Source organism: Anopheles bellator, chromosome 2 (assembly GCF_943735745.2).
Source record: "Anopheles bellator chromosome 2, idAnoBellAS_SP24_06.2, whole genome shotgun sequence".
In the NCBI taxonomy this organism is placed as follows: Eukaryota; Metazoa; Arthropoda; class Insecta; order Diptera; family Culicidae; genus Anopheles; species Anopheles bellator.
The window spans coordinates 47,209,068-47,341,251 of NC_071286.1; the positions used below are offsets into that span (position 1 = coordinate 47,209,068).

Below are 132,184 nucleotides of genomic sequence, written 5' to 3' on the forward strand. Positions count from 1 at the left end.
CCTCTGGTCTGATGTATGCCCACCAGGAAACTCGTTTCCTGAAGCACTTAATTTCCGTCCAAAAATGTCATTTATTTCATCAATGCAACATTAATCTATGATACATTCGAAGAAACAGTAACAACTTTCTTGTGAGTAGTGTGTTTCGACACACTATAATGGGAAAACTACGCGCTTCGTTCCTAGAAACAAAAGCAAGACTCATTAGTTGAATCATTTTTGTAATTTGTAATTTTGTAATCATACTTTTATAAAACAATCATTATGATGCCTTTAAAGGCAACAGATATAATGTTCTTTGACTCATTGTTACGAGATTGTTGAGTATCCCTGATACAGTTTTGTAATAAAATGGCACTTAATAGTCGAAATAACAAAAGAAAAGAAAATTAATATATTCCAATGTTCCGCCATAAATTCGTGCAATGTACAATCAAAATCACAAGACCGACAATTAATATGTGGCCATTCTTTACATTCAGTGGGTTTTGTTATCATTGTTTCGAGTGTGAGTAGCTTCGAAAAATTATGTTCCATGTCAACGGTTACACCGAACATTGTGTTTGCCAATTTTCACACGTTTAGATAACCTACGCAGCATTTGTTTCAGGCAGACGTTGTAGGTACGAAGCGTTCCCAAAGGCCATGACGAAGCAGGATGCATGGTTCACCAAGCGAGGGAACCAGCAAAGTGAGTCAGAAAGGATCGGACGCCCGAGTGGACCGAGAAAAAAGAAAGTGTAAAGAAGTGGAATCATTTTCAACTTTCAGTGACGGAAATCGCACATGGAACGCGAACGGACAAACTAAACAAGCTAGCATACACAGTGAATGTAAGCATGGTGAGACATTAAAACTGAGACTGAAACGAAAGTGAGTTCTGGGATGGAAGGTATTCGCCAATTCTCCTGAGGTTCGCCACGAAGACGTTCTAAGAAAGTTCTTCACACTACGTTCCTGTTGAAGTAGTAAAGACAACGTCCTCGTACTCATAGCTTTTATTTTTTCGACCGGAACTTAGACTGTTTACTTTCCCAGTTTCATATACAGCCACTTATCCATAAACCATAAACTCTATGTAGAAAGTATGACCTTAGCATAAAATACACACACTCTGCAATGGAAACTAATACATTCGCACCTGGGCTTACATCAAACGATGGCCACATTCGCATGTTAAGATCACGATACGATCGATGCGAATTGATCGCACGAACGTGAAAAATAATTTTTACAAATTTTTGTTCGCTGTAGAGAATTCCGCAGATCTTAACTGACTTTAATTCGACCAACCGTTCGTCATAAATATCGTTCAGCAGAACACGCGAAACAATTACTGCTGAAGACGTTGGTTACGTTGGTTGGTGAAATTCATCGTGTACTCATCGTGGCTCTAGTTTCTCCCCATTTATAAGCTAAATCATTTAACGTGTACTGACGACAAAAAGCATTGGAAGTAATTCGCAAGTAGTTACCATGCCATATATAATGCTTAACTATATCGCACCTTGTTATTTTTGTTAACTAAAATAATACAAATAAACGTACAGAAGTTTGAACAAAGATGTTACAGCATATCTGCTTCTTGCTACTGCAATAGTACCACGTAGTTACCACACACAAAATAAAAATTATAAGGTTATAGTTCTCTAACGGTTTCAGCGAGTCGGTAATGCTGAATCACAGCCAAAACCAGCCAGAGCTAATTTATGTTAAACCACAGACCAGACTTTCGTGCACCAGCCACGTCGTTTACATCCGCTCGCAGCCAACTTCCTGCCATGCTAATAAAACTAAGCATAAATTTGTTATAAAACACCTTATATCGTTATATAAATCGCAATAATAAAACCGCACATTTTACAACCCGCATTGTACAGTCGCGTTCCCAAAGATATTTAATGTTGATTTCACGAAACCACATACAGCTCCCAAACTACCAATCACAGAGAGGTAGAGCCTGCCAAGTGGCGGAGCGAATGGTTCAACCGACCAAGAGCATTACAATCGCCGGTACGTTTGATAAGTCACAATGTTCGCACTCGGGCAAGGCCGAAGAGCGAAAAGCGCAGTAAAAACGAAGGGTGCCGGCAATCTCTGCAGCACTACGCCCAGGTGTGCCGTGCGCCCCGAGGCCTTTGCAAGACGCTTCTCAATGCGGTTAAAAGTGGGCCGCGTGTACGCCCTAAAACGGCCGTAAGACACCACTTCAACCGTTCTGTTAGAATTCCATGATCGCTTAATACGATTATTTCGCATATTTGTGATTCTCACAGTGTCACAGTAAACGGAGGCGTCAGAAATACATACCTACAGAGAGCTCACGCAAAACCTCAGACACAAGGAGTAGGCACACCCTCGTCATTACTATCATCATTGCACGCCGTCCGGGCAATAGCTTTATAGCCGCCCGGAACTTACTACCATGGAGGTTTCGCGAGCCTTCATGACTAACGATCCGTGAGCCGTCCAATTCTGTCGAGCTCGCTGGTTCTGTCGCGGCCGAACTAAGCGACCATAACTGCGCTTGTGTTGGTGCAGCAGCTAATATAGTTTTATTGTTTTACGAGCAACCTGGCAAAGGACGACGCTTTTGTTGGGATGACGCTACTCCGTAGCACTTAACACAGCTAGTTAAGGTTTGTTTTGGTGCATGTGTTATTTACTGTGAATTTTTATTTTCGCTTTTTGTAACACTTCATTTCATTATCATTTCCATTTCATTTAGATTCCATTTTCAGGAAAAACACGTGAAATGTCGTTTTTTATCTTAGAAGAACGGACCGGGCCGTATTTAATGAAATGTCGTTGATTTGCAGCAATTTATAATCGTGAATACTTATACTTCTAGCAACGCAATTTTTTAATGTTAGTATTTATTAATATTACTTGTTATTATTGATTAATATATTAGAAACATAGAAGTTCTGGAAAAACACGACATTGGCCAAACTCCGTGGTTGATGAGATCGTTCAATAAATCTAGCAGAAAATGTGCCTGACCCTTGCGTTTTTCTTTTGTTCCTCACGATTTTTTCTCCAACGAAATTGAGTTTTCACTCTATCCAAAGTCCGGCAGCACACTCTTTTCACATGATTTTGCAGTGCAGAAAAATCCCAAGATTTTCGTCGAGTCGAAAGAATTTCGGTTATCAAAATCTGCATGGCATCTATCATCGTAACTTGTCGGGGAAGGACTTGAAGAAGCAGAAGTAATTGTATTTTCTTTTTTTCGCCTGTATCAGCAGCATTCTTTAAGCAGCGTTCTCAGTTTCTTTAAGCAGTATTTTCAGTTTCTTAAGGTATTGTTTTGCAACTGCTCCGTAGCGTTCGCAAACGCCCAAAAGAATTTGGGCGCAGATATATTGTATGCCTCTTCAGAATTATCTAGTAGCTAGCGCCGCGATGGGTCGTTCTGGGTCCAGCAGTTGTCGCCATCCAACTCTCTTTGCGGTGCTTACCGCCAGGTAGCATGACCTCGAACGACCTATGATGTCCTATAATGTCCGCCTAGGATCGGAGTTAGTAGAATTGAAAATAATAAAATTAGTTCAGGCTATACGAACACTACGGTTTAAAAAAAACGCTACTTTCATTCACACGTTGTATCATTGTATAAGTAAAAATTGTTTACGTTTGGTTTTATCCGAATTTGGTCGAATTTATATTCTAGGTTCTTGCGTAATCTATTAATGGGTGCTACCATTGCTGTTCCTGATACGCTTGGCTGCCGATGACATTTTTTAAATATTCGATAAACAAGTTGCCGCACAATTGACGTTCGGGCACCATTTGGTTTTTATGTATGTAACGTTGCGTCGAAACTATGCCTGATCGAAGCTGTTGATCGCTTCGCGATAGAGAGTCGTCTTCACTCTATTCTCAATAGAACCTGTACATTTTGTAATATAGCCCATCAACAACGCACTGGTTAAACAACGAAAATACAACGGTTTGACTCGATTGAAAATATAAGTTCAATTTTCTTCGTCCGTTCAGTACACAAACATATAAATAGCAATAACAATTTCTGGTAATATTGATATTCATACTATCGTTATCGTTATGCAATTGCTCCAAGCTTAAACCTTTAACAGAACCTTGAAATCCGCCACCATGTACTACACCACCGGTTTAGTACATGCAGAAGAAAAAGTTAGAAGATGTATATTAGAAAACTGAATAGAAGCCAAGATATAATATTATTCTGAATGTCACCGTTGCAAAGGATGACATCGGTAGCGGAAACGTTAAAGTAAACCAATTGCAAAAGCGAAGTACCTCTTCAAGTTAATGATAATTGAGATTTCTGGTGCTCCCAAAACTGTTACCGGTTACCTTTTCGTACAAGGTCTAAGCATTCGTCGCAAAACAATAAAATGCTGCAATCGGTCGTCTAGCAATAGTGAGAGCCACTTCAATTGTCATAATTTCAATGAACGTTCGCATCTTGAAGATACAAAGTAGGGTCTTTCATTGTATAAATTACAGCATTTATCCAAACGACCAATCGAAAACGGCATTTTAAACTGTTCTTTGATGTTCTGAAAAATTTATGTCTAAAGGAATCTTTACGAACGGCGAGAATGAGGATAATATTACGCCTTTATACTTGATTTTAAGATGTTTCTGAACGGTTTCTTACAGCCATTTCATGGTTACATAGTAAAACAATTGTTTATTCTCTTAACAAACAAACTTGTGTCTTTTTACTAATGCAGTCACGAAACTGCACAGACAGCGCAGAATGTATTAGGTGTGTGAATTAATTCTTGTGGTTTTTATTCGACATTTGTGACCTAACTACAACAACAAAACGTATGACTACCTTAATGAAAGTATTGTCCGTCATTAGCCACTACTTTCTCCCATCTTTTAGGTACTTCCTCGATTCCGTGTCGATAGAACTTCTAATCTTTATCAGCAATCCCTTCAGAGCCCCTTTTTTCAATACGTTCATAATAACTGACCCGCTGTGCTGCCAAATCGTTACTCTTGTAACGGAACAAATACTAGTCCGAAAGAGCAACATCTGGTGAATACAGCGGGGAGATTCACAATTCCCATCCGACATTTTTGGCATTGGTTTTGACCGGTTTTGTGATGTGGGGTAGAGTTTTGTCATTTTGAAAAATCAGCTTATCATGTCTTTTATCCCATTCTCGACATTCTATTGCCAAAGCTTTTCTTCAAATGCATTAATTAATGTTGATGGCATTGTCCTTCAAATCTTTCATTAGATTTTAAAAACTCACAGTACACCACACCTTTCATATCCCACCATGTGCACAGCATAACCGTTGCTCAGTGAATATTACGCTTTGGTTGGGATGGACATGGTTCACTAAGCTGTATTCAGGCCTTTTTGGGCTTAGAATTCTTGTAATATCTCTCCTTTTTATCACCAGTAACGATTCTGTACAAGAATCCCTTTTTTCTGTCATGCAAGCTGTAATGAAAAAGTACTCCCCGCAAAAACGCTTTATCAGGAACAAAACTTGACATGTTCAAATGCGTTGTTGTTTGCAAAACACTTAGACCAAACAATCTATACTACGTTAGATGCGTAATGCGAGTAGCTATCAAACACATATTTATTTTAAAAAAATCTTTTATACATAGTAAGTAACGCCATCTATTGTAAAACCGCAAGGATTAATTCACACACCTAATATATTAATGTAAGACATCAATTATTAGTAAGAAAAAATACCAAACAGAAAAGCTGTAGACATACATTTTGGAGCAGTTAAAGAATGTTGTTTCAAATTGCTTTAGTAAAGTCTATGTAAAGGCACGTTGCGTGGCATCGTAAATACATAACTAGTTTCACTTGAAACAAAGTTCACTAACATGAATTGATCGATATTCTTGATCAGTTCTCTTAAGCGAAACTTTATTCTCCTGTTCAGCAACTTTCTACAGTACTACAGCTTTTCAGAAATCAATTTTGAATCTGCTAACAGCATGTGAACTGCACCGCAAACGCTTAAAGCTATTCGTTCATGTGTAGTGTATGCAAATAGTTGCCAGACCAAAATCCCATGATAAATAGAGAAAAGTTTGTTATTCCCTCTGGCCAGCATCGCGCCCATTTGCAACTAGGAAATTAGAGCATTACCAGCAACGTTTGCATCCATAGTACGTCGTGGTGCAACGAAGGTGGATGAGATTTCACACCGAAATTTGTGAAAGTTTGTTGAAGTGTGAAACTTCCGCCATAACTACGATGTCCACTCAGTTCCTAACCATCCTAACGTTTATGCATATTTTGCGTCAGAAATTGCCTTTGTCGCTTAATCAAAGATGAAATGCAAAACTTCTAGTTTTCAGCTTTCTACAAATGTTCTCAATAGTTGTTTTTGGTCCTTCATCCTCGCGCAAATCAATAGTATCATCCCAATGGTGTTTTTCGGTTTATGATTTTGCGTCTTTTTCGATTTATTTATATTTATATTATTCAAAAAAATAAGTTTATAGAAATAAATGTATTGTTTTGCTACTCACATTAAGTTTTAGAAACACGTTTACCTAAAACCTAAAATATACGAAATACTTGTGTCATTAATAATGTATCTTTTAGTATTAGTATCTTGTGATAAAATTATGTTCAGCGAAATACTTGTATCTTACTTTTTTTAATAAGCAGTCTCTCAATTGCATTCAATTTTCACCGGATTGGCCTTAGCACTGCCGACTTAACAACCAACTGCTAATAAAAACTTAAACATGACCTACAAGGTTTGTGTGAACTATTGAGTCACTAAATCCCCCTAAATCATTAGTCGTTACAGAACGAAAAGGCAGAGCCAGAGGAACTCTAACTGGGAGGCCACACGAAGCATAAAAACTAGCGTAAAATTAATTTGTAATGCCAAATTGTTTACGCCTCGGCCAAAACATATACGTTTTGACAGAAGCGCAGCAGTTTGGCATTAATTTGAAATGCCAGAAACATTACGTTACGTACCGAACCGGACAGCTTTTATCTATTAACTGACTTGACCTTAATTTGATTGACTTGACTGTTTCCAAGACTGTTTTTTTTTTTTCCAGACGACTGATAACAATAGGAAATGAAATACTCAATTAATTGCGGTATCAAACAGCAACCCCAAAGCAAGGTACTGCAAAGAAGTGCGAAATTTAATGCGAAAAAATGAATCCGAAGAGTCGACAACTTTGATTTTAGGCGAACCTTCTATGTTTTATCACAAACGATTAGTGAGCAGAAGCGTAAAATGGACAAAATACAGTGCGTTTTCTCGTAATTTACTTACCAGAATTGTTTGTTACTGTAGCGAGTAGTAAACCTAGCTCTCGAGAGACGCAAGAAGCTTTTACCTCATAGTCTCTATATGGATAACAACAACAATGTAGCAAGTAGCCCATGCCAGTTGAGAGTCTAAAATTATGCGCACCGAACGCCGGTTTTCCCGAGCCGGTCATTTCATCGCAGATTTTTACTATTCTCTGGAACATATCATCAACAAAAAACCCAACCCATATCCAGTACCACTCGACGGGAAGAACTCCCGTCTAAGACTATATGGTGACGATGAGCACAAACCACAATTTCAATTAGAACGGACAAACGAAGCGGCTAGGTTATGAGTACGCCTTAACGAGTACGTGACACAATTACCCGAATTTTCGCAGTTTTCTGATACAAGAGCTAACTTCGTGAAATTATTTCAGAAACAAAAAAGATGCTGCTTTACAAAGTATTTAAAATAATCATTATTTTAATCTCGGAAAATGTTACACCTGTTAAACACTTTTTATCGTATAATTGATCATTGCGAAATGGCATTACAAAAGACATCAAGTAATTGTGAGGTTCAAATTGCAATAGTTAAGACAGTAAAACGTAACAAAAACCCGTTCAATGCGAAGCCTAACGTTATGGGCAGTTTTTATTTTTTTATTTTAGAAGAACGGACCGGACCGTATTTATTAATTTAACTTAATCTAGCTTAACAAGGTTATCTTAAACACTATGTGGCATTTCCTCCACTTCAGAATAGCCTTATCCCGGGCTAACTCGGTTGTAATTTGCTGAAGGTGTATTACGTTTGTCGGTGCATGTTGTAATAGTATTAATGGGCAGTTTTTTATGAAATTTAAAATATGTGGGATTTTGTGAGCGTCCCGTTAAAATTGCTACACGCTGAGACGTGCAAATTCATTTCATTCTCTTAGTTTTTATTTTTCAAATACGTTTTCTCAATTTCTTATGACAACTTCTTGTATTGATGTCAAATTTCAGCTTAGTTTCAAGGAGCAAACGAACAACAGAAACAAGCATTAGTTGCCCAATTGGTTGCCCATTGGGCATTAGTTGTCCAATTTTATTTAGTTGTGCAAAAAATTAAGTTTAGGAACGGTTTATCCTTGGGCCTCATGGATTTCCAGTTTAACAAACAACTTCATACCTAAGGTAAACTGCAGAACAAGGATGGAAATCTGATCCCTCGTTACTGGCTGGTTAACCAGAGGTCCTCTTATGGTGGGCCGAACATTTTCATGACATACTCAACGACCAGTTTACCGAACAGCCAGTTGATCCACTGACTGATACAAATTTGCTTCCCCGATCTGACACCGAGCATCTAAGAGACCCGAAGGTCCATTCCACTATGGGGAAAAGGCGGTCATAAATCGATTTCAAAGTTTCAGATTTCAGTGATATTTTCTTAAAATAGATAAGTTAACTAAGACCAATCCGAATTTTTAGCCTTCCAAGTTGCGTAGATTTCGAGAAATGATGCGTCAAAGTCGAAAGAGTGATTAAAATGGCTCTCTAAAACCAACTTTTATCAGCTACTTTAACGCGATCGTTAGATCGCGATCGATCCGAATGTCGAATTCGAATATGTCGATACACCGTGTTATAGAGTTCATTCGGGTGTGTTCACCGTGTTATAGAGTTCGTTCGGGGTGTTCAGTTCTATGTTTTTCAGTCAGTTCTATGTTCAGTCTTAAGTTCTATGTAAATTAGTTCTATGTCATTGGGTTATAGGCAGCGAAAAAACGATAAGTTTATCGTTTAAACGTTTTCGGGATATAGTAAAGGAATTTTTAATCATCGAGGAACACATTAATCACGATAATGCGATTGATCATGTATTTAACCAAGTAGATAATATCGATTTAAGGTTGGATGAAGACATAGACTAATAAGTTTTCTATCAAACGTTTAAATAATAGTTCATGGGTTGGAAACTTCGGAAGGTAATAACTACTTGCTTCAAAATTCCCACAAACGGAGTGGGTAAAGCTCCCTGAACACTTTATATTCTTTTCTAAATTCACAAGGCATTCCTTAATTTCTATGACTTCATATAAACAACGTGCGTAAGCCACTGTCTTTAGCTAATGTCAAAAAACTCAGTCTTGAAATATTTCAATTGTTTCTTGTTAGCACTATGTAGTACTAAAAATTTCATGTACTAAAATCAACTGAAATTTTGAGTAAAGAATTACGCTAGCACAAAATATAGAAAAGTTTGCTTCAAACTATACATTCAAAATAGAATTATTGCTTTTTTCGTTACCACGCTGCGATAACACTTTAGTTCCACAGATAAACTGCGGATTACAATTATTAGTAGTTAGCTCAAATCGTTAATAGGAATTTCGTGGTCTGGAAAATCTTCAGGCATTCTCTCGCGGAAAGTTGGTGGATGCAACACAAGAAATGTTGGTGTTGGGTTGCTGCAATGTTGCCGGTTCATTTGTGTCCTCCATTCCAACAACCGCCTCCTTCGCACGTTCAGCCATCAACAGTAGCAGCGGTGTGGCGACAACTTTCGGAGGAGTGTATCCTTGTACTACTAGCGTTGGGTTTGCTCACAGATTACTTTTTCTACATTCCCAAATCTACTTTGGCAGCAGTGATTATTGCAGCTGTAGCGGCCTGACTCGACCCTGTGCAAGCGCAAGAATCCGACTCAACCCTACCCAGATGCGGCTGACGTACGTCAAATCAATTTTCCGAAGTTTCAAAAGAAAGCAGCAACCGCCGCAACCGCAACAGCAGCAGCAGCGGCATCAGCTGCAATTTCTGATGGTCCCCACGCAACCTGATCCAACCTGCGAGGAAAAATTTGTTTCCGTGCCAAGTTTTTTGGTACACGATTGAAGTTAGTGCATTGTATTTGTATGTTGTGCGTTGAGCAGATTTTATTTTTGGATTTTGCCATTCAATCAGTCGATCCGTATTACGCGGACTGTGACTCCGTGAACAGCTGCAGTGCCTTTCGAGAGTGTTTAATCGTTCTGGGATTCGTTTTTACCGTGTTGTTACAATGAGTTCAGGCATTCCAAAGTTGAGCACTTCGCTTGACGAAAGCCAACTTAGTCAAGTGCGGGAATGTTTACCAAGCTTCGCAGACAACACGTAAGTAACAATCCTAAACACGAGCTTAGTAATCGTAGTCGCCTCTTCGTAGTCTTTCAGTATTCTGCATTGCCTCAAAACTGCAAGCACTTAGCGTCAAGCGCATCAAATTTCAGTTTCCATCGCTTCCGACAACCCATAGTTTGCTTCGATGCGCTTGTGCCGGTTGTCACGTTCGCCCAGCAGGTGATTGCAACGCGAGCAATGCAAATGCTCGACCCGAGGTTCGGCCAGGAACCATGAAAGACAGCAAAATGGCCAACAGTATAGTAAAAAAGATGCTAACGCTGATGAAAATGTTACACCGTTTGCTTGAGCCCGAATGATCGGAATGCTTTGGGCGCCACAATCTGGGCAGCGAATTGGCCCTCCTCCCGGAAGCCACCTTCGGAGTGATGTCTGGTAAAGGACGGATCGTTTCAATTCAATCGACGATTGCAAGCGAAAGTTGGTAGCGCTTGATGTAGCACTTGCAGAATGCTTGTTCAAACCATGATCATTGCTGTTTTCCCCTCCGCTCGCATCAAGAGTCACATGATGGAGCAACATTTCCTCTTCTTGTACAGTTGTTTCATCGGATTCTAGTTCAGCCGAACTTAAGCTTTCATCGTCACTAACGGTAGGCTGAAGAGCAGCTTCAGGATCTTCCGAATCAATATTTTTACCTTTCGCTTGACACCGGAATACGTGGCCAGTTGACGGGTGGAAATCATGCAAATGTTGCAGCAGCTTGCCCATATTGCTTCGTTCACAATCGATAATCATTCCACAATAAACGCACTTAACGCGCAATACACACATTGCTCTCTAACCGATACTCAAAACTTCTGTTCCGGAAGATTCGGCTGTATATTTCGCCAAATGCACCTACCTTTACTCGCAAGTAGGCTGGGTGGTATAAACGCATGACATACACGGATCATTCTAGTAGTAACAATTGACATATTTTTCGTGCCGAGCAATTTCATACTTTCGAAAACGCAGGAGGGCTAAATCTGAACTAAAAATGTATTTGTAATTTTCTGTAACCCGTTATGATTAGCTTCCCTTTGCTTTACCTGTTACTTCATTTCTTAAGGTTACGACCCAAGTAGTTTTTTTTGTAACGATTCGAAAAGACAGAAAAAAACATCTGTTGTAATTGGTTTCGGTCGAGGAGAAAACATGAAAACATCTGCTATGCAAGGACGCCTGCAGCCGGAAACATTCGTTTAAGAAAAGAGCAGATCCTATTTCCTAACCCTCACTGCGTCTCACTCAGGCGTCAAATGGCTCGTGGAAGGAAAAAGGATCCGCGTTGGTAAGCATTAAACTTTGCAGCACAATGCATGATTCGAGAGAATTTCCGAATTACCACGTGTTTTTGGGCCTTTAGCATTGCGTTGCGTTATTGCGCTATCGACGTTCATCAAAGTCTTCGCTATATTTGCATTCCGAGACCAAATTCGGCCACGCTAGATTGCACAGCATACGCATTGCCGTGTGCGTCACGAACATCTGTTGCTGCAGTTTTTGGGACTGATCGTACTCACTGCACGAGTTTGCCGCCCATGCACATCCGCCAGATCCCTATGTTGGTTCCGTCTAACTCCAGGCGCACACAACGATAAATTTGGCCTCTGCATACGAAGTGCCCGATATATCGGACGCCTTCTCTCGCTCACTCGAACAGTGCTCAATGCTCTTCTGACGTTATTATTGTTTCCAACGCACACCACCATTCCCGGAAACTGTATTCCGTAAACGGAGCGGAGGATTCGCCGTTCTTCCAATTGCGTTCTCTTCTAAATGCGAGCGGCAGTGTCACGCCGTGCGGGATGCACCACTACACACTCACGGAGGGCCGTGCGGTAATGTGCAAACGCGCGATACTTCAGTATTCTAGTGAAATTTCCGTTGTGAGGTTCTCTTGGCGTGCGGTGCCATATCTTTCGTGCGCATCACTCTTTTTCACTCCGCAGAGCATATTTCCGTTGAGGTTTTTATTATTTGCTAATCTATCCTGAATGTACGATTGGTTTTCGCTGTTTGGTGCATTTCGTGTAGTGACTGTACGCTTTTTATACTCAGTTCTTAGGCGTTTGCTTGATATCGATACCCTCAAGTATAACACACCGTAACGGAAGTGTTCGCGGAGTACGATTTGGGTTTTCGTTGTGCTCTTTGCCGTAAACCAATCTTAGTGAGTGAAGTAGTGTGCATGGCCAATGAATCCCGTGGTGCTGTGAATAGCCATTATACCATCAGCGATGCGACGTCAGTTAATTCAATCGGTCACCGACATTTTGCGTGCGTTTGCCTACACTGTCCATCCGTGGGTCCCAGAAACTAAGGACAGCCAGCCGTAGGATTGCCTTCTGAAACAGCGAGCAAAATCGGCGAGCTGTGGTCAGAGATGGATGCTGCGGCCGGCTGATGTGTCGCTCTCAGCAATCGCGGCCCATGCGCAAATGGTGCCGAACTACACGCGCCGTAGAAACAGTTGCCCCATTCATGATTTACTTTTCGCGGTGTTTCTTAGACGAAGCTGATACACAAGCACATGTGCAGGAAAACATTTGTTAAAATTTATTACAATTACTCTTTACATATTAACTGTTGACTGAAAAAATAACTTAAAAATTTATGAATAGGTTATGCTAGTAGAGACAAAGTATGCGAAATCTATCGTGAGACTATTCTAAAAACTAATCCTCCTCGAAAAAGATGCTGTCGAAGGATGGTTGCGTTGTGCGAAAATGTCAACATATACGGGTGACGTCATGATGGTTTCTCTTGAAGCTTATAGTCTTAAGATAAGAATCGTAAGATATCTTTGTTTCAATTATCTAACGAGGCTTAGCTCATTAGATAAACGGCGAGTAAGTCCCATGTTAAAGACCATCCCAATTAACATTCAACGGGATGTATAGAACAAGAACAAGGGTTTGCAACAAACGGCAATATTATTTACATATGAAGAACGAAAGCAGCGTAACAATCCAGCATCTTCGGCTTTGCGTATGTTTTGTGCTTCGTTGCGGCACGCCTAATTGATTACTCACCGATTTTCTCTCCGTCCAACTCCTTACGGAGGCCCTTTATATTTACGCAACCCTTGTTTACGTATAGCATGAGGAATGTTTTTTCGATGGCAAAAAGTTGATCAATTGTGCACCATAATTGAAACAAACAAGATCAAGAGCTTTGATGATCGCGGTTTGCTATTTGATGAAATGTTGAGCAGTTTTGTCCAATCGTTCCTGTGAAACCTTTGCAATACCATAAGGAAAATTATAACAATCTATGCATGTTAAGTTAAAGGTATTTTGTATTTTGTTAACTGTATTGTGGCATCCTTAACGCCGTAAGGGATATCATTTTTGAATTGTTCCTTTGGATTTTTTCGACGATACCTATATCTTATCTCGCAACTAAAATGTGTGGAAATCTACAACATAGATTTCAAACACACCGCGCGACGTTTAAAACGTGCGACGAGATTTTACCAAAGGAAAAATATTCAAAAGTCACTACATTCATCTATGTTTTTGTAGCAATGCTCACCGTCAAAAGATAACTACGGCGTTATATTTTATTTTGTGTTATTTAATTATAACCTTAACAGGATTAGTCCACGTTTCGGACATAGTGCATTAAAGAATGTGCTTTTCAAATACAGAAAAGCGACGAATACATCGTTGTTCTATCAATTGGTTCGCCTGATTGTAATGTAACATTTCCACGTGTGAGGTCGATTCTTGTGCAACTCGAGCAACGGAACAGGAAAATGTATATCCAATGACAGAACGGCCAACCCAACGTATCTGTAACACGCCGCTCCTGTTTCCGGAGAAGACAATTCAGAACAACACGACAGTTACGCCTTTCAAGACAGTTGTAGTCTTGGCGAAAGCACGTCGAATTAATGTCTAAAATCCCGGAGCAATAAATAAATGGCCTCCAGGGTTCAAAGCCCGCGTCGCAGCCAAAAGCAAAGCAATGCGTTGTTGGTACGTGATCTACAGTGTGAGGGTCGTATGTTTTTTTTTCGGAAAATATTGTATTTTTAAAAATAACAACCACCCTCATGTGCTCCGTCCTTAGTGTGTGTTGTGCTCCGCTGCTGTGGAGTCTCTGAGCAAATTCGGCAACCAAACTCAAAGAGCGTGCGTGAATGACACGGTCTGACGAAATGACCTGTGCGATCGTACTTTTCTAGCACCGGATATGTCGTCTTTGAGCCGGCTGTTTTGATGGCTGCTCCTACGCTAGTTCTAGTTCTCGTGTATTCTACACTCTACTTTCCAGACAGACGGTCCCGTTTTCGAAGCAATCACAACAACCTATAAATTACTGGTAACTATTTAAGGAAATGCAAGGAGTTGCATTTTGGAACCGATTGCAGCTGTTGTTATGAAAACATCCATCAGGCATCGTTAAAAATATAAAACTGTTCTAAGATTAGCCGTATGATCGTAATACTAATGTTTCATCAAGATGGATGGAAGTTGTATGTGAAAAAGATTTTTCCCGATAACTCTTCAGATATTAAACTATTAATGCTGTCTTGAAGCCGTCTGCCAATGTCTCTAGTACATTCAAACTTGAATAAATCTATGCTCTTTTCATTTCAAGCAGTATGATTTCGATTGGATAGCCTTGATTCTTAAACCAGCACTTCTGGGCGGTTATAGTTGCCGGAGGAGATAATACGATAGTAGAAGAAAATAAGATTATGGTTTGGGGAAATAAGAACCGAAAATTGGGAAAGATTACACTACTAGGATAAGGATGAGGATTCTCGTTGATAGTAGCTATTCGAAAATTCAACTGCACCGAGCAAAGTTGGTGTCGGCAAGAGAGAAGATTTGGGGAAAGACAATACCGTTCCGCTAAATCTATTGCTCGTCTCACTGGAATTAGCTGAAGATTTACTGATTTTTCATGGCAACTGATGTTGGAGGGGAGACAGCACACCTCTGCATGCTTCAAAAAGGCGCTGTCTCTAGCCGATATCCATCCTGGTGTCTTGACGGCGATCAGGAATCTTTGAGAACTACGCATTGAATGAGCTGTTTATTGCATTTTTCCAACGTGGCTCACGCGCTTTCTGGCAGCGCTACGAGTCGTTCATGATGTCTAAATTTAAACCTCCTACTTGATCATCGCATAACTTTGCGTATCCGATGGGCGGCGATGTTCATCCTTTAGTGTCCATGCCGTGCAACGAACCACACCACACCACACCACTATTCCGTGTGTTTTTGATCTCAAATCTGCTTGTACCGCTTCACCTAACATTTTCTGCATGCAACTAGAGGTTGTTTGATCAGTACTGTCACAGCAAATTGAAACGATTTTGAATATGTATCTTTATTGTGTCTGATTGAACAATTCAAAGTTCCTCTCGCAACATGTCATTTTTTCAACTAAAGTCCTCGACTGCAGCTTCCATCTGGAATGTGGATTGTATTCCAGCTGGGCGTATTCAAAATTGCGCCCCAAAGGTCACACCAAGAACTTGTTACATAATAATTCATCTCCGCCGTATCGAACTGCGATCAATGGCCAATGCTGTTTACGTAAAGGCGTATATTGCCACGAAATTGAAATGAATCAAGAAAAAAAACTTCCGTATCCGTCACAAGCATCGCGCCGTTCTCTGTAGTTCTGAACGGGCGTGCCCTGGTTACCAGTAGAGAGGAGCGTCATGGATTGAATGCAAATTATACAACGCCCCCACCGAATCAAGTACCCGATGTCCGGTGGTGCGTTGCATTCGTGCAAAGGGGCACAAAATGCGCACACAGCCATCCGGGGTAGTATGTATGCCGCTTACGCACTAGCGCCCACGTGGCTGATCATACGTGCCAGCCGCTAAGGGTACCTTACACGTGTCCGGGTGCGTTTGTACATGGTGATCTCGAATATCTGTCGCATTTCGAGGTACCTTATTTTCCCGACTATTGGTAACGTACCACTCCTAATTTATTTCACTAACGAAACCCACATCGTTTTGATGGTAACTTGCTCCAGTCTACATGCGTATCGGCACTAATGGGGTTATGAACTACCCTTGCGAATTGAGATTCCTGCTTTTTCGTGTATTTAGTATTACAAAATGACACGAGCATGCTCATTTTTTTATATTCCATGAAAAACATAGCCGCATGCTTTTGCATTGTGGACTTGTATCATGAGATGGTTGACGATCATGAGATAGTCACTTTTTTCCACAATAATGTTGTGTTCGATAATCTATTTAATATCTATCATTCAATATTTCTTGGTGTGATCTTTACTTTGAGTCTGTGTCTGTGGCTCTCACTCGAGGCACAATCTTCTTCATCTTCAGAAGATCTTTTAGTCTGCGTGACAGGACCGCTAAAATACAGATTATACACAGAATATCTCCAAATTTCTAACGTATTTCTAACGTTAGATGTACAGGCAATGTGCCAAAAACCGCAACGGAATTAATTAGCGTCCGTGCGACAAACCATGAGGAAAAAGGGTTACTCCCGATGGGTGGTTTCAAAGTTTACGCGACATCGTGTCGCCCGCCTCTCTTGCGGTCGAGATGTGTATATTGGTCGCGACATTCACGTTCGCGGGCAACGCGCCGAAACTTGCCACTGTTACCGCAAAGTGTTGGCATTGTAAAATGCACTACCTTTTCGTCCATCTGGCTGTCTTTCTTTGTGTCAGAATTGTAAACAACCTTCACTGCTAGCGCGGCGACGAGCGATTTTCGACTTGAACGATTTACAATAAATTGCGTTTTGTTTACTACAAAATACTCAGTCGCCGTCTAGACAAAGTCTAGTCATCGATGGACGTACGTTACCTGGCTTAGCATGGAAAATCGGTTTAAGTTTATTTACGGTCACAGTTAGCGTGAAAATCCAGAACGCTTCACTCTCTACATATTTATCAAGTTCGATAAATCTTAGACATTTTTGTATAATTTTAAAAATTTTTTAATGTATGGATGTTTCTAACATATTCACAACACAGTATTTTATGAAGATTTCATTGGAAAACAAAATACTTTACTCCTCAAATTTTCTCAATCGTAATTAACCACCATTTGGAAAATTGGCTTAGTCTGATAATGCGTCTCCTATCAATCACCGATGAGCAATGTAAATTATAAAATTTCTTTGCAAACAGAAGAGCAATATTGGGACTGTTGGAGTGCACCGTGGATTGAGTGCATTACTTTGGTCGTCACTCAACGAACTGAATCAATAATCCCACGGTCACCAAAAATGATCTCATTCGGTCGTTCCCAATGCCAAACAGTTATGATTTGGAAGGCTCACATACGAAGTCACGACACTCGGACGAGCGGACGGAAAGCGACAGGTACAAATCCTGGCAATTTTGTGATATTAATTTGTCACAAACTCATTTCGACGCACGGTGCTCATAAGAGCCTACGTCCGTCTGGTTACCATGGTTTTGGTACATGGTGTAAACAAATTCCGATTCTGAGTCAAAGAAGAGCTCAGCAGGAGTTCTACCCAATAGTATCCCGGATTCAAGCTCCGTAGGAGGTAACTCATCGTTTGGGTCTCCCTGTGACGGGGAACTGCAGAAGGTTTGAAGTGTGATTTTTAGTATCAAGTCGACTATTCACTGACCCAGTTCTTCCGTTTCTTTTGGACGTAGTGGGATGCCATTGCTCAGAACAAAGAGCAAAGTCGAATACAGGATCCGACAAATCCTTCACACTCCGGTCCCCGTGGCGGTAGAAACCACACGGTGTTTGTCTGGCTCGATAGCAAGCATTCAACGACGCAACGAGAAATACATCCGACTACACGCTGAACCGAAAATAAACCCATCGTCTCAGTACGACCTTAATGCAACAGACCAGCAAGGTACGGGCCGTGGCACAGTGACGGTGAACTCGAGCGGCATCTGCTTTCGAAGGGATTTGTGCACTCAACTACCGCGGTTAAAATCAAAACTGTAAACTGATTAGTACTGGACGAACCTTTTTTTTTGTAGAATTTTCCTGCCATATTATTTATTACGCCCCCGGGGTTTGTGGGAAGTTTGTACTGATTCTTCGAGTTCACTATGCCTCCTCTGAGAAGTGTATCTATCGAGTGTTTTCTGACAAGAAACCTGGTAAATCTAGCGATTGAGACGATGTTCGCTGAACAAGGTAGATTTAGCTTGCTTTGAATGAATAACTTCTGCAATGTATGCCTATTTGTGACGAGGAGAGAGTTTCCCTGCGAGGTGCAGTTTCGCAATAAGACTACAAATGGGTGAAGTATTTCGTTTTTAACGTAGAGTGTTCCTTTATCCATATTGCAAAAAATTGCCATAACTATTACTAGATATTTTGTTTTGAACCTGTTGTTGAGATGTCTCTACGTTCAAAGTATAAGTGCCGCTGGTTCGACATGAATACAGAAAACATCTGCGCTGAAATTGCCTAGTATTGCTTATTGTTACGCTGCAGTTTTCATGTCACTTCAAACAAAACCCGACCGTGAAAAGCGAAGAAGTCACGATAATTGTAGAGAAAAGTGCGAATGAAGAATAAATCTATCAACCTATGCTCCCTCTAAGCTCTAACATATCCACCATATATTGACACGTTTTTATCATTGGGTTTGGTAACACGGATACTTTTTTTTTATTAGTGTGTGGCGTTGGTTTCTATTTCAAATGAACATGGCTACGCAATTAAACGACGGCGTGTTTTATCATTGTTTAAATTTATTCGATCGTGAAATAGTAAAATTACTAAAGCAAGGGTCGTACGATCGGGTGCATTGGTGATCGATTGTTATGATTCTATGTATCAGTTGGTCACATCGCACCACTAATATATGCGTCGTTCACACGTTGATGGTTAGAGCCAACGACGTATCAGCATAATAAAGAATCAGTGCTTTGTGCTCTCACAACCAGGCGCCTCCACTAAGTTTACTAAACGCACGAACCAACGAATGATTTCGCATATTTAGTTCCTACAGCATGCCATTCTTAGGTTTAGGTTTATTTGTCTTATCAATAATATTTTTTGCAGAAAACATTGACTGTCTCAAAATAGTTGAACATGGATACGATATACTTATAGTTTGTACTAAAATTACGTGTGACCGTGGACCGATTGGGATGAAACTACTATGTAGTTAAAAGAGGAAAAGAACTGTGGCATCAAAAATAACAGGTTCGCTATATGTAATAACATCGGTAGTTATCATGGTCAGTTCAGACGTTTAGTCAAACAGAAGTGAAATGGTACCCAACCAATAATTACTTATGCAAATGCAACGCAGGTTGGAGCGGACTATTTTCCAAAACGTATGAACGTAAACAATCCGTTATCCAATGGATTAGTGAAATTGTACTGTTCAGTAGATCAATGTTTGTTGTAAAAATACAAGCAAGAAGTCTGGAAAAACATTCAAGTTACGGAAAAGTGGAGATCGAAGTTGAATATTGGCCACTTTCGTTATACGGTAGATCGTTATACGTTCCGGAATCCAACACGTTACACCCCACGCTCGTAATCCAGCAGTGCTTCCGAATGAAATTTAGTTCATTTGCCATAGACAAGTGCCAAACAGTGCTGAGCAGCACGAATCCATTAGATCTGAAAAACCCGATAGCGACGGTGCGTCGTCGATAGTAATAACCGTGGACGGACAACGGCCGGAGCCCCAGCATCATGTCTGGAATTTTCAAATACACACCCAACAACCGGACAGCGTCGTCTACGCCGAACCGACGATCGGTCTTCGGGACGGGTTTCGGGTAAGATAAATCCGCTGAATGAAGATATCTCATAAAAAGCCGGCTTTTTATAAGAAGTTTCGAAGGAGTATTGCAACAAGTCCATGAATAAAAGTGGATGTGCATGTGCGTCGGAAAACTGTGAGCCATATGGAAAGCCACTAAAATATTATGAACCGTGGTGCTGCAATCGTTTTTATATGCCCTGTTCTCTGGCCACCACTTAAGATATGAAATATTCTTACTAAACCGATAAGAAATTTCCTCACAATACTATTGATAAACAGTACTAATTCACTTAAAGAAAAATGGTGTTTTCGCTTCGTAAAATGGGTATATGGGGTAAACACTCCTTCCTTGAAAATAGTTCGATGCAACTTGCCACAAGTTGCTATCTAATGAAAGTCTCATATAAAACGTGAATAGTTTTTAAAACAATACATTCTAGATTTTACATTGACCACACACGAGCTTCGAAGCTAACCCAAAACAATAATTCAAAAAATATTGAAATGAATAAGTATATAACTAGTGGATTATTCATTAAACAAGATGGAAAGTGTATATTAGATCTTAAAAGTGTTTAAATGCTGTTAGTTAATTTTCATGTTGCAGATGACCGAATAGAGACGCAGCCGAGAATCATAATTCACTCAAAAATAACGTCCTCTCTTCCACTGACTATATAAAAGGAAATGAAACTGGTCAATGATCGAATGCGTTTAAAATGAGTGGTCTAGACGAGACGTATGTGAATAACCGAGAGAAGGTTAAGCAATGGTTCCGGAGGTTGCGTTCCTCTATGTGGGAGTATGGAACCCACGCAAAGATTGTGATAGTCTCCGAATCAATTGCGGTACACAATGATATATTTGTTCACACAATGATATATTGCTATCAGAGACATCTCTATGAGGCAATTGAGTTAGAAAATTTTTTATGTTTGGTGGACTCACGACTGTACCGACAGTCAAAACAGTCATTGTGAAGATGTTGTGCTTAATTAATGTCAGCAGTCAAATGATTCAGTTGTTTCAACAGACAAAATATAGTCATTCATCAGTGTCCTACTCCAGGCTATTCTTTCGACCGCAAACTAAGGTTATTGTAACAAAATGATCCACACTCTAGCGTGAAGTGAATATGATATTGCTCATTCATTGCAATACTGATACTAACGTTCATGCTATGATTATAGTAAGAACAACTACCCTCCAGGTCTGTTGTCATGCTTCTTATAAGGCATCAATTAGCTTTGTTTTATCTCTATTACTAACGAACTATTAACGGGTCATCTCTCCTTGTCAAGAAGCAAGTGACAGGGTGATCATGAGATCAAAATGGACGTTCTATTAGTGTTCAACGACGTAGACCTACGCATTCTATTTCGTAAAAACAGTCGATCCGATTTAAAATCTTCGCCGTGACAAACACTACCCACACTAAGCGATTAGCGATCATCAGATCAGATTGCCGCATTCTGAATGAAATATATTGAATCGTTGTCTTATTTTGTTCATTTTTTTTGTTAGTATTTAATTTATGCTATTTCTTCTTTCTTTCAGAAGTCCTGGCTTACATCAAGATGCTACTATGGATAACTCATGTGAGTGATCATGTAGTGTTATATTTAACAAATGTATTCAACCTCTAAATTTTAATGGAAAAAACTCAATAGCAAAAACTGTCCAATCACATGACATGATATAGAATAAGCTCATGAATAGCATAAAATTACAAAACGACGCTTAGTTTAACAAAAAAATACCTAATAGTCTTTATTACTGTTAAGTGGCTTATTGCTTTGTTTCGTCCACGAAATACATCAAAAATAGTCAAAACGGCACGTCGTCACGAAATGCGTCAAAAACTATGAGATTTTGGTGGAATTATTACATGCTAAATAATATTACGTTTTGGTTGAAATAAATTTTGCTACAATACTTTTCAAAGTAGCGCGATTTGTAACATAGCGTATTTCAAATGTTTACTAGATTATGATTAACTTTACCTGAATAGTGCATGAGTTTCTTGGCCATGCATCAAAGCAAACTACGCAATTCCCAGAAGTTTTGCAAATAGCTCATAGACTCGTTTAAAGCCGTTCGGTGCAGTCGATAGTGCAAAATGGAAGGTGGTGGTAGTTCAAAGCGCAAGTTGTGGCGAAGTTCACCAAGAATTGTTCAACGGCGAATCAATTTCGATGGCTTGAGGGAGGCATGGGACGCACCGAATAGCACTATGAATCAAAGTTACAGTTCACCGATTTCCGTTAATGGTATTTGTCGACACTTATTCTCTCAGTTCTGGCAAAAGCTATTGTCCGTGCCCTATTGTTCGAACGATTTCATAATTCTGTTTTTTCATCCGCAGATGCGATGCGATTCCGTTCTCCATCAATAAACGTTCTAACTGAACATGGATCACCCGTTCGTTCGTTACGCGAGATCGAGGACGAGTTGTCTTCGCTGCGCAAGGAGAAGTTCAATCTTAAACTGCGCATATTTTTCCTTGAGCAGCAGGCTGGTATTACCACAGAGAACAGCGACATAGCTAGCCTGGGTGTGACGGCTTCTTCTTCTGGAACGTCACGAGAAGGAAATTATGTTAAGCAAAATATTGATCTAAAGGTAAATGGTCACACACCCTAAATGTGCCCCTGCCCATCCCAAAAGCAATTTATCAAGCATCAATAATCGTTTTTATCAGACCAATATACGTTCTATACTAATATGCAGTATTTTCTTTGTAAGGTGGAAGTAGAATCATTACGAAGAGATCTGCAAGACAAGCAAGATCTACTGTGCCAGGCGGCCAAAGCGATCGAAGTACTCGAAGAAGGCCACCGTCGAACGGAGGAAAAACACCGCGAAATGGTGAGCGATCTTAACAATCGCATTGAAATCCATCAGCTCGAGATCAAGTCCCTGGAAAAAGTGGCGGCTGAATTGCAGCATAAACATCGCGAGCTGCTGCAACTTTCTTCAAACCGGCAAACCACTGAGAATGATACCGAGCAAGGACAATGTGATGATATCGTTCTTGGTAACGAGCCAGGCAAAGTAGAAGAAAACGTCGGCGAAAGCCTACTGGACTTCCTCGATGCTGTGCAGCATAACAGCGAACTGGGCGTACAAGACAAACTCAAAGCCCTCGAGATGGACAATATTTTGCGACAGTGTCAGGAGCAAAATATTGAGCTAAAGCGCGAAACGGAGCAAATGAAGGAGGTATTACATCGTAAAACGGAAACCATTGTACAACTCGAGACAGAGTTGAATGAATTGCGATTTGAAAATGCGGAACTCAGGGAAAAATTGGAGGAAAATAATAAATCATCAGCTGATGCAGAGGTGAGTATTGCGTGAATTTCCATTCTTGCCAGGTCAGGTTCTTTGTCCATTCTTTAAAATATTTTAGTTTCCTATAATCTATCTTCTTCTTCTATATATATAAAAATGATTGTTTGTCTGTCTGTCTGTCTGTCTGTACCGCTTTTTCTCCAAAACTACTGAAGCAATCCACTAGAAATTTTGCACAGCGTAGTTTTGTGACCCCGGATTGTGAATAGGAAAGTTTGACCCTCCCATACGTAACGTCCCATTCCAACGTTTTCGAGCAAATCGAACTAAATTCGGCAGGTGGGGGTTTTAGTGGTGAGGAAATGTTCTGGTGAATGTTTGAAACCCCTCCCCTCTTTACAAAGGATGGCTTCCATACAAAATCTAAGCTCATTTCAGTTAAACTCGGATAGTTTTCAAGTAATTTGAGCCAAATTAACCTGGTGCGAGTTTTAACATGTATCCAACGGGAAGCGGGAAGGGAAGCCGATCGGACGTCATCTGGAAGTCCGATCCTCTGAAACGCCGGATAGTCGAGACATGAGAGTGAAATGAGGCGTGGCGAAGCTCGCCGGGATTTGCTAGTATGATATATAATTATTACAATAATATCTTTGTAATATTTTAATTGAGATAGTTTCTATCCTATGCCGACGAAAACAATGTTTTTTATGGTTTACTTAACGAAATGCCAAGAATACTGCTATTAATAACCCAACTATGTGGCTACAACTAATAACTATACAACTAATTACGATACCTTTTGTCAGCATCGAAAATCACGGTCCGGTCAACAATGCCTTCAGACGCTAAATAAAATAAGTGATTATAATTTGCGGCGCTGGCCAGCAAAGCAGGCAACTTACACTGAAGCTGATGTTCCAATATCTAGTCAATGGAGCATAACACCAGCAGGAAATAAGAAGCTAGATTTTCTTGCATCAAATGCCCCTACTTTGTGTCGTCGTGTTATCAACGAGTGGGCGTATCAGCATTTTACGTGTAAACCAAAAATTGCAAATGCAAATGCTTGCAACGAAGATTGGAGCGGACTATTTTCCAAAAAGGATAAACGTAAAAAATCCGTTATGCAATGGATTATAGAGTTAATCTGATTGGAATCTTATGCACTTTTATTTTTGTTCTGATAGAACTATTTCCAATTTCCGTTCCCATGAAATCGTAGAATGAACTTCCAAATTCAATAAAAAGTATATTTAAATATAATATTAATACTTTTAATTCGGAATAAACATTATCATAACTTCACAGTGAACTTAATAATAGTTGCAGTAATTTTGTTTTGTTTGTTTTCAGATTGAAAGGCTTAAGAAACAAATCTTCGATGTACGATCAGAACTGGCGGAGAAGCTCTGTGTGCTGGACGAAACCGAGACAAAACTGAAGGATAAAACGACAGAGCATATGAAATCTTGCCGAATGGTAGAAAAACTAGTTAAAACGATAACCGAACAAGACAGGGAGATAGCCAAAATGAAGCGAAACTCGGTATGTTGTTGAATTTTGTCATGCTTTGTCATTTTGTAAGGAACGTTATTTCATTCATTATATTTATATTTGAATAAATCGGAAACGTTTTAAGGTTTCCAATAGTAGGCAGCAAGATTCAATGACAAAGGTATTAAAAATGTTCCCTTCATATTCTGTTCACAAGTTTTTCGCACAGTGCATAGTAACGATTTTCAAAAAATATTACTAATTCTTTTTATATTTCTTCGGTTTATTGTTCATCGCGTTCTACAGTCAACTGCTAGAGGTGGAAAATCTAATAGCAACACCTCGATTCCTAGCCGTCGCTAATGCGCATTAGAAAACCTTTTGATCATCGCTTCCTTACCCGACTTTAGTTAATCAACCACAATTCCATTTAGTTGGCCGAAACAGAGAGGTCCTCTTTCACATATACAGCAGTATCTATGTATTTTTGAATGTGGATATTTTCAATTCATACGCAACACCTGCAGTGAGTAATTGTTGAAAAAATGTGAAAAGCTCGGTGATGGTAGACTCCAACGGTTGATTTCTTATTCTTATTTTATCATGTGTTAACTTTCCACTTCCTTGCTTTCGTTGCACTTGTCAAATGTTTATATTTTATTTCTAATACTGGTTGTTTCCTCTTCCGTTTTGTCAATGTTATTTATCGGATAATATTTTCAATTCTCTTACAGAATATATCGCTTCCATCGGAGCACGGATCGGGTGCGCGGTATGAGTTGCCAGAAATACTGGATCAGGATCGCAAACCCATTACCCAAATGGAATATGATTCTTTGGTGCAACGCGCCAAGCTGCTGCAGCAAAAGAATGACACATTAATTCAGAAGCTATGCAGTAGTGGAACAGGTGATCACCGGAATGATCGCAACATCATCATCAAACAGCTGAACGATGAGCTTATTCAGGCACGCGAAGAAGCAGAAAAAGCACAGAAATGGCGTAAAGAATGTGCAGATCTTTGTGCCGTTTCAACCCTCCGTTTAGAGGAGTTAGCAGGTTTTCTTGATTCGCTGTTGAAAAACAAGGAGTTGGTTAGTTCGCTCTCTACTGACCGTCGCAAAGCCATTCGCAAAGCCGTCGATCGGAGTTTGGATCTGTCGCGAAGTCTAAACATGTCCATTTCCGTGACGGGATTTTCGTTACCTGGTAACAGTCTCGCTCAACTGACTTGCCTTTCGGGATACCTACAGAGTTCCTTAGCGGAGGCCGAATTTGTTGTGGAAGATCAAGATGGATATGACAATGAGAAGGAAAATCTGGTTGAAAATCCCATTTTAAAATCTCAGTATTCTAACCAAACGCGAAACGTGATCGAATCACTGAAGGCGGAAAACAAAGCGTTACGAGGTGAATTACTAGAGCAACAACAGCAACTGCAACAGCGAACTAAGCGCCGCGAAAGTAAGGAACGTAAGTCGGTTACAGTAGATCCTATTTCGGACTCGGAGGCATGGTCTGAGCCTGATCGGGGTGTTTCACTGGCCCGAATTGGGCTTGAGGATCGGTCAACCCTAGGTCAGAAACTAAGCCCTCCGGGCACATTAAATACCTCCACCAGCGCTGCTCCAGGTGCCATAATGGAATTAAGCTCAACATCGGACAACGAGTTGACTGCCGCTGGGATAACGAATGCTGTCGGGCGCAAAACAAATAGCGTTGCTACGGTCGCAGAACTGAAACAATTGCAAGAAACGGTAACGGTTCTAAATGCTGCGCTCAGTCATAGAGACAGTACACTACTTGAGGTCCAGAGCCGCGTGGTAGATCTAGATAACAAGCTCAAGGAAGAACGTCTCAGGTTTGCGAACTTGGAGTCCGACGTTCACGGAAGTCGTCTGAAAACCGTGCGTCTGGAACAAGAGGTGAAGGAATCGAAAGAACAAGTCGAAACAGCCACTGAAAAATTGCAGCTTCTCGAAAACGATATTCGCCAAAAAGATGAGCTCATTGTGAAGCTACGGCGTGAGCGAGAACAAGCGTTTGTCGACTTGAGGGTGGCCGTCATGAAACTCGATACGATGCGCTGCGATTACGAGGAACTGCAGCTACGGCACAAGGCTGAATTAGAGCAAATGTTAGCACGAGAGCAAAAACAACTCGACGAGCTACGCACTAACCTTAATAATGCATTCCGAGATGAACTAGACCATAAGCAGCGATCATTCGATGCAGCACTAGAGAACAACTACATTTCCAAGAATATTCACCAGGAGAAGTTACGCGAGCTTGACGAACTGCACTTTCGACTGGAAGACGCCCACAATGATCTGTCCTCGATGGCGCAGGCAGAGGAGCGCGCTCGCGAGCAGCTGGCTAGTTGTGAAAGAACCGTTGCAACAATGAAAAAGAATCTCGATGATGCCACTCTACAAGCATCGAAGGCGGCCATTGAGCGGACGAAAGCGTTGGCTGAAAAGCGACAACTTGAAAGTGATCTAGGGCGCGTACATCGAGATCTGGAACAATTGAAGACCGAAAAGAATGCATTGAACGAGCAATTGGCTACACTGCAAACGGTTACAACTGCGATGGATACATCTACTACGGCTGTTGGGCTTGGTCATGCCGAAGCCAGTGGTAGCAATATCGAGAATGTGCTACAAGAAGCATGCTTTTCAACTTCAGCTACCGAAGACGAAGAGGCTACGGTGGGCCGAAGACAGTTGGAAAACTCGTCTCCGGATCTGGGCATAGAAAGTGACCCCGGTCGATTGTCAAACATGGAAACGGCAGGATCTGCCAATTACAGCTCGGATGCCTTAGCGCAGCATCGTCAGCGACCCTTGCTCAAAACTCTAGAACTTACGAAATCGATGTCAAACTTGCTGTTGAACCCACCGATGGAAGGTAAGTATTGATGCACCGTGCATCGTGTAATTTTACTGTTTTAATTGACCGACATGTTTTTCACAGTCAAAAATGAACACGTTTCACCGAATAAGAATGCAGAGCAAGATGCTGAAACTTTGGCGACCGATGCAACAACCGTAGTAAAGCACGACTGCGCTAAAATCGAAGCGGACTTTGCCGAATTAAAACGTCGGTATAAAGTTACGCGACGCTATTTAGACCAGGCGTACGACAACATCAAATCGGCGAACAAACGCAAGGAGCAGCTCGAGGTTGACATTAAACATCAGATCCACAAGACGCGAGCAGTGCTCAAAACTGTACACAACAACATGGAGCAGCCCAGACACTAAACGACCCATTGGTCTCCATAATTAATGTTGCGATTTTGATTTCAAACTAATTTTTTTTTCTCGGTAGATGTTAGTGTCTCAAAGGATGATGTAAATATTTTAGTATAACGTTGAGTGATGGTTGAACCGAGTAACAATTGAACTGAAGCAGGCCGTTGGTGTAGAAATACGAGTTTATATAGGAATCATTGAAATCAGTTTGAAAATGAGGCATGTAGTTGGGATGCGGCTGTATGAATATTGTACATTTCTTTACAAAGAACTTATAATCTTTACATTTTGTGTTGATCCTTGTGAACCAGTCTGATATTTAAGTGAAGCAACTCGTTTTGGTAACATATGTTGGATTCGATTTGGAATGTCCTGCGGTAATAGCTTTAGAGATAAATTATTTTTAAACAAAACAATAAAAGGCTTAACCGTTTTGGATAAAAATACTTATGGCTAAAATGTGAGTCTTTTTTTATTATTAGATGTTTGATTTATGTTTAACAGGTACGCCAATACAAAATATTCAACGAAGAACATTTATAGAGTTAGAGAATGATTTTAACTAATTCCAGTACTGGCGAATTAGTCTAGGACCTGCGTTATATTCATTCCGGTCGACCAGGCTCGAGAGTACAATCGCCTGTCCCCACAATGGTTCGTTTGTACTTTGGATTGTCGTTAATTTTACTGAAAAAAATACTAATTAGTTGTAATATCACTCTAAGCCAAACTGTGTTTTCGTCGTGTGGTCTTGATCTTGTCCAATTGTGAAGTGTGCTGATTATACCAGGTAAATGTGTTACATGTTGGAAACAATATAGAAAACTCGGAATCTTGTCGTACTTCTAGAGATTACAAATCTTTTAAAAATCATGCTTCAACATCAACCAACTCCTTATCACTGCAACGCTGTTAGAGAAAATGAAGAAATGTTAACGATAATCCCTTTCATACTTAAATCACAGCCACAGCCTTTCGACCAGCTTCGAATTCAAAGCACAAATTATTTTATATTGTGTACAAATCGTAACAAAATTGAGATGCACTTAAAAAATCAAACATTGTAGGCAAATTACAAAGCGATCATGCTTCAACTTCGTGGAAGTTTCAAAAACAACGGTACCACAAAAGGAGTTTTCAAATCATTTTAATCAGAATTTAAAAGTCATGAAGTTTTGGAACTTTGAACGATTGTCTATGAAATGTTAATAAGAACGGTCTTTTCATGATTGACGATCCAGTTTATTAAAATCAATTTTATACATATTTATTCTTTCATTTTTTCCTACATTCGTTGACTAGTGGTTTAGATTTTTGGTGGTACTGCATAGAATGAATGTTACAGATTTAGTAACTTTACACTACGTTAATCACAAATCTTCGTTGAACTCCGTGAAATATCAATTATATTGTCTGTATATATTTCTCTTTGGGGTCCGTAACTTGCTCGATTACCAATATTTTCCGTGGCCATTAATACTCAAAATGATCTGCTAGTTGAAGACCAACCTATGCATTCTTATTTCAATTTCTTTAACCTTTTGTACGAACGATACAAATCTACTCAAATAAACGCGTTCACTGACTTGTTTGTTCAACTCTCGAAAGTACTGCATCTAGAGGCCAAATGGTAAAATACTCTGTTCGCTAAGCCTTGGAGTTACGTTGGATTTCATACTTCACTTCACTGCTGAAGCCCAAAACACCATCACGGTTTGAAGTCTACCTTTTTAGCCACAATAACAATATTTGAACTTGGATTTAGTTGTAGAAGCCTAGCCAGTAACATTACTATCGAAAGACTATCGGTACATCTATAATTTTGTTTATCCTCACTGCATTCCGCGAAGAGCTGACTTGTTCTTGTTTCTTCTACTGTTCTATCTTTTCTTGTTTCTTCTTATTTTCTTGTTCTTTCTACTGAAGTTAAATTTCTCATAAAAAGCACCAATATCGAGACGCTGGAGGCCAAGGCCACGTGCAATATTGTGGATAATTGTGGTTTATCGTTGGCTGAAGCTATTTTGCGGTGCGTTGCTGTATTGATTGATAGCAAGTATGTGTTTCTCCTCATGGTATGTACGTAGGATGTGCCCCAGTACCGAGGAAGTATCGTTGTCGCTAAGCCACATGGTCATTGTTGAGGAGTTTTCTAACATTGTGATCAGTGCTGAAACAGAGCATAAAGCATAGACCAGGTAACACCGAGTGAAATTCAACGAAAAAAACATTCCCAAGCGACCGCAAAACTCACCAATAAACATTTTTGGATTTCCTAAGCTAACTTGTACTTGTGGTGATTCCATTAGAACACGTAAAATAGGGGACTCCATCGGCAGCCCATCGTTTAAACCCTGTACACTTTTCGCCCGATTTCCCAGCAACCACTCACACTGTAATATAAATGTGGAAAAAAAATACTATAAGTAAAACTATTTGCATGTGCCCTGTGGATAATGTGGCTCAGCTTACCGCGGCGGTCTGATTGTTGTGTGTTGCAATTAAAGCTTCTCGAACGCTCTCTTCCTCAAAACCCATTTCCATCATGGTGGCGAGCAAATCTGATGCCGGAACAACGCTTTTCTCTGAATACAACCGCACAATCTCCAACAGCGTCACGATGTTATCTCGCTTGGTCTACGAAAACAAATATATAAATTAATTCCATCCACATCATCAGCGTTTGGACCGGTTCTGTGCGCATTGTTATTCAAAACCCACCTTGAAAGGATACTTTTCTTTAGAACCACCTATTTCACCTTCGCTGTCTCCATCAAAAGCGTCTTCATCGCGTTCTTCAGGTTCATCGATAGAATCTCTGATCGAGGATGATGTCGATAGGGATCTACTTTCGTTGCTGGTGTCTGAGTTTTTTCCGTTGTTACTATTGCCAGATTCCTGCGTGCCCACTGGTAAGTGAGTTTGGTTTGTTGTAGTTGAAGTCGATGCACATGAAGCGCTCTTATCACAGTTAAAAAGCTTTGCTGAACTATCGTTCTGGATGAGCCAGTCTAGAGCCGCTGGAAAGACATTTCTGTTTGCAAGCCAGATATATGCAGAACTTTAAACAACATTCTTTGCAAGTAGCGGTCATATTTTACCACGCTCACTTACTTGGTAATTTGCAAGGCTTGATTTATCTTATCCAGGGAAAATCCCATCTCCAGTAGCGTTTCTATTGAACTAATTTGATGGCGTTTTCTGTTTATGAGACGTTGTTGGAACAACGCAATTAGCTTTTCCGCGCATGTTCCAGTTCCTAGTATGTATGCCGATGCTTTCGAAAGTGATATAATAATACGCCGGAGATCTTGTTGAAGCTGAAAAACAATAAAATTAAAAAAGTGAAGTTGTTTTGTTAAGTCATTGTGTTTATAATTATTAATATTAATTTAACACTTACTTCATCCGCTTGTACCATGCCAAGATTAAAATTCACCGATGCCTGATTAATTCGCGATAGAGGAATGTGTCGCGTAGCAGCTAAAATATCTGCAACTGAAGGTCCCTTCGTAATATCCTCGACGTGAGGCTTGTCAATACGTTTAGCAATTAACAGAAACTCTTCTAAAAAAACGCAACCAGCATTGATTTTTTGTTAAAACTGTAACGTTTACCTGATCATTATTTTCAAGGAACTTACCGTCGTCATGCACGTAAAGTAACAGATCGTCGTCGCGGAAAATTCGTTTGTTGTGGGATCGTATCAGCCGATAGCGGTCGGCTAGCTTGTCAAGATCCGATGAAAAGTGTGGCATCGTAAAGGCATTGCTGGCGAACTTCTCCAGGCCGTGCATTTTCAACTGGCGTCCATTTAGAACACGACTAACATCCACATTGACCATGCCTCCCCGAGGGCTTATAATCCTTAACGTAATCTGCTGCTCAGCTCCTTGCTCGGCTTTGGTTTCCCCATTCGCTCCGTCTGGTGAAGGTCTGTAACATAAAGACGAATTCAAAGACGTTATAGCTAGCAATAAAATATTCCTTTTCCGCAAGACCGCTTTCTCGACAAACTTTTTTCTCGTTACGTTAGCAAGAGCTTACAATGATCGGAAGCATGGGAACTCCGAATTGGCTTGTAGAAGCTGTGATGCAAAGTGTTCCGCGTTCCCGGCAAACTTCTAATTTCACACCATCGCCTACTCACCTAGGAGTGGTTTGGATTTTGAGAAAGCCCATCCAGCGCCTAAATGCTTCCATTTTCTTTGTAATCGAGTCAACTCACCGCGTTCGCCACGATGTCCCGCCACTCCCACTGTTTGATGTCGATGGTTGCTGAGATTGCTGTGCTATTTGTGTCCCTATGACTCGTTGTCCATAGCGATGATTTCGGAGGCCGTGAAGACGGCCGTGGCCAGGTGATCCGCTGGTGGCGGGAGGAGTTCCTGACGAAGGTTCACTTGAAGGGGCACCCGAGCTGGATGAAGCAGAACTACAGCTTGAAGTACAATCGCCGGGAGCGCGTGGCTGCTTGCGCGACTGCTGCCAACGGGCACGTCTCTCGGCAAACTTTTCTCTCATCCATGGTATCATACTGTACGTATTACCGACTTCGCCGGAACGCTTCCCACAACCAATAACAGCGCCCGGGCTGATTATTTACAGACGCCAGGATGTTGATCACGTTGTACCAGCCGCATTCACGAAAGAGTAAGATCAGGGCTGCATTGATGGTGGACCGCAAAGAAAATTCGATAGGCCCACGAACACTTTCGTTCAGCCCACTATTCTAACAAATGAGGTACATTGAGAGACTACGCGCTTCTTTACATTATATTAGTTTCACTTTATGAGACTGTTCTAGGTTTATGTTTTTCACTTGCCTATGAATGCGATTTTCTTTATTTTCTAAGCGCTCCATTTGACAATAGACAATTTGACATAGTGATTGACCCGGTGAAAAAGGTACCATAAACACAACACCCAGTAAAACTTCGTTAGTCCTTCACCAATTACCATTCTATGACCGTTAATTACACGGGAGAACCTCCTGGTGGCACTCCCCTGTCCCACTGGTCGGGGTTTCTGTGGTAAGGCAGGAGAACCAATGTACCGTTGTGTACCGGAATGTACCAGTTGTGTTACTTGTGCCATAAATCATTGTATCTTTTCTTATAGTTGTGCATTAGAAATTACTTTCTAGAAGTGAATATCAAGTTGGTTTTGGTTGTTGGCTAAATCAGATTGCCTTGCAGAACGCACTGGCACTCACATCACAGCAAATGGTCGACCATCATAACATAAAAATATCTTTCACGAGAAAACAGCTTCACATAGTTTGTTTTGTGTAGTTTTATTACTTCCTCAAATCAAGGTGTTGCTTTTTATCAGCACATTCGGGTGTTCCTTTACATTAGGTTTCTATCTGTCGAAGTTTCCGGCATATGCATCGAAGAGGAACAGATCCTACAAACACATTATCCTCTCTACGCACCTGATGGTGTTTGCGTAGGAAAGTGTCGAAGGTGGTGGCCAGCAATTTTCGCACCTTTTATGCTGAAGTGAAAGCTTACTTGGACTTCTTGTTTTTGATCTTCTTAAGGTAAAACTCCAATTCCTTGCCTTCAAGAATGTAACCATCAGCTCGTCCGCACTGTCCGGGTCGTGAAGCAATGGCGGCTGAAAATGAAAATATGAACTTTAGTCGCAAACCAAAATCATTCACCACAGCATTAGTTTAGAATTCTTGTGAATTTAGCTATTCGTGTCGCACTCACTAACAGCGGATGAAGCGATAAATCAGTGTAACTATGACAAGAACGGGTCATTCCTCACTGGTGGGATAGGCAGCTCAAAACGAACATACCAACCAACAAAATCCACGCCAAAGCAATGGACGTGAGTCTCAACTTTAATATCATCATTTCAACATTTCAACCAAGCTGTACAGAAAGGTCACACACGTCCGGCTACGGCGGAATTGTCGACAGCAATACTTACCAAGCAGACGACCCGAATTGAACTGTTCTTCAAGGGCAGAATCCAGCTTGGCGGTTTTTTGGCGCTTGACGAACTTCTTCATCGTACGCTTACTGCGCTTCTTGCTCAACACGTCCTCTTCGCCCGCCTTTAATTCCCGCTTCTTGCCCAGCGGGAGCAGGTAGTGGCTTTCGTACCACTGGCGGAAAGGAGCCGCATCGATAACGATGATAGCATTCTTCACCAGCGTTTTCGTGCGGATGAGCTCATTGTTCGATGCGTTGTACACAACATCGATGATACGACACTTTCGGGCCATACCCTCCGAAGCCCAGGCAAAGTTACCAGCATCCAAGCGCAGCGCGCGGAATTTCCTGTTCCCGCCACGAGTTCTCACGAAGTGGACCCGAGTTGCACCAATCTGTAAACATAACGATCAAGATATTAAACTCCTTTCCTGCAAACGGTTGATGTTGGGCACGTGAATTGAAAGGTTCCTCGCACGAAAAACACGTACTTACTTTGGTGTTAGCCGCTGGGCGTCCCAACTCATACTTCCTCTTCTTACGGATAGCGGCCTTCTTACCACCAGTGGCTCGCCTCTTGTGATAGCTATCACGGCTGATACCTGCAACAGATCGTATGATAAATGGCTTTTTCAACCTTTACCACCGGCATCGCAGATGCCGAGTCGCATCGCATTGACAAAGCTTCGCCATCAACACCAATACATCGGAAAACGTGGACTGCTGCAACTCTGCCAATAGCGTGAAATATTTACGTTTGCAGCAATATACATTCACGTCATAAGTCACACAGTGGATTGCAACTAGGTGGCAATAGATTCAACCATTTTCCGATGCATTTTCACTAGCTTTTTCAGCGAATTTAGACAAACAAGAATGAGCCGACTTACCCATTTTGAAGTGTTGAATGGGAAAGAGAGAGCTTTACCGGAAGAGCGATTGTGGCAGACTCGGATTTTGACGTTTAGCAGTTTCGCTCGTTCCCGTGTGACAAATATGCGCTGCTGCCAACATTATGAAGATACTCGGCCATAGAATTCAAAACATTCAAAAACGCAATGCGGTCGGTGTAATCTGTTTGAAGTTACCGTTTCTGTTCGATTTGTGTTTTTTTATGTAGCTGATTTCTTCGTGTGCACATTTAAATTCGGCTCGATTCAAGCTAAACACTTCCTAGTTGCATTATTTATTCTAGTTGAAGTTCTGTGTTAATCAAGATACATTATTTTTTCAATCATTTAGTTTATAAGCATTTTTTTCAAAATATACCAATTTGAAAGATTCGACCAGGTAAGGTATCCGATAAGTTCATTATATTACATTACAGCATTACATTTACATTACATTACATAGCATTACATTTTATTTTCCGAAACAAAAGATGTTTAATTTCCTATTTCCTGTTGCAAGCCTAAGCGTGCCTGTTCGTGTGCCTAAGCAAGTTGGAAGTCCCCTGTATTGGTTTCTTCATTTTTTCTAGGCTTCTTTGAAGTGGAAGCTACATTACTGTTTTCCAATTTGTTTTCCATCGAATTACTGGTAGAAATCTGATTAGCTATTGGTTGTTGCCGCTCCTCGGATCTTTCGTAGGAACGCCGAAACGTGCGCAGGCTGGCTATTAAATTTTGCTTGTTCACCAACTCTGTGTTCATCAGTTTTGTGATAATGTATTTTACGAGTTGCACCAACAACTGAAACTCGCGCATCGCTTCTTGGCGTTTTATTGCTAGCTCGTCTTTAGTTGGATTCGATACCTCGACACTCTGCGTCGTTTTCCGCTGTTTTGATAGGTTTCGGCGAATTGTGCTGTGTTCGCGTTCAGAGTTTTTGCTGATTTTTTGCACCATACCTTCTTGGTTTTTGATTTGCTCTTTAGTAATGGCTGCACTCGGATTGTCAGATAGAAGCTCCTCCTCATAATGGTGAACAATATCCATTAACGATTTAATCTGAAGCTCCACGTACGAACGGTCGCCCTCTTCGTCCGGAATATCAAAAATGCGTCTAAGTGTGGCATCAGACACAGGCAACAAGGGTGGTGGCTTGAGATTCTTCACAATAATATTGGGCGCTACAACTAGGTGCTTCAATGAGTTGCAGTGTAAGCCATTTTGATCGTAAATCTCAAATCCCATCGTCTCGAATGCTCTTTGGGTTAAATCCAGCACAGCGTCGTTCATGTTGTGTACTATAATACAAAATAATGTTGCACAGAGATGAGCACAATGGAAAAGTATACTATAAAGAAAATGAAACGCACCAGTGCAAACTTGCGCTGAAACACTTACCGTATTCAGACATCCTTAGGATGCAGTACCGATAAGTTTACAGATAATTGCAGTTTACAGCGTCTAAAATCTTTCGAATTTGAACGAATTATAACTTACAACGCAAAATGTTCTACGCCTCAAAGCGAACATTCCAGATGCACAACAAATCCCACACACCGTTCTTGGTGTTGAATGAATTCTGTGATAATTTTTTTTAGAAAATCTTTAGAAATTTGTTGACCTGTTTGTTAAAGCCAATCCCATTTCGTTGGTTGGTAATTTCATTGTTTTGATGCTAGGAAATTGACGCAGTTGTCAATTGAATTTTATTTAGCTGTCAACTGGAAAAGGCCTATTGGCTACGCTTCAAATAGAACCTCGTAGAAATACAATAAATGTACTGTAAAATAGTAAGAAAAACGAGAATGATAAATAGTAAGTAAGGCATTACAAAACGTATAACAAAGCTCTTAAATTTAATGTCATTTGAATTGAGTAAAAGAAATCCATAAAACACATTAAAAAACTCCAGAATCGTAGGTGATAAAAACAATCGGTTATTGGCCCAGGAAATACATAAGCTGCTCGGTGTTATAGCTCGGTGTTACAGATTATACACAGACGTTATATTATACACAGTCATCGTAAATTGTTTGTTAATTATACGAACGAAAACGAATACATTTTTGGTGTGTAAATAGCATTATACAGTGGCTTGTAGCATGGATTTTCGGATTTTCGGTTAAAAAGCGAAAAAAGAAGAGGTTACAGTGTCGAGGAAATAGCTTTTAAATGGCATCGTATGCCTCCGCCTTCGTCTAGACCGTCCATTACACAGCACACGAACATACGAACATACGAACGAGAAAGAATAAATTTTTTAAATAACTTTTATTGTGTAACTATGTTCCTAATTTCCTGTTTATCTGTTCTACCACAATTTTCCCTTTATAAATGTTCGCCAACATTGTCAACACAGATTTACACACAGTACAGGTTCACAATATTCGCTTTCAAATAACTTATATCATTTTATCTTCAACCGAACAAGAGAAAGTAGACGACAAAGATAATCTTTATGAGGACTATTTTAAATTAAACAGATATTAACTGTTCGATCCTATGACCTTTCCTAGGACAAATCTCTCAATTGCTGATTCTATTAACCTTTACATCACATTCTTTTTAATCTTATTCTCAAGATCAATATGTCAACGTGTTCTTTTTATTCGTTTCCAAAATAGTGTGTTTTGCATGGTTTTAAATAATTTGTTTGCCTACTTTCGTCGTAAGGCTGCCAAAGGTGAACCTTCAGATAGGATTAGATGAATGTTTTTGGTAATTTTTCTCTTAATTTCATAATTATAACTAAAGTTAACAACAAAAACACTCACTGGGTGTAGGCTTCAACCTAAACCATTGGAAACGGAAGTAACATGTAATCGAAGTTTCAAGCACAACATAGCCCATGCTTGCGCTTGCTTGAATGAATAAATTGAAGAGGTAAAACGTAGCGATAGTAAAAGTAATAATAACATGATTGAGAAAATTAATATGTTAAACATATTTAAAACAATGTAGTACTTAAAAGTACCTTGAAATTCCCTTTCTGATACAAGCAACAGTACAAAAAAAGCTGAACTCATGATCCGTTGATCGTTACTTTTAAATTAGCACTGTTAAATATACTCTTATCACTATGTTGAACAAAACCGTAATATCGAAACACTGCAACATGTTGAAACTGAAAATTATACGAAATGGTACAGAGTGCATACTTTGTCAAACATTGTATTCAAAACATTGTCTTCATGGTTCACTTCTTAGAAAACGGTGCTGCATCTCTCTCTCTGAGCCTGGTCCTAGCGTTAGGTCAATTATTTTTCTTGTACCTTTAAACAGTATTGTTCTTTGATCTGTTCACGCCTATTAAGTATTCCGTGAAGGTCACTGGAAATATTTTAAATAGCGACCACAATCTTTTGTATAATATTCCAGACACGCTTCTTCACACAATTAATTACTAGTATACAAAAATAATTACTTCTTGTTTACAGTTTCTATTTGTTTTGTTGTCTTTAATTTCAAACATGAGATGCTCACTTGAAGACTACGGACTTTCGTTACAATTCTTTATACTATTCTATTCAATTGGATTTGCTTGGTATTGGCCATCGTATAATTTGTTCTTGTTCCAGCTGATTCATTTTCTGTTTTATCCCAACATAGTTAAACCACACTTTAGTTTGTTTAGCAATCGATTACTAATAAGCGTTACACATCTATGCACATTGATAGTAATGCTTTAACATCTCATACGAAGGGATTTCTGGCGTTTTAGTTTGCTTAACACGTGAGGCGATGTTGATTCACAAATACGGAGTTTTACAATCTGTATTTTATTTACCGACACTGGTAATCACAATTAAAGCTTGTAACACATTTATTTCTGCTTTTCATTTCGATTGTATTTTTCTTTATGCCCATCAATTCTGGCACATATTAGGATTAGGCTTAACGTTTCATATATGTTTAATGTTTTATATTTTATGGACAGTTTGTTACAGAAGGCGAAATAAGAATAAGAGCAAACAAAACAGCATTAATATGAAACAAACTACCATTACGATTATTTCCTTCTTTATTTGCAGTTGCGCGCATTCTACAAAATCTATGATTGCTGGGTTTGAAACCAATTTGCTTAACGACATCTTCGAACTTCTGGGAAGTTGCTGGTGCTTTTGATCTGATGTGTTAGCTTGATTTGTTTCATTACTTCTATGTTTTTTCTTTAAATTTGTAAAGCGTGTAATAGAAAACAAACACGGAATTTGAATAATAACAAGAGCAGAGTAGCAGAAGAATGTGCGCACTGTGATCATTTTGTTTTCGTAACAAATATATCTCCACATTCACACTTATTATGTCAAGCTGTAATTGATAAGAATAATATTGGAGTTTTAGTTCAAACTGAACGGAAGAAAAGTCGTCAAAGCATTGAGAAAAACTTATTCGGCCGTACACAACCAAGAACGTAAAAGAATTAGGAAGAAATTTCACATTTTATGTTCACTTTTTCACAGTTTATGCCTTATAGTTTCTAAAAATCCATTTGTCATGATTTCCTCGGTGGTGTCGGCGGTGGTGCACGTACAATTTCTTTGGGAATGTTCTCATATACTGAAAGAGAACAAGAACAAACACAAACGTAAATAGTATAGTAAAAACCTGACAGTATTCATTCATACCTGATAATGAGTTATTTAAATCATTCACAGCCCGTGGCAGTGGCAACTGTGAATCAGATGTCGATCTGTAAGGAAAGGAAGCCATTTAATATACTATGTTGAAAGTTTTTATAAATATGTTTATTATATAAATAAGCGGACAACTAACATAAGTTAGTACTACGAAATAACATAAAACAAATTGCCATGTTTAATTTGATAAAAATTCAATCAATGTGTTCGAGGCACAAATCAAACGGTGCGGATTAATCATTTATATGAAAGATGAAAAACGCATAAACGTGAAAATCATTTAATTAACAACACCTATAGATCTTTACTACGACCATACCTATAAAATATCTCGTCCTCTATGGGTTTCATATAAAATGTCTCGCTCTCTATGGGTTTCATATAAAACCTAATAGAATGGTTGTGCTGCATTCGATTGTTCTGTGAATCTTGCTTGGTATTTAAAGTTAATGTCGAAAGTGATGAAAGAAGTTGTGTTCGTTGCAGATCATTCGAGTCACATGCATATCTGCGTAGAGAACATGAATATGGTCTTTATAATAAAAACTCAATCGTTGAACATCTTTTTCCAAACCAATTTTATCAACATTTTTTGCTTCCGTTATTTATGGAAATTTGGAAATTTCAATGAAACATTCCAAGTAGAGCAATTAGTTCAATCGATATACCACCGGTGCAACGTGTTCTATAACATCCAGCGGTTATAGCTATCAAATGTATACAAAGAAAAGTAAAGAGAAACGCTTAATCGAAAACGCCATAGTATTAAAAATATTTAAAATAAAAGATGGTTGAACGGTTAATAAAATATACGATAGTAGTATTCTAGCAAAAAATATAATAAATCAATTTAAATCCAATTGTTAAAATGATATGTAGATAAAAAGAGTATAAAGTTGAAACATTTTCGGATAACAAAGCATTGTAACATTATGGAGGGGGTAATGCTGTTTTTGGAAATAAGAAATAAATCAAATAATATACAGGCGTTTTACTATACTCTATATGATGGTTGATAGTATCATATTCTTTCCTAGTAGATAATGGTAATTACGATTAGTTTCATTTCTAATAGCTAATGGATTTTATCTTTTCCAATTGCCAGTTTTTGCTTTATGTGGCATTTGTTGAACTTTTTATTGAATGCTGATTAACATCGACTGGTTGTAGTTTTCGCTACAAAGTATTAATTGTATTCACGCGCTAATGAATTTAATTGCTTTTGTAATTTTGCAAGTGTCACAAGCGTCACCAATACGCATCACAAAAGAAAGTATTTTGTTTTTCATGTAAATTATAAATTTGGTAATGCATTCTTACAGAATCGAATATTGTAACGTTAAGATACAAGGCTGTTAAATAATTGCAGTAAAGTAATATCACAACGACGTAAAAGTCCTACAAACACTCACTGGCATGTAAATTATTTACAATACAAATTTTTATGTTATTTTTTCATGATTCGTTTTCTGTTAAAACTCTTTTCTTTACATCAGAAAGAGAAAGTAGGGGAAAAGAGAAAAAGCGAAGGAGAGAAAAAACAGAGCAAAAATTAAAAAAAAAGAGCGATAGAACAAAAGGAGAGAAATGGAAAAATTGTAGCATGAAGTAAAATTTTCAAGGCCATTTACATTCGAAGTACTTTCGATAAATTTGCGTTCAGAGAACATATAATATGCCCGTTTAGAGAAAAATATGTATCATGAAAGTACATAACGAATATCGCAATTCTGAAGACACAATAACTCATATAAAAGTACTGCTGGATTGTTTTGGTGTTTGTGCATTAGGAATACATTATGAACTATGAACTATTGTTCGTAGCGGGCTAAACATAAATTTCGTCGACGTACTTAATATTGGTGTATTCGCGACCGACTTGCAAGCTTTGTTGCTCGGCTTGCTTCCGCTGAAGTAACGTCTGGATGTAGTGTTGAACGGCAAAGTACACGAATTTATACTGGGCTTCCGTTTGAACCATTCCAGACCTCTGTGATCGCACCATCTGGATTGTTCGTTGAATATCGATCTCACATTCATGCCCTGCAAGGAAGCAGCAATTTTTTTGTACACTTATTTTCCTGACTCCATGCCCGACTTTTGCTCACCTTGGCGCAGAATTTGATCCAAAATCATATCGATCACAATAAACGTACCGGTTCGCCCGATGCCGGCTGAGCAATGCACGCATATTGGACCCTGCAGATGAAAGGAATGAGGAATGAGTATTGGGTGAGGGGTTTGTAAATTTTATCGCTGTGCGGTCTCTGTTAGTACTTACGGGCAAGAGTCCTTCAAGCTGCAACTGAGCCTGGCGAGTGTTAACATCTTGCAAAAAATTTAACACACAACCTGGGTCCCCTGGGACTCCATGATCGGGCCACACTTGGAAGTGATACTGGTAGATCTTCCGCTCATCTTGGCCACGCCACGACAGCAGAAACTCCCGCAAAGTGTAATCCGCTGTGCTCGTCTCACTTAAGCAACGAACACGCGCGTTACCCCAGTCCTTGTTTTGCTGCGGATCGGGCCAGTATTTTTCGCACTTCTTTTTGCCCCGCTCCATCTCTTTGGTCGTCATAACGATTACGCGCGTATTCTCCTGCCAAATCATGTTCCAGAAGTCCTGTATCGTGTTCGCCAGGCAGCCTTGCGTGGCGATGTACGTTTTGAACAGATCCTTTTCGTCCCTTTTGTGAGGCGAATGCTGCTGTTGCAACTGCATTCGCGATGTTATCGATTCATTCCGCTTATGTTTCACACCCTACGGCGAAAATGAAAACGGATAAAATACGTTCATTGCAGGCGCATCATTAAGTGTTAAACAATTTATGATAGTCTGATTGATATAAGTTTAGGGATATCATTACCTCATTGGTGACCTTTAATGAGCACTGAGCACAAGGTTTATTCAAAAGCTGACAGCTGGAACAATTCTTTGTAGGCTGCATTAAACCTGCGCCATAGCTAGAAGTGTTCCCGTTGTTCAAGGCGGTACCGTTGGAGGAGTTATTGTTAGTTGATGAATTTAACTGCATTCCTGCAATGCTGCCATTGTTTACTAAGCCGCTAGACTGCGATAGATTTTCAGATGACGAGCTCATATCATTCTGCTCCGCCTCCGTCGGCTGACGTATGTAGTTCGCATTGATGTAGTCTGCGCCTGCAATCAAGCTGTCGACATCTTTCAACTTCACCCTCGTGTGGTCAACTGCCAGAAAAATAAGGCAATCAGTGAAACTCATTAGAATACTGCCAACTGGTTAACTGTTTACTTCTATTCGCCACGAGTCAAAGACAAAAAGTTTTTGTCTATGAGTTTTTCGAAGAAACCCCTTTTGAGAACGTAAATCGTTAAGGGGATTCATATCATAGCCAGACACGATTATACATACACCGGAAACGATATGATAGACAATGTCGCACTAACAACAGGTCTGTATTTCTCTCGTTTGACAGTCTGTTGCATTGCATGGAAAATCGTATTGTGCTTTCGTGATTGTGTTTTGATTCAATTCAAATACGTTGCTGTCCTCTTCTACTTTAAATATGCAAACTATTAAAAGTAATCCAAAAAAGTTAACACAGACAATAGATCATAAAAGTATCTTCTAGCAGAAATACAAAAAAAAGTAAATTATATAATTATGATGATTGATTCCAAGCCACGAAAACCAAGTTCGTGGTGTCGAATTGTCCGACGACTCTACTTGTTTTAGATTCTCATCTGCATGAAAAACGCTGCATATAAGGGAGTCACTTCAGCTGTCGTCCAAGGTTGGCATGTGATGTCCATTATTCGAATTGTCTCGTTCATTGCAATAGATTTAAAACTTATTTACAACACTTCAGATGGCCGTTTTGCATGCTTACATGCTTGTGCAAATTTGCTTGTCTCGTCACACCGCAAAGCGACTAGACGATGCTATATTTCGGTGAATTATCGGACAATCCGATAATCGGAAGAACGTTTTTTTCTGCAACCATTTTCAAATTTCCACGTGTCTCTGCTCGGGGGTTTGTTTTGAGGTCCGATGTAGAGGTTTTATCTGATAATGCAACCTGAGGTGTGTAGTGTTTATCTAACAGTGAAAATAAAATGATTATCCATGTCCATCCAATCGATTACTTTTCAATGAAATCTTTCAATAAAGAATGACCGTATGACCTGTCGCAACTATATTGCGGAAGGTCATGGTGAACTACACACAGACTGAAGAGACGCTAAAATTTTTCAATTGATGCTCAATTGAAACTGTTCATTTTTTAGTTGTTCCCTTTTCTCGTGACATCCTGTGATATAGGGTAATATTTTATCTTTCATTCGCGTATACAACCCATAGACAATTATTCTGATTTGTGTATACGCCAAGTGGAAATGATGTCCTTGAACTTTTGTGACGCTCGAGATATTGGCAAGCACACGTGGAAAATTGAGAACTAATCAACTACGGCAGAGAAAAAAAATAACACAGCAAACATCGTTATCCGCCGTAAGTCGCAATTTACGCTAAACTTGTTCAGGACCGTTGTGTCATTTTGTTATGTTATGTTATAACGAAGATAATGATAATGATTGTTTCTTGATGTGATTTAGATTCCTTGTTGTAATAATCATTCAAATAGAGATTACTACTTGAACTCAATCGAGATATTAACATGTCTAGTTTAATGGACGGTATATATAGGCTTGGGTGAAGATGAGTGTACGAACTATGGCCACTGAAAAGAAGTTTAGCTAACACGAAAGCTGGCATATCGCACGTGAAGACGCTTTGGAAATGTCAGTACTTCGTTTTCTCTTGGATACAAATGCTATGGTCCTGGTTTCAATTCCCAGTGAATAGTGTAGCGTAGGATCTTGACCATATTAATAGTCAAATAGTATGTATGGGCAAGATGCTACATCTCCGCACTTTTCGTTCATCTCGTCTTTCTGCACTTTAGGGAGGGCGTTCGTCGAGTATCGGAATTTAGAGCCGAGCTGGAGTTTTCGTTGAGATTCTTAAATTATTCGATTATTTTAAAATATGTTACAAAATGCACACAGCCTTACTACACAACGCTTTTTAGAACTAACCAATGAATCTTCTTCTCGCCCAAGTATACTTACATGGTAATATGTTCTTATATCTATTCTTGGCACGGTTCTCGTTTCGTTGACCTTCGCGGCGCGAAAATGTGTACCGGCACTCCTGCTGCTGTAGAGATTCAAATTCCTCCCAAAAACCACCCTTGCCGTACGACTGGCCTCCATTTTCACGCTGCAACTGCTCGACTCGGTCGTTGATGCCTGCCGCCGTAATGCGCGTCGCATTGAACGGTTGTCGCAGATGGACTACGGTGCCGCAGGTCTCTACCATCGGATTACGCTTGTAGTACTCGATCAGGTCGCACAAGGTCGCAAACTTTTGCCCCCCACCGACATCGTACATTTTTTCCTGCAATGATATCAGAGTACGAAAGAGATGACGATAGTACTCGCTCGCTCTGCATTTAGTGTCTCCGTTGAACCTTCGTTGTGCTACGAAGACGATAAAATCAGGACTTTAGTTCCGCAAACATTGAGGTGAAAGAAGAAGACACCTCAAGGGACTTTACGAGACGGCTTAACGAATGGATATATGCCCATGACGGTTGCTGCCACTAGCTTCAGAACCCTGCAACTATTGCATCCCGGAAGTTTTAACCGTAGAACGTACATCATCGGAGTTTCTTTCCGGCACACATAAAGTAGAAGCTGAGAAAGTTTCCATACCGATGCAATGAACATGTACTGCTGTCAAGGCGCTCCACGGCAAATCGCCTGTAAATGGTTCTATTACGAGTATTTCGAAGGTTATTGTCGCGGTAGGCGACCGTCTACTCCTTAAGTGACTTAGCCATGTTCTGTGATTAGCGCGTTGCACTCTCCAGCGCGAATTGATTCAAAGTAATTTTGTGTGAAGTATATAAGTTATAGACATTTTTATCCCTCAGGCTTGAAAATGATATGAAGAAAGAAACAAAAAATTATCCAGTCTTTAATGAGGGTTTGCCGTAAATGAAATTGTTAAATCGAACTTTAACTTTAACTTGCTCTGATAATTTACGTTCGCCACATAAAACCAGTACATTCTTTTCTGACATTCAATTTCTTGTCGCGAGTTTTGTCGTCTTACCTTCAGTTTAATTTATCATAACATCAGCAAATCGATGTGGATCTACAATGCATAAGTTGTCGATGCACAAGCCTGCGAGTCCGATTGCTCTCCCATAGGAGGACAACGGATGTTAAACTGATGGTTTAAAAACAAAGAAAGTTCTTCCCATGAGGAATGAAAGAAGCGTCATGCTCGGAGTCTCTTAAATGATAGTAACAATAACTGTCGATGAGCTACAGTACAGAAGTTATCGCTTAGGAACCAAACGCCACGTAAAATGAACCGACGACTGCCGTCATGACTGTGAGTAGAGGTAAACAGCAAAAACGGCTCCAGTGTCGTTTAACGTTCGCCACTGCAAGCCGGCTCAAATCGCTGCCAACACAGTGTAAAACCTTCGGCCCATCCATGTTGGGAAACTGGAAGAAGGGCGACTTTACTCATCCGCCACCTCTAACCACTGTGTGCCAGACTCGCCTTTCGTCGTCACTACTTTTCCGTCCCCGTGTTATGCGTCAGTTGTGCCGACCGTTAGTTTGAAGGTCATTAAGCCGTCGCGACGTATTGGTGGAGGAGTATTAACATAAAAGCCGTCTGTTCGTGAAGGAAGCGAAGCCTTTTTTAACTCACTGTACCTCGTGTAGAATGAATACTTATGAAACCTAAGAAACGTATACTTACATGCCATCGGATCATGACGTGCGTCACTTTATCGTCGGCCCGGACCGAAAGGACAAAATCACTCAACTTGCTTTGAGATTCTCGAACTAGGAACGAGCCATTCTTGCCACGTTCCAGAATAAGCTTTTCCGCCTCTTTTGCGGACAGATTACCATGGAACCATCTGTAAAAGCAAAGGAAAAAAGAACAGTTTTAAAAAAACTCCAAAACTCCAAATCTCAACGATTAAAGAATTTCAAAAGAGAAAATATCTCTCATCAGAAGTAAAAGAGTAAAGGAACACAAAAATTGCCACTCACTATTGCACTGTGTCGTTTGTAAACAATCGATTCCTCCTAGGCAACGTGTTGTGGTATTTAAATTTCAAATGACATTTTATGACGTTTTTCTATTAATTAACTTAATCTCTACTTAAAAGACTTAACTTGTCACGAAATTGCCCTTCTTTCAAAGGGTTCAAGTTCAAGAGTGCTGCCGCATTATTGATTAAACAAACTATTTTCACGGAATTTGCATCACTTTTCAAATCTACACCAAACTAAACGGTGGCTCGTTGACATTGCTTCTGTGAATGCAAGGGACCAACAGGCCAGATACTCGTAAAAGATGAGTTTGATCGGACCTTGCCAATTCACTATCGACGGTCATAAAACTTTAAAAACTGAGGGTTTTAGTTCTATTATCCAGAAACAGATAAATTATCTATGCCCAATCCGAATTTTTGGCCTTCCATGTTGCGAATATTTCGAGAATTCATCTGTCAAAGTCGAAAGAATGATAAAAATTACGCTTTGAAACCAACTTTTATCAGCTACTTTAACGCGATCGTTAGCACAGTTCTGCAACGGTAATTATACATCATTCGAAAGGTCACGAATCCTTCTTTCATATAAAATTATAAAATGTTTACGATTGGCATTGCTAGTACATTTTTATCGGAAATTAGTATAGAAAATTACGAAAAAAATACAGTTTTTCAACTTTGGTAATGCAGCAAAAAAAAGTTTCGCGTTGTGTCGCCTAAACGAGGCACTACAATAAAATTTTAGGTAATTTTAAACTATTTCCAGTAAGTTTTGCATCCATCCCGATCCGCTCCTGACTGCTAAGCTTATTTTAAGAAAACAATTGCTTATGCAAGGAGGCGCCTGGTCTCTATGTAGTCTATGGAATGGCCATACAAAACATATTGCCTTTATGCCTTTTCTATTATTTAGAAACACGGTCGCCCCGTCCTTGGGTTGATTTTGCGTTAAACACTTCTATTACTGCACTGCTTAGACACGGGAAAATAAAACTGTTCCAATTACAAAACACTTGCTTTGCGGCCTCTTTGAACGGGTTAACGAGTCCAGTGTCGGCTACGAATTCTAAATTCTATAACGCTGCACAAGCCACACAACGAACCGAAAATACTTAATCCGTATTTGACCGTACTTAACGTCGTCGAATATATTAGCAACAGCACGTCAATAAGAGGCCGAGGACGAAATACCGTGAATCTGAGTGCAAACCGTTCTGTTTTACTGCGTTCAACGCGGAATCTGCACGAAATCGCTCTGCGAAGCGATAAAACGACCACCTTTAAACCGGAACCGGAAAACACGTCCGAATACTTTAACCAAAAAACGTAAAACGTAAACTTTACGCCAAAGAGTAAACCGAGAGATGGTTCAAATTTGATTTCTGAGTTTACTGACCAATTGACTTCGAACCTGACTTTGAATTTTCGAATCTAACTCTCTCTATATTTCCCTGCGTTCTCGGTCTCTGAATTCACCTTAACATCGAATAACATCGAACGATGCGCATTCTTGTAGCGCTGCTTTCGGTGTCATGGAGAAAAAGCGATCATAAAGATCTTTTAATAGGGAGGATTTTAGTTATATTTCCCTATATTTTCTATACTAGATTCAAATTACGCAACATTTCATGTTGCGTAGATTCCGAGCATTCATCTGTCAAAATCGAAAGAGTTATGAAAATGATTCTTTAAAATTTCCTTTAAAAATCTCTGTTTAAATTAATCTTCAACGAATATATAGATTTTTTTATCGCGAATGTTTTTTAAAGATCTTTTTAAAAGATTCTTTTATCAAAACGTAAATGACGATATCACCGATTGATCATGTATTTAGTCAAGTATATCGATTTAAGTATGGATTCGACACGAACGAGACATTCGTGTTGCGTGTTCGTGTTGAACAGCATCAAAAGCTTACCGCTAAAGCTTTTTGAAACTCAGCGTTCCAGACATAGCTTTGAGTTAGATGATTTATTTATTGATTTTTTTATTTATAAATTTTTTTTTTCTTAATTTTTTTAATTTTTTTATTTCTTTGTTTACTTATTTGTTATTATTATTATTATTATTATTATTATTATTATTATTATTATTATTATTATTATTATTATTAGAACTGTTGTAGGGACACGGATGATCTGCAGACCAGCCACGTATTACGTGATAAATTTGTGGTATGATAAATTACACAAAATTGTGATATTGTGCGCATAGCGTGGCGAGAGCTCTTGGACACAATATTCAATATTCAATTTGAAAGCAATAAACCAATCTCTAGGATAGCAGCATTTGACACGAAACGGAACCATAGGACCAACGGAACGGAACGAACGGTTGTATTGCCCATCGCAATTTGGTATCAATTTACTGTTTATGATGCCTTTTCTTCAAATAAAACAATGAATGCAAGATTGCAACCTATTAGCTAAAAAAATCACTACCTACTATGAATGATTGTTAAATTGTTGTGTGCATCATTTCCTCTCATTCTTTGTCAAACTTGAGCACTCGTTTTGAATATGGCCGGTGCCCACCTGTCATGTCGCGAACCACATTTAGTTATTGCCATAGCAAGTGTAAGGACATGTTATTTGCTGATCACTTTTCATTTGCTGATCATTTGCCTTTAAAAGTTAAAGAAAAAACTTTGAATTTGATTTAGTATGCTACCGTAAAAGCGCTTTCCAATGGAACACATTGCGCACATGTGCTTGGGCAAGAGCAATATATAAGGGTTCGCTTGCGTAATTTACCAGTTTGCTAGTACAGTTTTTTTGTCGAAGCCAGTGGGTTGTGGCGCTCTCGTATAGTGACAGAGTGACAAATACACAGGCACAGCACATGTGAATGTCACACGGATGATACGGCTCCCTGGACTGTGTAAACCGTGTGCAGCGTTACCCAATCAATCAACAACGTGCCACTGGTGTGTTATACCCTTTTTCCCAATTCTGGAATACTTATCGTCTACCAGCAGGTTCCGAGAGGTTGGTAGTCCAAGTTCCACATAATGGTGTAAGTAGAAAACAAACTGTGACTAAAAAAGTCTAAGTATACTAAAAAAAAGTATTTGTTCACATAATAATGCTGTTATTCAGTGACCATTTTCACATTTGACGGGCTGTCTGTGAAATCATTTAACTAGTTCTAACTCAAACCAGAATTAGTTGGGCTATTCTTAATTAAACTACAGTTTAACTCTGTTTCAACAGTAATAATAACGAGAGCAGTTCAAACATACACATTTTTCTACTTTGCTGGATATTTTAAACACCAAGAGAACACGTGATGAATCAATATGTAAATGCGACGTGAGTAATAGTTCAAGTGACATCATAAGACTATTAATTTGTCACGTGGAATCCACGAACGACGTACAACAACAAATATATAGCAGTAAGTCGTTGATATAACCTGTTGCTCATTATTGAGCACAGGGGCTGAAGCTCACCTTCATGTTCGGTTGTGGAAATACTGAAATAAATACAAACTACAGCTTCCTCACATATAGTTGGTTGGTATTGTTGGCGGTGGGTCAGATGGTTACGAAATAAAGTCAATGAATAATATGTTATTGGCTTTGTTTACGGAATTACAATGATTCTACGTTTTATCCTTGTTTATCGCCTTTAAACAAAGGGTTCTAATGATTTACCCCATCATACCTAACACCTATACACTCAAGTAATCTAGTTTTCGCCTGGACAACCACAAACAACTGAACCGGTTCTACAAATTTGCACACCAACACTAAATTCTTGACTCTTCCATCTAACCTCCGTCTGCGCTTTACGCCTCTAACATCATTTCTTGTAAGTCGGTTGACTTCTACTTTGGCAAGGTATTCACTAAACATTTGTTCAGCAGCTTTCGGTTGATCTTAATAATCGCCATATCCATCCAATCATTTCTCATCTGTATAGTCGTTTAAATCGATCGGGAAACGAGAATAGAGGCCTGAGCAAATATTGTTCTTGCCGTTAGGTATCCCATCGGTATCGCGTGTCGACTGGGCATAGGCTCATACACCATAGGTTTTTTCTGAACATCATCAGTACAAAAAAAACTGGCTACAACGATCAATGTTTTTAAAAGAGCAATATATTACTTTAAATAGTGTTTCGGTGCATCAGTAAACAGTTTCCTCCGTCGTTTCAAAGAAAGTGAGGCTCATTCTGAAGGTGTTTATCATCTACCGTAAGTGTCCACTGCGCAATTCGCTGTCTATCTTTTGGTCGTGTCGTGATAGTACACTTGGTCCCACTTTGAATAGTTGGCATATATTGTTGGTATAACAAAATGGTATTACACTGACAGCATGTCATTAACTACTTGGAGTACCCGCATATTATAACCATTTAATTGTAATGACGTGTGATAAATGTCGATTCTAAAAATAGGTTTACTTTTGTAAAAATATAGCCCTTGATGACCAATCCATGCAAGATTAGACTAGCAAACGGTGTTGTTCTTTGCTGTAAGGAATATTACTGCACGCTCTATTGCATACTACATCACGTTCGTGGGAATACCATTATGGGGAGGCAACGGTTTGATTATCTCAATATATATTTTGATATTATTTCATTGGTTAGAACTATCATTAACTATTAGATAGAGATAGAGATTGTCATTAACTTGAAGTACAACTTGACATTCAATTTGTTGTACTGTCACGGTTTTTAACATAATTTTATCAGTGTCGTGGACAAATCTTCAGCGAATATGAAATAAATAACGTTAAATAATGAATCACGTCCCTGTAACTCATGAACATGTTACTTTGATTATATGTTACAAGTGGCATGACGACGAATCTATCTCACTTTTGGGAGGTTATTGAAAGTTTAATCTAGAAGTTGAGACTCATTTAAAGGGAGTCAACTTCCTAATTCGTAGCCATCTCACACAATAAGTGCGCTTGCTTGTAAATTGCAATTACGTTTAACACTGTGTTGATCAGATGTAAGTTTTTACAAATGAAATGCAGTATGTAAGCTTAGAAAGCTACTAAAGGCTTAACAAGATTTCACTGCACTGAAATTAACAGAAAACCCACCCAAAGTTTGTAAAAACAATCGGAATCTCAGAATCCAGCCAAGCACAAACGATAGCGTTATTGTGCTTGTCGATGTTTGGTTTTATTTACGAGAACGCTGCTGAAACAGCATACAAGTATGACGTATGGAAATATCCAAAATATTCTCCGTAGTCAGAAATAGTAGCAGCTACACAGCAAACAACCACAACCTGTGCACCGCCTACAACGCCTACAGCTTTTACGCAGCAAATGCCATCCGGGCAACTGAAGGTGTAATATTTGTCCAATAACTTCACCACTTCTCATCCGATGGTCACAGCTATGTATAACGCGGTACCACAACGGGGTCGAGGATAGTGGAAACGGTTGGATAAAGGGAAAAAAACACAAATAAATGTCGATCGTAACGACCGGAACGTAACAACGTCCCGCAAAACCACCGTTGGCGATGATTTCTTTAGGTTTTTGTGAAAAATCTTTTCCTTGAAGAACGATCACTGTATTCAAATACTTCCAGTATGCCGTGGCGAGTGGTACCACCCGTTTGTTATACGTTACTTGGTTACTTTTTCCCGTAAGCTTAAACGTCCTTTTAATCGACACATTTTTAAAGTACCAGTCACCATCAATTGAGATATAGAAATGTTTATACTAACGGATAGAAGAGCAGTGCACTCCGCAGTTCCGCTATGGCGGTGGAGATAATAATTTGCGCAACGGGCATCACTAGTAGGCTTGTATCAAACGCTGGAGGCAACTGAGCAGGTGTGTCTGCGTTCGTCATTTCACCAGACTCCTCATACGTGGGCGTCGTAATGGCCGAGTCATGTTGCTGTTCCTCGTGCAACTCGTGCTCCATTTGTTCCTCCTGTAGGCGTAACTGATGCAGTTCCTGCCTTTCCTGCAGCTGAGCCTGCAGTTCATCTTCTTGATCAATCTCTTCAAGGATACCACTGTCTGCTGAGGATATACTAGAAAAGCGTCGCCGAAAGCCCTTTCGCCCAGCGCGAGAGAACAGGCTAGATCCCTTGTGTCCGGGAAGAACATGATGTTGATCTCTTTGCTGTTGTCGAATCACTTCGGCCGGTGAAGACGATCTTCTCTTCAAATAATCAACCGTTCCAATGGTGTTCGTCAATTTCAGTACATACTTTTTCAACATTTTTTCTACTATTTTGAGTGCACTATTGTTCGAATTTTGTACTGCAATTCGGTATCCGTTACTGTTCTAAATCACTTCACTGCTCCTTTACGACATACGTTTTTTCAAGAATTTGTCTCGGTGTTGTTTCTACTTCTTTAACACGGGAGGAATCAAGGGCCTCTTCAGAACCGACCGCGCTTTCTTTTCTAGTAGCAGATACGAGACGAGGTGCTCGAAGATAAATCCACCGCTCATTTTCACACAATAGTTTCACACTCCGCGTGCCTGAACTAAACAATCCAATGATAAGCTATTGTTTCTGTACTTTGCTGAACATATGTTTAATTGTAACTTCTAGAAATCAATATCAATTTGCTTCGTATCAGAGGCACAGCAAACGCGGCTGTTGAACACAGATGGTTGAAAGATGTTTCCTTTCCACAGAAATGATCAAAAATTGCTCCGAGTTGACTGCGATCGGTCGCCTCGACTTCGAGATGCTTTTGGTTACTGAATTTGATCGGCACTAAGCGGATCGCCGTCGATCGCCTGTCATTTAAAACAACCGAGGACAGCTAACCGGCTTGCAGTCTGGTGTTGGTGAGGTTCGCAGACTGGAGATGAAGACTCTGTTAGCTGCCCATGGACGCATGGACGGAAGCCTCTCACAAGCACACAGCAAACCGTTGTATGATGGGCAGCATCGTGAGGGGATTTTGAGCTCGGGGCGCCATCAGACTGCGCCACACGTCATGCGTTGTAGGCACAATTTTGTAATCTCACTATGAAACAGGTGTACTATGGGTGCGAGCGACGGAAATAACCCATACCAGCCCAAGTGAAAAAGGCGTTGAGAGTTCAATTAGTAGAGCATAGGGCGAGATCAACCATCATAAGCCGGTGTAATTTTGAATGAGAAAAACAAACAAATATAAAACAACTCACGGACCCTATTATTGGCGCATACTTCTAATGCCTTGCTAGTGTAGAAAAGTCGAGACTCTCCATTGGGAACCACCGGCATCCGATGCATCTCGGTCCTCATGTGATACATGAAAGATTGGCGACAAAATAGCAGTTTACAGAAGCTATTTGAGCTTTTATGGTGTTGTTCATATGCTATATTTTCAACGGCCAAAGAAGGAAAGAAAAAGAAATACAAGTAAATTGGAACTTCACTTATACAAAATTCATTAAGAATAAAACATTCGAAGCTGCTAAAAATCCTTTCAGGCTACCTTCAAGCACATTGATTACTTCCTATATGAAGAGTGTCAAAGCAAAGAAAGCTATTTTCAGTCGAATTGAAAGTACCAAACAATGTATGGTGAATCATCATGTTCATCATCACAATGTTGCCCACAAAACTGGTTTTGTTGATTCAACATCAAACAACAAAACAACTAAACTCTTTATCCTAAACTGTGTGATAGAGTCCTTCCTGTTGATATCATTGAATAATTTATTGCGTTCCCATACATTCAAAGAAATTTAAATATGTGTCGACATTGAACTTGGAATTGGTTTATGGCGCAGGTGACTTAATATTGACGATAATATTCATAGTGGTAGTGGTCATACATTTTATTCATCCCTCTGTCCCGGTTTTTTCCATTTTTCCAATAAGATGAAAATAAAATATCACGTTGCAAATTCACTTTTTGTGCAAATAAGAGCATTTTTTTGTCCATAATAAAGGACAGAACCCGAAATTCACAATAAATAAATGTGGTTATCACATTTCTAACTAATTCGTACCCTGTTGTTAGGTACACTGTATAAAGGTATGACAGACGTCTTCCTACAGCACACGTTAATATTCAAACACACGATGATGCGCCATTGTGTTAATTGAGCTGTTTGTTGAAAAATGTGATTATTTGTTCATTTTTGTTATCTTTTTGGTCATTTTTTTGGTCATTTGCTCTGCTTGTCATTTTTTTAATGGGCAGCTCCAATCGTTCCGGTGTGGCAGTACGATTATGCTTTGTTGTCTGGCAAAAAGCCAGACCCTTTCTTGATGATGTGGCCGACTGGGCGCATGCATGATGATTCTAAATAAAACAAACTTATTAAATCTGTCGCAATTCCAATAAATGCATTACGAATAGTGCATTAAAGATGGTTGGAATATAAATTTGAAAACATCAATTGTCACTTTAAGAAAAAATATCGATTGTTTTGAATTTCTGTTCAAACTGCGTGATGTTCCGCACTACCCTCGTAGTCTACTTTCATGTTCGCTCACGTGTCGTAGGAACGTGCTATCATTTTAGATTCGATAGAGGACTATGACACACGGAACTATGTTTTCCGTCAGTCATTAGCGCACAACTGTCAATGCAGCCACCCGTCTTATAAATAGACAAATATAAATGGTCAGACAGTCAACACTCCTCGTCCACTTCAAATTATTAACTCGCTAACGCTTAGTAAGGTTCCTCAAAAAAGCATAGACGATTGTTTTTCGATCTATATTGAAGGCCCATGTAGTACTTATGGAAGTTGCTCTCTTTAAAATAAATCAAAACTACATCAACTATCGCTCACTATTTAAACAATTTCAAGAATAAATTTCAGTTGTGTTTCACAACGTTGCTGTTACTCACTGTAAAGAAAATGTTGACCAATTGGATATCACGACTATCTACATATTTAAACGTACATATTTAAATAGTGTACATATTTAAACTGCAATGATATCCTATTTGTCGCTGTATTTTGAGTACTGCCTTGATTTTGTGACCAAATTCCAAACAACAGTACATAAAAATGCAAATGAAATCAATGCTCTTTGCATAGTATAACAGGTTTACAGCATGTAGAAAAGTCACCCAATCGATGACGATGTCACAAAGTCACGATGACGAGCTGTAGTGATTCCAATTATTTTTATTTAAGTCTTCGAAAGTCAAAAGAATCAGTACTCGGGAAAACCTTCAAAGTAGTCGAGGGATCGATTCTCTAATTTAAAATAAATCATAAGTTTTTATAATCTGTAAATGGAACAAGATTTGTACGTACGATAGTCGCTAACGTGACGCAGCATCTCAAGGAAACCTATCTTAAAATTAGAAATTTGGTGCATAGCTTCTGTTTTAATAACTAAATTGGTTGCAATGACCTGATGATGACAAATTCATGGAAGATTATATTATAGTCGCATTTACTGACGAAGAACGGAAGTTCTGTCGTACGTGGTAACGCGTATCACGTACGCCACAGCATTGTGTGGTATTTTATACCGCGGACAAGCGGACAAGGTTAAATAAAAAGGACGTGCTGTCAGTAAGTCCTGTTGTCTAATGAATTACCTGCTAACAATGATTAAATCGGAACTCACAGAAAAGCAGTTAGTATCGTACGATGTCCCGCGCACAATGTACAATCCAACCTTTCAAGGCCTCTATCTCGGGCCTTGCGTCGCGTATTTACTTCCCGTATACGTTCGATCACGTCCTCATACAATGAAAAATTAAGGGTGGACATCAGGTTCAAATCATGTCTATCTATCTTTTGAATTTCATATGCGCAATGCATGTTATATTTGAGCCGCTCTTAAAATGACCGTTTGCAAACATCACAGGCTAGCGATGCAAGAACGAACGACCTTGTTTGCATCGCAGCTAGGGAAGCAAACATCCCCCACCGACAAGTAGTTAAAGTAAAGGGACACTTAAAAGACCATCTTATAAAGAAAATAAATTAGTTCCAATCAGTGAATCTTATGATTGAATATACTAAACTTTCGCAACGTTATACAAAGCTATTGATCAACAATATGCTTTTAAATCTGATCCGCAACATCCCTTCATATAAAATTAATTAAACGGCATCTCATTGTGTCTTCTACTTAGTCCGTAACGTTTGTCAGTCAATGAACGAAGAGTAGTGTGGCATGCTGTGCCTATCGCGTTTCTACGCGCTTTCAATAATCTGTGGAAGTTTCCGTCGTCATGTAGATAAAATATTCAACTGGTGACGTGAAATGTAAGTGATCTTTAGGGCTGATTTTAATTGCAAATCGAGATCCCACTACAGTTATATATATTTGGAATTTGCGTTCCCACCCACGTAGCAAATATCTACATACATCAAAACACAATAATATACGAATGTAATGATAATAAAGAAAGTTAGTTGATTGATTCAAAACCTTTCCAAACCAATATTGATTTTCCGATCATTCATTCTACATACATCTAACAATAACGAACATCTGCAATACATTCTGGAGGCATTTTTCATAAAGAATTCAATCAAACAAGTCTATCAAACTTTGCGATTCCGATAGAATGATCTAGATAAAATCAACGAAATTCAAATAGAGCATTACATGCGTTTGACGTATTAAGCAATGCCAAGACGAAGAAAGACTAGTGAAAGTGAAAGTAGATCCTAGCCTTATGCCGTTCACTTAGTTAATTGAATACACTTGATTCAGAGTTATCACGAGCGAAAATGTCACTACTTCTTAGCAACTAAACAAGAATTCAACTTCTACGCGGAAGCAACGGATCAACATTTACGTAAAGAGCACATTGCTCATTAAATAGAATCACTTCCGGTCTCGCAATCACTCACTTCCGTTCAAGAAAAGCAAACATAATCTAACTTATGACACTCGAGCAAACGAACCGTATGACTTTCATTGACGTTTAGGCAGAGGTGTTTTTCGGCAAACAGCAATGCGTGCAAACAAATCAATTATTGGAAATGAAACGGAATGGAGAAGGATTAGGGATCTGCGATTTTTGTCGCGATGTTTACTCGTCAGTACAATTTGGACATACCACTGCAGTCAAACATCATGCGATAGACAGAAAGATTCACATACGTTTACGGTAGATGAGCCAATTTGTATGATTATGAAGCAATTTGCATGCCCAAATGATCAAGCAACTGGCAACGAAATCTATGACGTCACTAGAATTATTGCACTAAGAATTTCCACTACGGCACTATTTCCTTCGTGATCACAAATGGTGAACCATCGTCAATTGAAACGATAATGTAAACAAATATTATTGAAGAACTTTAAACATTTTTCTTAGAATATAAAGTTCTTTTAAAATTTAACTCTAGATATACCATCGTTTTCAATATACCTATTTATGCGGAACCTATACCTATTTTCCAGTCAAAATGATTGATCATGTGAAAAATTGCTTATTATGACTTCAAGCGTTTATTCACTCCATAACAATGATGAAACAAGTTTAGTAATGTTAATTGTAAACGATAAATAAATTGGTATACATTTTTATACAACAAAACACTGAATTTTTATCACTTTGTTGGAAACAATTTCTACATAGGAACATTTTTTGCTCAACACACTTTCCGCATACACTTCTTTTGCATGCATTACAAATATACTTAGTTTTATTGTTATTGCAACATCTTATTTGACACCACTTGCGTACAGAAAGCGTGCCACTTGTAGTTGGAAACTCAGTTCTTTGTGATTTTTGCATTGAAGTCTAAAATTCGGAAGCAAGTTCTTCTGCTAATCGAAAGAGAAAGTCTTTCCGTGAAATGTTTTTCCTGTTGTGTCCTGTACAATATCTTACTACTGATTCCCGCTAAGTCCAGCATATTGAAAAACACTTGAAGTGGCCACCTTCTGGAACCTGATTACACTGTATATTTTCGAACCATTTGAACAGTGACATCGACACCAAATTTGGTTTCATTACAAAATGATACAGTTTCAGGTAATTTCTTAGAAACTTGCAATTTTTACATGCTTATGTCTTGCACTTAGTATGAGCACTTTCTTTTTTGGTTTGCTCTTATAAACAGTGTATAACAACGTTGAGAAACGCGCCATGCTGTCGTTTTTCAGTTTGCAACTTTTCGGCAGTTTCCTCTTGTTTGCGCGTATAGTTCCAACCAAAGAAGTGTTTTCAGATCTTACCCTTATCGCCAAAGGAATAGCTGTAAAAAAAATTATCGATTGTTACAGTTCTTCCCTTCATGGTATACGGCTCAAGAAGTTATCACAAATTTGCTTACGGGCGTTGAGGCATTTCTAGCTTCCTCTTTTCCTAAGTAGGGAAAACCATACCAAACCACGATAATATAAGGTCCCGGTTTGAAGCAGTTTTGACTATTTTCATTTTTTCCCAAACTGTTGAAACTAAAGCGAATTCGTCTGTTTGCAACCGTTGACTCCTCTGATTTTTATTGTCGAAACAAATGTACTCGAGGATCTCGATAAAATCACGTCGACTCATAGTACTGGAAAAAAGGATGGCCTCCATTTGTTGCTCCACAAATATGCCCCACGCCCTTCGTATGCCCCACGTGCGTACAATATTGCAAGAAATGCCTTCAATTTCGCTTGCGTAATTGTCCACTTTTTACCCAAAACTGTAGAGACTTCTAACCTGTTGACGATCATGGGTACATCAATTGGGATATCGGCGCGAGGAGAAAGGAAAAAGGTACAGTAAACAAATGTTTTGTTGCACACACCAACGGTCGGGAGTGCCTAACCTACGATTCAGAGATCAATAGATCACATTCTGAGCAACATTTGCCGTTTTGGCCTAAATTTCTTCAAGGTAACCAGGACAAGGACAGTGATTTTGTCTGGTATAAATCTAAAAAAAATATTAGTTTTTTTACTAACATTTATAAAAAAAAGTTTATTTATAAAATGTATTCTTTACTTAGGGCTATTACAAGTCATGACATCATTTCGGGAAAAAAAATTATATGTAGAGCAAATTTGCAATTCAAACTGCCCGACCAGTCAAAATGACTGGTGTGGTATATCTAGTGTTAATTAAAACCATAGAAAACAGTTTCAACAAACAAACAACAAGAATTTAAACATTTTTCTCTATGTAGTTCAATAGTTTAAAATAGTGCAGTTACTCGAAATATTTGTACGTATTTACAACATCAAAAATCATTCAATTTTTGTATAACATTAATATTTTATGTAACAAAGATTAAACGTCATTCTGCATAGTCAACAGAAAAGGTGGCCTCATCGTGCCTAAGTTAATTTATCCTCCAAAGAAAACTAAACAGAATTGTTTTAACACATTACGTCTTTTAACAGCTTCCTTAATGTGAATCAATACAATTCAATTGCATGCAACAGTTAGTCTATTCAACCCTGTATGGTACACTGTACTCTTAGAAAAGCTTACGCTTAGATGAAATTTCGGCTTGGTGAAACATATAAAACAAAAAAACATACTACTTTTTATATTAAAACGTGACATTTGTAGTATAATCGGAGAAATTAAGCGTAGAAATAGCTTTTTAAAAGCGATTAAAACATGGAACCGGTTCAAGCCACATCGACATAAGCATGGCGTTAACGAGTTCGAAATGCTTGCAAAAAAAGAAAACAAAACTATTTTGAACCCAATCAGCATATGGTAGACAAATAGGAACCACCAACATGAGCAACATGCTTGATGACTAAGGCAACCTTTCAAATCTATTATAATATTGGATAGAAAAATCCTTGACCAGAATAACAGCAACCTTAGCGTTATCGAAATTATGGCGTTTTAGCTATCTTTGCTTTATACATCTCCAGATGAAGGTTTTACATTTGCATAATTATTTGCATGGTCATGTTGCTCTAATGAAAATTTCATGGATTCATATCAGGTTTTATTCAATAATTAGAATTAAATGCAGTCAATGTAAGTAAATGTGACAAAAACAAACAGCAATACCACCGTTGCTTGCGTAGCATAGGCTTTCAAGAACAACACCGCTAACGTTCAATAATTGGCTCAGTGATTTATTAATAGTAATTGTAAAAGCTTATTAATTGGTAACACCCGCTGAGCGGCCTTAGCTTGCACCAAAGACAATGTTAATCTCTGTTGCTCTCTGTAACGGTGTGCTTTGACGGGTGGAGTTGTTGGCCCAAGGCCAACCCCCATGTCAAGCCGGTATCAAGATTCGAACCAATGAGCAGTTGCGTGACAACAGGTACCGGAATTTGAACCCAGGCCAGCTGAGTGACAACGACTACTATATCAACACAGGGCAACAGTGTTCGGATACAAATATCTATGGCTTAGCTTATTCTATAATGCACAAATCATTTAACCATGTTCGATAATAAAACAATTGTTGGGTGTAGTGAACGTTTGCTATTATTTCTGTGGCAGCAAGACCTTCGCAAATTTAAAATAACTGCTCAGTTTCTGAGGTAAAATATTCTGCTCAACTGCTAAAAATTGTTAACTGCACGACAAGAATGTTACCATCTACGACGTCCAGATTTGGAAATGAAAAAAAAACCAATCAGCCACCATTTTTCGGTAGCGTACCCCAGCGACGATTACTGCGGTTCCTCCTTCATTTTCCAAAAAACAAGACTTCGATGATGCCGGTAGACCGAGATCCACACCACAATCACTCGTTTGTGCATGTATTGGATTCTTTTGCACGATATGACAATTTTCCGAGCTCCAAATGCGACAGTTCTGCTTATTAACATAACCATCGAGGTGGAAATGAGGTTTTCAAATTACGTACAGTTTGAGTTGAAGACTCACCACTTAGGAACAAAGTTTTAATTGTTTCCCAATATTCTACACGCAAGCGTATGACGTCCCATTTCAGGCGTCCCGATGTCAAATGTTTCCAATTTTCAAAATGAAGTTTGCTGTTGTAAAAGTCAATTACCAGGTAGTTTAAAATTCAAACTCTTAAAGGATCACCTCATAAGTTGCTAAAAAAGTTCACGTTCGGCTTTTGGTTTTGTTCGCGGACAATGATCTTCCTGAACGGATGCTACTGTAAAGTTGACAATGGTTGATACGATTTATACTATCAAAATAGGGTGTCTGTCCATGGCTTCATTGTTTGTTCGCCTCTTACCTATCACAACGTGTCATTCGTGTTAGCGTTAGTCAGACCTTGTCCGCTGTGTTCTCAAATGTCTCCAGCGTTCTCCAAGGAAGTATTTTGGAATCGCTCTTCTTTTTGCTGTTCGTCAATGATCTAACTCGTCGGCTTCCTTCTGAGTATCATTTACTGTATGCTGGCGGTCTTAATGTGTTTTTGCCTGAACGCGATCAGTTCCATTGTCGTAATGTACAAGCATTGTGTGATCGGTTTGTTCATTGGTGTGCCTGTAATAAAATGGTCCTGAATGTCAGAAAGTGCAATGTCAAATCATCTTCAAACAAGAAAACCCCGGTCCTGTTCTCTGAACGCATTGCTTCTTCTGTTGTTCCGCCAGTTGACGTGATCCGTGACGTTGGTGTAGCCTTGAACGCGAAGCTAAAGCACTACGAGCACATGCACTACGAGACATAATCAGGTGTGCGTATAAAATGCTAGGTTTTGTTATTCGCATGAGTTCTAAGTTCCGAGATGTTATTTGTCTAAAAGCTATGTATTGTTCTCTTGTCCGTCGGATCCTTGGGTTTGTTTGTTTGAGACGACGACCGGACCTGGAACTTAAAATTGATGCACGGTCGCCACTCACCGGACATAATGACCCATTACTAGCTCTCTGTCGTTTCATATTAGGTGTATAATTTTATTTTTGCAGTTTTTGTTCGACATTTGTGACCTAGCTACAACAACAAAACCCATGACTATCTTAATGAAAGTATTGTCCGTCGTTAGCTACTACTTTCTTTCTTCTTTCAGGTAAATAACGGGTTTCGTGTAGATACAACTCATCGTCTTTAGAGGCAATCTAATTAGGAACCCATTTTTTAAATCCTTTCATGATAAGTGAACCCCTGTGCTGCCAAATCTTTACTCATGCAACGGAACATGCAACGGTCCAAAAGAGCAATATCTGGTGAAACAGCGAGAGTTAACAGTTCCCAACCGACATTTTCGGGATAGGTTTTGACCGATTTTGCGATGTGAAGTCGAGCGTTTTCATTTTGAAAAAAAGGCTTATCATGTCTTTTATCCCATTCTCGTCATCTTATGGCCAAAGCTTTGCTTCAAATGCATTAATCGTTGTCAATGGGATTGTCCATCAACCGCAGCCGCATTAATTTCATTGGGTTTTAAAAGCTCAAAGTACACCACACCTTTCTCATCCCACCATATGCACAGCATAACCGTTACAATTTCACTTTGGTGGCGATGGACCTCGTTCACCAGGTTGTATTCAGGCCTTTTTAGGTTTAGCTTTTAGGTTTTAGGTGGTAAACACTCCCCTATTCATCATCAGTAACGATCCGGTACAAGAACCCATTTTTTCTGCTGTGCAAGTAGTAATGAAGAAGTACTACCCGTAAAAACACTTTATCAGGAACGAAATTCGACACAACTTAAAACAGTTGTTGTTTATACTTTGACCAAACAATCTATGCAGCGTTAGATGCGTAATGACAGTAGCTATCAAACACATATTTCATTAAAAAATATTTGCTATATTTAGTGAGTAATGCCATGTACTGTATTGCAATAAAGTTCTACACCTAATATAACAATTTTTCGTTACTTTTTGACATTAATGTATCCTTGAATCAGTGTCATGATATTTTTGCTTTCATGTCTTCTTAGTAACCTAGTAACTTATTTGTGTATGCATCTCTTCAAAAATCGTTTACCACTTGCCAATCGCCAGCTACGATTATTGTGCTACTAGTTATTAGTTCTAAGTTAGTACTGCAAGTTGTCAATCGGGTTAACGTTAACGTTGCCCGTTAACTGTGTTTTGTAATAACAAACAACAACAATAAACAACTTGTTCAACTAATTTGTTGCAAATTTCTATACATGTATGCATATTCCATTTACTTATCTTATTTGATTTTTCCCAATCGATTTAATCGATTATTATTATCAAGTTTCATTCCTCAAGATTTTCAAAAATTTTGAAACTGTGTAATTGCGTTAAAACACAGTTCTAATCATTTTTTAAATTTATTATTATTCGTGTAATTATTGCATTTAGTTAGCAAATTGTAGACAATCAAATAGTTTGCTAATGGCATAAGTAGGTGAATTTCATTGAAAATCAATCGACTTGCATTCCTTATATAATAATATGCATTGCGGGCATTTCGCCCTTTATTGGCATGGATAGATCAACCAACACTCAATCCAGTTCAGTTATTTCCAGAATATCTTTAAAAATACCTTCTCCCGGTAGGTGCGTTTCATTGACAATTCATTATTAGCAAGTCAGTGTGAACATTTACGAAGGAAAGGAGGAAACAAAAGTTGTATAAAAGAGGAGGAACATTATGAAACAAGGGGAGAGAGGCACCTAGAAGAGAACCCCAATAAGCTTATTGCTCAACTCGGCCCATCAAAATACATCGTTACAGAAAGCAACAGTGATTAACATTAACCAGAAAAGAATAATCGCAATCATTATCGAATCAGTTAACTATATTATTTTTATCCTTGGTTGTTGCTTCAAATTAAAAACCCTTTTTTGGCGTGAAATCTCGTGTCTGGTACCTAGTAGGAACCGTCATGTGAATATTTTTCATGACTTCGAGTTCCTAATTCGATCTATTATTCGTTATGTTCTGTTTTTTGTTAGAAATTTCATACTCTTACTTCTATGCGACTAATTATGAAGTCTTAAAATGATTACTACCGTATTTCATTTGCATTCAAAATGATTTGCATTGTTATCTCTCCATTCCATTAGTTTGTCACTCCATCATTAGGAGTGATTTTCGAATTACTCTACAATAAATTGAGTTAATACCAATCCTCACCGTTCAGTTGTTGGTTCCGCGCAAATCAACGGTTGCTTCAGTTCGATTATTTGACCGTTTTTTTCCTTCAATTGTCCACCGTTTTCCATATAATACTGCACAAGCTCCGACAGCGTGGCAAACTTTTCGCCTTAAATAAAAATATTTAATATTAATATTTAATATAAAAACCTTAAATAGTAACATCAAAAACTCACCACCGTACAGATCAAAAAAATCTCCATTGTTCTGGATTTTTATGTGCGTCACTTCTTGCCCACGCCTTACTGACAACGTGAAAGCTCCAGGACTGGAAGAGGAATGCCGTGCTAGAAATGAGCCATCGAAACCGCGTTCCAATAGCATTGTTTCTGCTTCTACGCCGGATACTGAACGGTGAAACCATCTATGAGCAGGAAAAATTGAAATGCAAGTCAGATAAAATATGATGTTGATGAAAATAGGGATATAATAATTGCAGTTAATAATGTATGAATGTAAATATCAAAGTATACAGTAGCTTAAATAAGTTTAGCTAATGAACATTTGAATCATGTGTGAAAAAATGAGTATATCTTCTTTTTGAATCGCTCTTTTGAATATTAGATTGAGTTTTCCGCAACAAAATTCCGCATCTAACCAAGGCCAACTAAAAAAGAATGGTATTTTACTATTGGCATGCTTTGAAACCTCGTTTATTGCGACAAAAGTGTCTTTGTAATAATGAGGGTAAGATTCAACTATCATTATGAGGAGTTGAAATTTTCTGTTACATGGGGTCTAAATCATCATTAGGAACAAATTATAACGGCATTTTTTTCCAGGGATGCACTATTTGCATGAAACCTACAAGTATGTGACCTTTCTTGGTCACGATGACTCGAAAGAGGGCCATTTTGCTATCAGGAAAGCAAAATAAATAAGTCTTATTGGGGAAAAAATCACCGCAAGATGGTGCAACAATCCACAAGCTAGAAGCAGTCATGCAGTAACTCGTGGATGATAATCTCAAGGTTTTAGGCTAATAACGTCTTTGTCCCGACCAACCATTGAGAACATACGGCCATTCATGAACCTTGGAGTATGCGAAAGATCCCCCTCATTTTAACAGTATTAGCACAATTAATCAAAACAATCTGGACTAAAATAATACATGAGGACTGTAGAATGGGTGAGGACATAACAAAACCATGATGTTTGGCTAAACATTTTCTCTTGTATAAATTATCTGATTGTATGCTACGATTAGCAGTAAATTTACCCTAACTATAATGAGAATAGTGTTGAACACATAATCTATATGATCAACTAATTTTAAAAAATAAAGCAATGTGCAATTTATTGTAGTTATGTATCCTCCCTCCTATCGCTTATACAATGCCCGATTCAAAAAGATATGGCAGAGAATTTTACTTAAACCACGAATTAATCATTGGTTGTCCCAGATGAAGGGAAATCGAAAACGTATATAAAAAAACCTTTGTCATCGTCCCCCTCAGGTTAATCGATCACTAGCCAATCCTGGGGAAAAAGCTTCGATACCTAATCCAATGGTTTGGTTTCTCAACTGATCGATTCATTTGTACTTAGCGATGTAAACACTAAAGACGCAAGCATTGCGTGAAAAAAATTCTCAAAAGTAACAAAGACCCAAATAGTAAGCCTACAAATAGTGAAGAGGGATGCAAAAAACCTTGTTAATTGACTACATAAGCTGGGCTGCACTGACACAACTTAATCGTGATCTCAACTTAAGTAAATCTAGTAACAAAGTAATCGCAGGCAGTATTTTTGCAGAAATGCTAAAGGATGTTTTTGTAATAGAACTATTACCGGTTTAAAGGTGCGTTTCGGCCTTAAGTTGAATTTGTCTGCCAATTTGCATCCATTACTTCCTACTTCCCACGGATTCGAATCCTCCCTTCGCAACACGTACTCAAACAGCTGTTATCAAGGGCATAGCGTGAACTCAGCCTCAAACACGCGGCGGTTGGAACGCTGTGAATAGCGCACGCGAGTGTGACTGGAATACTTATTGGATGATATAACTGAAGAAGTGTAAAACAAACCACAAGGAGCGCCCCTGGATACAGTAGGCGGTATTGAAATGCCTAGACATTGCAGGCGTTTTAACACATACATCACAACGAAGAACGAGCAAGTGCATAAACGCAATGCAATCACCAATCAAGCTTGAGTTCATGAGCTGAGAATTAGGTTTATGTTACACTGCTACAATGTTTTCCTGTCTACATTCGACACTTCTCGTCGCCAATAAACTCAACAAATGTAAGTAAAACTATTACTCCCAATTGGAGAGGGAGCCTAGAAAAATAGTACATCAAGCAACACAAATATTCTACATATAACAGCCACAAGAACTGTGTAATTAAGAAAAAAATGTATCCCTATCTTTTTATCGTCTTGGCAATTCTTCGGCGAGGCCCTATGAAGTCTTTAGATTCTCTGTTTAGTTAATTAGTATGCTCTGTTTTGTTTCCATATACAGTGCAATGCATTTTTGAAGTTTAGTCAATAAACTCGAATCAAATAATATTTCGACTACGGTAGCAGATGATATCACACCGGCATAAAGAGAGCTGAGAGAGATTCATTAGCTGTTTCATGCGTAAATTAATTTAATTGAAAACATCTTTTTAGCCTAATCTCTTTCTCAATTAATCATTCAAATATTCTTTCAATGTTAGCTCCAAGCCAAACCGTTTGTATATATGGCACTGAAGGAGAGTCGTAACACTGGCCGTTTAACACACTTATGACCCATTTTAATTCAATTGACCCTTTTGACATCACGCACCGAGATGATGAATAAAACCAATGGCAATTGTATCTACAATATGATATGTCAAATAATTGCATGCTTTTACAAAAATTACACAAATTTTTCTAATCATTTATCCAACTTGTTAATAATCATTGATGTATAGTAAGTAAACTTTTACTTTGAATATTTACGGAAAAATCGTCTTGAGGTTGTGCAACACTGCTGTACAATGTAAAAACCCAACGTTGAGGTTATAGATCGGCGCATGCATTTCACGATAAGCGAAACTCGACTTTCGAGGTCAAAGCGCAACAGCGCATCCGAAATCGGTGACGGAATTGTGAGCCTAGGATTTCACACGTCGTTACTTGTGTACAAACAGAAAGGAACTAAACAAATGAAGTAAGTACTATGGAAAACTAATTTCGCAGTTCGAAATAAATGTTTTACCTTCGCGAGGAGAGTGCCGCCATCGGTTTCGTTGATTTGCAAAACCCCCTCTAACAAAATTAGTGCCCGTAGAACAACGCAAAGCGCACAAAAACACTCGATCACAACACTAACACTGAAAACTGAACGCTGAAACGGCAGCTAAACTCACTCGTGATTCACAGCAATTCTATCGGAGTAAGGACACTGGAAAAAAAAACTTCTGCCTTCGCGATCTTTCTCACTATCGTGCTGCACGTTCACGTTCACCACCTCACAAGATTGCTCATCTCGTTTGATGCAAACTCACTTTTCACATGCCCAACGGTAATGGCTCACAGGCGAAACTCACCCACGGTTACATTCACTCATCGAAACACTCGCTTTTGGCACGGTGGCTCAGCACGAAACGGATTCCTTGCAAAACACCTGATGGATACTACTAATAACTTTTCGATATCTCTATCTTCCTCGAACCACCTCAAATCCACTTGCAGTCCATACACTTTCCCATACACTTCACGCGATCCGATACACAGCGACGGTCGAAAGGTTGACTACCTTACGAACTTATGTTGATTGCCTTCATTTTGTAATCCCTCACTATCGCACTTCAGTTGCACTCGTTTCAACAAAAAAAAAGATTGACTGTCAAAAATCCGATACGAAGGAGTGGCGATTTCATATCGCCATGTAAATATGCATCGACCCCAATCTCCTCATCATGCCTCGGAAGCTTCGTACCAACCTCTTAACTGGCCCGATTAACACAACGCCGATCAGCGATGAGTGCAATGAAAATATTTCACCTTTGCACTCGCGAAACAGAAGTGCATTATTTGTTGCTTCGGAAACTGGTCCAATCGATATTACGTGGGATATTACGAACAGAGAACTCGCTTTTCACGCTGCGCAGCCTTTTGGCTAATTTTCGTTTGTCTTTTGTCACACAACGCGTTCTTTTCCCTGTATGAATTGTATGAGGTATGAATGCCTATTGTTTAAATCAGTTTTGACAGAGAGATATGATCGAACAATTTGACAGCATCGGACATATAATATCGAAATCGGACAATATCGAAAAGAGCCAGCGTGTGGAACCTGCCATTTTGGCCTAAAATCAACATTTGCTCCGCAAAAGTACAACAAAATCATTATTTCAACAAGATTTTCATGAAACCAATTATTGTATATCAGTAACTACCGTAACGTTGCTCATTTCGTTAGCAACGTGCTCTGTCATCCATGCGACTTTTTATGGAAGATTGTCCGAACATCCGAACACGAGGATTTGTTCAAAATCGAATCCGAGAGCCAAAAAAATATCTTTCACACAAAGTCAATTCGTTTGCTTACGAATAACGAAACTCATTCATTTTTTTGTCACTAAAATAGTTTTCGATTTCAAATTTGACTTCTGCACAGCTGATTCCTGTCAGCCAAACGTCAACAGAAGTATGGAAGTGAACGCCGATAATTACGCTTCTGGGTAATTTTTTAACAAAATCATCGGCCATCTGTAAGTTATAGATATGTACAGTAGGCAACAGTATATAACAGCTTCAAAACTTTCATTGCAGTATATTTCAGCTGAAACCATGAAGAGACAGGCTAAGAATCTGCTTCTGGATAGAATGCACCGTGGAGTCGTCTACACTTGCATGGGATTAACTCTTTATGGCAGTTACATGCTCGGAGTTCGTGTTTATCGGTATTTCACTGTTGTTAAACCAGCTAGGCAAGCAGAGGAACTAAGAATGTTGGAGGCTGGAGCTGCGAACCGAGCACCCGCTTTGGATACAGCGCCTACACTTTCGTCATAAGACAGAAGTCATTTCAAACTACTATGTAAAACCTTCTAGTTCTCGATCAAAGTAATTCTCTTATTTCGCAAATATATTATGTAATTGGAAAAATGGAAGTGTGTAGAATGGTTTTGTTCAGCTTAACCGGAAACTTTCCCATCCATATACTTCATATTGATCGACGCAAAGTGGAGGAACAAAACCAATGTTTCACCATTTTTATTTCGTCATATTCATTCATTCACAGCATTCATTTAAATAAAACATTCGATCAATTTAAAGTTAATGAAACATACACATGATATCCAGCTGTATAAAATGTTTTGTTTTATTTTACTGTTTATTTTCCGTCAAATATAGTATTTGTTATCTCAAAACAAACTCGTGCTCGATATGAAATTTAAATAAAAGAATGGCATAAAAATGTGTGTGCTTGCTGTATGATTTATGGAACTGAAATCATTCTACAGGGTATCGCAACTGAAAACACCAAACCAGACTGTGTTATTTTCATTCGAAGCGAAAAAATGCTCCTTTACATAGAGTCAACAAATTTTCTATAAGACAACCCTTGTTTTCTTCTAAACCCTATTGTGTAACATGCACATGGTCATGTCTATTCACTCATTGAATAGTTGGAAATGTTCGACTCCTTCATAACATTAATGCCGCATCTGTGAAATATCGATCTCTGTTTCAAACCAATCGAGGGAACTTTTCCGTGTACACAATTTTGAGCGCGTAATTTGGGTGATTTAAAATTTTTTGGGACACTAGTCAAACACTTAGCTTCTCTGACCAGATATTAGATTCCCTTGAAGTATGCAAAGTTGTTCACCATTGGTTCCATAGCACAACGACGCGCTAACATCATTAGAAGCAAATCTGTCCACTAACCTTAGACAGAAGTATTGCGCCAACATTGATAGCAACACAGAAGTGGGTAAATGATTTGATGGGAAATTACTCTAGCATGTTTCTAATTCACATTGCTACCGATATTGTACAACATTTGAGTTGAATCCTCTGCACTAAGCATCAAATAAAATCTGTTTTGATGTTCAGTTCGAGTGGTTAGTGGATCACGCACGTGTTTGTTTTTGATCACGAGCTAAGGTAGAATCTCCAGAAATGAAAGATATGATTTGACATTTTGACGGGTTCATGTGATTTGAAACAAAGAAATGATCTTATTTAAACATTTTGGGCACTGTTCGTACTAAGCTAGGATACAATTGTTAAAAAAATCCCTAAACACTGCAAGTCAAATGCAAAGTGATCTACCAACTCATAAGAACCACTAACGGTCGCCAAAGCAAAAGTTAAACTAGAGCGGTACAGTGTTGTTTGAACTAACATGAGTTTAATTAATACAAAACTGATGGTAGCGAAGAATATACCTAGCACATCGTTATCGTCTCGAAAGCATGTAATTCTTTAAAATTAGATAGAATAGTAGTAAAGCTTTCTCGCTCGGTTTGAGCCGCATAACTTTTCTAATGTTACTTTCTGCAGTATTACGTAGAAACACGTTAGCCGCTTCCTATTGCCACCCTGCTTGCTCCAGCTCCACTAACATTTATGCTCAACAATCCTTTAAAAGGATTTAATATACAATCATGTAAAAAAATTCAAACTGACAGCTTTTTGACACGAATCATATGAATATTCCACTTTTAGTAATTTTTCTTTGTTGATGTAAAAGACATATAAACTGCTTCCCGAAATCATTATCTTGCACTTTCAATGTACTGTGTCACGGCAGACCTATACCCAGCACGCAGTCCCATTACAAAACCAGCCAGCCAGCGAGACGGCATCAGTCGTGCCAAAAGGCTGCATCGAATGACAAGAAACATTTGTCCAGGTCCGTTTGCTAATTCTTTTGCACCGCACGCCTGCGCGTCCAATAGACTTAATAATAATACATTTTACAATTCGTTTTGTATATATTTTTCCCTCGTTTCCGATTTCCTATTTCCAATGTCCGTTCACATAGCGCCATACACTGCAATTGCACAGAGCCATGTGGTATTACTTGCTTCCGGTTTTGTCAGCATTGCCCGGTTGACTTCCCTCTAGGAGTACCGAAGATGTTGCTTCTTTCATAGGAACCAAAAAACAGTGGTTCATGCTGGTTTACTTCATTCAAGATAACGCGAAAAGTGAAACGACAATCACGTACTTGCATTAGAATGTATGTATATATGCGCACAAATATACATAGTTGTATAATTATATATGCTATTTTTTGTTTACTTTTTCTGGGTTTTGTGATTTGGTTGTTTATGTTGTTCCTACAATCAGCACTTTCTTTGCTTTACTGTTGCCATGTTTAGCATTTTTGCATTGTTTTTACTTGTGTATTTTTTTCTTTTATGTTCGTCTCTGAGGTGTTTCTGTGTTGGTTAATTATGCTTAGGATCGTTTGTTTTTTTTTTAGGATTATTTTCAAAGAACGTAGTTTTAAGGATGTTTGCCACAATTCACAGAGCCATTCTTTCGGTTTTATAATGCATATGCGCTGCATGTAATAAACAAGATTAATCGATAAAAAAATTAAAGAAGACAAGCGACATTCCGTAGTTTCTGTTTGTCTTCGGCCTGTTAATGACTGCTTTATAAATGTGGCGTAAGCGAGTGTTCGCTATCTGAAAGAAACACGAAAATTCGAGGATCCGGGCAGCACAACCAACCCTCTTTCCTCCTGTGCGACTACGGAATCCACCTTTCCGAACGGAGCATGTTTTACAAAAATCGGCACTTCCGCTTTTTTGTCGGCTCTGGAGGTTCTAGTGCTGCCAGGATTGCTTCATCGAATACGTTCTTCAGTCCTTTCTAAAAAGCGAAGATGTAGATGACGTGTGGGTGAGTATAAACTAATCAAATATCGATTTTGATATGAATTTTGAACATACCTGAGTCAACGCAGAACATTCCACGTATTTAACGGCTTTTAGCTCCTTGGCCAGCTTCTCTCCCTGCTCAAGGGTGATGGGCTTCTGTTTGTTTTTGGCCAACTTTTCCAGTGTGCTGTTTTCATCACGCAGATCGATCTGCGTACCTACCAATAAGAATGGGGTCTTTTGACAGTGATGCGTTATCTCCGGCACCCACTGTAAAATAAAACATGATATGAAATACAAATTGTGAGCCTATAAACGACCGCTGAAAACATGATCGATTTACCTTTTCTTTTACATTCTCAAATGAACTGGGACTAACAACGGAGAAGCACACTAAAAACACGTCCGTCTGCGGATAGGATAAGGGTCGGAGGCGATCGTAATCCTCCTGGCCTGCAAATAAGGATGGACAAATTACAGATCGTTAGCGGGTAAATTGAACGGTCTACAGAGGCCAATGTGCCTACTTACCGGCGGTGTCAAACAGACCAAGTGTGTATGGTTCGCCACCGATCATGACCGTGACTGCGTAATTGTCGAATACGGTCGGTACGTACTCAGAAGGGAATTTGTTGGTCGTGTATGAAATGAGCAGGCACGTCTTACCGACGGCTCCGTCACCAACGACTACGCATTTGATTGTTTGCATTGTGCTGAATTAGCGAACGATCGTTTCCTTTGGAATTTTTCGTTCTTCTTGCCTGTACTTCAATCCTGTGGAAAAAAATGCAAAGCAGCCCGTTGAGAATCGAACCAATGCTTTTGTTCACGTGAAGTGGCTGTCGTGGAAGTTTCAAAAAGCGGTGGACGCAATATGGATGGATAATATGGATATTTTGAATGTAAACGCTTTCCGAGAAAGCCCAGCAGAAATGGAGGGTTCGTATCAGCGTACGAACGAGTTGATCATAAGCCTTCTTCTCAATTAATCCAAAACATATGCTTTTAAAGAATAGAAAGATATTAAAGTTTCCAAACTTCTATTTTTATGGAAAAATAGAAACCTGTCCACTAAAAACAGAGGGTTAATTTAAAATGGAAATGAGATTTGAAAAAAGATGTGCTGCTAAACAAATACTGCATGTAATGGTTGTTATACCCCTTTTTTAAAACAATTGTTACTATTTAAGCGACTGACTATATCGCAAATCAAGTAACTTACTAACTGTTATCCAGCAGAGCTGTCGAAACTCATTTATCTATGATTCATTTCTTTGGACAACTCGTAGATAAGGAGCTGTGCCATGAGAGAGGCATGTATTAGTAACATCGTCATTGCTTCTTCCCGATATTTGTAGAAAATTTTCTATAAAAACGAATTTATCTAGAAAACGGAATATGCAACCACTCATTTCATTGTCAAGTTGTGTAGGTTACTTTCGTTTGGGAATATGCTTATAAAGAGGATAATGCGCTTAAAAAGCCTAAACATCATGTTCGTAAAATTGAAACTACATTATACTACAATAACAATTCGTATCAGTTCGTAAGATCTAATCGAATGAGCTACACAAATTTAGATACGTTCACCATTGCGAACGGAGCATTAGTATTTTTCAATGATAAGAAAATGCAAAACGATAAAAATTACACTAAAGGCACCACAGACCAGACAACAGGAGAGTAACATTGACGTAATAAATACGTCCATTCCTCTAAAATAATACCAAAGTAGTTTTTGCAACGTTTTTCATTATTAAATTGTGAAAAGAATTGCATTTTACCGAATTGTTTTCTTTATGAACATTTACGTTCCTACCAAATTCGATTGCTCATGAAGATGAGGTTTATTAGATAAAGGTTTTGGAAATATTAAAACGCGAGAGAACGATGTGTCGCTGTGTTTGTAACGATAAAAGGTGTTGACGATACTGAACGAACAAAACCTTTGCATTATTGTCGGGTAGATATCACATCGACTATTATATCGAGTCCAAAGAATTATACAAGTTAATAGAATACAATGACTTTAGATTTTGATTGTGTGGGAAACTGAGAAACAAGTGTTTTAGCGGTTTTATAAATTCATTATTCTTCTATTTTTCCGAAACGGTATATAATACACAATAATAATAATAATGTAAATAATAATGCATATAATGTCAAAAAAATTTCCTCGGAGTCTGTGTAAAATATGCTGCTACTCTTACAGACAACCGCTCGCGAGGCATGAAAAAAGCACTACAATTGCAATTTTGGGTCGCCGGACATCTGCTGAAGTCGAAACAATGAATATCAGTATCAGAACTATTGAACACGAGGAAACCGAAATCGAAACATAGCAGCCGCAAAGAGGGCACGATGTTATGGTCAGTTTGTGACAGTCTGTGGCGGTGTTGCATTTTAAATAAAACCCTTCTGCTCCTTCCTCTGCATACTTCATTAGAGGTGCGACGTAGGCGACGGCTGTCGAACGAACGCACAAACGAATAATAAATTCATCACATTCCAGAAACGCCATTTTGCCTCATTCCGTCCTGCTCCGATACCGGTAAAATGATGCATAGCTTTCGTCTGTAACGCAGCAGCTCTCCATTCTTGTTACTCCTACACAAAATGTGGCACAATTCACTCTCTTTGCTCTTTGCACGAACCAAAATGCAGCAAAAGCAACCTGATTCACCCGCTGGAACATCGCAAGCATAAAAACTTATACATACAAACACAGATTCTAAGATGGTTCGTACAAAACCTTTTTGCATATTCTTTTCAAACTTAGCAAGGCAAGTCAACTTTTCAAGATATCACTTGGCACGTACGCACGCACGCACGCACGCAAACACATGTATTTAGAGAGTGAGGGCACGGAACACCCTTAAGCCGTAGTCGAATTGCCCGTACCGCCAACCCAGAACGGTATCGAAGCCAATTCTAATGCAAATTATTCTCTTATGATGATGCACAAACCCACCTTTAACCGAATGGTGTGGGGTTTTTTCGAGACCCGTTTTTCGTCACACTCACTTAGGATTTGAAACTAGACGTGGTTATCTTTCTGCCCGTGGAGATCGATGAGTCGATTTCGTGTGGGATGCGAATAGGATCTCAGATTCGCCAGCTCAAAGGACACCACCGCGAAGTAAATCCGTTCCAATAGGCACTACACACAATAAGCTAGCGAATGTCACTAATTTTGATGAAATCACGTTCAAATAACTGCTTATTTCTTGCAATTTCTGTTGCTGTACCAACTTTGCCGTGCTTGTGTAGCGAGCTTTCTTTCTGAGTGTGAAGAGTTGAACACTCTTTTCTCTTTTGCGCGTCTGACGTCAAAAAAATGTGTTGTGCGTTTATATCGGGGTAATTGGTTTAATAACCGAGTTTGAATTTTGTTTTAATGGTTTTTCTGCAATGGTTTAATGCTGCCAGAAAACGCAGTAAAAGGCGAAACCAATTGTTATTGTTTTTATTAAACATAGAAATATTGATGATGTAAGATTTGCGCAAATAACAAACGTAACAAAATAGGGGAAGAATTGAATCTGCACATATAAACCAGCATAAACTCAATTGCCATAGATAAACTATAAATTGTTGAATGCCTCGAATATAAATGTATCAAATTCAGTAAATTTCAGTTATTCAGACAAAATTAAAAAACCTGAAGTAAACATAAATTCTTCAAACATAATATTGTTTACCAATAATTGTTGTATATTATATTACAATTATATTTTTTGGCCCATTAAATACACCAATCATACAACCCTGCGAAAACGCAAATCGAAACCCTGCAAACGTCAAACGCAGTCAATTCGACCGAATTCGCGGTGAAACAGTGAAACAAACGTTACAAGCGCTTCGCTACGGATAACATCTGCGATAATCATGGAGCATCCGACGATAAACGATCTACCAAACGAAGAAAGTGATTTCAGTTTGCAGCTTGTTCAAGTGTATTTGGCCGAGGCGTAAACCCGAGTTTTTATGCTCATGTAGCCCTTTTCATGCTTTCGTAAGTCAATATTTACCGGTGAATGCTTCCCGATTACTAAAATTATTTACCGAAATAAGCAGTTAGTATAATGAGTTATAATCATTCCAACAATCTGCGACTTTCTTTTATATACATAGATAGATAGAATAGATAGATAGACTAGATAGATTTATGAACAATTTGTTTATCAATATGCGGGTTTTATTTGTTATCACAATTTTAGGAAATCCCATCATCCGTTTACCATATTCTACATTTATCTAGTATGGGATTCATTCCAGAGCCCGATTTACAGCCGAAAGTCTGACTAAATTCGGGAGAATTGGTTAGTACTCCTTTCAGCCGAAATTTACCAGGGCAATGTGAGTCGTCAAGATACGCCTTGGCCGCAGCTTCAGTGTGTGATTCGCACCATATGTTTCCGAAAGATATGAAAAACAATTGTTCATGTGTAAACTCTTCGAAACCCGGTAGAGTTGCTTCCTTTCCTGCTGTTTTGTGGTATAATTGATATGCTCGGAACGCCTCTCGTAAACCGCCGTTGTCAGCAATATTTTCTCCTAGCGTCAATAGGCCGTCGATCTGTATTAAAAGAAGATAGCATTGGTATGCAACTGACTGGAAAACTTTGAAAAAGTCGTAAAGAGATAAAAATCATCACATAGTCGTCAGCTTCCGGTATATAATATCGATTGTACTGATTCACGAAACACATCGTACGGTTCACGTACTCTTGAATGGTTTGGTTAGTCCACCACTGTTTTAGGTTACCATTTTTATCAAACTGTCGTCCTGAAAAGGATTAATGTTCAAATCGAATACTGTACGCTGAATTCCCTAAACCGGTTTCCCAAGTTTGCTCTTACCACTGTCATCAAATCCATGCGTTAGCTCGTGCCCAAGAATTGTTCCAAGCGCACCGTAATTTAAAGCCCTGCAAAAACAGTTAAAAATCAATCTACTGTAGCAAGTGAGTTTTGGAACTTCGAATCATACTTTACGGACTATTCCCCAGTCGTATGCAAACTGCTTGGTGTAATTGGTGCACGTGTTTTGGTACAATATAGTCAATGTTATGTTCGTGAAATTTGGACCTTGTAATACTCCAAATAAGATTTCCAGTTCTTGGGAAAATGTACATTAAGTGCAAATGTTGAGGATGTGGACCAAACATAAACTCAAAATTATGGAGTTGTGTGAAGCGGTGCAGCTGTGCACAATGTTGAGGCAATGCAACAGTTTTTGAGGATCCTTACTCCAATCCGAGATGGTAGAAGGGATATTGTAGAATGGCAATCGGGATCGCTGAAAACAGGGGAAAATAGCAACCTGTTTGAATCTGAAGCCACAAGTCCATCTTACGCTTGGTTCGAAAAGACGAATTGTAAGCATGGTCGAAACGTACTGATAGCGTTTTCCTGGAATGTGTGAAATGCGTTCACATTTGTGGGAAGAGTTTCCCAGCTAAGCTCATGTTTGCGACGCCAGCGGCGGAGTTTGATGACATTTTTGCGTTGAATTTCTTCCAACATGTTCTCTAGATGCGTGCTTTCGTTAATGGCCAGCTAGCATACGGTCGGTTTGTGTGCGACCATTTCAATGGTAACAAAACAAAAAAACGAAACCTATTTAGTTGAGTTTGTAACTAAGGCCCAGAGACTTCGCATACCCCCTCGTAGTGTTGTTCTAATCGGGTTTTATCCAAAATCCAGTCCGGAAAGCCGATTAAACTACGCATTGCTTCGGATTTCTGCAGTGTAGAATGCTTGGTAGGCCAGTCCATCCAGGTTGTATCCCGCACCAATCCCTCAAACGCTATGCGAATGTAATCGAGCATTTCTTGTACCTTCGGTTTAGTATGGCGAGTAAAGTTCTCATTAGATATCGCATAGCTTACGGCCATTCCAAGCAATCTGTTAACAGTGCCGGTGCAATACAATGTTCGCGAGCTGAACCCCTCACTGGTGGCGATAGTTTTATAGTATTCGTAGTGTAACCGCCTTACTTCCATAGTGGTATGTAAAATCAATTCCTCAACTACATTCCACCAAATGAACAGTTCGATGTGCGCCAAAGGTGTAACGGCGAGATAATCCACCAGTAGTTTTAGATACAACACATCGGCGTTGCTGGTAAGGATCAATTCGTCTTTTAAGTTCAACTGAGCCTCGGGGATACCCTCAAAAACGTTATTCAATAGTTTTTCCCAAACCACAAACGATGCTTTCGGAGCCATATAGGTATCAGTGATGTTTTGCAGATCGGCAGCTGTAAAATACACGATATCCTGCAAGTTCAAACGATCTTCTACATTTGTACTTTTAGAGACATTCTCGGCTTCTTGAGTGAACTAGAAAATACAGAAACAAGGAAAAACAGTTTTTGTACTATGATTCTAAGCTTTCAAATGATAACGAGAACCAACTTTCAAAATAGATTCCGAAAACTCAATGACTATCGTTGCAGCCAAATCGAAATCCTCGTTAAATGATTCCACCGCAATGTTCGGATCGGAGTGATTGACCAACAGTTTCATGACGCCAACCATAAACTTTCTGTATGCTTTGAGTGATGCTGTATCCTTTTCAGCATCGTCGACGTCTTCCTCAACTTCGTTGGCCGCCTCGCCATTCGTTTGTTTACCACTGTTAGCGCTTACTGTGAGTTTCCGTCTAGTTCTTCCAGGCCTGATGTGTTTCAGTATGTCGTGGTTGCTGTAGACAAGGCTTCGCTTATTAAATGATCTTTATTGTAGTACCGATTCTTCACCTACAATGGCAAGTCCGAACCGCTCTCTGGTGTGCCCAAGACCAACCTGTTGTAGTCCCTACGCTGTGGATCAGGATATACGTCAAATCCTATGAATATATCCATACCAAGCAGTTGTTTGATTTTGGCCAACGATCGAATCCAGTCAAAGCCGTATCCTTCGAAGTCGGAAGACTTCGTCGTATTCGTTACATTCAGAATAGACGGGTATGGTGGTAGATACAATTTTTTAAGGTTCTTATAAATAGGCCCATATCCGAGATGGTCCATGGCAGTTAAGTTCATGCAGCCTCTGTACATGGCTCGCGCTTGGATGACGGGTTTTGGATCCAAGTCGCTATCGTTGGCTTGAAGATACTGCCGAATGTTTCGCAAGATTTTCGTTTGCCGTTCGCTGAACCAGTCGAAACTGATGTAAGTGTCCGGCCGGGGATGTTCCTCTTCCCAGTTACCGCAGGCGTACTGGTAAAAATCTTCGCAAGGGTTCACTGTAACATCCATGCTGTGCTTTAGTGCCGCCGCGGACCGAAGACATTCCGCGGTATGGCAGACGTCGGACGGAAAGTGAACTTAGAATGGCGTCATAATTAGAATATTTTGATAAACTGTTACATAAACAATAAATCGTCATACTGGATTACTCACGCAAACATGCCGTTACTATAATAGCGATCGTCAGGATGAGGATGATGAGAAGCAGCAGAAACACTATTGATTTATGATAGTAACGCCGACGAAATCTAAATCGGTGAAGTTCCGCGGTTCATTGACGAAAATTTGTGACATTATATTATCTGCTAATGGCCACCGCTGGTGGAGATTAATCGTGATAGAGCTCTACATTACCTTGATTGTATACCGATTAGGTAGGGGTTGCCAACCGACGGGTTGATGGTATTGGTGGTAGAATTTTTGCCTGAATCATGTCCTTTAGGAAAAATTTATAAAATGCATTGAAACGATAAAAAGAAAGTAAATTCCAACGTTTCTAATATATGTATGACATATTTCTAAGGTCAAAATAAATTAATGACCAATATTAAAGTAAGCCTTAATCAATTATTGGAAATGTTCTATTTTATTTGGGTGTTATCTAATAAGCTATCATTTAGCTTTGTGTGGGGTATGCCATTTATAACCTGATTCCAAGGAAAAGATTTGATGCCGTGGGGTAGACGTGCCTTCAAGGTGGTAGTTTTCACAAATAATAATTGCATAGTTAAAAAAAGTTGAGTATTTAAAAAAATTGCTACTCTATTATCTGGTAGAGTTGGCAGAAGTACGAGTATTGATATCATTTATCAGATATTCTACCTGTCAGAACTAGATGAAACCCTTAACCCGAAGCTTTTTATGCACGTATTAGTAATGTTTTTTAAATAAAAAGTTGTATTCACAACAAAGCGCAGGTACCGCCCAATAATGAGTACTTTGTGTTAACATATAAGTTTATTTGCTTAAAGGTTATTTTGCTTAGTGGAACATTCGTCTCCAGCATGAAATATGCTACTAAAACCATCAGGGCAAAAAATATAGGTTTTTTATACAACATATATTTTTACCTACACAATTTTTCTACAAATCATCTTAATAATTATGTTGTCATTCACGATAAAAAGACGTTCGCTCAAATAATGAATAGTATGTGCCAATATGATAGAACGAAGAGCATAAACTCCGCTTATAATATCATGCCAGTGCTTAGCGAATGACGAATGGCGAGTGTATTGGCCACATTTTTAATCATTCATGCTTTCGACTTGTACTGCAACGCAAAGTTTAATGCCCTTAGCTAGGGCATGCGTAATTTATGAATTTATGTCTTCGTCAAAAGGGGTTACGCCATATCGATGCTTCGACTTTCGTTGCACTTTTTTTGTCAAAACGCATTAAGTAGATGAGGAAGAGCTTCCTAATGGGCAAACAAAATAAAGGGTGAAATTGATCGTTAAGTGGATGCAAATAATGCACAATTTAGTATTGCTCCCTTATGTTAATCATTGAAGTTATTTTTCTTATACTTAATGGTTAACTTTACGCAATATTTTGAATTTTGTACAAAGTGTTGAAAAAGGTATTATTAACTACAACTATGTTCAAAATATGCTATAAGTTGTGAATTAATAAATCTCCGATTAAAAATACAACGAACCTTTTCAAACAACTTAACAGTAATTTACACATCAAAACATCACCAAATGTTGTTTCCTGTTCTTAGCATATCCAACATACCGTAATCTGGTTGGTGGTGACTGTTTGTTGACCAGATATGTTGAGTAGACATACCGGGTATTGTTCTTGATTGTCCAGATTCTAACGAAATTGTATCTTTTAGGGTTAGCTTAGTCCCTATCGGTTCCTTTTGTTTGAGGAATGTTTTTAAATTTTTATGTTAACTATGATTTACTACAAATCAAAAATAAACATTCACTATCCCGTACACATGTAGTTCATCTTTTTGTGCTTAAATTATGGTACAAAGATTTCAACCGTAACTACAACTTTTCAGTGAATTTCTGAATTTATCCGCCATCCACGCAGTGGCGGGATAACTCGTTGAATTCAAACGTACATATGTTTGATTAACAGCCATTTTTTATCGTTGATGTGTGTTCGTGACTATGAAGATAACACGGACATGAAGCTTACGCGACAAATTACTTCTTACACGTACAATGAATGTTTACTACACTCTTTCCTTCATGGCTCTTTCCTGAAGGTAATTCGATAGTTGGCCTAAATGACTCTTGTGCAGTTTTTTTGCACATTGGACATCGTCACGTGGCCGGAAAAGTTCTATATCATCTTTGTTTAGCTGTATTGCTGGAACGTTTTTGAAACTCGAAAAGAAGGAAGCAGGTGTGTCTCACGAGCAGGGGAGCTCTGAATGAGTGAACGGTTTTGCATTGTAAAATAAGTGTGGGATTGTAACTCCGTCGAGTGCCACCCCCTTACAACGTAATCCTTAACGCAAGAAACTTTTCTCTTTGCCTAGTAAACGGTTAGGCCGAGTGGCCATCGTGAGAAATATTGTCTCAGTATAGACAAAGTGAGCGAAAAGTTTATACAGGATGTGCATGACATGATATGCTCCTGGAAACAAATATTATACAGATATTATTAGCAGAATCAGGTTTTGCGTGGCATCACTTTCTATTTCCAACATTTCGGACACCGTGTATATTTTACGTTATATTTGTATATAGCCAGAGTCATGACACTACGACGAATCCGTCCACTAGACAGGCCCAACGTTTGTTTACACTATTCTTTGCGTTCGCAGAGCCTATGTGCTATTCGACACAGTTCTAGCGCAACTTTGCGAACGTTCGATTCACAACACGAAAGCTGCCTTGCGGAAAACCCCAATACATATTGAGGCGTTTGTACGCGAAAAACAATTTTTGGTGGTGTTGTCCGGTTCCCAAAACTATGTCAAGGTCACTTTTGATTACGAATTTATGCACTGCTTTGCGCTGCTTCTAAGGCCACGGCAGAGGGAAACAAACTAGCACTGCACTATCTGTTTATCAACGATACGGATACCGGTTAAGTATTTTTTTTATATTCATAGCTTTCAATTCTATTCGGTGGAAACTGTTAATGCGATAGCTGGAGTTTAATTGCTTCGCACCCTTCAACAATTCACTAGAATGATTTAGCTAGAAACACTTTGAATGCTATGAATCAATGCAACGCAGGACGCATAAAGCTCTAACCGTCGTAGCGGTTGGAACGATGCACTAAGACTGTTCGCATGGTTGGCATCCGCGGGTGTTCGATCCGTTGGAGCCGCTAGGGATTGACAGTAGCTACTCGTTCCCCGGTGGGCTGAATGACGATGACTGTCTAGCCGCCTAAGGACGAACAATAGGGACCGGTCGAGCTTTATCCGCTGCTTTATCTAGCCCGTACCTTCGGACCCCGCAAGGATAAACAACCCAGCGAACTGCTGCCGTGCACTAAACTACACGTGCTACTACATGCAATAGTGTTCGTGTTTGGCAGCAGCACCGACTGACACTACATATTCAACGCTATTATTAGATATTAGTTTTGTGGAAAGGATAACCTCCACGCTAGCGTAGTGCGACAACAACAATGCGACCCATGGAGTCAAACATAGGAAAATCGAACGGTGGATTGCAGTCAGATAATGAGTCGGAAATTGAGTCAGCTACGGCTGTATACACAGTGCGGTACAAAAGTATCGGGAACGAAGCTATATCTCAATAACAAATAGTGGTATCCGTTTCAAATTAGTATCGTTGATGGTTTGTTAATACCTCAAAAGATCGGTAGGAATTTAATATTTTCACGTAACATCATAAGACGGTCCGGGGGTACAAAAGTGACCCACATTGAATAATGTATGTTGTTTCTGTGTCCTTTTCACCTTATTTCCAGATTTGAATATAAGTGTATGCGAAAACGACTTAAATTCAAATTCGTATTCACCAGATGTTGCTCCTTCTGACTAGTATTTGCTACGTTGCATGAGTAACGATTTGGCAGGACCGCGATTCATTTCTTATCGTAATAAAAAAAATCGTTTTTGTTGAGCCAAAAAATCGTAAGTTTCAATTCAAGTACCTGATAAATAGTAAATATATATTTTATTTCAAACTGATGTCGCTACTCGTTACCAACAACTACGAACTCGAAACGTTTTTGCCGCACAGCCTTGAAGCACAAATGTGATGTTTACACATATTGTGTCGTGAAATGCGGTACATCGTGACATTCATTCGGAAACACATAGACAATTTTAGTAAAGATGTGTCCCATACAAAGCATTGCAGTTAGGCGGTAGCTAGGCCAGAAGGAGAGAAAACGAAAATGTATGTTTTCTTGTATTGCTATTATATACTGCCTCTTTTCATTATTTTCTACGAAAAAATTACATTTTCCCTGCAGAGTGTTAATCAGTTTACGTGTTTGCTTTTCATGGCATTCCTCTTTTTTCATCTATGGAGCTCATTAATCGAAATTGATGCGCGTGAGTTTTTGATGCACTAATGGGTCCAAACATTAGGTTGATTGATTGTCCAACTACAGGAACAAACTTGATTTACTCAACTCATTCACATTTTATTCATAAGCACCCTTCGCCTTCGGGTCATTACCCTTTGCTGTAAGGCTTGTGACAAGTAGAGGCTAAAACGTAACTGTTCAAACGTGTTTGGTAGATAAGGACTACTGGAGCCAATTTGTTTTTGGTTAGTAAATATTTGATAGCTATACAGTTTGGGTAAGTGCATTCATGATTTTATAAAATACACTAATTTTTATAATATTATACTAGGCTGTCCAATAAGTTTGTAGCCTCGATAACACAGGAATTCCTACGAGTCTATTTTTTTATTGTTATATTGGTACACTTTTCATATGTGAACTTTCATTGCAATCGGCCACTTCCTTTTTTAACTAGCCATTTAGAATCGATGTGTCACAGTATTTTTTACAACGGAAAAAATAAGTGTCGTGCAGTGATTGAATTATTATTTTTGGAAGGTTTAAAAGCAAAGGAAATTTATGAACGAATGTTGAAAGTGTATAAGGACTCTTCGTCTTCAGTTAGTACATTGAAAGGGCGGATTCTGAATTTAGATGTGGTCGCACAAGCCTTGAAGACGATCTGTGTTAAAGATGTTCAAAACCTTGAAAATATACAGGATATCGTATTGGAAAATTGTCGAATCACTGATCGAATCACTATGATCCTGAATCAAAAATTCACCGATTCAGTAATGAGTACTTATGAAAGAGTTCTTTCAAGGTCTGTGCTTATTTAATTTACAATGCTATTCGTATTCCTAGTCGATCTCCCAATATGTTTTTATTCACGAAACTATTTACAACTCATTAACGAATTTAAGTTAAGGTATCGTTTATGAACGCGACCCTCGCGGATAATCCGTTGAAACCTTCAGTGAAAGATTCGTTCGTAGCAGTTTGCCAAAGTCGTTTTTTCTTTACGTTAATCAGAGGGCAATTTGGTAAGATATGATTCTATAGATCCAAACAATTAATCTGCCCATCGTCGTTGGTATTTTGATAAGGTAGTCGAATGTTTTTCCAGCACCACGCATGTTTTCATAGGCCAAGCTTTGCGAACCAACATTTTCCTGGTTCTTCGACTCCGAAACCAGTTCAATTGCGAATTCAGAAAATGCCACTTCCATATGATTTTAGACCTAAAACAAATCATGCGTGGAAAGCGTTTTTCATCAAATGATTCCAGTTTTTCATTTCAGGGATGTAACTTTTAAATTGGAGACTCCTTGAAACAAGTGTATTGATGTTCAGAAGGCTATACTGAATAAAAAGTGTATTTCAAACCATAAAAAACTGTTTTTCATGTCTATTATAGGAACTTATTCAAAATTGAGCCCAGTATGTTTTTGTTTTGTTTCAGCAGCTTAACGAGGTTTTATACTTATAGTAATTGCTACTATACAGATTTCGTATTATGGAAGAATGAAACAGAAGAATAGCGAGTTATTCTTTATCGTGTGCTGATCGTGCAGAGGGAAAACATCACGCTTTCCTATTTTCGTTTGTGTAACTTGTAATTTTCAGTTTTGTTATTTCATTAATGCGTCTCTTTATGCAATAAAATTTGTAGGTAGTTTTATTTTGAACTCAGTTGCTTTGTTTATGTGTGCTTGATAAATGAAGATTTATCGGGGTAATTGTATAATTAGTCCGAATCCAATAGACCGTGTGCTTGCCGTAAGTTTTACGGGATGTTACAAAATTATTCAAAATCACGTTAAGATTGCTTACGAGTAGAATTTAGAATTGTTAGCCTTAGTTACATTGCCTTGGTATGAATGAAGGAACGCACAGAGATGTATTGTTACTAACTTAAAAATTTTCATTCAATTTGATGCACTGTCATTAATTGATACTGATGCCTTTTGGATGGAAGAAGCCGATCGATGGATGCAGCGAAGATAATCGCGAATAGGAACGAATCACTGTGCAGTTTGTTATGAAATTTTATTTCATAGTTTGAAATGGCCGTTATTTGCTCGCTCGTGAAAAGTATTCGTGCGTAAAGAAATTCTCACACAAATCCGTTTCCACCGTTGCTACAAGGCGTGTAGTTAAATGCAAAAACTCGTTATCATTCTTACATATTCAGAATCGCTATGATTGCTGGTCCGTATCGTATCTTCAAGGATCACAATGTTTTGGTTTTTACCATCCATGGTACGATGGCGCATATTTGATGAGTGGGGCCGAGTGTGCCACAACTGGCGCGGAGTGGACGTAGGACACAACTGGTGCCGGTGCCGCATACTTTACAACCGGAGCTGCCGCAACTACAGGAGCGTGAACTTGGTGGAAGGTGGCGTAACTGGTAGCAGCTGGTGCTATTGCTTTAACGATCGGTGCAGGAGCTACGGCGTACTTCAGAACCGGCGCTGGAGCAGCATGCACGACCGATACGGCCGGTGCCGCGTATTTAACAATCGGAGCCGGCGCTGCCGCGTAAGCTGCGTAAGAAAGTCCATCACCGTAGAAACCAGGAGCGCCCCGCACTACGGCAACCAGTCCCAAAAGTATCTAAGAGAAAGTTGAGATTAATTAATAACGCCCATCAGCCAATAACACAGGGCAAAAACCACTTACTAGAAACTTCATGATGAAATCTTTCGTTAAACTTCTGAATGATGCACAATAAGCCACCTGAGCTAGGTTCCGAGTGCTTAGACCGATGATCACTGAATCGACTAGTAATCGACCCGCAAAGCGCTTTTATACATCCGCTTGTAGTCCGGATCGTGACGCGAATCAAGGGCCCTTGGCATGCCACTGGACGCACGGTCGGTCGGAACCCTCAAGCGGGAAATACACACTGGTTCCGAAGAAAATTCACGACCACCGCTAACGACGACCGATGTACGCAAGCCGAATGTCCTAATGTGGAATGTTACGCTTTTTGTAGTTCGTTGCTAAAGCGCACCTTCGTAACGGACAACACACTGTTGTCGGCAGTTAGTATACTTGGCAAAGATGGAAGGGGAATTAACCATCTGAGTGGATGATCTTCGATGACAGCTACACTAGGCCAACCGTTAGTTGCTAGTACTGGGACAGCTTTTGCTACCTCCGTTGTCCCACGAAGCATATAAATCATTCCAAAAGACTGCGCTCTATTGACACAGATTGGCGGTGCAGCACTCTGCAATGCAACAGATTGGATGCACCAGACGAAGAAGGGATCGATGTGGTGGCGCTGTGAAGAATTTTATAAGCTCTACCACGACCTCCGGCTTGGCGGTCGGGTCGCCGTAAAAAGTGAACCGTTGCAAGGCCACCGAGGATCGTCGATGGTGCACAGTTTGTTGTTCTCGACGGAATGTCTATGGTCTCGCGTTGAGTAGGCGGTGTGCAGTGCAGGAGGCCATTCTACTACTGCTAAAGCTTTTATTCCTAATGAGGGAACCTAGGGAAGACCATTATCTTAGATTTGCTCACAGTTTTATGATTGTAAAAATTCGCTTATGTTTAATTTTTAATAAAAAAGACATCAAAGTAATTTGCGTAAGTCTAAGTTATGCTATTGCTTTAGATGACACATTTTTTAAGGACTGTGGCAGGATCCCAAGCTAAACACCTCCAATTTATATAAAAAATAGGATAGAAAAGCTGCCGTATAAAGCGGGAAAAATGTACAAAACTTTTGCGGAAAACATTATCTTTTGAGAATAGGCTGGCTCACCTCAGGTGACCATGGGGCGATCTTAAGGGACACTGTGAAGTGAGAAGAAGACCGATAAAAATCCCGTCGAGGAAGAGGACAGTTAACGGGTAGACGGGGAGCAGCGAAGAGCGTGAGTTGCAATAAACTTTACCATCAAAATTGCTATCACTTTTTAATGTAAATATGGCAATCCATTTATTCAATCTGCATTTCATTTCCTGCACTTCTTTAAAGGATCGTCTTTGTTAACTAAAAGTAGAAAAATGTTTAATAAAGGCGAGGCGATGTTTTTAGATTTATTTTAATAGTGAATTCAGCGCAACAATAAATGTGGAACAATAAAACTCAGAATTCTATTAAACTAGCATGTTAGCTTGTAAACTAGCTTGTAGTTTGTTACGCTCGTCGTTTTCACACAGCTGGTGCACTTGGGAACTTTCATTGTAGAAAGTCCTCAAGTTCAATGACTCAATCTGGATGAAAATTATTGCCGCACTATGCCAAAATCCATTATTTCTGTTTCTTGAGTAAGTTAACTCAAACATAGCTCTCGCTTTCAATTCTTTCACTTTTTAAGAAATGTAGTCAGTTGCAAGTTTGCAAAAACATAAAATGCATTTTTTGTTCGCATGTACCATGGCGAACTATCATTACCGAAAAAGATTTTATTTGAGTTGTAGTTCTAATTTGCTTGCATTGCATGTAGGATCCAAATGCGAGAAGTTTAATGCTCTAGAACTTTGTCTGCTCTAATCCACCTAAATGCCTTAAAAGGTTCTCACCGGTATTTTATTTTTCTGAATAATTAACTGCTTAGTTCAACAGAAGACTAAAAGCAGAGCATATGTAACCTTTCGCCATATGCCAACTTTCGAGAAACTAGTGAAACATTCCTACATTCCTGCGAACTGAGGGCTTTGTTGATTTTCTAAACTCGCAAAAGCCACCTTCCGAGGCAAGAACATTGCCAACTTTTCGAAGCTCGTTAAACTTTTCTGCATATCATATGTGTTCAGTTAACTAACATATCTTCTTGGGAAAATACATTTCTGTCAGAACGAGTAGTAAATGTTTGAACTATGTTGAATGTTTTGGCATTAACACGATCTTTAACAAAAGTGGTTGTATATTAGAATCAAACCTAATCGAATGTAATCTGATTAAATTGAAAATATTCCGTATTCAACAGGTAAGAAATAAGCAATAAAACACGTAAAGAACACCTTCAACTTCCAACTATCAATTTCATGGTTGAATATCAAAAAGAATGGCTTGCCCATGATTGCAAGCATTATGGCAGCAATGAAAAGTGATGTAAAGAATCATTTAATTGGGATTTCCACGTTTTGGTCATCCACGAAAGAGGTAAATCAAACCGCAAGTGTAAAACTGGTTGAGAGCATCCGTTCTTGAAGCGTCCTGGCGTTACTTATGAGCAAAAGCTGTATTCGTTTGCGGCGGGCGATTAATTGAAGTTCATTTTAGAACAGTGCCAATCAAGTGAAAATTGAGGTAGAGTGAGGTTAGTTTACATTTTGGTTCTCATTAAATTTAATTATAACTAGCTATTGCTTTTAATGAATAGTGCTCATTACGTGTTGCTACTGGTCATACGATCCAGGGTTCTTCGAAAACCGTAACATGTACTAACCATCTTCAAGTTATCATCAATAAAAAATTGAATTTGTATTAATACTTGTCAAACATTGAATGTGTAAGTTGTTCATTAACGGAGTAACTTTTCTTAATCCTCCGGTTTTCGAGTTCCATAATGTTAAAGATGGATTGACGCTATGTAGATTGATCATTGCCATTGAGTTAAGCTGACCAAACAACGCTTTAATTGTCAAAGTGTTGTCAATGCTTTTTTTTAAATAAATTTATTTAGTTTAAGTATATTTACTAAATTAGGATAAATTTTTGTTATCATCACCTAATTTGATGATTGATTTTTACGAAGTGTTTTTCATCAATATATTCAAAATACTTCATCTTCATAATATACTTCATTTTGGTTTATCAAGTTACCATTGGGCTGTTTGTCGACAGTCAGGTAGATCTATAAACAAGTTTTACAGTTTTATCTTTGTAAGGATTTTACCATGACAAAGAAACTCCCTGAAGTATTAAAAGTAAGTAAAATATTCTTAAGTTAATGATCGGCTAAAAAGATTTAGAAATTTCGTGTGGCACAAACGATCTTTTTACTACGTGGTACACAACGGATGTATTTTGAACAAAACTGCATAAGTGTGGATAGCTGGAGCATAATTTGAATTGGACGAAATTGAAGACATTGTTTTACGAACTGTGAAAGCCACTGTGACTTCGGCCTGCCATGAAGGTCCGCTGAAAAATCGGCTTTAAATCAGAAGAGCTTGGGAGGGTGTTACAAATGTCAAGGATGTTGAGGGCAGCATCCGTTTTCGTATAAGGGTCCAATGTACCATTTATTTTTTTCTTTCACAGCGAGGATGACTGTACTCGACTACTTATGCTTCAATGTACTCTGACTTAACTGTCAACCCTTCGACATGAGAGCTACTACGAAGAGACTGACGACAAAACCGAGAAACCATAAGAATGACAGCGTACCAGTCCCACAATGGCATCAGCTCCTCGAGTTCGCGTAGGTTGTATGGCGCAGAATGCAATACATACATTTTGAACAAAGTTTAACATGCGCCTCTGGGCGAAAATTTTTAATTTGTTGACCATGCTGTGGAAGAAGAAATCAAGGAAATAATTGTTTCATTATGTTTGGTTCGTTCTGAATATTTTGGTTCTGTTCTATTCTATGACAAATGATAAAGACTATTTCTTGTTATAAATCATGATAATATATGTGGTCGAGAAAATGATTTTATAAGTAATCTTTTCCTTTAAAAAATCTTCTTCTTTTTCTTCTTTAACCATCGCTGAGCGGTCTTGGCCTGCACCAGAGACAATGTTAATCTCTGTTGCACTCTGCAATGGTTTGTTGGCCCGGCGCCAACCCCCTTGTCACGCCGATATCAGAAATCGAAACCATGGCCAGATGACGAGCGTTATCGACTGTTCCAATACATTAGTATTTTTGGTTGAAAATCTAGTTGGAAGGATTAGTAGTTTAACGGCTTCTTTTCAAATTTTGGCTTTTGGATCTACGCATATCTTAAGCGTGATATGTTAACGATTTAAAAGTATAACAGCGATGTCGATGTCGATGGTGATGTCTTAAAGTATAACAGCAACGAAAGTTCAGCGATGACTTTCAATAACTACAATCGAGCAAAATCCAAGCGTGGTTTAGGTAATCTTTCAATTAATTATCAAACTATGTTGGTAATTACGAGTGCGATACACTTGATGTACCGAAATACGAACATTTTCGTACCGCCGATTTCACGTACCACGAAATCGATGATACAGGAATTCCTGTGTCATAAAGCAGCATCACCACGCAAAGCATACAGAATTCATGAGATGAGTGACTCTGCAGCTTCCGGAGTTCATCTTCGCACTCACCAAAGATGATCATGCACGAAGCCGAAGGGATGACTATGGGGAAAAGACGGTCATAAACCACCTGTAAAAAGTGAGAAGTTTAGTGATGTTTAAGGAGGCGCCTGGTTTCTATGTAATGTATAAAATGGCCGTACAAAACACATTGCCCTTTTGAACTTTATATCTTTTCTAGAGAGAAAAATTTAGAAGACCCGAAAAATAGCAAGGACCCTAAAATCAGTTCTATTACATTGGGTTATTTACATTGATTCATGTTTTGCGTGATGAACAGTGATAAATCATTATTTAATACGACGATCAATCATAATAATGGGTGATTTATCATACTCGAACGCGTGTATTACACATAAAATGCTGAATTTTATCAAAACACATGCAAAGAAAACATAAATGTTGAAAAAAGACCGTATATTCTTCCTAAACCAATATATGTCCGCCTATTCCATTCTAATTTCCCACAGTGCGATGTAGTTTCAGCCCTAAGTTGGAGTAAACGAACGACACGTGGGACTCATTCTTGTGATCGTTGGGAGTTTTATAAGAGCAACCAGAGCCAGATATTTCGTTTTCGCTGAAAGCTCTCATTGATGGTAGTAAAGAGATAAGGAATAACACGTGGGTGCCGACGGACAGTATTTATCAGATGTACTCCATATCTGTCAATTCAGTAGTCGGCTGGAATCTGCGAGAAGTAGACGCATTTCCGCTATTTGCAAAATTCTTGAAAACGAAAGTGCCTGTTTGGTGCTGCGGGTCCATCTTTACTGGAACGGTAGAAATGGAAAGTGAATTAAAGTTCACTTTCCCAATAGATGTGACTTTAAGTTGAGAGTGAAAAACAGGAAATGGTTCACTGTGTTGTGATAGCTTATTGCTGCTGCATTCGCCCACAATGGTCAATTATTGAATTTAGATATAATGAAATTTGTAAATGAGTCAGTGATTGTGTCTAGAAGAACAATATGTTGCCTAAAATATTGTAATGTGTAATCAAAATTTAAATAAGTTTGATATTTACGGTGAGTGAAGCTATAATGGTTGTGATTGAGCAAAATATGGTTTTATTCAATTCGCTGAAGGAGACGCGGATGAAGGCGTGAAAAGCAAAATTGGAATCTCTGAGACGACATTTACAATTAGTCGTCGTCAATTAGAAAACAGTGCTTATATTCATTTGTTGTGACCATAGAAGTGTGGACGGAGTAGTCAATTATTGTCTTCTTTCACTTGTCTGAGAATTGTGTTGAATTTGCTTACAGCAAAAGTGTAATTGAAGGATAACAAAAGAAACTCATTAAGGTAATATTACCTTGAGATATTACAGGTTACCAGTTACGAGGTACGATGTTTTCTGCTCTTCGTTCTTTTTTGGCTATTACACATTTTTCCCTTGTAGAATACAAGAGGCATAAAGTATGCTTCTCCAGTCAATTGTAACCAGTTTAAGACTCCTCAGTCGGTTTGAGTTTGCATACTAATTACATAAATTTAAGACAAGGTTGTGTTTCCCGCATCGCAAACACGTATTAGTCTTAAAACTCCAACCCGCTGCGATAGAGCTATAGAGCCCGGAAGGCAATGTTGTTCAGTGTAAATTAAACAATGTTCTACAACACACTCTCCGTGAAAGACTGTCCTGAGCATAAGTAAACTTGGCTAATGGTGCATAATCGTTAATTCAATGATGGAATTTTCTTTGACAGCTCAGTACCTATAATGCATCGCCATCATTAAGTCCAATGGCCATCCGTTGTCATTAGAACGAGATTATTTGTCTTCAGCAGAATCGGGAGATTGAGTAGTGTTAATGACTGACAGGATAGTCGGTAAATAGTAGGTGTACCATCGGTTTCTTAACAAGTGTCAACCCACCTTACTGCTCCGTCCTACGTACAGAAAGATGTTGCAGCACCGAAGATGAGTGAGAATGCTTCTAATGTGGCGTTCTCCACAGCAGAGTATGGAGAGTTGATGGCTCCATGGGCGTATAATGCTTCCGCCGTAACGTTGTTCTTCATTGGGTTCTTTGGATTCTTTCTCAACCTCTTCGTAATTGCATTAATGTGCAAGGATATGCAGGTGAGTGTCTAATCCGTGTTCTGATTAGTAGGCAAATTAGCTCGATTTGTCAAATTAGCTCGATTTGCCTGCGCGCAGATGGGTTTCTGTCAACTTGGCAGTTACGAATGGCACAGACTGCGAGAATTTGGAAAATTTATTCGCAATGGGAAATGGATTCTATCAATACCTGATCAAAAGTATACACTGCGTTAGTTGTACTTGCAAGTGACACTCGCGCATGTTACAGATTTTAAACATGCGCCGTGGAAGATTTTAATTCAGCCTCTAAACAGGGCTAGTGGTCCTGTCCTGCAATAGATACTCTCGCCCTGTTTGATAATTAAGCGTAAGTTTTCTCATATTAAACTCCTTTCATTTCAGCTGTGGACACCAATGAACATCATTCTCTTCAATCTGGTTTGCTCCGATTTTTCTGTGTCTGTCATAGGAAATCCTCTTACGCTTTCTTCAGCCATTTCACATCGATGGATATTTAGCAGAACGCTATGTGTTGCGTATGGATTTTTTATGTCCTTATTGGGTAAATTCTGTTTCAATGTCTGCAGTTTTATATTCCCCGCTTCTCCCAATTATTCCCAGCAGTGGAAAAGTTGTATGAAAATTGAAGAAACAATGTTCACACTTTGCTATTGATTATAGAAAACAGAAAACTTGATTACAGGTAAAGGACCTAATGTAAATTATATGTTGCTATTGCACTTTGCTAAAGAATATTATCACTTTGAAAGGTAAAGGTATTGTGTGCCGCTCATTGTTGAATTATAAAACAAAGCAACATTCTGGCTCAATTATAAAGCTTTTATGTAGACTGTGACATTGGGACACTTATGAAATCAAATCATACGTACAGTTATTCGGAAAGTTTCTTCACTCCAAAAATAGTAATATGAATTAAGCTTAATGGTTTGGTTTATCGTTATTTATAAATGAGCGAGAGGCCAATAGAACAGTTCATTAAATGTAAGCTGTAGTGAGCAATATTCAGAATGTATATTGTATTTGATCGAAATGCCAAATTTCACCAAAGCGTGTAGGCGTGTGTAGTCGAACATCTTAACGAATACCTTCGAGATGCTATGCATGTTAAAATTGCTACCGTGGAAGAATAAAGTATTTGACGTAAATGCTACATTCATGTTCATATGATGGGCACTAGGAACCTCCGAGATAGGTAGAAGGAGCTTCTACAGCATTTCTGTCTTTTAATCCCCGCCCAGAAGAGCTTGCTTCATGTTCTATGCTTTCCGTGTTTTCCTGAAAAAGGTTTTTCAAGCTTGAAGATGTGGTCCTTCTGAATCGAAGTGGCGCTGGGTTTTTCGATTTTTTCTTAGCATCGACAGGAAATGCGATGGGACAAACACCAGGGAATAGACGAAGACTTTAGTAAAATCCGTGGCTTGATGTTGGTTCTGGCTAGATGAAATGTTAAGACTGTATCTCATTGATGTCAGGCTGTTTTTGGCTTTGCAATGGGTGTATTCTCACAAATGTAGCCTGTGGCACTAACACTTTGTCCTAATTGTGAAGATCCGAGAAAAGACGGAGAAGGGCTGTAAATATAGAGCAATCGATGGGGCCTTCCTCATTTGATTTCTCCGAAACCGAAACCCTTGTTAAATTCTGTTTGACAAACGTAACGAATCAATCATTTTTTCTATGGTTTGGATCGATCAGACTAACCAGTTACTGACGCAGAGTTGGTTAACACTCGATTTATAAGTGCAACGCGTTAACGTATTCCACAGACAAAACCTAATTAACTTTGGTTTCAATTTTCCCAGGAATAACTTCGATAACGACACTGACGGTGCTATCCTACGAGCGCTTCTGCCTCATCAGTCGTCCATTCACCTCTCGTAACTCATCTAGAAAAGGCGCGATGCTGGCAGTTCTCTTCATTTGGAGCTATTCGTTTGCGTTAACATCGCCCCCTCTATTTGGGTGGGGCGCGTATACTCAGGAGGCAGCAAACATTAGGTAGGTGTAACGAGTGCGAATATAGGCTTTTCGGAGAGCAATCTCTCGATGTAACTTCACCAGAACCGGTCAATTTCTCCAATTTCAAACGCATTCGAGTTGATTTCAGTAGTCGCAACAATCGAAACATTGAACGCATCGTCAAGTGGTATTAATGTGCTTGCTGCGAACTATCTCGCCGCAATATGTCCACACTAGAGAGTTCTAATTTAATTAAACATCATTTTAATCAATTTGGCAACAGTACTGTTCTATCACTCTGCGTTTAGGAGCACGAGTAGCAATAACAACCTCACCTGGATGATGACGTGCCGACATGCGCTGTCGTAACTTTGTTTCCACATCCATCATATTGTGTATCAATTCTATTTGATACTCCGAAACCTATTATTACCGAACTGCTCGGAAACTTCCGAGAAGTACCTCGGCGTCAATCCCTAGGCTCGCTATTCAAACAACGTTTACAATTACGTTCGTAGGACAGTATCACAACAAAGTCTTCGATTTCACGACAACGGCCGAATGGCGCTGAGCGTTCCAATGACAAAGTTTCTCTGATAAGTCCCTTATTGACCACCTGTATCTAGGAAGTGAAGCATGCCTTATCCTCGATGGTCCCTAGTTCGTCTGCCTACGACTAGGCCAACGATTTGAATTATTCAGTGCCACGTTGTCCTTATCACACAATTTATAGTTTTTTTCTTATCTGCCAACAGTAAACAATAAGGCTGCCGTATGGGCATACGAGATGAGGGTTGAGCATATGTTTCAATCCGTTACATACGACATACCTGGGAAAAGTATGCTGGAGCTGGAGATTGAACGCGAAAATCAATCGAGATTCTGTTTGACTTCCAGCGAATTTTCTCAATGATTTCGAAGGTCCAGTTTCCCTATTCCAGGACTGTTTTTACGGAATTATTATTATTTTTTTTGACAAAATGGGGATTGATTATGCTAAGCAAATCGGGTCCACTGCAGTGGAACATTTTCTCGATAGACGACATACTGCTTGCCCCATATCTTCTCAGGGCATTACAGATGTTCTAGCTTAGTTTATGAGAAAAGGTCAACAGGTTGGAATTGAATCAGAGTAAATACACGTAGCCCAGGGAATTGATTAGAATTGATTCAAACAAAATTCTAACTGCTTTTCTTTGAACCATTCGTTTAACAACTTAGCTGCTCTGTAAACTGGGAATCGCAAACGAAGAACGCCACAACGTACATAATTTTTCTGTTTGTATTTGGACTCGTCGTTCCTTTGGTAGTCATAATATGCAGCTATACCAGCATCATAATAAATATGCGAAAGGTAAGTTCCATGGCTAACGGGCTTGGGTCGTGGTTAGTTGAAAGACGATCGCAATATATGTTTCCTAGAACGCGGCACGGGTAGGACGCATAAATCGGGCGGAGATGCGAGTTACATCCATGGTGGCGGTGATGATTGCGGCTTTCATGATCGCCTGGACACCGTATGCCATCTTCGCACTCATCGAGCAGTTCGGTCCACCGGAAATGATAGGACCAGGGCTGGCAGTGTTACCAGCTCTAATTGCCAAATCCAGCATCTGCTACAATCCCATCATTTATGTCGGTATGAACACGCAGTTCCGAGCAGCACTTGGCCGTGTCCGGAGCAAGGGTACGCAGGACACGGAACAGAATACAACAACGATGCAACGAGAGCTGACCAAAAGCAGCCGCGATGTAATTGAATGTAGTTTCGACTTTTGTCGCAAAAAGAATCGCGTAAAGCTTAGTCTGGTAAAGCCAACAACGCCGCTGGGTGGATCTATGAATCCCTCGAATATCACGCAGCCAGACAAGGACTCGGAGCGATCTTCTGTCGACCAATCGATGCTGAACGTGGTTCACGATGAACCATCACGTGGCGACGCCTTTCCGGCAGCGCAAGATAAGAGTGCACGCTTCGTGCGCCCGGAATTCGAATTATCTGTGATCAATAGCGGAAAATCGATTTTGATTAAATCGAAACATTTTCGGTCCAATCTAGTGTAAGTAAATACCGCGTAAAGAAGTCCAGTAAAGCTTGGCTCCAATTTTGAATTAGTCTAGCGGTTTGAAAACTTGCGCTTAATAGTGTTTAGGTGCAATCAAACCAGGATGTTACTCGATCCGTTTAACCAAATCATTCAAATAATGCACTTCATATACAATTTCACTCTGAAAGTGCATACAGTGAGAGATTTCATTGCACGTAATGCTATCGAGATTTGCATTTCCTTTCAAACCAGACCCAATATGAAAAATGTTAGTAATACCTTTTCATAAACTATTTACTCGTAACTTTTCATAACATTACTTATGCACAAAAAAGCATAGTGTGAAGACAGGAAACGATAGAAATGTAATAACATCGAGCTTCTTCACGAATGTGAATTTATATTCGTGAATCAATTCACTACACGTGAACTTATCTGTAATATTATCACACTATACCTGTTGGGATTATTAGATGGAACGGACTTCCATGTTGCGATGGGTGGTTCAATTTTAACACGTTGACGGTAACTGTCTTGGTTGGAAATATTTGGTATCTTGCTGTAATGAAATAAATGCTAATAATCGTAATGGTTACTTTTACCTGTCGTGTAATTGAGCATGGTGTGACATGGAGAATTCTGAGAAGGTTTACTAGCGTATTATAATTGAAAACTGTGAGTATGTCACTATGCATAAGACTAGAAATGAAAGCGTAAAATGATTGTTTAAATTTTGTGGCGGTGCATGTTCCGAACAATATTGGGCAAAAGACGACCAAACAATACACTGCGTTTATTGCTTATCCCAAATGGAAAACAGAATCAAAGAAGACTCATTGGTGTGATACTGGACTTATGGAATTTCATTGACAGTTGATTTAAAATATTTGAATTGCCTTCAATACTTTTCTACTAATGAATATTTTCCTTTATCCAGTGTTACTTACCTATAAATAAGTGTGACATATCTTTAAACAAATGAATTGTAGATGGATTGTAGACGACATCAAAATCTACACTAATATTGGTGTAGCAAGTAAAATGGAAATTATTTTGACAGTATTGTCTGGTTGTTGAACAAGTGTTGGATTTTCAGTTGTATATTCAAGAAAATAAAATTTATTCCATACGAAAAAAAGGTAATCCTTTCACCAATATACATTGTTACCGGTCGATTCAAGGTTCGTATATTTCCTATGCTTTGTCCTGAGTTTGCTTGTTTGTTCCACAAAGTGATTATGATTGATTCAAATTTGTACATGGTAAAAGAAGGAAATTGTTCAACGGCAAAAGGTAAGGAAAAGTTCATTACGATGGCGTTCGATACAAGAATGCCGAGGAAGCTGGAGATCCGTCAATGGTCGTTAAACATCAAACCCAAAATTCCTTTCCTGATTCGTATGCTTCACTGCAAATTTTCTTTTTATGATCGCACATCACTTCGCACAACACGATTCGTAAATTGATTTTTCATGTGTTTCAAAAAGTACGGATTCCGTGTAGATTGCCAACTGCCAACACTTTGTGAGTTCGTTTCATCTATAGACACAGAAATGGCCCCATCTATAGCGGTGATGGTTCTACATTACATTACAGCACTGATAAGTGTATAGACTTTTACCGACATTGGATATCAAGATAAACAATTGGCAAGAAAACATTTTTTTGAGTGGCTCAGTATTTTTGTATTTTTAGAACGGCGCAATACGAAAAACAATAATGTGAATAATGCGCCTATAATGCTGCAATTTGGTGTTCGAGACCACAACCGAGTTTTGCTCCTCGGAATGCTCTAGACCAGCCAACCATAGGGGTATTTATTAAAACAATCCGGTTTATGAAAATAAAACCAGGTAAATTACAATATCTTAAGCAAAGCAATAGGTAAGAGAAAATAAAAGATGTACAAACACACTTCAAAATTCAGGGCCGAAGCTATCTGCATTTCGATGCCATTTCTCAACGAATTCCTTATGGATTATATGCGCATAGTTCAACAAAAGCGTAAATTGTGTAATATTTAGTATTGCAACCGCGTAGTGCAGCAACCACACCAATGAATAACTTTCGGCATCACACTCTGTAAGCACAATGATTGCATGCAAATCTATGAATGTGGCGAACGCAGACGCTTTCCAAACATAGCTATGACTAATATGTTCTATCCTTGGATAGCGATGGATGTTGGATGTTGCTCTCTCAGATGGAAACTTTATGTTCTACATATTTGTTTTAAAACTGTGCATCTTTCCGGATCCTATCGCTTGCACAAGCTTTGGCAACACTTTTAGTACAACCCCAAGATGCAGCAGGTGGTAATCATCTCCTACCAACACGTGTCCTTCACGATGTCCTCCAGCGGTAGATCCATCAACGGGCTTGTATGTAGTTGGTGGCGATACCGCACCGCCCGGTTCAGGTATTTCCCTCTAAAAAGTCGTTACCGAGCCGTGCGGGGATGGCGTCCGGGTTCTCGGAGTAGTATGAAGTGATGTTATTTACCTTTTGTCCACTTTTTGGGCACGCATTGAACGCGGTTGAAGGTCTTGTTCCTGTAACATATAAATGAAATAGAATACAACATGGAAATATGGAACCTTCCAACTTACAGCCTTACCTTTCACGAAAGCGTGTGCAGCGACGTCGTAACTACCCGCGGTCCAATCCCTCGAATATCAAACAAATCGCGCGCTTGCAGAACAAACGGGCGCAGGAACGTTTCACGGTGAGGGTTGCAACGGCTCAGCTGCAGGTTCATTTTCGCACAGTAGTATCACCTAAGCACGTTTACACCAAAATGCCATGGAGGTCTCCTGGAGCGACACCTCATCAATGTCGTGTGAGCGTTGGTGTTTGAAAAATTTAGTGTGATTTCCTTTTCTGTAATGTGTAAAATGTAACGTCATGTTCCAATGTGTAACTAGTCCCTACTTATCTACTTACCTAGATCACCATTCCAGTAGCAGCCCTCCTGTCGGCGTTCAATCGTTATTGGCTCACTTGTGTCTCCAACACGGTACGCGCATCTTTGGGCATCTCGGGGACATCAACTGAAACTGCACGAAGCATTTGTTGCAGCATGCGGCGCTCGTTGTTGTCTGAACCAAACTCTTTCGCGACTAGTGCCAATCTTCGTACAGCTTCCTCGATTTTACGACGCTTTCCTTCGGGGACCATATTTAAGGATTCACGATCGGTTTGTAGATCAACCTCAACATCGCAGTCGCTGTAATATTCCGCCGCCATTTTAGACCTCTAAATAATGAAATATAGAATTCTGAATCATGTTGCTATAGGCAATTTTTGACTAATTTTTTCTCATCCGAAACCGGGAGATCATAGAAACCAGGTACAATTCCGAATGCCTCGGATATTAGCGACATATAGAAAAGCGGCGCGAGTTGTAAAGAATTCACTGTTGCTGCATGAGCAGACGGGCGCGACAAACAGTAAATATTGCGAAATAAGCGCTCGATCGCTAAAGAAAGAAAAACATTTTGAACCGATTGTCACCAGGTAGGCAGGTTGTTAATGGCATAAATAAAAATTCGCTTGGACAGGTCCAACTTGTCGAAAAGTAACAACACTGGTCCGGACTGGTTTAGCATCAAAAAACATATCCACACCCGATCATAGAAAAGCACCGAAGCCCACATGAGGAAGATAAATAAACAATACATAAACCAGCTAATTGCTTACAATAAAATCAGAATCAATTTGCGACTAGAACCGAAAGTGTTTCACTTTTTCCGCTCCCAGGCAAGAAACAGTTGGTACTCAAAGGGTTATCCCGGGACGGTCGAAAGATTGAGAACATGTTTGCAACGATATGATGTGAAAAATTGAGATGTGGTCCAAAATTCACCACCTTGCATTCAAAAAGCAAACATAACCAACAAACAGCGCTTTAAGTCCAACACAATAATCGGCTTCCAAATAAAAACTTTTCTTCATACCAATACACCTCACAAGCATCGCAAATTCACTTACCTTGTTCTTTTCAGTAGCTCACACGATTAGCACAAGATCACAAGATTTTCATAGAAGATTTTTCACAGAAGAACACACAGAAAATTTTTCCACTTACGCAGATTTTCGCGACTCCACAATTTTTCCACAGATATTCGAACGATATTGACAGCAACCTTTAAAATTAACGACAATTTAATGTATAATCTTGTTCTGTGATTAGCTCTGTGAGTCTGGGACTTGGCACGAATTCCTTCGAAAAGCACGATATTTCACATATTTCACGCAAAAGCATTTCCGGTATGTATTATTGTTATTGAATTCCGCAACCAGCAACCAGCTGCCGTTTGATTGTAAGGAACGTGGCATCTTGACGAGTTTTCTGGAGCGGCGATCTACTGATCGAGTGTTTCTCAATCAGCACACGATCCTGGCAAAGTTTGCCGACATATCCGGACTGGTTTACCTGCACCAAAGGAACGTTATACACCGCGCTTTGAGCCCGCCAACGTGCTGATCAGCGCCGACAATTGGTTGAAGTTGGCCGATTTTGGAATTGCAAAAATTATGCATGACAACGAGCCGTACCGTACGATCGTCGAAACACCACATGGCTACATGGTGAAGTTATCTGGTGAAGGTGAAGCTTTTTCCCGGCACTATGAAGTTCGAGTCCATCCAGACAAACTCGTGGCCATCGTTTAACGAAACGTTTTCCTTCCCGCTCGTCACTAGCCAAAAGTAAGTCAGGGTGGGTTGAACTTCAATAACGCAATTGATAAACTCAATGTTCCCCTGTATGGTGGCCAGGTCTTCGTTCCGAGTGAAGAAAACCGACCGGACGTTCACTGTTCACGCCACGGCAACGCCACACATGGCGCGTTCAGTCGTTTTGCTGATGGTGCCTTGGCGCATGCCGAGCCCAACGAACCAGGCAGGTTAGTTGTCTGTAGACACGCGCAGCTCTGTTCGGTAAGTCATCTGAAGATTCCCCGAAATGGAGAATTCGTAGCAAGCAGCAAGCGAATGTCATTGAATGTGAAACAACCTGCGCGACTTCATCACACCGGCACATGATTACTTGGATTGAAAAGCTTATTGTTAAGAATTTTAGAAATGTCGCAAAAATTTAATCGCAGCATGCGATGACATGACATTGATTTTGAACTACAATCGAAAGTCCACGAAAGCGATTTCATGAAACTGACATCGTGTCAGTGCGTAGACCCCCGCGAAACTGTTTTGTGCGGCCCGCGGCCACGTCCGCGGAGTATGTAATTATGTTATACCAGTCAGGATAGTCACCAAAAAATCACAAAAAATGCTTCTTGTCGGTTCAGCTGCCAACACAGAAGTGACCGATACGATTTATTTCAAATCCAAACCAAATAAATTGCATAAAATTTAATGAAAAAACATTTTCTTTGTGTGGTGCGGCCCGCAGACTAGCTGTTGCTTTCCACTGCGGCCCGCTGACTAGCTGTTACTTTCCACTGCGGGCCACATGCTAATATGAGTTTGTACGATGTACACGAAGCGTGGCGCTTTTACCAACGCTTGCATTCTAAGTGTTTGCCGATTGCAAGGGGCGTTGCGCGTTTGAGCGTACCGAAAGATCTGGTTTGTTTGATTGGTTGACCAATTGACCGGTGTGCTGCCACCGTCCACTTAGATTGCGGCCAAATGAGGGCGAAATACTGCTTCGCTTAATTAGTGCGCCAGGTACGGGTTTGCGATCAAGTTGTTTCGGTTGCGATTATGCACTCATGTTGCAAGCAGCCTCGTAGCAGCCTTGGTGTTGGTAGGTAGTTTGCCAGTATATGGATCCTGCATACGAGTATACTTCATACGGTAAAAGAAGCAGGCCAGGGTATGCCACTCTCCAGGTGAGGGTGGTCGCGTGGCCAAACTCGAAATAAAATGGTAAGTGAAGTAATGCAAAGCCATCAACCATTACTACACCTGGCCGTGCGGTGGTTGCTCTCATTACGACGTACAATGACAACGGATTCATGTTTTTCAGCCAGAAACTGCCAGAAACTGTTAACCTCCTACTGTTGACCGATGCTCACCCCATTTCCGAAAAGTAAGAAGCAATCAACGCTCAACATAATTACTTTGTTTGATAGCATGTGCGCACGTTACGATGTCGCTTGAAGCGGTAAACTAAGTAACAAGGAGCATAGGGTGATGAAAGTTTTGGGAGTTGTTTAGTTTTTCATTTTTACCTTGGGCTCATATGTTGTTTGCAATGTACATGCTGTGTTCACGTTAATGGTCCGCTTGATCCACGAATCAAGCCAACATGCCAACCAGCAGCGGAAATGGACGAGGTGGGCTGGTGAAAAATATACATTTTTATGATTGTTAACCAAAAATTCACCAGTCGGTATCGTTTCGCATGTGTGGGACAAATGTTGGTAGCGGTGGTAAGATAAACAGATAAACATTGCCAGAGAGCGAGCAGCTACGGTATATTTTGCTGACGAATTGAGTCGGACAGTCGAATGGGTTTCGATTTAACCTCATCACTCCGCTGCATTTTCATAAACAATTCCAAATGTTTGGTTCATCTGACATTTTCCCAGAAGCCAGGTTACGTAGTTTTAATGAAGCGTTAACGTTATCGGATTATCGGATTTTTAATTTATTTTCAAACTTTATGTATCATAAACATTGTTTAGCAACGATGTACATCGAAACTGCCCAAAATCAATCTATATCTATAATATGAGTACGTAGTAAGAACGGCCATAGGAGCGATATCGAATGGAATACTTACTTTTATATAAGTTACACAATGGAACAATTTACATTACTAGCTACTTCTTGTTTAGAAAAGAATACTAAGTACTACTAAACCATGTAGTGGATCAACTATATTTTACTGGTATGTGCTGTACGAATGAAAGCAAAAAAAGAAATGCAGAAATGTTCTTATTTTCAAATCATAAAACGTCAATCCAGTGCTTTTCGCATTCACATTTGCTGGTCAGCAAATTGGGTCTTTAATTTATCATTCTGCTTCGTTTGGCTTGTATTAGCATGCATTTACATACACAACCAAGTAATCAGTCACTTTCGCTTCCTTTGACTCGAATTAGGCTACCGCCGATTTTCCATTTCTTTCGGGTCAATTTGCCGTGGATGTTAAAATTATTATTGCCACAAATTCTCCAGTCCTTCCCTTTGCGGACACCTACTGCCCATGATGGGTTTGTGGCTGTATGCGCAACCTTTATTCACGGTCGATCAATCGGTGTTTCCCGAGTAGCCAGCGTGAGTTCAGCGTGCTCTGTATCGTCTTTTTCTTCCCTTTCTACTCTGTCTTTCTATTTGAATTGCCTTTTTCTCAATGCTTCACTTTCTCACTTTTCCTTTCATTCTCCTTTGTTCTTTTCTTACCTAATGAAAATGTAGTAATCCCCCGAACAATGCAAAGGTGACTTTGTCGTGTTACATCGGTTGCCCGGGTAATTTTTTTCCGTCTTTCTGTTTTGATTTGGTTTTGAACTACTTTTACTACGGCGACTACTACCAACACTACCCCATACCCGATACACACACTGTCAGTTGGCTCCGATTTAGTCGATCTTCCGACGATCGAACTTGATCAATAATACGTCAGGGGGGTCCGGTACGCGATGTTTGTAGTGGTACGGCTGCGTGCTCATACGCACTGACCGATCAGCGGTCATCACCGGCCGTGTGCAGATATTATCTGTATTCGGGCAGCGTTCGCGCAGCTCGGCGGATGGCGCTTCTTAACCCCGGACAGCGGCATTTCCCTACGCGGGGTAGCTGCTTGGTGGGCCGTCACCGAAACCGTGCGCTTTCAGTTTCGATCGCACCGCGGACGATTGCGGACGTAGACGTTTCTGCTTGCCGAGCACGACACTTTCCAATTTTCGGCCTCTCGGATCCTGTTGGTTTCAATTGGTGTGTTTCCAGCATCCTTTCCAGGCTTACGGAGAGATACTCGGAGCAATGCGGACCATTCCATGCCGGCTACCGGCACACCGTTCGAGCAGTCAGTGAATCGTTTCAAAAGGGAACATACACCATTCAGCCCGACAGTGGATCGTAAGATACCACACGTGCGATAAGAAAACAATTGTCACAAAACACTCACAAGTGACAGTGAACCATTACGCCTGCTCCGAGCACCGGCCGCTGCAGTAGAAAGTGAAGTCACCCAAGGTTGCACGAATCGTTGAAAGAGTCCTGTTGAATCGGTGCAGGCAGCGATTGTGCAACCGCCAAGATTTGAAGCGGAGCCAAGGAGGCCGAAAAGTGTATCGCAGCTGTTCAGCATCCCAGGAGGCCGTGTGGTTAGGGGTCCGCTTTGGTCCGGACCAGGAACCGCCAAAGTTCGGAACTACCACCGGAAGTGTGATCGTTTAGGGAAAGTGTCCGACACCCTACGCTGCGCGCATGAAAATTATCGTTTGATCGATCGTCCACCGCAGGAAGCGAGCGTGCGTGTGCACGGTTGTGTGTTTGTGTGTGGGTGTGTGTACTTCTATGTGCGAGGTTGCTGGTGCTACCGTGAGTGCTCCGTGAAGGAACCCGAATTTCATCGACCGAAAGTCGCCAAACCTCCAAATCGCAAGCCCCAAGCCGTGCATTTCGTACGGTTTTCGGCCCCATTCACGCTCGGCGCTCCTCATTGCCTACACAGGTTGCGCCGGAGGCCTACTTCCCGCGATTTGCAAATCAACCGGCGACGGGGCGCGAGACTCGACTTGGCCGGTTTGCTCGGTGCGCGCTGGCGTAATCCGTTCGTGAGCGTTGGTTGGCGCGTGAGGTGAAAACTCTCACTTTTGCTGGTGCTGGTTGGTCTTGTTTGTTTGGCCCCTGCGATACGCTACCGGGCGTCTGGAGCGCCCCCGATTCGGCAATTTTGAGGAGCCCACATCGATCGAGAGAATTTCTTTCGAAAGAGATAGACAGAGACAGAGAAAGAAAGAGAATGTAAGTATTAGAAACATATTTTTACGACGATTAATATGCTACCCCACACAGCTGGAACCAACCTAAGACCACGGGGCGCCGCACCATCCCGGTACCGAGTGAGACAGCAGAAACGCAAGCGCCACGCAATATCCAGAAGAGCAGGGATAGAGTGGGAGAGAGAGAGAGAGAGCGGTCAAATCGTTATTCACCATCGCATTACGAGGTGATGTTATTTAATCTTCGATCGTCGCATCTCCAGCAACTGTGGGCTTCTCCGTTGAATGCAACGCGTGCCGGCCTGGGAGTTTATGCTGTGCATTGATGCTGGCGATTGATGCTGGTGAGCATGATGCTCTTGCGTTTGCGCAGGCGCCTGTTCTGCTGGTGCCTGGCGGCGGGGCTTAAGCTTTTTGGAAATGTTGTTTCCCCCGCGTGCTCTTTATTGCACGCTCAGTGTGGCACGACCACAGTGTGAAGCCACACGATTGCGAGTAAGTGAATAAGGTTGTGTAATTGCATCGCACATGGTTTTTTTTTATTTCTCGTTTGTTACCTCTCCGTCCGTGTCTGCGTTTTGTGTGCCTTCACTACACGGCCAGGCCGGCATCTTTGGCATCAGCAAACGAACGTGGCGACCGGGAACTGCTTGGCACAGTTTGCAGTGAAATGGTGCCGCGCGAAATGGGAAACTAAACATAAAAGAAAACATCATACGCAGTGTTGCTGCGTGGTGCGTCATGGACTTTTGCGGAGATGTAATTCAATCGTTGTCTGATTCCTCGAAGGTGGCTGTATGATGGGAAGTTTATTTACTTTGGGTGCGTATTTATGCTCTGGGTGCTCTTTTGGTTGCGATAGTATGGAATATGGCAGCACGGAGTATGATTAACCTTTTAAGCAATCTATAGAGAACTACGCCACCTACTCGCGTTGTGTGATAATTCGAGGCTTCAGTGTCATAAGCGCTATCCTTAGACTGCTACCAAGTTGCGAGATGTGGAATATTGGCGGGCACTTTGAATCCAAAATAAGCTAGAACCGTTTCCGATTGATTCCGCATGACGAAGGACAAGTGTGTTCAAATAATTTACATAAACGAATTGCTCGCCAACGTGCACTGTACGTATTGCGAGTCAATTAGTCAGACATCATTTCCTAAGCCTCAATGGTCCATTGTTTTGGGGACTAATGCGTTTCAACTGCAGATTTACATTTTTCCCGAAACGATGCATGCAATAATCAGATTTGGAATTAATTGCCCATTTCGCCGAAAAGGGCCGTTGGATGAAACACGCGGTACGCACGTATACTGTGGCAAGGATTAATTCTAACGTGAAGGATACGCGAGGGTCAGGCTATCATGTTTAATAACCGGTATTGTAACAACCTGATAGATATTGTATAGTGATCAGTCTGTAGGTTGGCGAATCGCTAAACAATTCAAAACATTATGTGTAATTTTGCATAATAACATGCCCAAAGCGCTATGTAGTGTTGTCAACTTCTTATTCAATTTATCGGGTCGCAAAATCAAAGGACGGAACTAGTAGAATGGCTATTAATTTAGATTAATAGTGATTTGAATTAATGTTATCGGTATAGATAAAACAATCTGTGGTTGCATTCTCTGCATTCAGTATGTATTAGGGTATGCTATTAAGAGATCCCCTTTCAAAAGAGCAAAAGCAAATAAAACATTATCGTTATTGTTTGAACTTTTTAAAACATGCGCTGAAGGGCAATCAGATCGCAGATCGAAGGTTGTTTGAAAGTATTTTCGATAACAAAGTTGAGCGTTTCAGAACCATCTACTCTGATAGTACGCTTGCATTCTGAATGACAATAAAGAACTAACACGGATTTAGTCAATTTACGAGCAGTTTTGCTCCATTTCGCGACTGTTTACTTGAACACCATACTACTGTTGTGTTCATCTTTTGCGATCTTCAAGGATCTGCGACGAATTGACAAAACAGAAAAGGAACGCTCGTTAAACATAAGGCCATGGTGTGGGAGGAAGTATTTTGCGGAGGATCAGATGAATGAGAACAAGCAAGCGAAAATGGTGTTTTGTGTCGAGTATCCAAGGTCAGACTGGGCAAATCAAAGCCCCGAAACACCCGAACGAGGAAAAGCACACTGACTGTCAGTCGATTCGGGTCAAGGATAAATTCACCAACCACCACGTGATCTGCGCCGCGTTCAGCCCTCGAGGCTAGCTTCTCTGAGCCTGAGGCCGATGGCTGCGGGGGGATGGGCGGCTGCTGCGCTGTTCCTTTCCTTCTCCGCGAACCCAAGACTCATCGTGGCAGATAATTCGCAAGTGACAAATGCCTCAACATCCCGTCGGGCTTTTAAGTTGCGTAACTTTCGCAATTGTAAAACGCGCGTAAATTACTGGCCGGCGAAATTATGAGTTGGTTTTTTACGCATATTCAGTGGACTTTATGATTCATTCACTGCCTTGGGGTGTTAGCATTCTGCTGGAGACGATGGAAATGAGATGTTTGTTTGTGTGCCGCATAGATGACACAAATTAGAACTGCTCATCAACATTAAAACCTAAAGTAGTATAACAGAGCAGTTGGCTACTACTACGTACACTCTTTATAAGTAGAAAAAATACGTATGGAAATATAAACTGTAGTAGTGGATGTGTCAACCTCATAGGAGTACACTGTTTGTAGTGAAAGGGTATTCTGATGTCCACCTTTGCTGTAAGAGCTGAATGTTCTCGCTTTTATGCTACCTGACCAGTCGCCCTTGCTTTCCAAGAAAGCTGCTACAAGATATCCTTCATCGCACTCGATAAACATACTTGACCGAAATTTGCTTTGCTTGTTTTTAGTTTTATAAGTTCATAAAACTTTTGTTCTGTTTTATGTTAATTTTTTCGTGCGCCTTTTCGCTAATATGACACAATGTAAAGCATAGGAAGAAACATGTAACCAACAACTGAAATATAAAAGCGTTTTTTCTCTTACTGTAATTTGAATGACGATGTATTTATATTTCCCTTTGGTTTGGAAATTTGGTAATTCATTGTAATGCTTTGGCATAATAGACTTTTATTCTGTTCGTCCCAATATTATGACTTAAAAAAGACAACAGCAGTCGAGTTAAAGGTTAAAGCGCGTTGACTAGAGCAAGCGAAATCAATGATAGAGGGTTGACAAACTGCGATACAGGCCTTTAATATTTCAATGCTATTGACATTTCCGTAACAACTCAGCATTTATTCTATGAAATGGATCCCTTTTATGTGTGAACAAATTTTGCTTATTTCGGTTGTGATGATACACAAAACCAAACTTCGAATTTCAGAAATTAAACCGTTGTACCAAAACACAACAAGACCAAATTAAAATATATTTAGTGACTGAACTTTGCTTCCATACCCAAAAACCATAATAATAAGTTTCAAAAGTAAAATTAACACTCATAAATTTCGTGCCCCTAAAGATATCCAATTTGAATACTACATTTTTCCGGATTTTGTTATGATGGCGCTTCCAAATATTTTTTTAATACAAACCCCATCTTCCTGTTTTGAGACAAAGCTTCATTTTTGCATATAATTGTTATGAGTGTTTTTATTCGCATGCAAACTTTTTTTTCCGTCATTTTGAACTAACAATTAATTTGGTTTTTGCAGATGGCAATACTCCGGGTATGTTGAAAATATCTTAAAATTTCACTACAAAATAGTTGGTCAGTTTGTCAGTTGGATGCTTAAAATTATACCTTTTTTTTGTATATCTTTTGTTTGGTTATTGATTTAGCATTACAACATCGTTTAAAGAGAACTAATGATTTGGCATCAGTTTTGCTCCTCAACTCAACTATGCGTTTATTTTCTACATAGTTACAAATGAATATTATAGTATTTTTGCAGTGTAGACTAATGAAATATTGTAGTACATCGCAATGAAGAACCATTTAAGAATTTAATTTAATTTTTAGTAAATGCCTTAATTCATGAAACTAGCTTTTACGCTAACCTACGTTGCCTACGTATGAGGCAACAACTTTAAATATTATGGAATATTTTTCAATATTTTTGTTTCAAAAGTGGAAAGTCATTGCATGGTCTGTCATGCGGAACACCTCAATAACGTGTTTTAAATCAGCTGTTCCACCAGCAGCCTACAGCGAAGATTCCTGCCAGCAACAATACTACGAAACATCGCGGTTACGCCTTTCGCCGTGTCGAAGAGAAATTTGACGACATCGGAACAAACTCCGGAAAGAAAACGAAAACAAAATCTGACCTAACAACAACCCCTCGAAACCGGTTTAATCGTTCAATAGGAACTCAGTTATGTTGCATGCAGCCATTCGCGAGTAAATGGCTTCGCGAAGCGCTTTGAGTGAAAAGAGTCCATTCATTTCTCTGCAGTTGCTGGTAGGACAAGGTTAAACAGTGAACCGAAGATCTGCAACGACAGTTGTAGTGCAGTCTGTTGTGCACTGTGACTGTTGAACCGTTCGACCGCCAATCCACCTTATTGTTGGATGGATGAGTAGCATTGCTTGGGTACCACTTACCTGAAAATTGATACGTCTGTTCGGCAAACATCCATGATGTCCGAATGTGATATCCAAACATCGTGGCGACAGTTTCTTCACTCCATTTTCCAATACAGATTTACAAATCTTGATCATTCAACTTTTAACTGATGTGCATCGCACAGAAGTTCAAGGTCTTTGCAGGGTGCAAAACTGACCGCACACTATTGCGATAATATCATAAGTTACAGAAACTGGTATTGGCTAGCATCAGTAAACAAGTATTAAGACTGAGTGCATCTGTGACAAGTAATCCTTTCATAACTAAAGACTCCAAAATTTAAACCAAAACCGGTTGAGGTCAGTGATACAGTGTTTACATCACTCTGACAGTGAGTCATTGCGTAGCGTGTGTAATTGCATGCAGTCGGGAAAAAACATGGTGGTAGACAGATTTTTGGGTCAGTTGAAAGGAGTATGCAGTTTATGGTACGATTTTTCTTTGAGTTTGGAAAACTTCCTACATCTTATCGTTGCAAGGATCATTAAATATAAAACTTGTTTGCGCTTCCAACAAGCACACGAAACCAGGCAGCATAATATTGCACACGAAACCATTTTTGGGTAAAGATGCTCAAAAGTCTTTGACGGATTGAATTGAGGGAAAATGAAATTGTCTTGTGCTATATTCCTTCGTTAGCTTTAGAAGTTTCAGACTATCGTCAGACTTCGTCATCTTTGGGGTGTATTTGAGTAGCACACTATTGCTTCTGCCTAATGCTTCAGCATCTAATGTTTGTATATCTGGGGATAACGAGGTACAGGTAAAAGACCAGCTTCCGGTAAAACCAGCTACAGGTAAAAGACCAGTCGTTAAAGATTTCATTTCACTGGAGGAATACAAACAATCTTTGATTTTATTGCACTCAGCACTTGTAAAAGGCTATGATAGTAAATCAGAAATCGTTTTTCTATTACTGTGAACAAGGCCAAGTTTTATGTTTGCTCTTACAGACATTTAGTGGTGTTTCCAACGACTCATTTTGATAAATGTGAATGTGTTAAAATACACTTTCAATGAGAGGTACTAAAATTAAGTCCTGCTTGATTGTTGTGTTTGTTATTGTCATTGTCAATCCACGTTTTCATTAATTCTTACTCTTAAATGAAGACTTAGTCGATTACTCTTACTTAACAGTTTACTCGATTTTACTCGTACAGGTGTTACTTATGTGAGTACACAGAACCATCTCAACTGATGCGCACGTTTGTTAAGTACGTTCTCTTTAAATTGGATCCGTCTTTTATTAAACATCGTTCAACAATCTAAATGTTTTTAAAATTACTTTCCAAATTTGCGTGTGTGAACAATGTCGGTGATTTATAAAGGAGGATGGACAAGTCGTTTAAGGAAAGAACACCAAATGTGTTGAAGCCACAAAGGGGGTTTTTGATAGGTCGCGGTACAGACTTTTCGAGGTTTGGAAAATCTTAGTTTCTTTTAGTTTTTCATATCTTCTCAACCGAAGGTCGTGAAACATTCCACTGTAATTCTTTTATGTTATTTCTTTTCTTACGACGCAGGTACGAAGCAGGTTTTCAGAAACCTGCATATTCTCAAACGGTACATGACTACAACCATTATTCAAGCCATAGTTGAGCTCTAAGGAAGCTCACCTTATGTTCCATGTCGTAAGGTTAGCATTAATATCAGCTGCCGCCTGTTCGTTTGATTTTGCCAATTCACCTATAATGGTTGGGTTCATCATTTGAGGACAGGGTTTACTAGTTTCTCTTGTCACAGTTACTATTTATTACTACCAACTGGTGGGGGACGTTTTGCAATACGAAAACCAACTTATCGGTAGATCTGAGCAAATCAAGGGCCGACGGCGCATCAAGCCGCGTGCTGAAAATTGTTGTGCAATTGCGTTTAGCTATTTTTGTACTTTTAAAAATGGAGGCCACTTATCTATTGGCCTCTTCTAGAAAATGGACGTTGGTATGAGCAACCAGTTTCTATGCATTAGGAATTTATGCTTTTTTGTTGTTGTTATGACTATAGTAATTTTTACACAACTTTTTTAATGCTTGGATTGAATTTCATTTCGTGAGGATAAGAGTTTATATTTGTTATCGCTGATCTACCATTCGTAGTTCGTTCGTATATTATTGCGAATTAATTTACTGGTTAGAACAAATTGTATTACAATGTCTAACAATTGCTGTACAATTTTGGGCGATTTTCGATGACGAATTGGAAACAAAGACCCTAATATCAAGTTAATTGACTGCACAACGCATTTAAACCGCTCGACGACATGTAACATTTATCATTACCTTATTTATAAATAATTGTCCGTCAATTTCAACTAAAAATCGTTGGAGCGTGAGAGAGACAGGGAGGCTCAGAGACATCAGCACAGAGACGAATTCTATGTTTAAAGCTACGGCTAATCGGTCCATTAAAAAAAATATTCCCATATATCAAATTCACATCACAAGAGCTTAACGGCGTGTTTCAAAATTGTACCAATTTGTTTGAGTTCAAATTTAACCAGACACAGCTTATTATTTTAAATACTCTGCCACACAATAAACATCATCATTTTGAAGGTCTTATCAACATGTTTGATAAAAATTTGATTGATAAAAATAGTACTTTTCTCTACCAGTTGTGATTGCGAACGTAATGTAAAAGACATTAGACATCAACAAAAATCAAAGATTAATCGAATATTTTGGGTACCGTATCAATTAACCGTACCTATCGTATCTGATTGTTATTTTAACACGTGCAATAAAAAACTAATATTTTCTTACGCATGCTTTTTATTGCTAGCAACACCATCCCGAAAAGCTGCCACGATGGAATTGCGGATGGTCCTTTTAGCCACCGGGCTGCTGGCTACGTCACTCTGTTCGGGGTCCGACATTCTCATGATTACGATGGGTGGTACCAAATCACACAAAATTCCATTCTTGGAACTTGCCAAAGGTCTTATTCCAAGGTATGTATTGCAGTGCAATTGAGTAGAAAACAAAAAGGTAAGAATTTTACTTTAGTATCCCTACTAACTCAATGTAACAGTGTAACGGAAACATATACTTCGCGCTGTACAACTGCAGCGCGATTGGATTACTGGATTAGGTTCATCCAGTACGGTTGAAGGCGTCACCGATACGCAAGCACGTGTTCTGCATGATACGAATCGTAATCCTTTAACAAACGTTTGGAACAAAAAAGCCACTAATGATTGTAACGAACTTTCCCCTTATGGCGATGGCGACTGTCTCTGACGGGTAACTGTTACACGCTGTCCCTCCACGTGGCTTGATTCATTTAGGTAACCGTGAGTCAAAACAAGACTGTGACAGGTTTTCGCCAGAGTTCCAAGTAAAAATCCCCTTAGCTTGTTAGCATCTGCAGCATCCAAACGTAACCAAAAGAGTGCAGAAGAAACTATCAGGATATTTTTTTTGTTACAACCCGATTCCAATTAGCTCTCCGACCACAGGCTAGTTTCAGTCAGTCAGTTTCTTATGCACATTGTCAAATGGAAGGCAGTTTTATAGGCAAAGTAATTAAGCTGCGTAAATTATGCATGCCAAGAAACATATTGAATCGGCCGTTTATCTGTATTGACATGGAGAGTAGAGCGTATCGCGTTCTAGATAGTTGTAGCGAAGCCTGAAAGCGTTATGAAATCCAGGAACTCATTCTAGAAACATTCAGTATTCATTTTCAGCTCCAAAAATTGAGAAAAATTGTTTGTAATACTTATTGGTAACTGAACAAAGCGATAACGCAGTGTTTTGATACTGTCCTGTTTAATTGATTGACCGTACCAATAGAAATGTCTGCTGTAAACATCTCTGTAACTTATTTAATTTATATTGTAACAGCAAACGGGACAATCGGGAAGCATACAGTTTTATATCCAAATCGATTATCACTTTCTCAATTCTGTTTGCAGAGGACATAATATCACCTTCCTGAACGGATTTCCGGCGGATTTCACCTTGAACGGTTTGCAAGAGGTTACACCCTCCGGCCTTGTAGAGTATATCAGGAACTACACAAACTGGGATCTGCTTGGTGCACGAATGCGAGGAGATTGGCCGCTCTCGGTTTGGGATGTTTTCCGTTTCCCATTTCAGGTAAGTGTGGTAAAACGTAATGAACTCCTCCATCGTCGGGCAAGGTAAGACGCGCCAACAATGGGTTCTTCGTTCTTTTGGTCTGGCTACTTCTACTGCTGATGCTATTGATTACTGATTGAGTGAAGAATTATTTGTGATAATTATATTTTGTTATTAATGTACATCACAAAGTTGATTATGCTTAAAGTTGCACGAATAAAGACACAATTTTCGTATTTTTGAAAAGTTTTTAAAAATGTATTTTGTGGCCAATTGGCAAATATGATTGCCACTATTTGCAATTTTTAAAGTCCGTGGAAAGGAATTTGGTGCAGTAGTACAAAATCTTCCGAACAGAAACATCCAGGTATATAAAGCTTTACAATCCACGGTCTTCGTAATGCATGTTTCTTGGAAGCCATTTGCCACAACACTAGAATTCTTTATTTGACTCGTTGCATTCATCTTTAGCAACGAAGGAAATCCAATAGATATTAGTAGCGATCAAGTAATCAGTAACACTAATGTTCAATATAAAGGAAAGAGATTTCAAAAGCGCTTTGAGACTCGCACACTGTTTGCTAGTATTTTGAGTGAAGATAATACTTGCCAGAAATACTAACCCCAGTAATGTGAACAAAAAAGTTTCATTGCTCATCGGTTGTTTCGGACTGAAACAGTAGGGCAAAGTTATCACAAGAAACTCGAAACAAGTCACAATGTGTTGGGTTGGGAGAGTGTATTTTATACGCTTTCAACATCCATCTACTCGCATCTGAACAAACAATCTGGCCCATGGTATGGCGTGTAATATGTATTACCATTCTCAAAGTATGCACAGACATATACACGACACAGACATATTTACGGAATTCGAAATTGTTCTCCGTTAGAGGTATAATTAAGAAAACATGAAGCTGCCAGAAATAATGCAAACGAAGACGCTATTTGGCTTGCATGATGCTTTGAAGTTCGTTCTTTACAGTAAACAACCAAAACGAAATATTTATTTTTTATTCGGCTGCACTGTTATAAATCTTGTGTACATACTACTTTTTTAAATGACCAAACGCAAAAACTGCATTAGAAATCATTGTCGGAATATTCGTAATCGTCCCGAATGGGCTGCGTAGCGTAATCGCAGAAGTGCTGTGGTGTGCAAGGACCTCCGGAATATAGTCGAACAAATCCTTTCACACAGTAACATTCTGCAAAGCAACGCCCGCCACAGTCGACAACCGATCCATGACAGGTTAATTGATAGCACGGTCCACAGCAACGAAACTCCTCATTCGCGGGACACGTTTCTACAAAAAGGTTCCGAATTCAGTTATTAATCATTCAGTGGTGTATTCAGAAGGACTATTTACTCAAAGCAACGCATCGCTCTGCCTTATCGTTTGGTAGGACTTCCATTGCAACTTGTTCCACATCTTCGTCCACAACACTTTCCATGAACACAGGCTCTATTGTCGTCGCTAGAGAAATGGTCAAGAGAAACACTACGGAATTCATTATTTCGTCTGTACTAAGCACTCACGTCGATGCACTCGTTAGAGAGCGTTTGGTTGGTGTGCTCTTGGTCTCACCTTTTTATTGAATTTTCCCATAGTAACCGTACTATGCTAAATTATGAAATCAATTTCTGGTTCAAACGACAACCTCCGATAGAGCAAATATTGTTCAATCGGCAGTTGGGCTAGAAACAGGCTCAACTCTACAGCACAGCTCTTCTGTTTGCTTAAAATTTCATTTCCACGTATCGGTTAGAAAGAGAAAAAGCTTCTTCATTCAGAAATGCTGCAGCATAATAATATTGGTTTGCTATTCATGCTACGCAATAGAAAAAACAGAAGAACCGAAAATGGAAGTTCGACAATTGATGCAACTGAAAGAACGGAAGACATACAAACTTAAAGCTTTCGCTAAATAAGCCTGATTTTATTAGATACTGTTACATTACTATGCACTTAAGCACTGCAATTTTAACTCAATGCGATATTTGGTTTTTACTTGGAATCAAGGCACGAAGAAGCGTTGTTATGTTTGGGAAAGAATTGGCGTAATTAGCGCCCAAAAATAACACGTTTAACCAATATTGATTGGGTTTTATGACATTAAAGCATTTTTTATTGTTGCAGAAAAAAATAGTTACAGAAAAAAACTTTCAAACGGTACGAGCGATTTATGCTATTACGATGGTTTTCTTTTCGTTTCAGGTCTGTGATGCTACGCTTGAGGATAAAGAAACTCTTGATTTGTTGGGGCGCAAGTTTGACCTGTTGATTTTGGACGGAGCATTTCCCGAATGTGCGCTTGGCTTAGTGTATCGCCTCGGAGTCCCATTTATGTACATCAATACCGTTGGATTCTACACAGGAACCTTGTCCCTTGCTGGCAACCCGACACCCTACTCGACGACACCCGTGTTTTATCGACCTCTAACAGACGACATGAACTTCTACGAACGGATTTCAAATGCACTGTTCACTGCATTTACACAGTTACTTTATATCGTGAGTCTTTGATCAATCATGTTGTTTATATAAAAAAAGGAAACTTTTTTTTTTAATTGCTGTTTTAAATAATAATGTAACAAAATGAAATTGATGGCATACGTTGAGTGCCAAAAATTATTTTATGCAATATAATCATGTAACTATATAAGAGTAACTACAATAGGATTTAGATTTTTTCATAATGCTTAAATTTATAACAGGGGCTTTGATTAACAAATCTACGAAGAAGCACAGGTACCGTTTTTTCTCTCTATCTCAAAGTTTTTTTTCACTTTGCCACTTCACTGAGATGAAAAACTTATTTTTTATTGCAAAATGTTTCTTCACTTTTTTGCATACATTTTAAAAAGTACAGTAAAAAATCGGAAAGAAAGAAAGAGAAAAAGAGAAAGTGTAAAGGTCGTAGAGTGAAATAAGACATGGTTACACGCCCTTGGCCATCTTCCCAGTTATCCTTGAGGGCTAATTGCAGCAAATAAAAAGGTGCGTGTTCGACATAAAGTTACTCCTAATGTGTGACCTTGTCGCCAGCGCTGCAGTAACCCGTTCCACTCGCGCCATATACATCTTGTTTGACTTGGTCCAGTTTCGGATTTAAACTACGTAAATGCATCGTAATTACCATCATATCGGAGTCATGGGCCCTACGTTTATCAAGGTTCGACGCTTGTTGTGCCCACCCTTGGGCAGCAGTTGGTTACCGTGACATCTTTTAATTTCAAATCTCAGTCCTGCTCGACCTGCATTTGCTACTATCACATGCTTTTGATCAAGGTTGTGGAAAACCTCTCTACAATATGACAGCCAGTGCATCTCAACGCGAGAACATTTTAGTTGTGAAACGACTAACAGAACACTCATTGTTGGTAGTAGTAAAAGAGTTTGTTTTTAGGATCCTTAGATCTGCGCCCTTGAATTACTGGCTCCTACTGGCTGAAACAAAACTATACATAGATCAACTTCACTACTTTTCCTTTCGTAGCCTACAATGCTTACACTACAACTAATGGTTCAGAGGCACCTTGGCTCGGATGTGCCCATTACTTGGAACCTAGCGCGCAATGTGAGCTTTATACTGCAAAACGGTCACACTACCGTCACCTATCCAAGACCGCTTCTGCCGAATGTAGCCGAAATCGCTTGTATCCACTGCAAACCTTCGTTGCCGCTACCAAAAGACCTGGATGACTTCATATCAGGCGCGGGCGAGTCCGGATTCATCTACGTGTCAATGGGGTCTTCCGTAAAAGCAGTCAACATGCCGGATCATCTGCGCAAGCTGCTGATACAAACATTCGCGCGGTTGCCGTATCGTGTACTGTGGAAGTATGAAGCTAGCACAGCCTTACTCACAGATCTGCCGTCAAATGTGAAGATCGGCGGATGGCTCCCACAACAAGACATCCTGGGGCACCGCAAGTTGCGCGCGTTCGTTACTCACGGTGGCCTGCTGAGTATGTTTGAGTCGGTGTATCACGGAATACCGGTAGTAACGATGCCTGTATTCTGTGATCATGACTCCAACGCGGCCAAAGCTGTGGCCGATGGATATGCTGTTAAACTGGACCTAGAAACGCTTACGAGCGAAAAGCTGGTCCGAGCAATACACAAAGTCATTCACGATCCGAAGTACCGGAAGGCAGCTAAGTAGGTGTCTGAAATGAAATTTGAAGAAGTTTAATGGAGTTTATAAAAATTGTTCTCCAATTTTCACAGATATCGCCAAATGTTACTGAAAGACCAAAGATCTACGCCGTTAGAAACCGCTGTTTACTGGACTGAATATGTTATCCGACATAATGGTGCTTATCATCTGCAGAGCCCATCACGCAATTTGAAGTGAGTTCAGTAAAAGTAAAATTAATTAAATTTTTTCATACACCAAATAAAAGCATGTTTAGCTATTCTAATATCCCTACTATCACTGTTAAAAGTACCACTTTCGTTATTGCTATCTCAACGGTTAGAATGGGACAGAAGGCTCATATTTTTGTATTAAACTTGACAATCGGTAGACGTTCCGTGTGATGAGCTCACATATATAACAAATGGTCACAGTTCGCTACTTGTAGGTTATTAATATTATAAATAATAACAAATCTAGGAACATAAGTCGTTTTTCGTTATCGTTATTATCTAGAGTATTTGTTACCTCATTATTCTAAGTCGTTGTGTTTTGTGTTTTTTTTTCTTTCACAGCTTCTTCCAATATTACTGTTTGGATCAAATCGTGCTGTTTATCGGTGTTGTTTATGTAATTCGTGCAATGACCCGCATCAACCTAAAGCCTAGAATAATAAGGCTAGCAAAGGAAAAATTACATTAGGCGACCTTGTACTTGAACTTTAAAAAATGAGAATGAATGGAAGCGGCAAGCAGAGTGCTCCAAGAGCTATCATCTATGCAAAACTGTTACAAAAAATGTTCTATGACGATAAACGCGTAAGACATAAGCTTATTCGGGGGTTAAATTCATACTTAACTTGAATGGCAAAACCGTTGAACAATTGATACAATTGTATTGGTACAATAGACAGTATTGAGATAATGTTCAAAACATTTAATGAACGTGAAAACAAAACATACCTTCCTCCAGTATGTTAAATGGGGAAAGATGCTCTCATGTCGATAAATGCGAAATGTTCATCGATCGTTTGTACGAGCAACACAAAATATTGAATGAGCATAATATTAGAAGAATAGGAACAATATTCAAATAGACACATATGCTGTTTCTGTTTGATTAACCAAATCAGAATTTGGTAGCGATCATCATGCAACGACATCTAATAAGAATACATTGATTTCATTCTTCGACTAGTAGCACTAATGCACGTTTTAATTCATTAGGGTTTCTTTTGAGAACATTAGACTATTACGATTACATTTTCGTTGTGCGTGTATTAAAACAATAATTAAAACAATGCTAAAAGTAGGAAAGTGTATTAAAAAGTACACCAAATGGAGAATAGTTTTAGTAACAACGTTGATAGAAAATTTATTTATTGGTACGGGAACACTGGGGTAAACTAGGGGTGATAATTTTTGTTGTGTTGTCTTGAAATGGTACAGTAAAACGAAGTCGATAACTTAAAACAGGGTTCTTCAAGAATCTTGATCTACGCGGATTCATCCTTTACATAGCGCATTCTTCCTTGGATGGTAATCAATAAATAGTGTACATACAATACTTGTAAACTTAAAGTTTAAGGGGAAATCTAATAAATTATCCTAAATCGTAACATCAGGTGGTCAATTCAATCAATGTCATTTATCTGAAGTTCAAATTTGATAGTTGAAAAGAACTATATTAAGAACGATGTTAACAGTCGATAATAAACACTCATATCATATCGATAAAAAATAATTAGATGGAAATTATTTTGCAATTATTCGTACAGTATCAGTTGATTATTATACCATACCCGTATTGTGTAATGTTCACATAAACAGAACATTTCTGTTAATTCAAACATTTTTGTAGTATAACTGAACGGAAATATTTCAAACAGGTGCTAAGGATTGCATACATCTCGGCGCGATCAGATTCGGCTGAGAGCCAAGCCAACTGCTATTTTCTTTTATCCCCGAACAAAAAAGTCAATCATATTCCCCATACTGAGACGAAATATCTGAGAACGAATTGACGATAACTATCAATCTCTTTTATTAAATTAAATTGAAATTTGATTACATGTAATTGGTTCTTTTGGTTTGCAGTGCTGCCTCAGTTTTCGGAGTTATTCCAACCAATTAAGTTTTTTCAAATTTGCGTTCAAATTCATTTTATCTGTGCATAGCTTTTGTGACCATGTACCGCACCTTTCAAAACTGATCCAAAACTGACACGATGAGTACGATGCAAACGAGTTTTGGAGAGATGAAATCACATTATGCTGAAAGCATCTTTTATAAGAACAATCGATCAATTCACAATAAATCAATACAAACTAAATAGTCTTTTACTATTGAAAAAATCAAATTTTACAAGAATGCGGAATTTACAAAGAAATGGGTCTGTCGACAAAAAACCTTACGTTTTTTTTATGAGCCTGTTAACCTTTCGAAAGGAATCTGGTACTCGCAAATTGGTCACATTTTCTCATATGCTCATCAAAATTTCAAATTTTCCAAAAAACAATAATGTTATACAATACGGAAACCACCACAAGGGTGTTCAAATATGAACTTTGGCCCCTTGTTATTTGTAAAACCATGCAGGGACATATTTACCAGTTGATCCAAAAAAGGTCGTCCCACAATCCTTTAAGCGAATATTGAAGGTTGAGCATACAAATATTGAAGAATGTTCGGAACTTTTCGGCCTGGAGGCAAATGTAAATTGGAATACTTTCCAAGGCGTGCCTATAAAAACTTGGACTTGTCTTGATTGCAAGTTTATGTTAAAAATATATCTATATTTTTCTAGTGATTTATTTCGTAAGGTCCGAATTAAAGCCAAATTGAAATTCCACGATGAATTTTTGGTCATATCGATGCCCAAAGAAATGGTTTGTATATACTGTTATATGAAACCATTTGAGTGTACCGGTGATGTAAGCCGCAGCATTTATCAAGCAGGTGCCGAAGTGTGTGTCCGTCGAATGGATGCCGCTTCAAAATTGTTAATATCGCTCATGCTGCACTTCGATTGTTGATTTTTTTGGGACTTTTTCTAGACCTTCAATAAGGGCAGGAATATTTTTTCCAAGAGTAGCATCCATCACTTTTCCGTTATCCGATTCGTGGGCGTTTGCCGATGTTGGAACTGTACCCGTCGTGGACGCATTGTACGGCGTAACGTTTGTAGTTTTTTGGTCTTTGCGGAAATGCATATAGGCTGACGCGATTGCTCCTACAGTACCGAAAACGATGGTGAGCCATTTTACTGTTGCGTTGAACTTAAGACCTCTGGAAATTGAATCAAAAATGCCACAGTATAAGAACCGCTTCCGTTGAGGGATACAGTTTTGACACGTACAAGAACAATTGATATTTTAGCTGGTTGGTCCATGTTTTGTTCAGCGACGCACCTTCCTCGGCCCAAAACATTGGTAACACCACTTGGGGTAACTGGTCAAACAATTCGTGCCCGTGAATGGGACCGAAATCCATGCTGAACTGTAAACGTTTCGCTGCTGATACCGGGCTTCCCGTGAACTGTAAAAAAAGCCATAGTTCTGCGTTTATCGTCCGTGGTTTTGATCACTGGACCCCGTTGACGCGACCACTTCATGTAACTTACTAGTTCGAAATGTATGTACACATCGTGATCGTCTTTGTTCGGTTCCAGTCCATCCACGGCTTGAATGAGTTTCGGATCGGCTCCATAAAAGTGCGGCTTGGAAGCAATAATTGGTCCACCGAGGCACGGTGATAAGTCCATCGTTCCTTTCGGAGGACAATCATCGGGTGGGTCGCGACAAAAACAATGATTGTGGGGCTCGTTCTGAAATTATGTTTTACTCTTAAATGCCGTTTCCGTTGTATCATTAGCAATTGCTTTTTGTTTCGTAGCTAATACCTTAAGATCTCCAAAGTCAAGCTCGAAATAACTCATGGGCAGCCCTGCATATTTGGATTTGTGTACATAGTGGGCACCGATAGAGCGGCATATTTCCGGCGACCAAGCCCAGAGTTTATCCTGCTTGGAGAGAAATGGGGGAAAGATGGTCGAGTCCGTGCCAATGTACTGGTTGCACTCATCTCCATCCCAGATATCCATTTCCGGTTCATCATTGTACGAAATCACCCGACCCACATCGCGAATGTTCTTTGCGCCTCGGTAAACAACCCACCTGCCCGCATCAGTGTGATTGCGCTGCCAGTTGTCATCAGGACATAATTTGTGAAATTCAATCTCCATTGCATTTAATTTGATAGCTTCTTACCAATCCGAACAAGGAAAACTTAAAGTGCGTCTCGTTGTGCGGGCTAAGCGCTCCCTCAGAGTCCATGCCACTGCAGAGCGCTTTAGCGGCGAAGTCGTGACTGCTACAGTCGATTAGTATACCGTCGAATAGTAGATCCATGATGCGCACCTTCAGAAACGCTGATTCCAACGGCTCGAACATGATATTGACGCCTTTTGTCACTAGTGGCATCATTGCTTCACGGTCGCGTTGTACACTTAGTAGAACGCTCATCATCAGTGGATGCGGAACTGTGACGATTTCATCGCCAGTCAGAGCAGACAGGTCCGGGCGAAAAATCCATGTATTGCGCAATGTGAACGTAAGTGTATCCTCCTCTTCATTGTCGACGGTGTCAAACTTTTCTTTCCATTCTCTGCTCAGGAGATGTACAAAAGTTAGAGCCATATCGTTTGTCGTGTAAAATTATATTGAATAAAATTATATTTCTTCCGGTATTTTTGCTGGTCGTTTCTATAATCCTCAATATCATTTTGATTGGTAAAATAAATCACCATACAACTTCACACAATTTTTTGGTTAATTTTTAGCATTATGGTAACTTTGTAGTTCAACAGTTCAATGATTCAATGGTTCTGGTTCAATGGTTCAATGATTAATTAGCGGTCTTTAACTTGGACAAGTATACTCATCCACGAGCATACGAGAACTTCATCCTGAATAGAACTATACGTATACTTAAAAATCAACATAATGTTAGCTCATTGCCATAGGTGCAGCAGCAATAATACAAATAAACATTTAGGATAGCTACTCGATTGTATTAAAGGGTCTTTTGCTTGGTCATATTTTTATAATTAAACTTTAAGCAGATCCGATGAAAATTATGGTGCATGAAATTCATAGACGAACAAACTAATGTGCAAATAAGATAGATTTATACTTACTCAAAATATAAAGGACCAACATCTTTTACTCTTGGTTTTCCACCACGCATAACTTGCTCTGGATTAGTCACGTTGAATATGTGCAACTTGAAGTCCAAGGGAAAAGGAATTTTTTCGAACATACCTCGCATCTGAGTTCCTGGCTTCAACAGAACATTCTGAAAACCATTCATTTAAATTTACTGTTTAAGTTGAGCTACCGTTTAACACGTTTAAGTCAACGAATATCTTACACTATACTTAGAGGTCTATACTGTCTCTTGTTTCGTTTTAGAGTGTCTATCAGCTCAAAATTGTCTGAATAATATCAAAAATAAAAAATCTACAATTATAAAAGTGGTACGAAATTTTTATACGACAGTTCAAATTAGAGTGCCAAAGTTGGTCAATTGTTTTGTAATGGTATAAAAGAAAAATGAAGCAACATTTATTGTAATGGTTATGGTAAATTTGTTAAAAAACAGCTCGATGGCCAGTTTGTGTCAAACCATTTTTACCAAATGAAAATAACGATCAGTAAACAGAATTTTCAACAGTCATTGATCGGAAAGACAGCAGGATAGGATAGGATAGGATCTATAGAGTTCTTCTAAAGGACCTTCAGGAACGCCGTTGTAGTGTAAATACGACATACCTGTTTTATCATGAATCGAAGTATTGCTGGGAAAATTCCGTAGCTGAACACTATTCCACCGATAAGAATACAAACACAAATCATTCCTATCTTTTTAAAATTTCGTTCTTTGAAATCCATGTTGATGTACTTTTTTTGAACCGCTTCAGTAGTTTGATCTTTGGCAGCGTCTTAAATATTGTATGCCTAGTTAACACAGTAGTTAACAGTATTAGTTTCCTGTTCTATCAATTCGAAACTAGATTCATCATCTTTTTCGTTTGTTCTTTATGTTAAGTCAAATAGTTAGTTTTTTCTTATGCACACTTAAGTTAAATTTTTTTTATTTTCAAATCATCCCGTTTCAGATATAATTCGCTCCCGAAGTATTTGGGGTAATGATGGCGATGCACAGCTTGATAATGTTATCGCCTTTTCAATTTACTAAACATGATTTTCTCGAACGTCAGTGTTCAACTGTTCATAACAATTAGGAACTATTACTGGTTGCACCATGCCACTCGATCACGTTCGTCACCGTCAACTACTTAACGACAACTGATCGGAACAACCCTAAGCGAAGCTTTTCAGAACCTTGACATCCACTCAAAGATGTGGGATCGATTGATTCGCAAAATCTGTTTTCCAATATCATCCACTTACGGTGTGCTGGTAACGATGATCCAGTATTTTTGCAACTACTCAACCGAAGGTAAAGCTGAGCAGGTGGGACCAAGTGTGAATCAAATAATGATGGAGAAACAAGGCGGGGAAATACCATCATGCGTTTTCCCACTATCAGTCTTGCAAATCGTTGTACCCTTTTGCTTCCCTCCAGTAGTGCAGATTTGCTATCGATTTCATATCTGAAAAATGTTCAAGAGCTTGCAAAGGATTTTTACCTCCTGGCGGTAACAGCTGGGAAACAATCCTACTGAAGCATTGGTCAGTGCGAAAGTAGAAATAAGTAATGATAATTGTGGGTAATTAGCACAAACCTTTTCATGGACGTGGTGTGGAACACATCATGGCCACAACGAAGCCGGTGATACACGTAACGTTTGCTAGTATACTTTTGAAATTTGAATTTAGAATTATGCTTAACTTTGTTGTTTAACACATGTGGGGAAATGCACATACATGTTCAAAACAAAATACGTACAATGTGAACACCACTGCACTGTATTGAGAACAATGTTACAAAAACGGAGATTTTTTAATAAAATAGCGAAAAGGAATACCGAAAGGCTAAATTAAATATTCAATTTGAAGTTGGTGGTGCTTTATTTTCTAATACTTCCTACAAATTAAACTTTGCGGAGCTTAACGTGCTTCGTAATGACTTATTCACCTTACGCTTCGTACTAATTCTATAATCTTTTATTTAGAAAAAAATGGATTCACCTAATGAAAAACAATCTTTTCGGCGCTAGGGATCCGACCATTCGAGATTCGGGGGAATCAGTTGAGAAGCATGCACGTGCAGAAACACTTTTCCTTCACCGGAAAACTGGCACATGACGCCTTTTCACTTTAACCTTCAGCTTTTTTTCTACTACATTTGCATCTCTTCGCAAGATCATAAATATATAATAAGAAATTCTCCGTGACCCTGTATGCAATGTTGCGTATTTAGATGTTAAGGTGAACAGCGTGACACAGCAACATTGGTGTCGTTGATCGCGGAATGAATTTCCAGGACTCAAGATTCAATTTGGATTTTTATGTTCAGACATTTCTGTCGTTGATTGTTGTGCCACATTATTGATAATATATCTCCATTATTGATAACCGGAAACGAATCACGTAGACAAACATTAACCATGATTACATTTTGTATTCTGTTGTAAGGGAAAGAACGGTAATAGTGTGCTTCCTTTTTCGACAAAGCAAAAGCGTTTTAAAATTTATACAAAATATTTCCTCATCATTCGTATCGTTTTATTCTGCAAGGATTTTAAAGAAAGGAGGCGAGAAACTCAACTCTAAAAACGATTGACCAGGACAACGATTGCCTTTGTAAAACCGCAGACCATTCAAGAACGTCCTTCTTCATATACGAACGGGAACTTTGTAAAGTACAGAACAAAAGCGAACAATTTCATTTCGCGCAAAAAACACAAGGAACAAACAGCATTGTGCTAATATAATACCCAATGGAACACAACCATATTCCAACGGATTTGGGTTCATTGTGTTTCAAGAAATTCAATTTCTCAAATGCAATAGAAGCATGTTGCCGTCGTCGTGGTGGATTATTGTGGCGGTCCAGTCGAAAAACATGGCATGAAACCGAAATCGCAGAACCTCGCGCAAAGCATGGCACAAAATGGCGAACCTTCTTCGTTTGTTCTTCTTCAGTACTACAGTTGTTTCAATTCCAGCGAAACCGTTGATCGCGGCATATAACACAGCGTGGTCGGATGAAGTGGGCTGAGTAACCGTCTCCTTCAAATCTAAATCAACCAACGTAACTACGAAGTAAAGTAGCGGCGCTTTAGATTACACAATCTCCAATAAAAGGGCGTCTTGTACCGGTTTAAAGTTCAATGTTGTCGAAAATAACCGTCTAAACCAGTACAACAACGTCATTGTCATCGGAAGAGTAACGACCTACATTTAAAGCTTAGCCCACAGCTAGGTCAATGAGAGTAAACTGGTCACAAGTTTATCGAGCATTGTAGACACTGAGGAGCGCAGTGGAGCGCAACAACTTACTATCCGGCGGCTGCTGTTGCACTCAATAAGTGAAAAAGCGGCTGAACGCCTGCAGCTAGTGCCCGAGCATGGGCGTCGGAGTTGCGATGACGAAGCACGTGCACGATGGCAATTGCTATGTAGCCGCGCTCTCACATGCTGAAAGGTCGCGCACCCAGCTTGCACTTCGGATCACCGCTTTCGTATGTAAGCATGTGGTGCGTGCAGCAAACCCAAATCCCGTCAGTGCTCTCCAAAACGTTCTCCCGCGGCATCGGCTGCACTAGCGTTCAGATCCGTTGGTCAATCGTGGCCCTTACGAAACAAATTCTCCGAACCTTTGTCGGTCTCATCGTTCGAGGCGATATCCTTCGCGTGTTGTCGCGCGATCTCGGCGCGGCGTCTGGCCATATTCGGCTGATTGAGTTACGCCGGACAAATTGTTTTTTAATTGTTGTAACACTTCATTACAGCCGAAGGCAACTGGCGATGATTCTACCAACGTCATTCCTCACATCGGTTCGAGCGCTCATTCTGACACGATCAAACGATCGGCTGATGATTGCGTAGAAAAATTAGATCGCCAGCTCCATATCCGTCGAAAATGTGAAAGGATCAAATGTCACTGCCGGCACCGCTCTCTGTCGGTTCTGTATCAAAACACCATTAATGCTGCCAAGCTTTTAGGCTTGTTTTGAAGAACCAGCTCGTTGGCGGGCTTTGGAACGAGAATATATTGCGCAAATGCACTCTTGGAGTGCCCGTGAAGTTCCAAATACTTATGCTCAGGCGCTCCGACGAGGCTCAACCGCTTTCCTTCGTGCGTATCTCGCAAGCGTATCACGCCCCAGCAGCGACCGGGGGCACAGAACCAGTTTAGCGTATTGGACCAACTAGTGCGCCCAGCCCACGATTTGCTGTTTCGATTCGCTTTTAATCCAAAAACAGTTATATGGGTGAATGCGCACTTGCCACGCGCTGGTTCAGCCTTGCCCGTAGCCACTACGTGGTACGATTTGTTTGTCTTCCTTTACGCTGAACCAGAGCATTGATTATCATCAGGTCCTAGCACTATGGTCGAGCTTCAAACTTGTGAAACAGTCGTTTTTGGGGTGTTTTCTTTTTTCTCATACTGTTGTTTTTCTATGCAAAGGATCTATTGATTTTAAGGCCTTTGTTTAAGGTTGTAAATGGGAGTTTTTCCTACGGTAAACCGTACAACCTGTTGCCCGTATACGGTGCTTCCTTTTCTGCAGGTGTTATACTTCCATTGCATAACCGCTAATGACTAGCGACAGCATGGTTTTGTTGTGAGTGTCACCAGCTTCGTTGCGAAACCTTGTTTCCAAACCCAAAGACCCACTCGTAGATTAGCTACCAGAAACCGATCACTGAAGCTATTTATCGGATGTCAATCAAGTTGTAAGAAAAAGGAAAAAACTATCCACCGGTAAAGGCCTGGACACGCCGGCCGTAATCAGAAGTCAATAAAACTCACCGGGCATTGCATCGTCCTTTTCCTCCGGCTGGCGAAAAAAAACGGTTGCATCGCGATGCATCAGCCGCCGAATGCGCAAACACTGCAGCTCTCGGGTCTGCCCGGCAAAGACGCTCGAAGACGGCGTTCGATCCAAGTGCGGCGCTTTTATTATTCTTGTTTTGCCTGAAACTCTGAATAAGGAGCGCCAGAGCCGTGATGGAGGTCGCGATGCTTGCTACGAACGTGTTTCGTGAAGTGAACCGACAGATCTTGCGAAGCTGATGGATGCTTTAAACCCGGTCCACAATGTTATAAGGTCAATGTCATCCTGCTAGCCAATCCTGGTCGGCGTTTCGGTAACGACGCCTGCTGCAGGAGCAAAAGCGGGTTTTTGTCGTAAAGCCACACAATGCCAGCATGTGCTTTGTCCATACGCAACAAGTCTCCCAGACAGCGCGTACACTAAATCGGCGTTTAGTCCATGACGCTGTACGACGAAGTGGAAAAATCTCACGATCGGCTGATTGCGAATGCTACGTGCGTACACTTGCAGTTGCCTTATATGTTACGGGCAGGTAGTCGGCAATCTAACAAACAGAAAGCAAACCGCAAGCAAAGACTAAGTCGATTACCAACCGTACTAAGTCAGCTTCCCTACATTCTTCAGCGAAATATTTCCCAATATAAGCCAAAGTTGCGGCATGTCTTTAAAGACTATCATGTCGCTCTAAATAATACAGAACTGATAAGAGGGAGCTATTTAATTTATGCTCACCCAGACCATAATCAAGATGTATGGTTCTATCTCTATCAAATAGTATCCCGAACAAGCTATTTCATTCTGAGCCAGTGAGATTTAGACTAACTTTCGCTTTCGTTTAAAAAGTACATACGGCTAAGACTCTTTTGCAATTTCGCCAGCTGCATAGCCCGGTGACCCAGTCCGTACACGAACTCGTGGGAAGTGAAGCTAATTGAACTGGGGCGCAAATGCGTGCAACACCACCTGCATCCGATACGTTAGGCGGTTCCCTTCTGTAATGTTCATTACCTCTAAACACAGATTTATCTCGCCGCACACCAGTGCGTGCCGATTTCTGGCCGATTTCACCTGCCACCGGGCCAGACAGGGCCAGACAGGGCGGCTGTTGGTGGGGAATCTGCAGACGGTAGACCGGTGTGCAATCGCAAGACCTGCTACTTTCATGACCTGTCCCTTTCCATCGATCGTATTCGGACCACCGCCGAGGCTCGGTGACACTCGCCAGATCGAGCGATCCTCGCAGCGCCCAAGGTGTAACGGTTTTGGGGCGTGTTTGGGGCACACGGTGCGTAGTATATAAGGACCGATCAGCGGCCGCAGACTGTACCATAAATCTCACAAAGTTCACGAACCTAGTTCAAACCGAGTGTCTGCGCCAGTGCTCCCTCGTAGTGTGTCAGTGATCCGTGTTGGCTACAAAATGAAGTTCTTGGTGAGTTCTGCGACGCCAGTTCTGCAGGGCAGCATAGTGATCCTAGTTCAAACTCGGGACCGACCCGATTCCGGAGAGTGCTGGATTCACGTGACGCGCTGGTGATCATGTTTACATTCCTTCCAGGCTGTTGCTGTCTTTGTACTCGTTGCCTCGGTCTACGCCGAGGAGCAAGCAATGGAATCGATGAAGTCCAAGCGGGGTGTCCATCTGGGTTTCGGTTACCATCATGCTCCAGCCGTTGTGTCCCACTCGTATGTCGCCCCGGCTCCAGTGATTGCTCACTCCGCTCCGCTGGTCGCGGCTCCCCTTGCATACCATGCTCCGATCGCCAAAACCTACGTGGCCCACTCTCCGGTGGTGCATCATCATCACCTCGCCGCCTACCATGCTCCGTTGGCCGTGGCCCACGCACCGCTCTATCACCATGGAGTCTACTCCACTCTGCACCGTCGCTAGGCAGAACAACGAACCTGCCGCCCCCAACGGCAATCTCTAAGAGTATGCGTGTGTGCTTTCTTTAGCTCAATAAAAACCGTTTAAAACTATCCGACCGCTTGTCATTCGCCATCATGAATGGTTTCGCATCCTCCGAAATTTACGTTCCACATTGACGGTTCTGTTTCGAAAGTTCCAGCAAAGTTGTATTTATTAACCTATTTTAGATAGTTAAGTGGTGCGAAAGGTGAGCGATTTGAAGCAAAAATTGTAGTGCACAATGATCTTTGGTGTGTTGACTAATTCACCAATCGCATCAAAAGTGGTATAAAGGGGTTGTTGTTATAACTTGAAAATGTTAAAAATGCTACAAAAACCCAAAACGTCGTTTGAGGTTGGGGTTATGCTTTTGTTAGATACCGTGGGACGCAGGATTCGTTTCCTTTGTCCTCTAGGGATGGGATGAGTCGCAATAAAAAACTGTTTCATTTCTTTCTGGAAAATACAACATCAAAGATTTGTCCTGCGGTGGTCAGTCAGGTTCATTGCCGACAAGCATTGGTTGAAAGATTTTTCACACTCGTTACGTGTTTCGTACTGAAGGCTGAGGTTGTTGGGTTTGCCGATCTTCATGGCTTATCGCCCTAAGGCCGGTCCCGGGAATGTTTAGCAGTACTAATTCCAAAGAGTGGCGTAGACTATCCGCTCTAAGAAGAACAGGTGCATGAATTGTTACGGTTTTTCCTTTGGCGCCGTGCCGTGAAAACCAAGGATTCCCCTTCAATTGGTTACTCAATCTTTAGTAAACACCTCAGATTGAACGACGCCAAGATCAACCTCAATCACTAAGCACGTGGTAAATCGACCCACGAATCGAGTAACCGTGGGGAGTTATTAATTTTTAATCATACCAGAATTAAAGAAGTAAAAATAAATTTAAAAAAACCGAGACCAAAAAACCATGCGGCGTTACTAGTC

The 132,184-nt window shown here is 39.7% G+C and overlaps 13 protein-coding genes across 21 annotated transcripts; 5 read left to right on the forward strand and 8 right to left on the reverse strand.

Moving 5' to 3' along the window:
* The first annotated feature begins 10,288 nt into the window (after positions 1-10,288).
* On the forward strand, positions 10,289-28,279 carry LOC131211856 (centrosomin). Of its 4 annotated transcripts, XM_058205506.1 has the most exons (8): positions 12,360-12,380; positions 19,877-20,167; positions 21,712-21,752; positions 22,520-22,776; positions 22,900-23,499; positions 24,805-24,996; positions 25,680-27,855; positions 27,922-28,279. In XM_058205506.1, the coding sequence occupies exons 2-8, from the start codon at positions 20,082-20,084 to the stop codon at positions 28,209-28,211; spliced, it is 3,642 nt and encodes a 1,213-aa protein (XP_058061489.1). In that variant the 5' UTR covers positions 12,360-12,380; positions 19,877-20,081; the 3' UTR covers positions 28,212-28,279. The 4 variants fall into 4 exon arrangements, with proteins under 4 accessions (XP_058061487.1, XP_058061490.1, XP_058061489.1 ...); XM_058205504.1 differs by lacking the exons at positions 12,360-12,380; positions 19,877-20,167 and adding an exon at positions 10,289-10,402; XM_058205507.1 differs by lacking the exons at positions 12,360-12,380; positions 19,877-20,167 and adding an exon at positions 10,377-10,402 and having other exon boundaries at positions 21,715-21,752.
* Positions 28,280-29,476: 1,197 nt separating this feature from the next.
* LOC131209284 (ubiquitin-associated domain-containing protein 1) lies at positions 29,477-32,971 on the reverse strand. Of its 2 annotated transcripts, none has more exons than XM_058202316.1 (8): positions 32,431-32,971; positions 31,846-32,138; positions 31,606-31,766; positions 31,317-31,522; positions 30,924-31,236; positions 30,675-30,839; positions 30,457-30,595; positions 29,477-30,372 (listed from the first exon to the last, which is right to left on the reverse strand). In XM_058202316.1, the coding sequence occupies exons 1-8, from the start codon at positions 32,736-32,738 to the stop codon at positions 30,206-30,208; spliced, it is 1,752 nt and encodes a 583-aa protein (XP_058058299.1). In that variant the 5' UTR covers positions 32,739-32,971; the 3' UTR covers positions 29,477-30,205. The 2 variants fall into 2 exon arrangements, with proteins under 2 accessions (XP_058058299.1, XP_058058298.1); XM_058202315.1 differs by having other exon boundaries at positions 31,606-31,769.
* A 500-nt stretch (positions 32,972-33,471) lies between these two features.
* Positions 33,472-35,092, reverse strand: LOC131212444 (small ribosomal subunit protein eS8). Its single transcript, XM_058206310.1, has 4 exons — positions 35,041-35,092; positions 34,646-34,752; positions 34,146-34,545; positions 33,472-33,824 (listed from the first exon to the last, which is right to left on the reverse strand). Exons 1-4 carry the CDS (start codon positions 35,042-35,044, stop codon positions 33,715-33,717), a joined length of 621 nt encoding a protein of 206 aa, XP_058062293.1. The 5' UTR covers positions 35,045-35,092; the 3' UTR covers positions 33,472-33,714.
* Positions 35,093-35,507: 415 nt separating this feature from the next.
* On the reverse strand, positions 35,508-36,693 carry LOC131210822 (uncharacterized). 2 transcript variants are annotated; one of them, XM_058204113.1, is made up of 2 exons: positions 36,439-36,693; positions 35,508-36,338 (listed from the first exon to the last, which is right to left on the reverse strand). In XM_058204113.1, the coding sequence occupies exons 1-2, from the start codon at positions 36,449-36,451 to the stop codon at positions 35,584-35,586; spliced, it is 768 nt and encodes a 255-aa protein (XP_058060096.1). In that variant the 5' UTR covers positions 36,452-36,693; the 3' UTR covers positions 35,508-35,583. The 2 variants fall into 2 exon arrangements, with proteins under 2 accessions (XP_058060096.1, XP_058060097.1); XM_058204114.1 differs by having other exon boundaries at positions 36,411-36,693.
* Positions 36,694-37,324: 631 nt separating this feature from the next.
* LOC131209974 (tyrosine-protein phosphatase corkscrew) lies at positions 37,325-68,796 on the reverse strand. 2 transcript variants are annotated; one of them, XM_058203152.1, is made up of 11 exons: positions 67,901-68,796; positions 64,884-65,071; positions 64,687-64,816; positions 46,505-46,667; positions 44,794-45,121; positions 42,551-42,891; positions 41,962-42,444; positions 41,789-41,879; positions 41,534-41,723; positions 39,669-39,733; positions 37,325-39,600 (listed from the first exon to the last, which is right to left on the reverse strand). In XM_058203152.1, exons 1-11 carry the CDS (start codon positions 67,921-67,923, stop codon positions 39,536-39,538), a joined length of 2,067 nt encoding a protein of 688 aa, XP_058059135.1. In that variant the 5' UTR covers positions 67,924-68,796; the 3' UTR covers positions 37,325-39,535. The 2 variants fall into 2 exon arrangements, with proteins under 2 accessions (XP_058059135.1, XP_058059134.1); XM_058203151.1 differs by lacking the exons at positions 64,687-64,816; positions 64,884-65,071; positions 67,901-68,796 and adding an exon at positions 52,506-53,504.
* On the forward strand, positions 67,818-69,982 carry LOC131209976 (uncharacterized). Of its 2 annotated transcripts, XM_058203156.1 has the most exons (3): positions 67,818-67,852; positions 69,305-69,398; positions 69,460-69,982. In XM_058203156.1, the coding sequence occupies exon 3, from the start codon at positions 69,478-69,480 to the stop codon at positions 69,700-69,702; it is 225 nt and encodes a 74-aa protein (XP_058059139.1). In that variant the 5' UTR covers positions 67,818-67,852; positions 69,305-69,398; positions 69,460-69,477; the 3' UTR covers positions 69,703-69,982. The 2 variants fall into 2 exon arrangements, with proteins under 2 accessions (XP_058059139.1, XP_058059138.1); XM_058203155.1 differs by lacking the exon at positions 67,818-67,852 and having other exon boundaries at positions 69,279-69,398.
* A 6-nt stretch (positions 69,983-69,988) lies between these two features.
* LOC131209975 (cdc42 homolog) lies at positions 69,989-75,806 on the reverse strand. Of its 2 annotated transcripts, none has more exons than XM_058203154.1 (5): positions 75,555-75,806; positions 73,062-73,304; positions 72,874-72,983; positions 72,603-72,800; positions 69,989-72,522 (listed from the first exon to the last, which is right to left on the reverse strand). In XM_058203154.1, the coding sequence occupies exons 2-5, from the start codon at positions 73,237-73,239 to the stop codon at positions 72,433-72,435; spliced, it is 576 nt and encodes a 191-aa protein (XP_058059137.1). In that variant the 5' UTR covers positions 73,240-73,304; positions 75,555-75,806; the 3' UTR covers positions 69,989-72,432. The 2 variants fall into 2 exon arrangements, with proteins under 2 accessions (XP_058059137.1, XP_058059136.1); XM_058203153.1 differs by having other exon boundaries at positions 75,502-75,806.
* A 961-nt stretch (positions 75,807-76,767) lies between these two features.
* Positions 76,768-81,580, reverse strand: LOC131209408 (endothelin-converting enzyme homolog). Its single transcript, XM_058202473.1, has 11 exons — positions 81,529-81,580; positions 80,143-80,224; positions 79,942-80,036; positions 79,301-79,865; positions 78,953-79,241; positions 78,197-78,877; positions 77,933-78,092; positions 77,784-77,832; positions 77,394-77,461; positions 77,189-77,319; positions 76,768-77,109 (listed from the first exon to the last, which is right to left on the reverse strand). The coding sequence occupies exons 1-11, from the start codon at positions 81,578-81,580 to the stop codon at positions 76,768-76,770; spliced, it is 2,514 nt and encodes an 837-aa protein (XP_058058456.1).
* Positions 81,581-86,267: 4,687 nt separating this feature from the next.
* On the reverse strand, positions 86,268-87,024 carry LOC131209409 (cuticle protein 16.5-like). Its single transcript, XM_058202475.1, has 2 exons — positions 86,938-87,024; positions 86,268-86,871 (listed from the first exon to the last, which is right to left on the reverse strand). Exons 1-2 carry the CDS (start codon positions 86,947-86,949, stop codon positions 86,503-86,505), a joined length of 381 nt encoding a protein of 126 aa, XP_058058458.1. The 5' UTR covers positions 86,950-87,024; the 3' UTR covers positions 86,268-86,502.
* A 6,198-nt stretch (positions 87,025-93,222) lies between these two features.
* Positions 93,223-97,623, forward strand: LOC131209090 (vertebrate ancient opsin-like). The gene is made up of 6 exons (XM_058202076.1): positions 93,223-93,352; positions 93,416-93,598; positions 93,962-94,121; positions 95,383-95,578; positions 96,761-96,893; positions 96,962-97,623. Exons 2-6 carry the CDS (start codon positions 93,437-93,439, stop codon positions 97,601-97,603), a joined length of 1,293 nt encoding a protein of 430 aa, XP_058058059.1. The 5' UTR covers positions 93,223-93,352; positions 93,416-93,436; the 3' UTR covers positions 97,604-97,623.
* Positions 97,624-106,453: 8,830 nt separating this feature from the next.
* LOC131206908 (UDP-glucosyltransferase 2) lies at positions 106,454-120,009 on the forward strand. Its single transcript, XM_058199503.1, has 7 exons — positions 106,454-106,530; positions 113,864-114,032; positions 114,999-115,182; positions 117,384-117,680; positions 118,666-119,330; positions 119,400-119,522; positions 119,883-120,009. Exons 2-7 carry the CDS (start codon positions 113,890-113,892, stop codon positions 120,007-120,009), a joined length of 1,539 nt encoding a protein of 512 aa, XP_058055486.1. The 5' UTR covers positions 106,454-106,530; positions 113,864-113,889.
* A 2,290-nt stretch (positions 120,010-122,299) lies between these two features.
* LOC131212038 (sensory neuron membrane protein 1) lies at positions 122,300-125,278 on the reverse strand. Its single transcript, XM_058205759.1, has 7 exons — positions 125,138-125,278; positions 124,504-124,661; positions 123,575-123,971; positions 123,208-123,504; positions 122,929-123,132; positions 122,665-122,843; positions 122,300-122,594 (listed from the first exon to the last, which is right to left on the reverse strand). Exons 1-7 carry the CDS (start codon positions 125,255-125,257, stop codon positions 122,309-122,311), a joined length of 1,641 nt encoding a protein of 546 aa, XP_058061742.1. The 5' UTR covers positions 125,258-125,278; the 3' UTR covers positions 122,300-122,308.
* A 5,478-nt stretch (positions 125,279-130,756) lies between these two features.
* On the forward strand, positions 130,757-131,227 carry LOC131211300 (larval/pupal cuticle protein H1C). Its single transcript, XM_058204718.1, has 2 exons — positions 130,757-130,768; positions 130,895-131,227. The coding sequence occupies exons 1-2, from the start codon at positions 130,757-130,759 to the stop codon at positions 131,225-131,227; spliced, it is 345 nt and encodes a 114-aa protein (XP_058060701.1).
* Positions 131,228-132,184: the final 957 nt, after the last annotated feature.

Bases quoted from the DNA above. Each gene is read 5' to 3' on its own strand.
- LOC131211856 (XM_058205504.1), top strand. From the start codon at position 10,311: ATGAGTTCAGGCATTCCAAAGTTGAGCACTTCGCTTGACGAAAGCCAA. The intron at 10,403-21,711 runs GTAAGTAACAAT...TCTTTCTTTCAG, and splicing joins CCAAGCTTCGCAGACAACAC to AAGTCCTGGCTTACATCAAG. The intron at 21,753-22,519 runs GTGAGTGATCAT...TTTCATCCGCAG, and splicing joins TGCTACTATGGATAACTCAT to ATGCGATGCGATTCCGTTCT.
- LOC131206908 (XM_058199503.1), top strand. From the start codon at position 113,890: ATGGAATTGCGGATGGTCCTTTTAGCCACCGGGCTGCTGGCTACGTCA. The intron at 119,331-119,399 runs GTAGGTGTCTGA...CAATTTTCACAG, and splicing joins AAGTACCGGAAGGCAGCTAA to ATATCGCCAAATGTTACTGA. The intron at 119,523-119,882 runs GTGAGTTCAGTA...TTTCTTTCACAG, and splicing joins AGCCCATCACGCAATTTGAA to CTTCTTCCAATATTACTGTT.
- LOC131212444 (XM_058206310.1), bottom strand. The intron at 34,546-34,645 runs GTAAGTACGTGT...TTATGTTTACAG, and splicing joins GCCCAGCGGCTAACACCAAA to ATTGGTGCAACTCGGGTCCA. The intron at 33,825-34,145 runs GTAAGTATTGCT...TTTCATTTTCAG, and splicing joins CAATTCGGGTCGTCTGCTTG to CCGCCATTGCTTCACGACCC.
- LOC131212038 (XM_058205759.1), bottom strand. From the start codon at position 125,257: ATGGATTTCAAAGAACGAAATTTTAAAAAGATAGGAATGATTTGTGTT. The intron at 123,972-124,503 runs GTAAGTATAAAT...TCTCCTGAGCAG, and splicing joins GTTGGTCCTTTATATTTTGA to AGAATGGAAAGAAAAGTTTG. The intron at 122,595-122,664 runs GTACGTGTCAAA...TTCAATTTCCAG, and splicing joins CTAAAATATCAATTGTTCTT to AGGTCTTAAGTTCAACGCAA.
- LOC131209090 (XM_058202076.1), top strand. From the start codon at position 93,437: ATGAGTGAGAATGCTTCTAATGTGGCGTTCTCCACAGCAGAGTATGGA. The intron at 95,579-96,760 runs GTAGGTGTAACG...TTAACAACTTAG, and splicing joins CAGGAGGCAGCAAACATTAG to CTGCTCTGTAAACTGGGAAT. The intron at 96,894-96,961 runs GTAAGTTCCATG...TATGTTTCCTAG, and splicing joins TCATAATAAATATGCGAAAG to AACGCGGCACGGGTAGGACG.
- LOC131209975 (XM_058203154.1), bottom strand. From the start codon at position 73,239: ATGCAAACAATCAAATGCGTAGTCGTTGGTGACGGAGCCGTCGGTAAG. The intron at 72,984-73,061 runs GTAAGTAGGCAC...CCTTATTTGCAG, and splicing joins TGGTCTGTTTGACACCGCCG to GCCAGGAGGATTACGATCGC. The intron at 72,523-72,602 runs GTATGTTCAAAA...TTCGCTTTTTAG, and splicing joins AATGTTCTGCGTTGACTCAG to AAAGGACTGAAGAACGTATT.
- LOC131209976 (XM_058203156.1), top strand. From the start codon at position 69,478: ATGAAGAGACAGGCTAAGAATCTGCTTCTGGATAGAATGCACCGTGGA.
- LOC131209408 (XM_058202473.1), bottom strand. From the start codon at position 81,580: ATGTCTACTCAACATATCTGGTCAACAAACAGTCACCACCAACCAGAT. The intron at 79,242-79,300 runs GTAGGTGAAGAA...CCTTGTCTACAG, and splicing joins AGCGGTTCGGACTTGCCATT to CAACCACGACATACTGAAAC. The intron at 77,462-77,783 runs GTAAGGATCCTC...CTGTTTTTGCAG, and splicing joins TTCTACCATCTCGGATTGGA to GGCTTTAAATTACGGTGCGC.
- LOC131209974 (XM_058203151.1), bottom strand. From the start codon at position 53,011: ATGTTGAAAAAGTATGTACTGAAATTGACGAACACCATTGGAACGGTT. The intron at 45,122-46,504 runs GTAAGTATACGT...ATATCATTGCAG, and splicing joins ACGTCATGATCCGATGGCAT to GAAAAAATGTACGATGTCGG. The intron at 42,445-42,550 runs GTAATGATATCC...TTTTCGCCGTAG, and splicing joins CATTAAAGGTCACCAATGAG to GGTGTGAAACATAAGCGGAA.
- LOC131209284 (XM_058202315.1), bottom strand. From the start codon at position 32,738: ATGATACCATGGATGAGAGAAAAGTTTGCCGAGAGACGTGCCCGTTGG. The intron at 32,139-32,430 runs GTGAGTTGACTC...TTTATGTTACAG, and splicing joins GGGACATCGTGGCGAACGCG to ACCTTCACCAGACGGAGCGA. The intron at 31,770-31,845 runs GTAAGTTCCTTG...GCGTTTTTTTAG, and splicing joins ACTTTACGTGCATGACGACG to AAGAGTTTCTGTTAATTGCT.